This window comes from Macaca fascicularis, chromosome 6 (assembly GCF_037993035.2).
Source record: "Macaca fascicularis isolate 582-1 chromosome 6, T2T-MFA8v1.1".
NCBI classification, from domain to species: Eukaryota; Metazoa; Chordata; class Mammalia; order Primates; family Cercopithecidae; genus Macaca; species Macaca fascicularis.
Window position 1 is genome coordinate 105,853,777 of NC_088380.1, and position 144,179 is coordinate 105,997,955.

Consider the following 144,179-nt stretch of genomic DNA (forward strand, 5'->3'; position numbering starts at 1 on the left):
AATCTGACCCTGACAATTTTATGAATTCTGAACATTCCTCAGCTCCGTTTCCAATATAAAACAGTAGGGCAGGTCCCTGAGGTCCAGGTAGAAGATAGATTTTCAGTGGCCTAAACATACTAGAGAGGAATAAAGTATAAAAGCCCAGGTGGATTCACATGAATGGTAGTAATTACCAACAAAAAGTCATCACACCAGCCAGGCATGGTGGCTCACACCTTTAATCCTAGCATTTTGGGAAGCTGAGGCAGGTGGATTGCTTGAGCTCAGTTCGAGATCAGCCTGGGAAACATGGTGAAACTCTATCTCTACTAAAATACAAAAAGTTAGCCAGGCGTGGTGGCACATGCCTATAATCACCGCTACATGGGAACCTGAGGCAGGAGAACTGCTTGAACCCAGGAGGTGGAAGTTGCAGTGAGCCGAGATCATGCCACTGTGCTCCAGCCTAGGCGACAGAGCGAGACTCTGTCTCAAGAAAAACAAAACAAAACAAAACAAAAGACAAAAACAAAAAACAAACACCAAAAACCAAAAAACAAATAAAGTCACCAGACTGATGTCTTCTATGACTTTTATGAGCTTTAAGTACTTGTCTTCAAGCTCTTAGCATGAGTTGATGATGCTTACATATTATAAGGTGCATCACTTTTTTTTTGTGGTCTGTGTTTGATTTTTAAAAATGCATAAGGCAAAGAAGTAGTGAGAATGGGGACCATAGTTTCTCTAAAAAGTGAGTGAAGACATGCAATGCTGATTCTGTCATGACATTGAAGCTAAAATAGTCATACTGTCAATCAAACACAGATATAGCCCATCTAAAAAGAATAATTGGCCAGGCACAGTGTCTCATGCCTGTAATCCCAGCACTTTGGGAGGCCGAGGCGGGTGGATCACCTGAGGCAAGGCCAGCCTGGTGAACATAGCAAAACTCCATCTCTACTAAAAATACAAAAAATTAGGCATGATGGTAGGTGCCAGTAATCCCAGCAACTTGGGAGGCTGAGGCAGGAGAATTGCTTGAACCCGGGATGCGAAGGTTGCAGTGAGCCGAGATTGCGCCATTACACTCCATCCTGGGCAACAAGGGCAAAACTTTGTCTCCAAAAAAAAAAAAAAAAAAAAAAAAAGAATTATTTGAGCAAGTAATATTTTGCAAAGTGTGCTATTAATCTCATTTTTATTTTTCTCTCTTTGGGAAAGAGAAACTTGACTATAATATTTAGTATAGGATACAAGATTTACCAATTTTAGGCATTTTTATGGAAGTACTTGCGTAAATTCTTTAACTGCATGCTTTATAGCAACTAAAATACCTTTTAGACCAAAAGAATCTTGATTACAAAATGACAATTTAAATATGGATATTGACATTCATATATCTTAATAAATGTAGTTATAAATATATTTAGTTATCAACTCCAAAGATTATACCACGGATTTATGATATATACTTTCATTTTTATAATTTAAAATTTTTAATTATTATGGGCAAATAATTGTGTATAACTATGGGCTACATGTGATGTTTTGATACAGGTATACAATGTGTAATGATCAAATTAGGGTAATTGGAGTATTCATCATATTGAGCATTTATACTTTGGGTTAGAAATTTTCCATTTCTATTCTTTTCTATAGCTTTTATATAAATCTATATAGTAAGTTATCTGGGAAGCTTTAGCCCTTATGACTAAGGTTTTGAATCATTTTTTCCTCAGGTTTTAATGACTTTCTGTGTGTCTCATGGTTGCATTCCACTGGATTTGGTAGGAAAGGATCACTTTCAATAGATGGCACACATTGGTTTTGTGTCTAGTAGGTGTCAGCGTTGTGATAAACATTGGGAGCATAAGTGAAGAAAAATGAGTCAGGTCCTGCACCCCCGGAGATTAAAATTTAATTTGAAAAGAACACGTTATTCGGATAGTCTTTTAAACATCTCTGAAATTGACACTGTAAATAATGCTGTGGAAGGGAGTAATGAGATACTGTCAAGGGGTGACTTGACCTAGGTAAGGAGATTAGGGGCAGGCCTCCCTGAGAGATGAGGGGTCATTAAGGGAAGTGAATATTTCAGGCAGTAAGAAGAGAGCAGGCAAAGCCTCATGGTTAAATTGTTTTAAAGGTGTTCCTGCTTCAGTCCTCTCTGCAAAGCGTAATTCTAACTATTCATTAGAGAGCAATGCTCTGTTTTGTGTGATGCTGTGGCTTTCCAATGTTAGCATTCCTGACTATATCTTTGTTGTCTATTGTAGTCAGCATTTTGTCCTCTCTACATAAATTATGTCAAATATTAAAGTCAAAACAAAATACAACAGAAATATCTCCTGCTTCTCCTTGAGGGGTTATAAAATAAACCATAAAATAAGTGTTGTTAAAGAAAGCGTCCTAGAACCAGTCCCCTGACACTTGGACAAATCTCTGACCCAGTTGTTTAAACCAGATACTGGCAATTCTGCTTTATAACCATGTTGTGTTTTGAAAGATAATTTGTAAAACTGTTCCGTAAAACCTGGAACTGATTTTTCCATAGAAATAAGCTTTTCAAACTTTAATGCAGTTTTCATACCAATTTGTCCACAACATTTAAGGCAAAGAGAGAAAAGGAGGAACAAAGTGTTTGCGAATGTTGTATCATTGTTACCATGTATTTGACAGAAAGCTATTTTATCATTTAACCCTCATAATCAAGTGAGGAGTTATTAGAATCCTTATGCTATAGGTTTTTATAGACTAATAATTTTCCAATTTACAACTTAAAATGTAGGAGTGCATCTTCCTTTCTTTAGCTGTATCAGTGACGTTAGGCAGGAAAATTTTTTCTTTTGAAGAGAGGGACTGGGGTGTTTGCTTACTCCTAGTTAAAATTGGTGGCATAACTAGGAAGAAGTGGTGAGAGAGGTGTAAACTGACAGGGGGAGTTTTTCAGGGCATCAGATCAATCACCATTATGCTCACAACCACCATCTCCCAAGAACACCTCCCAAGCCAACCCTATAAATACCTTCACCATTGCAATTACAACCACTTACTATTGCTAACCACACCACAGCTATCAGGAAAATACCAATACTGCTTCCTCTACCTTACTATTATCTCAACCATCCTCCCGATATTACTACGGCTTCCTCTACTGTTTACAGTCACCATCATCTTCCTGATGACCCCTATATAGCTAGGCAGCTCCTCACTCCTCTTTGTAAATATGCCTGGATTTAAACACAAAGAATTCTGATCATAGTTTTAAAGTTCTCTGCAGTCCACCCATAGCCCCTTGAATTAGAGAAGAAAACCATGAATGAGGAGGTGAAAAACTATACATGTGTTCCCTAGAGAAAAACACTTGACCATGGGAATAAAGAGGTAGATGAAGGTAATATTAACTGAATGAGAAAAAGCTACCACAGAAGAGATTAAAGATCAAATCAGTCAACAGTGTCAAAGGAGGCTGGTTATAACTAGAGAAATTGAAGGAGAAATAAATGAGAGAGCTTGGAGATACTTTAAAAGGGAGAAGAGATGAAAAATATCACTCTAATAAAAGCTCTTTCTTACCACTAGTGGTAAATTATTATTAATCAAAATTGAGGGGGGGAGGAAATTAGCAAAATTTGCCATTTTGTTTTAATGTGACTAGTAGAAATACATGGGATAATGTAGATAATAATCATTCAGAACAAAATATAAAATTAAAACTAAACAGGGATAGAAATAAGAAAACTACAGTGGTTCTGGGTAATCCCCTATCATGTTCTCCTCCTTCACTGTTAATGTATAGCAATATTGGTCAAACCCCATAATTTCTGCCTATTTATTGTTTCTCCTCTGGCTGGTAGGGAGAAGGGAAAAGCTCCTGGGTAGTCCTCTGATATTACTTGTCCCTGCCCATATCTCATGCTGAATTGTAATCCCCAGTGTTGGAGGTAGGGACTAGTCGGGGGTGATGGGATCGTGGGGGTGGATTTCTCATGAATGGCTTAGCGCCACCCTCTTGATGCTGTCCTCACCATAGTGAGTGACTTTTCATGAGATCTGGCTGTTTAAAACTGTGTGGCCGGCCTCTCTCTCTCTATCTCCTGCTTTTGCCCATGTGATGTGCAAGGTCCTGCTTTGCTTTTCACCATGACTGTGTTTCCAGAGGAGTCCCCAGAAGCAGATGCCGGCACTATGTTTCCTGTACAGCCTGCACACCTGTGATCCATCTAAATGCCGCCCCGCCCCCCTTTTTAAAAATAATTACCCAGTCTCAGGTATTTCTTTATATAAATGCAAGAACGGCCAAATGCACTCTCAAATAAGTTTCTTGGATCGATCATTTCTATTTGAAATGAAGCCTCAGAAACTCGCCCTTTTGAGAAACAAGGTAAAAAACATTTACTAGAAGAACAAATTGAACTACTGTTAGGCAGAGTGCATTCTGGCCCAGTTTCTTTAACAAATTCTAGGGAAAACACAAACAAACTTCAGGTCAAATGTATAATTGTGACTGCTTAAACGTAAGCCTCTGTTGACTAAGGAAAACAAACAAATACAGAGTCTCACTCTATTGCACCAGCAGGAGTGCAGTGGTGTAATCATGGCTCATTGTAACCTTCTCTCCCTCCTTTGCTCAAGTGATCCTCCCACCTCAGCCTCCTGAATAGCTGGAACTATAGGTAAGAGCCACCATGCTTAGTTCATTTTTATTTTTGTTTTTTGTGAGAGAAAGTTTCACTATATTGCCCCAGCTTGTCTCAAACTCCTGGGATCAAATGATCCTCCAGCCTCGGCCTCCCAAACTTCTAGGATTACAGGCATGAGCCTCTGCTACCAGCCAAAATCAACCTTTTTAAAGAATTAAAGTTGATTTTATTCAGAAATCTTACCAAGGACTATGGCCTGAGGCCTATTGCCCAGAAGCAGCCCTCTGGAAAGAGCCTACCAGACTGCTCTGGCACAGTATTTCAGTGTGTTGTTAGTGTATTGATTCTTCGAGCACTGGAAATACTTCTTAATATTAATATGTGTATATTGAATGTATATGCATGAATATTTATAGAAACATAGTTACAGTGCTCATAAAATTCAGCCTAATTAAGGGTAAAGGGAGCTTGGATACTTTTACAGATTGTAACCAATTTAATTCCCTTACATTTCTTATCCCTTTGCCATTCCTGTCTTTTGAAAATGTGTGTGCCCAATACGAACCAGTGAGCCAAATAAGCAGTGTAAGTATGTGCAAAACCTGCTTTCCGTTAAAGAAAGTCTACTTGAATTTTGATTGAAAAAGGTATTTTCTTCCCGTGGAGATGGTTGATCAAATATGTATGTAAGGGACACAGAAAAAACAATGTTTAAAATGAACCATCACAAGGAAAGAAAAATACAGTTAAAAAAAAGGAGTTAAAATAGAAAGAGCAAGAAAGAAGTAAGAAAACTTAATATTCAGAAAAATTGTCTTGCCATTTCAGATAATATTCTTTTTTTTTTTGAAGTCATATTGAATTATTTATTAGTACAAGTAATTTAAAAAGAGTAAATTTAATATTATAACATAATGACACTTAAAAAGGGAAATTCTGACAAACTGGAAAATACTTTTCTTCACATTAATACCAGATCTGACACTATCACTTCTATAGGTAAACAATTCCTACCACACTACCTACTCCAAATTAAAATCCTAGCTAGGCAGTCTAGCCCTGGTATAATTACTGACCTTTATCTCATTTTTCCTATATAATCTCTATATTCAGAGCTTCCATTAGTCCCCCCCATGCTTTTTTTTTTAAGTTTTTGTTTTTATTATTATTATTATTATTATTATTATTATTATTATACTTTAAGTTCTAGGGTACATGTGCATAACGTGCAGGTTTGTTACATATGTATACTTGTGCCATGTTGATGTGCTGCACCCATCAACTCGTCAGCACCCATCAACTCGTCATTTACCTCAGGTATAACTCCCAGTGCAATCCCTCCCCAATTCCCCCTCCCCATGATAGGCCCCAGTGTGTGATGTTCCCCTTCCCGAGTCCAAGTGATCTCATTGTTCAGTTCCCACCTATGACTGAGAACGTGCGGTGTTTGGTTTTCTGTTCTTGCGATAGTTTGCTGAGAATGATGGTTTCCAGCTGCATCCATGTCCCTACAAAGGACACAAACTCATCCTTTTTTATGGCTGCATAGTATTCCATGGTGTATATGTGCCACATTTTCTTAATCCAGTCTGTCACTGATGGACATTTGGGTTGATTCAAATTTGCTGATGAATATGTTAAGGTAGGAAGGATTTTTTTAGTCTTACCAGAATATTATGAATGTGTATACTATTTTAAATAAACAGTACTTTGTTCTACATATTCTTTTATAACCTGTCTACTTTCGCCGCTTCCATTCATACTTCTCTTTCCCTTTGACTCTCTGATCTAGCCACAGTGAATTTCTAATAGTACCTTATTTGTACATATTATCTTACAAAGATCTTTCTACCTGGGATGTTTTCCCTCCATTCTTTCCCAGCTTAATATATATGACAACTTCATATGTCAGGTACATTGCCATTTTCTCAAAGAAACCTTTCTATCCCTTCGTTATAGACAAATTCCTCATAGTATATAGTCTTACAGCACTATCTCTCCTTCTTAGTAGCGAAATATGTAATGTTTCATTTTTCTTAGATTAAATAATGTTTTTCTCCAGGAAAAACAAGGTTTCCATGTGGGAAAGGTCACAACCTTTGCTTGCCATTTCCCAAATATTTATTAGTACTCATCTCTATTCTAATTCTGTGTTGTCTGCACAACAAAGATGCTGAAGCCTGAAAATTACATTTTCTAAACTCCCTTGCAGCTGGGTGTTGCAAGGATTGAATAGGTTCTGCCAATAGCATAAGCCTTGGTGGTAACCACAGGTGATTATGTGCCTGAGGCAGTAGCATCAGTAGTTTCAGCAATGAAAGCAGGAAAACTCCTGCCTGATCTCATCTTTGCCCTAATTCCATCACATGTGTAACAGATTTCCTGCATTGAATCCCTCACTGCCTTGCTTAGCTTGGTTTCTGATTTCCTAACTGGATCCTGACGAGTAAACCTAGTTCATAGTGTGTATTATGGATGAATAAATATACCTATTTTCCCACTCAATATGCCATACATATGTTTTATGCAATTAAATACAGGTCTAAATCAATATTGATTTTCCAGATCCATTTAAATTACTCCCTTCTAGCTAAGCTATAAAATAGAAATAGGATTCTTTTAAACCCTTTCTATCTTAGTGGAAGGTACACTTAATGTTTAATTTTCTGTTTATTTTATCAGGCCTTAGCCACAAATGATAAGGAGTTGTAATTAGGACTTTTGAATTAAATGGATTTACTGAGAATGCATATGGTTGTTTTTAAGTTTAATTTTTATTAATAATTTAGATTTATGAATACTAGTTAATTTGATCACAATGATAAAGTATCTTTCAAAATGTATTTTAATACATTCTATGTAAATAAAAAGATTGTTAAAAATAAACTGGTCATAAATAATAGCTGTATTTGTATTTGGTATCCTATTTGACTGATATTTTCCTTCTTTGTGATATTAGAAAAAAATTATCCCAGAGTTCTATATAGTCCTAATGACACTTCTAAAGCTTCAAGAGAGTAACAGAAATGTTTCAAACTTGAAGATTAGTGTATAATTGAACAGATTCTGGTTCACCCTAACTTTGAGTGGTTTTGGAGGCAGAATAATATATCCATTGGGAGAAGAATGGAACACATTAAAAATGCCACTCTCTTTAAATGATAAAATGAAAGCCATGAAACATTATCTTTGTATTAAAAATCATTTGTTATATTTTAAAAGGTGTCTCAGCATGTACAGAAATGAAAACAAAAATGACAGGCATTTGAACTAAACAAAGAACTGATTAATTTCCAATTGATTAATCAAAATGAAGTTAAAGTTTCTTGGAAGATATATTTTGACTTTCATTTTTTCTCTAGTGAAAAATGACAGATTTTTTTATTATGTATTCTTGCCAAACAATATAAGCAGTTAAGGCCTTTAGTTAAATATTTTAATGAAAGAACCTGTTTCTGTACATCCAAAGTTTTATATTTGAGTAGAAGTCCATGTAGTCTGTTTGAAATAATCGTGAAAAGTTGAAAAATGACTTTGGAAGGATATAAACTTATTTTTAAAGTAATTATTATATGAACTTTCTGAATTTTTAAACATTATTTTTTCACTCTAGATCTTTACTTTCCAAGAATTATTTAAAAAACTGGATAAGCTTATAGTTTGTGGGATAGATATTAAAATTGTTGTCTCTAATCCAAATAAATTTACAACAAACTTGCATTAACAAGTTATCAGACAATATCTAAACCTAAACGCATCAAGGATCTTATTTTATGCATCATTTTAATATCTGGTCCATGACTTACGAGAAGAAGCAGGTCTTTCCTTTGTAGTTGTGAAATCTTAAGTTTTTTAAGCTGTTGAAATTAAAAAAGAAATAACATGAGGACTCATACTTATTTCTCTTCTCCCAGATTATGTGCCAGATAAAAGGAAAGGGGAAAAAATTAAAATATGTTGTCTACAAAGATCCTTTGTAGATCCTTTTGGTGGGCAACTAAAAGAAAAACAAAGGGAGAATAGGGAGAAGAAAATATACAACAAAATTATATTTAAAAATTTCTAATGTTTTCCTAAAATTTTACTAATCACTGAGCAGGAACAAGATAGACAGCCACACATACAGACACACATACACAATCACACCTTGGTAATTTTTAACTTTTTTATTTTGAAATGCTTATAGATTCATAGAAGGTTGGAAAGATAGGGATGGAGAGGTTCTGTGTATCAATTTCTTATTTATCTCCCAATGGATACATATTAAATAATTATAATGTCTAAACAAGGAAACCGACATTGATATCAATGTTATTTTACTGATGTATCATTGTTCTATGTCATTTAATCACAAGTGTAGATTTTTGTAATTATCCCTGCAATCAGGATACAGACCTACTTCATAAATACAAAAATCTGCCTCCTGTTAACTTTTAGTAATACACTCACCAGTCCCTCACACATCCCTGAACACTGGCAATTATTACTTTGAACTTTAAAGTGTAAATGCAAACTTCAAATCCTTCTAAAAATCAATAAAAAACAAACAAAACAGGCCACTTACAATGAGGTCACAGTCAGGCTGATAAAAAGCTTCTTATTAGTAACCTGGACCTCATCTCTGAAAAAAAGAGAAATTTTTCTTGAACAAAATACAGTTGAAATATTTATTTGAAGTAAAATAAGTGAGAAGACTATGTGTTTAGTGCTTCTTCTCTGAAGAGAAGCGCTGAACACTTTTGGTTAACTTATATCTTCTGAAAAATTTAGTTTTCAACCAAACAATAAATAGAAGAGGTAGGGTTTTTTACAAGAATATAAATAAAGTTTATGAAAGAGGTCCATCTAACATGTGACTTTTCTCTTTCCATTAAACTATTATGGAATTTTCACTGATAAAAATTTTCTTCAGACCAGGCATAGTGGCTCACACCTGGAATCCTAGCACTTTGCGAGGCCGAGGCGGGCAGATCACCTGAGGTCAGGAGTTTGAGACCAGCCTGACCAACATGGAGAAATCCCATCTGTACTAAAAAATACAAAATTTGCTGAGCATGGTGGCACATGCCTGCAATCCCAGTTACTCGGGAGGCTAAGGCAGAACCGCTTGAACCCCGGAGGTGGAGGTTGCGGTGAGCCGAGATTGAGCCATTGCGCTCCAGCCTGGGCCACAAGAGTGAAACTCCATCTCAAAATAAATAAATAAAATAAAATAAAATAAAGTTTCTTCAAAGTCTTTTAGAGTTTAGATTAATATGTAAATAAGTAGCTATATAATTATTTATTTGTATTTCCATAGGTTTATGGGGAACAGGTGGTGGTTGGTTACATGAGTAAATTCTTTAGTGGTGATTTGTGAGACTTTGGTGCACCTATCACCCGAGCAGCATACACTGTACTCAATTTGTAGTCTTTTAGCCCTCACCATCCTCCCATCCATTCTCGCAAGCCCCCAAAGTCCATTGTATAATTAAATATCTATACAATTCATTGAATCAGAGTAAGAATCATTTATATATATATAAAATATATATAGTGTATACATATACATGTAATGTGTTATATATATATAAAATAATGTATTCTCTTATTGAGAATTGAATACATACTATACTTAAGTATACATACACAGTTGATATATATACATATGGCCAGGCATGGTGGCTCATGCCTGTAATCCCAGCACTTTGGGAGGCTGAGATGGGTGGATCACACGAGGGTAGGAGTTCAAGACCAGTCTGACAAACTGAAACTCCATCTCTGCTAAGAATACAAAAATTAGCTGGATGTGATGGCACATGCTTGTAATCCCAGCTACTCAGGAGGCTGAGGCAGGAGAATTGCTGGTACCTGGGAGGCAGAGGTTGCAGTGAGCTGAGATCATGTCAGTGCACTCTAGTCTGGGTGACAGAGTGAGAGTCCATCTCAAAAAAAAAAAAAAAAAAAAAAGTGTGTGTGTGTGTGTGTGTGTGTGTGTGTGTATGTTAATTGTATAGTATGTCTGCATTGTCTTAATTGAATACACATCTTACGATATTTTTCTCTCTCTTATTGAGGTAAAATTCATCTAACACAAAATTAACTACTTTAAGGTATACAATTGCTGGTATTTAGTACATTCATTCAGCTCCAAAACTTTTAGGACGTTTGCTTGAGCTGCAGAAAGCCCCACTGCAGAGCTTTCTGCTGGCCCCATATGATACCCACACGTTGGTATAATCTCCTTCCACATCAACTCTGGGCTTGTCGTTGTGACGTGCTTTGGCCGAAAGGACAGCAAAAACAATTCAAACAAAAGCTTGGCAAATGCTGGCACGTTGAGTCTTGCCCTCTTGAAATTCAGCCTCCATGTTAAGAAGTCTTGGTTATTCTCCTGGAAAAGTTATGCAGAAAACAGAAGCACCCTGGTCAAGAGTCCTCATGGAGGTCATAAGAAGGGAAGCCATCTGTGACGTGCCAACCACAAAATAACTTGCCAATTGACTGTGAATGCATGAGTAGCACTCACTTATTCCCACGTGGAACTGTGATTAGTTCCCCAGCTAAACCCTGGCTAAATACCAACACACAGTATTGTGGGCAAAGAAATAGTAGTTATTTTAAGCAAATAAATTTTGAATCACTTAGTTTTGCAACAAATAGAAAATTAAAACACTGCCTTTCAACTATTTTCTGCAGCTCTGCTGTCTACCCATCTAAATGCTACCTCTAATCACAGACTTCTAATATCGAAAAAATCCTGTGCTTGTTTTATGACAGAGTACAACACAAAAGGAGAGAGTAGAAAACGAAGGAGTGCTTGAACCATAATAGCTCTCAAAACATTAACTCAAAGAGCCCCTTGTATAAAACTACCTTTGAAATCCTATGGATCCAACTTTGTGGTAAGTTTCTTTTAAACAGGGACCAGAACAGTCTGGATTCTTTCTGGGTAAATTCTGACTTACTTTTTCCCTCCTAAGTCTCTCCTCCGTCATTTGGGGAAGATAGGAAGGGATTCTAATTATTAAGTTATGCATACGTATCTACCTGTGTTTCTTGTTTTCTCACATGCTATTAGTGGGGATAATAGCAAGTCATTAGGCATATATGTCATGGCACATACTGGCCCTCTCACCTGCTCCATCAATCTCTGCAAATACTAATGATGTTCTCTCTTCACAAATAGACTTAAAGAACAACAAAAAATTAACCTGGAGCTTCTTTCACAAGATAGTTTGTCATTTTTATAAAGTAACTGGTTTCTAAGGAATTCAATTTATCTTTTGTTGTCATTAGTTCATTTTCTGTGCCTCTCGCTTCAGTTTCACCCTACTATTGAGAAATTCAATTTTTATGATGGAGGAGTATTGGACTCATGTTTCAAGTACTTTTTTGGGGGACATAATGATATTAAAATAATGGGCTAGACACTGTGAGAGATTGAAGAATAACATTATCCGTAACTGATATAAAATTAGAGTCAAGTTAATAGAATGCTTTGTGTATTCCATTTCATCTGAGATGTGGGTGAGAAGACACGTTGTTGTTGGTATTTTAAGCTTCTTAACAAATAAGCAATCATATTTTCCTTAAACATAAAAAAAGCTTATATATTTTCATTATTTTAAAAGTAATGTGTGTTATTTCAAAAAATGTGGAAAACAATGAAAAACAAATAAAAATGTTTAAAAGTTACCTGTATTTTAGACTACCTACTTATATCTTTTATATGTATAAATAAATCAATAGGTAGAATGCACAGAAGAGAGAGACAGAGCCCAAGAGAGTCATCAGAATGATCAGAGTGAGAGTGAAAGCAAAGACAAGGAGATTATCCAGACTAGAGTATAAAGCTAGTTTTATTTCTTACTATGTACTTAAATTTATACTGTAGGCATTTACCTATGAATTTAATAGACTTTAAAAATTTAATTCTTGAAACTGCGTAGCATTTTATTTTGTGGATATAACATAAAATACTTACCATTCCTCTAGTGTTACATTTCCTTCTCTCATTTTATCATATAGGCAATATTTTAGTATATTAAAAATATTTCTGTTTCTTAAATGGAAAAAGTTCTTTAATAAATTTAGCCTATTATTTATGCTATTTTTAATGTCTTATATACTTCCCTGCCTCCTTGTGCTACCCATCTCTACTGAGTTTATCAATTTAATTCCTGCCCAGATATCTAATAACTGTGTAAGCAAAGCATTGTTACAATTGGAAGTCCACCTATGTCTAAATATTTAAAAGATGTATATCAAACTAACAGACTTTACATAAAATATGTTCTGTTGACTTACTCATACTAATATACTTTCATAAATACAAACTCAAAAAAGTATGATTTTTGTATTACTAAACACTGGCAAAAAAATTACGATAAAAAAAAGACTCGATATAATTAATATTGCCCATATCTGGCCGCCTTTGATGTGCTGAAGATATGTGGATTAAACACATCATTTACAAATTATTGATTTATAAAATTTATTTCCTTCATTTTGGCGAAATCACTAGTCATGTTGTTATAATAAATATTCTCACATAATTTGTATTCCAAACTAAGCAACTTCTCTTTAATCTTTATAGTCTTATATAGCATTTTGTGAATTTAAATTTGAGGGTATTTATCTTTGCCTACATAATAGCAGATGGAATTGTCAATAAATTTCTCAAAACAATATCTAAATTGGAAAAAGAAATACACATTTCAATATATAATTTCCAAATATCATGTGGTTGCATGTTATGAATTATCATTATAAAACTAGTGCAACATATTTAACATTATCATATAAATCATCATTTATAATCATAATATTCATAATGTAGTAAAATGTAGACCTATACATTTTTCCTCAAGTCCTTCTTTGAAATAGTTTAATGCTGGAATGTTAGGAAATACAGTACCATCTTTTAAAAAGCAGTATTATGTTTCTCAATATGTCATCTCTGTTTAATTAAGACTGTCTTGGTCTATAGTGACTAAGAAATAGACCATATGAAGTAGTTCCTTACTTTTTGTAAGTGAATCTTTTCCTTTAGGCAAACATTTTTGCTTCTGAGTTGTATTTTACTGGATTGCCACCATTTTTTTTTTTTTTTTTTTGCTAATTTCACATGAAGTTTATTTTAATAGAAAAATATGAAACTTCTTCATCCTTTTTTTTTTTAAAAAAAGTCAAACAGATTTATCTAGTTTTTTAAAGGATGTGTTAACATTAGTATTAGCAGAATAATTTCTTGTAGTATGTAGCTATTGACATACTCAAATGTAATTTTTTTTTTGTTAGACCATGCTTTGCTCATTATGTGGGATTTTTTTTTTTTCATAACTCTTCTGATGATACATTGTATCTTGGCTAAATGAAACCTAATTTGTTTAGCAACATGTAGTTATATTTTCATTATGTGTTTGAGAGAGGTTGTTGAGTCAAAATTTGATATGTGTCTTATCAAGATATTTCTGGTGATCTACTGCACAGCATGTTGACTGTAGTTACAATAATATATATTTCAAAAAGCGTGGATTTTAAATGTTCTTACCACAAATAAATGATAAATATATGGGGTGATGGATGTATTCATTAGCCTGATTTGATCATTCTACAATAGATACACATATCAAGACATCACATTCTACCTTATAAATATATAAAATTATTATATATCAATTAAAAATAAAATAAAATTTTAAAAATTTCATCTTGGCAAGAGCTGGAAAATGTGAAATATTATGCCTAATTGTTCTGTATAATGTCATCAATCTCAGTATATTTGAGGCCATTTCTGCCGGTTACATGTATCATCACTGGCTAAGGAACGCTGATAGATTTTTCAGCCAGACTTTTGTCTTATATACTTCTACTTCACCATCAGTGTTAGCAGTGTAATCATAGACTTGTTCTCAGTATCATAAATCAGTTTACAATTGAAAGATTTTGTTTCTTCGTTTGTTACTTCTTAAGTAAAAACTTAAGTGTAACTTTTACAGTTGGTCTAAAACCAATAATTTTTTTTCTAATTGTCCAACAATACTCGTAACAAATATTAGTATTCAGCATGGTTTTTGTCTTTTATTATTATCACTACAAATTTTTAAACATATTATGGGTACTTAAACACATTATGGATGTTTTATTCTCTTTTTTTTTATTCCATTAATCTCATTTTGAAGTTACTAGTTTAGTTGTCATTTGTTGAATTATTTTTAAAATCTATTTTCATGTTTCATTATTCTACCGTTAGATTTTGAAATCATTTCTCTTACATCTAGAAAATGACCATTATCTTGTATAAAAATTATGAAGTTAGTGTCACAGAAAACATCTTATCTAAAATATACTTTTAACAATAAGAACCCTTTAAGAATATTATAAAATATTTAATTTCAGAGATCAGTTTTTTGTTAAAAACTATTGATTTGCTTTCTATTCACCTTTTTTTAAAAAATCAGTTCTAATAAATGCAAGCTTCCTTTTGGGTGCAAATTATTTTTTGAAGTGAACAATTAAATTTTCATTAATATGAAATTAATCTGTTCAAGTTGTGAAATTGTAATGTTCTATTCATAAATGTCATGTAGGTTATGCTTGACAGAATACTTTCATTATTTTTAGATTAAAAAATTTAAGCAGATTGAAAATTTTCAGTTTATTACATTTTTATTTTTCTGGTTTTAAGCTCTTATTTTTTGTTACAATCTCTACTTCCACTCACTTTTTAAAAAGACTAAAAAGTAAAATGTAGTTATATTCAAAGTGTACATATTCAAATATATTCTTACAAAAAGTGAAAGTTAATGTAAGTGGAAAATGTTAACATCTACAATTATTGTTAATGTTTTGAAAAATACATTTGAAGATTTCTTATAAAATTTTCCAAATCCATCTCCTAAAATTAAATAAGTTAAAATTATAAATAATAAATATATAAATTGAAATAAAACTTATTTTAAAATATTATTTTAAAAGTTATTTAATTTTCGGCCATTTAATTAATTCTTACAGAAAAATTTTGACATAATAAAACTATCTTGCAATTCTAGCTTTCCATTTGCATCTAGTTGCCAATGTAATAAATTGGTATCACCTTTCAGGCATGTGAAATCCAGGTCCATATATATATATATGTAAATGTAATAGTACTATGAATAGTTTTTATTTCAAAGTATTCTTCAGTTGTCAAGTACAACTCTTGCAAATACAGTGTTTATTGCTGAGTACCCCTGGGACCAGAAATTAGGACCCAAAAGAAGTAAGAAAGCAAGTGCTTGGGTGGCTAAGTAATGCTACTTTGTTATGCAAAAATCGATTGTGTAACATTCATGCTCTCTGATATAACTTTTTAAGTAAAGTGTTTCTCAAGTATATTAGTCTTTTCTCATACTTATGCACTGCTGTCACTCAAATTCTCTTTACACTGCAAAGGTGCCCACCTCCGACAATGACAAGCATACAACCCACATATATTCAAAGCATTTGGAAGCACATAAACTTGGCTTCAGAGACACAGAGCAACACACGTGTCCCCGAGGCTTGAATGCTGTTGTTTATGAGAGTGAGTGTTTAGGGTTGCAAGTCTCTTTGTGTCAAATCCCAAGTGACAGAGGAGTTCATGTGTTTTGTAACAGAAACATATGTTGATCTAAGGAACAGTGATCTAAGGAGCAGAGCCTAGTCAGGAACACCTTATGCCTGAGTCTGAGGCTAGTGGTATTTTATCAAACATCAAGTTTTGTTTTAAACATCATTTCCTCAGGAGCTTTCATTAGCCCTCAAATAGCTCAAATCCTTTATATGCTTTCATAGCACACTAATATTTCCTGTTTATTGCAACAGTTGTGCTCATAATTATTGGTTTAATGTTTATATTGGCTGCTAATGCAAAAACTTTATATCTATTCACTGCTGTACCACATTGCCTAACATGGTAGGTCCTCAAAAAGTATTTGTTGAGTTGTACTAAAATGGAATGATGTGTATTTCTTGTACACAACTATTAATGTGCATTTCTGATTACTGTTTTATTCTTTCTAGTTGAAATTACTGATTCAGAAAGCACAGTTAAAAGTTCTTGCTCAAGAAAACTTGTACCTATTTCCATTTAATCAGTATATATAATAGTGTCTATTTCATTGTACTTCTTACTCCTCTACTTTTTTTTTTTTTTTTTTAGTTTTTGTCAATTTGATAGAAAAAGTGATTTTTTTTTTTGTTTTATTTATTTATTCTTTAGAGATGGGGTCTCCTTATGTTGCTTAGGCTGGTCTTCAAGTCCTAGACTCAAGGGATCCTCCCTCCTTAGCCTCCAGAAGTGCTGGGATTACAGGAGTGAACCACTGCACCTGGCTCCATGAAAAGTGTTTTTAAATTGCAGCTCTTGTTTGCATCTATTTGCCTAATGAGTCCATGAACTAAGAAGTTGGATATTTTTCATATAGCTTATTTTAATTATTTTTTATATCAATTATTTTTTAAATTGTATCCTTTCTGTATTTATCCTATTATGATTTTTTTTTCTGTAAAAAGTTAAATAATACAGGTTTATAAGAATTCTTTTTTTTTTTTTTTTTTTTGAGATGGAGTCTCCCTCTGTGGCCCAGGCTGGAGTGCAGTGGCGCGATCTCAGCTCACTGCAAGCTCCACCTGCCAGGTTCACACCATTCTCCGGCCTCAGCCTCCTGAGTAGCTGGGACTACAGGCGCCCGCCATAGCACCCGGCTAATTTTTTGTATTTTTTTTTAGTAGAGACGGGGTTTCACCGTGGTCTCGATCTCCTGACCTCGTGATCCACCCGCCTCAGCCTCCCAAAGTGAGCCACCGCGCCCGGCCAAGAATTCTTTATACTATAAATAAGTAATATTTTCCTGTTAAATACTGTGAAAATATCTTTCCTACTTTATTTTTTGCTTTTCAACTTCTGATTTTGAGTTTTCGATGAGAATAAATTTTAAAATATGAATACTTCCTTTTCTTCATAGTTTTAAAGAGTTGTAAACATAGAATACTCAACTAAATCAGAAAAATCACCTTATTTTTTGTGCCTTTACTATATTTAACATTTTTCTCACTTTGAATTATTTTTACGTATACTGCGAGGATTATCAATATTTCCTTTTTTTCTCCAAAAAATGGTGCTTTTTTTTTTTTTTTTTTTTTTTTTGAGACAGAGTTTCGCTCTTGTCACCCAGGCTGGTGTGCAATGGCATGATCTCAGCTCACTGCAACCTCCACCTCCTGGGTTCAAGCGATTCTCCTGCCTCAGCCTCCTGAGTAGCTGGTATTACAGATGCCCACCACCGTGCCCTGCTAATTTTTGTAAAATGGTGCAATTTTCTTATCTCCAATTTGTAACTAATTCTTCCTTGACACCCTGTGTTTTGGAAGAAGGTCATAGTCTTTTTAATCATGACTTACAGGAAAATTAGAATCAATTCAATATGACAAATTATATATTGCTTAGATTGTTAGAACCTTTTAATAAAAATATTTTTTATCTCATCCTATAATTATCTTAAAATTGAAATATAGTTTCCAGATAATAACATCTTAATTATACAGTGAGTATTTGTGAATGCATATGACAGTTTAACCAACACCCAGATCAATGAATCTTTCCAGCCTTCTAGTCCCGTTGACCCTCTCAGTCATTACTGCTATCTCAAAAGAAATTTCTTTTCTCACCACAATCATCAGAGTTCAGCTTTTCCTGGTTTTGAACATTATGGAACCATGCAGTGTACTATTTTGTATCAAAGGTCTTTACTCAATTTTATGTCTAAAAATACATAGTTATCCTTTTTCTGTTGCTGGATAGCATTTTGTGGTATGATTCTACCAAAATCTATTATCCATTTTAATCTTTTCGTTGATGCATAATGGATGTACATAGTTTCAGGGCACATGTGGTAATTTAACACATTCATGTAGTTTGTGAAGATAAAATCAGTGTACTTGGGATATCCATCACTGTAAATATTTGTCTTTTCTTTATTGTAGAGCATTTGAATTCTTCTCTTATAGTTATTTTGAAGTATATAAAGGATTATTGTAAACTATAGGTATCCTGCTAATCTATCTAACACTAGGTCTTATTTCTATCAACCATATATTTATACCCATTAATCAACTATCCTTTTTTATCCCAATCAATTTTATACTTTATGAACTTTTGGTCTGCTTTGAGCTTTAGGCTATTGTAAATAAAGCTGGTATTAATGTGCATATGTATGCTTTTTAGTGGGCATGTAGACATTTCTCTTGTGTATATATGCAGCACAAGAATTGGTGGTAACAGAGTACAAACATGTTTAGCTTTAGCAAAACTACCAAACTGCTTCCCAAACTGTTTGTACCAATTTACACCCACAAGCAGTTAATGAAAACAACTGCTTTTTCTTTACTTAGGCATTGTATTAGTCAGGGTTTTCCAGAGAAACACAGTCATTAGGATATACGGTAGATCCTCAAATAACATTGTTTCAGTCAACATTGATTTTTATCATGTTGATGAGAAAAAAATTAATTTCTGGCAGGGGCCTCTGTCTTCTATATGGAATTTGCATGTCTTTCCATGTCTGTGTAGGTTTTCTCTGGGTACTTTCATTTCCTTGCACATCCCAAAGATGTGCCCGTTAGGTGAATTGGTGTGTCTAGATGGTCCCAGTGTGAAGCTGGTTATGTAGGTGAGGATGCGCTGCAATGGGATGGTGTCCTGTCCAGGACTGGTTTCTGCCCGGAGATTTAAGTTGCCAGGAAAGGCATGGGCCACCTACGACACTGAACTGGAATAAGCATGTTAGAAAATGAATGAATGAATACAAATTATTGTAAAATAAAAATTTTTGAAGTACATGATCATCATACAAATGAACACAGTGCTTAGCATCCCCACTCTATTTGTGATTCTTGGTTTTTGAACAGTGTGGTGGTAAGAAGTGCTCCTGATAATTTTCACTTTGCAAATATTTATCCCTTGATTTAACCCACCAATACTATAACAAAAATCAATCACAGATTCACCAAACATTGGGTAAATAATTATCTTATTTTTAAGAATTAATCTCTCTTAAATGTCTGTATAGCTCACATTTATTTCATTATTTCCTATTAGAAGTGTTTTAGGTCTTTATTTAGAAATTTGGTGCTGTTTTTGTGACTAGAAATATGCCATAGGAACTTTACTCTTCTTTATCAATTAGCTTATGTTAAAATTGGTTTCATTATACATTGTTTTGCTTAAAGTTGTGAATGAAAACACATCTAAGTCTCAACTAATTTAGTTATTTTTCCAAGGTTAAGGATGCACCTGTCACACAGCCTCAGCAAGTCCTGATGACATGTGCCCAGGGTAATTGGGGCACAACTTGGTTTTGTACATTTTAAGGTACAAATGTACCTTAAAGACATCAATCAATACCAGTAAGATGTACACTGGTTCAGTTTGGAAAGGCAGTACAACTTGAAGTAGTGGGTCAGGGGCTTCCAGGTAGTAGGTAGATTGAAAGATTTTCTGATTGGCGATTGGTTGAAAGAGTAATTATCTAAAGATCTGGAATCAGTAGAAAGGAATGTCTAGGTTACAATAAGAGGTTGTGGAGACCAAGGTTTTATCATGCAGATGAAGCCTCCAGGTAGCAGGCTTCAGAGAGAATATAGTATAAATGTTTCTTATCAGACTTAGAGAGTCTGAGTCTGTTCTATCAGTCTTAAGTTCTGTGTTGATGTTAATGTTAATGAGGCATGTCCGACCCCCACTTTCCACCATGGTCTGGACTAGTTTTTCAGGTTAACTTTGGAATGTCCTTAGCCAAGAGGAGGGTCCATTTAGATGTTTTGGGGGCTTAGAATTCTATTTTTTGTTTATGAAGTCACAGTTTCTAAGAACTCATGGATGATGATAAGCAAGGACATACTGTATATACAGTTGAATAATTGGCTCATGTGATTTTGGTGGTTGAGAAGTCCCACAAACTGATCTGCTGTCTGCAAGCTGGAGACCCAGAAAAGCAGGTGGTGTAATTCTGTCCAAGTCTGATGGCCTGAGAATCAGGAGAGCCAAGGATAAAAATCCCAGTCTGAGGAGGAAAGGAGATGAGATACTTCAGCTCAAGCAGTGAGGCAGGACCAAAAAAGGTCAAATTTCTCTTTACTTTGTCTTTTTATTCAGGTGTTTTATTCCACGCCACCTTGGGGTGGAAAATCTATATTGGAGTTGGCCAATAAAAATGTTAGTCTTATCCAGAAACTGTCATGAATACACCCAGAAATCCTCATAAACATATGCAGAAACAATGTTTAACCTGAGTACTCATTGATCCACTAAAGCAGTCACATAAAATTAAGCATCTCAGGTATACTCCTTTTAAAGGTAAAATGAAGACTATTTATTTAAAGTTCTTACTAGAAGTCATCCACAAAATTTATTTTCTTTTTAATAGTTTTAGGAGAGTGAAGTTCGTGCTTCTTAGGACAAACAGCATAATTGCTAAATGTATCAGCCTTGAAGTCATCAAATAATCAATTTCTAATTTGAGCTCTTTCACTTACTTCATATGTGACCTGGAGTAAGCTACTTAAATTATGTTTAGTTTCCTCATTTGTAAATCAATTTGCAAATACTCTGGAAAGTTTCATTGAAAAAATAATTTTAAAGCCCCAATGAGAAGTGAGATATCATATTAAATTAATGCAGTACTCAAAAGATAAGTAGCACTCAAAACATTGACTAGGAAGAATTTGTCCTGTTTTGCATAGCAACCCACAAGATCTTGAAAACATAGATGTTATATTAATCTGTTCTCATGCTGTTAATAAAGACATATTTAAGACTGGGTAATTTATAAAAGAAAGAGGCTTAATTGACTCACAGTTCTACATGACTAGGGAGGCCTCGCAATCATGCTGGAAGACATACTAGGAGCAAAGTCATGTCTTACATGGTGGCAGGCAAGAAAACTCGTGCAGGGGAACTCCCGTGTATAAAACCATCATATCTCATAAGACTTACTCACTGCCATAAGAACAGTATGTGGAAAAATGCCAGCATTATTCAATTATCTTCATATGGCCCTGCTCTTGACATGTGGAGATTATTACAATTCAAGATGAGATTTGGGTGGGGACGCAGAGCCAAAACATATAATTCCACTCATGGCCCCTCCCAAATCTCATGTCTTCACATTTCAAAACCAGTCATGCCTTCCCAACAGCCCCTGAAAGTCTTAACTCACTTGAGCATTAACTCAAAAGTTCATAGTCTAAAGTCTCATCTGAGACAAGGCAAGTCCCTTCCATCTGTGAGCCTGTAAAATCAAAAGCAAGTTAGTTACTTCCTGGGTACAATGGGGTGCAGGCATTGAGTAAATACACCCATCCTGAATAGGAGAAATTTGACAAAACAAAGATGCTGCAGGCCCCAAGCAAGTCTGAAATCTAGAGAGGCAGTTAAATCTTAAAGCTACAGAATGATCACTTTTGACTCCATGTCTCACATCCAGGTTGTGCTGATGCAAGATGTTGGCTCCCATGGCCTTGGGCAACTCTGCCTCTGTGGCTTTGCAGGGTACACCCCTCTTCCAAGCTGCTTTCATGGACTGGCATTGAGTGTCTGCAGCTTTTCCAGGAGCAATGTGCAAGCTGTTAGTGGATCTACCATTTTGGGGTCTGGAGGATGATGGCCCTCTTCTCACAGCTCCACTAGGCAGCACCACAGTGGGGACTCTCTGTGGGGGCTCTGACCACACATTTTCTTTCTGCACTGCCTTAGCAGAGGTTCTCTGGCTTTGCAGCAAACTTCTGCCTAAATATCCAGACATTTCCATACATCCTCTGAAATCTAGGCAGAAGTTCCCCAACCTCAATTCTTGACTTCTGTGCATCCACAAGCCCAACATCATGTGGAAGCCACCAAGGCTTGGGGCTTGCACCCTCTGAAGCAATGGCCTGAGCTTTAGTTTGGCCCCTTTTAGCCATGGTTGGGATGCAAAACACCAAGTCCTGAGACCGCACAAAGCAGCAAGACTTTGGGCTCAGCTCATGAAACCATTTTTTCTTCCTAGGCCTCCAGGCCCGTGATGGGAGAGGCTGCCTTGAAGACCTTTGACATGCCTTGGAGACATTTTCCTCATTGTCTTGGATATTAACATTTGGGTCTTTGTTATTTATGGAAATTTCTGTAGCTGTCTTGAATTTCTCCCCAGAAAATGGGTTTTTCATTTCTATTGCATCATTAGGCTGAAAATTTTCCAAACACCTATGCTCTACTTCCTCTTGAGTGCTTCGTCACCTAGAAATTTCTCACCTCAGATACCAAAACCATCTCTCTAAAGTTCAAAGTTTCACAAATCTCTAGGGTAGGGGCAAAATGCCACCAGTCCAGTTCCCAACAAGTTCTTCATCTCCATCTGAGATCACCTCAGCCTTGACCTTATTGTCCACATAGCTATCAGAATTTTGGTCAAAGCCATTCAACAAGTCTTTAGGAAGTTCCAAACTTTCACACATTTTCTTATCTTCTAAGCCCTCCAAACTGTTCCAACGTTTGTCTGTTACCCAGTTCCAAGATACTTCCACATTTACGGGTATCTTTACAGCAGCACCCCACTCCTGGTATCAGTTTACTGTAAAGATATACCCAAGACTGGGTAATTTATAAAGAAAAGAGGTTTAATTGACTAACAGTTCCACATGACTGGGGAGGCATCACAATCATGGTGGAAGACAAATTAGGAGCAAAGTCATGTCTTACATGGCGGCAGGCAGGATAATTTGTGGAAGTGAACTCACATTTGTAAAACCATTAGATCTTGTGAAACTTATTCACTACCACGAGTACAGTATGAGGGAAACTGCCCCCATGATTCAGTTATCGCCACCTGGCCCCACTCTAGACATACGGATAATATTACAATTCAAGGTGAGATTTGGGTGGGGACACAGCCAAACCATATCATCTGTCACCCAGGCGGAGTGCACTGGCACAATTTCAGCTCACTGTAACCTCTGTCTTGTGAGTTCAAGAAATTCTCCTGCTTCAACCTCCCAAGTAGCTGGGATTACAGGCACATGTCACCACACCTGGTTAATTTTTTGTATTTTAGTACAGATAGGGTTTCACCATGTTGCCCAGGCTGGTCTTGAACTCCTGAGCTCAGGCAATCTGCCCACCTCAGCCTCCCAAAGTACTGGGATTACAGGGGTCAGCCACTGTGCCCGGCCTCTCTTTCTTTTTTTACCCTACAATTAACACTAAACAATAGTATGGTCTCCAAAACTTTTGACATTTAAGATAAGTTTGATTGGCTCCAAATTACTCAAACTGTTCACATGAGCATTGAAATATTATTTGATTTGGATTAACTATGAATAATTCATTACATTTAAAATAGCAGTCCACAAGATCTTGAAAATGTACATGTTGAGTATTTTATCTAAAAAAGAACTGTGACCAAACGTTTAAATTTTGTTTGATTATTATGTTAAATTCTTATGTCAAGAGAACTTCTGCGTACACAGGCCCTGTGAGTAGAGATAGATCTCAGAGGCAGAAGAAGAATACAAAACCAGGATAAATAAAGCCAACTAAAATATTGAGTTGGAGCCAGATACAGTGGTGTGCACCTGTAGTCCCACCTCCTCAAGAGGCTTAGACAGAAGGATTCTTTAAGCCCAGGAGCTCAAGGTTATAATATGCTATTATTGCATCTGTGAATAGCCAGTGCACTCCGGCTTGGGCAACATAATAAGACCCTATCTCTCTATATATATACACACATACATATGTAAATACACATGTATATACACACACATGTATATATCTACACACATATGTATGTTTTAGGAATCGGTATTTTAGTAAACCATGCAAATCTAAGAAGGACACAGAATTCAGAGAGCACTACAAATCAAAGTGCAATAGTCAGGAACTAGATAATATATAGAATTCAACGAACTTGGCATCATTTCAAAAGCCAAGCAAAAAGTTAATAGTCTGGGAATAGCTAAACCTTTTCTTAGGCTATGGATAGACTGAGACAGAGCTGCTTCTCTTTGTTATTGCAAGTATAAGAACCAGAGGTTCTTGCCTAGGGTCAGAGATAAAATTATAAGAGAGAAGTTTATAGTAGAAAGGTGCCTGGAAATAACAGTACACATACTTCATGAGAAAAATTATAAATGAGTTCTATTTTTTCCTTCATTCATTTTTGATGTCATAGCTCAGCCAAACCAAGTTTTTCTTTTTGAAAATGGCCTCTATGAAATTTGCTGTTTTGATAAATATTGTTAACAATTTTATTAAGCCAATTAAAGTGAAGCCCCTTTACTTTGTCAAACATTTCAAGTTCAATAAGTGTAGCAGAAGCTGAAGAAATTTCTTACTCAGTGCTAAAAGACAGTTTTATAAATCAATGATTTGGGAATACTTTTCCTTTCATTTCATCTGTCTATAATCTACCTCTTCACAGGTCTATTTGACTTATAGAAAAATAAAATGAATCCATCCTCACAAGGTGCAAGAAGATAATTTTGGAACTTCTAGAACTCACTACCCCTGTTTCTATCCCCCCACTGCCCCATGAGTTGTATTGTTTAATTTCTCTTAATGGATAGATTTAGTAAATGAATACGAAACTGTGTCCATTTACAGGACAATTAGGTTATACCAATATGTTTACTGACTTTTGTAATAGACAACTAGCCAAGACCTGCCAAACCCATATCCCCGCATATTTACTGACACTCTTGGATATAAAATGTAGCAAAATTGATTCATTTACTTTTAACACCAAGGTTATCCATTTGAAGGAGTACATAAAGATTAAATGAAAGCAGAGTTAAGATTCTTTACATTTACATCTTGGTCTATTGATTTGCTGGCTTTATTTTTGAAGAATCACATTATTTCATAACTTTAATTGATTCTTTTAAAGTTGATGACTTATAAACAAGGATCTTGGATGAATTTTATTTCAAATATTATTGCAGTTTGGACAGCCATATGCTGCCACTTATTTATTATATGGGAAAAGAATAACATGGCAAAGTCAAATTATGGGCAGTGTGTATTGGGAAGAGCTGGAAACCAGAAAACCAGAAATCAATCAACTGCTATAACTAGTTAGAGAACCTTGAATAAATCATTTAACCTCCCTGAGTCTCAGTTTTCTTATTTATAAGAGGAGGGAATTTGTACTAGATAACCTTTGGACCCTTTCGGCTAGAAATTATTTTTTCTATTTACCATTATTCATTTCCAAGTCTCTTTAATCAATAGTTTCCTTGAGAATGGAGACCAAAACAAGACATTTATTTCAGGTAGGATTTTTGGTTTGTTTGCTTATTTTCCTCTCTTATTCTTATATAATGGCATATATAAACAATTTAATTCTCAACAGGTGAACAGCAAGGGGAAAAGAGAGGTAAAAACATGAATAATTATTAAATTGTACAATACAAATTTATTAGAAGATAATTGTTCTTTCTAGACTCAACCGTTTATTCAAAAAAAAGTGTAAAATTCACTTTTAATACCTGTATTGAATAAAAATGTTTTATTTTCATAGTTGGAAGATCATCTCTAAAATTTTGAAGAAAATTCACATAGAAATACATTTATTTTGTCTCAGTACTATGCAATACATTCCTTGTCTCCTTCTTCCAAATTACATCACATGCTTAATATTAGAATGTTATTTATTCAAACTGCAGTTGATTGCATATGCTAGATTTTATTTTTAACCTTTTGACATTGTTTCAGAAGAATATATTGTTTTTGCATTTATTTGCAAGTAACTTACTATGCTGTAAAATTAGGAATATAATAGAAAGGCTATTGATGTTCATTTATTGTATTCAAGTTCATTGTATCTCACTTTCAAAGTAGTTCAAAACTCTTTACATGAGATTTGAAAAACACACATACACCACCACCTGTGATTTGGATGATTAATAAACATGACGGAAACAAAAAAGGAATCAAGAAATTATAACTGCACATATTTTATTCAAATATTATTATAGCAAAAACTTTGGAAGAGCTATACTTGTTGAACTTTAGATGGAAGGATATGATTGTGCTGCTATTCCTGCTCTAGTCTCTGCCTAATCCCGAGGTCATTAAACAGGACTGTCCCTTTGTCCCCCATTTATGCAACCCAGGAACATGAACCATTTTAAGTCTCATAAATGCACATGATCCTTCATATTTCAGGATCTCTCTCCACGTTTTATCCTCTTCTTGTAAGCATCTTCTGCCTACTTTTCCCTGACCAATTCCTTCTTAGGCTTATAAGTTCCTCTCAGTGATCATTTCTACAAAAGACTCTTGCAACCTTCTTTCTTCGGTCTCAAGATATTTCCCTTGATAACAATCTCAATATTATCTTGGATAAATTTGTTCATGATGAAGTGAAAAGTTAAGTAATTAAATGTTTAATAGCTGTTTTTTTTTTTTCTTCTGCAGAACATAAGCTTTAAAGGGGCAGGGACTCTTTTCTTTCAATTTTCAATAACTAATACAGTATCAATATCTTATACTGAATAGGAATGAAACAAATATTTACTAAATGAATAAATGCAATGCAATTTTAACTTCCTACCATATTCAAAAATCATGATCCCATGTATTTAAACCTACAGATTTAAGTAGGTGACTCTCATTTTAGAGGGAAAAGCGCACTATTATTTTAAAGTTTCTATGTATATGTTTTATTTAAATATGAGTTTTCTTTTTTGGCAGGGCCTTATCAGTTCATTTCTAATGTATAGGTATCTTTAAACATTTTCTTTTTTAATCTCAAATCAGATATATTGTAATTCTTTTAACTGAATTTTTCATTTTCTGAATATCATACTAATATAGGTATAGGCAATAAATAATTCCAGTTATCTAATTCATACTTTTCATTGAATTAAATAATGTATATGTCATTTTAATTATTAAACTTAGTGGCCTGTTAGCTAAGTTAGGGGCTCTATTAAAGTTAGGGGCCCAGCCAGGCATGGTGGTGGTGGCGCACGTCTGTAATCACAGCACTCTGGGAGGCACAGACAGGAGGGCTGAGTCCAGGAGTTCAAGACAAGTTAGGGCATCATATCTACAAAAAATAAAAATAAGAAGGTTAGCCAGTCATGGAAGTTCTTGCCTCTAATCCTAGCTATTCAGGAGGCTAAGGTGGAGGATCACTCGCGCCCAGGAGTTTGAGGTTACAGTGAGCTAGAGCTGCATTGTCTCCATACAGCAAGACCCTATCTATAAAACAATAATAATAATGATGATGATAATAAAAAATACAGTTAGAGGCCATTTGCCCCCATTTTTAGTATTCTTGTTTCATTATAACTTTACTTCTAAGAACTTATTAACACCAACACATGCTTTAAATTCTAAATAAAAACATCACTAAGAGAGAATTTTTCTAGAAAGAATGCTCAACTTCAAACATGATGAATTAGCACCTACTCTGAGCCACTTATGTTTTCTAAAGATATATACAGAATTTTTCAAATTTATTATTTAAAGAGCTATAGCCATAAGAGTTAAAATAAAAGCTATAGAAGAGGAACATAACAGCTTATTAGCCTATTAGCGGTAGAATTAAACATGATTTTGTAATATCCAGGCCTTGTTTAGAAGGGAAGATAGTATCTCAAAGCCAGAGGTCTGCTTAGAGACCATCTAATCCCAACCAGATGAAGGGTGCTTTCTCCACAATTATCTCTCATCTCATAAGTAGTGGAACAATTATAAGGATAAGTTTTTCACTATCTTATCAGCATCTCTTTACATTTTTGAACATCCAATATGATTAGAAAGTTTTCTTTTACATTGACATAGAATATGTGATGTTATAACTTCCACATATCCTTACCTGTTTGTTTTGGATTCAAACAAAAAACAACACATTCAGTCAACATTTATATTAAACATCTTGAAAGCACATTTTAATTATTGCACCAATATTGATGTTGGTAGTTCTGAGATCTCTGAAGTTTGACTTACTACTCCAGAGTGTAGTTAATTTAGACTAAGAGATCTAATCTCATTGGTAAAACTTAGGTTTACACTTTAGTTTCTCTTTACCATCTTGTCCTTTAATTTGTTCTTAACCAAGTTTAGCATATTCTTTCATATCTGAAAAGTATTCTCTGTCTCTCTCTCTCTCTCTCTCTCTCTCTCTCTCTCTCTTTTTGAGACAGGCTGGAGTGCAGTGGTGCAATATTGGCTCACTGTAACCTCCGCCTTCCGAGTTCAAGCGATTCTCCTGCCTCAGCTTCCTAAGCAGCTAGGATTACTGGCACCCGCCACAGTGCCTGGCTTATTTTTGTATTTTTATTAGAGATGGGATTTCATCATGTTGGCCAGGCTGGTCTCAAATTGCTGACCTCATGTGATCCACCCGCCTTGGCCTCCCAAAGGACTGGGATTACAGAAGTGAGCCGCCAGCCCCAGCTCATCTGAAGAGTATTCTCTTCGATAAAGACAGAAGCAAAATAGGAGAGGAGAGATATTACAATGTCATTCATTCTTATTGTGATAGCCATTGCTGGTCAATGCTCTGGAATGAAGAAATATATGGACAAGTCCAGTCTTCTTCCATGCTCAAAGTAAACTAAAAAAAAATCCTTCATGTGACCTTATTATTAAATATAAATCTAAGTTTATTCAGAAATCATCTTTGATACTAGTGATATATTTGCAAACCCAGGCTGAATTTTATATTTCTTCTTGATTGTATGTTATACTAAAAACTGACAAACAATTTGGACATGCACAACTGTTAGACTCTTCTTGGGTAAATATGACGAGTTTCCAATAATACAGTTGGGGAAGGTGACTGTTGTCACCTTGATGAAACTCTGACACATGTTCTGCTACTAACTGGCAAGTAAACATGAACGATTATATAACTTTTGTGATCTGGATGACTTCTGATACTCTGTCCTTTTGGTGCTTCAATAGCATATGTCACCCAGATCTAAAGGAAATGTAACATTGTTTTAGCAATAGGATTTCACTGTGCATACTCAGATAGCAAACAATCCTCTGTATCAGTGTTCAGATATTAGTGCACTTAAAAATCAAGGATAAAATAAATGTAAATAAGGGAAACTATGTTTCTCACTGTCGGAGTAGGAAATTTCAAATTAGCAATAGGGAAGGGCAGAATGATCCATGCGGTATTGAGTTAGCATTAGTGGTATCAGTATGAGCTAATGTTTTAAGTTAATATAGATAATGGTGATAGATACATAGATAATTATAGACATGTCTGTTTACAGAAATTATGTACATTTATTTCCTGGTTCTGTCTGCTCATAAGAGCTGGAAGCAATGACACTTTAATAGCAATGAAAACAGTTAATAATCACATCTTGGCTTTTAATGTATTCTCCAATTAAAGGAACCAGTGTTCTTTGGAGAAATGACTAATTCTAGCACTGGGGCAGGAAATACACAAGGTGAGCCTGGAGCATTTTTTAGAGTCATAAAAAAAGGAAGTGCTCATAAAACAAAACAATGGGTTATGTCAAGGAGACGCAGGTGACAAATGAAAGAGCTTCCAATGGTCAAAGTCCGAACAATTTGGGCAACAAAATAATGTTATAGTAATGTATTATAACCCAGATTATAAAATAACTATATATGAGTCCATGACAATATGTAACTGATTAAATTAAACAGCTAAATAGGAAAGCAAATACACATATATATGTGTATACACTTACTAGATTTTATACATTATTTATTCAAGAGAAGAAACATACCAGCCACTTCCTTTTTTAGAACCATTTATCTTTTTTTCTAGTCAATCAACAAATTTTGAAAGACAAATTTTATTGGTAATTGGAAAGACAAATTGTATTGGTAAATACAATTTTTATTAATTATAATGCTAGTTACATAACTTGTTAAAGCTATCTCTAGAGGCATACATACCCTTGGAGCATGTATTTCCAATTATGTTTACTAAATGTCCCTTAAGTATGAATTAGGGCTGTGGACACACACACACACACACACACACACACACACACACACAGATTGAGAGAGAGAGTCTATGTTGAAGTATTTTAGAGCAAATTATTGATATCATAATACTCTTTTTCCCACTTTTTTTTTTAACTTGTCTTTTTCATATATGACTTTTCCATAGGGCTTTCTATTCAGCCCTATCTATTTCTTTAGGCACAGTCCTCTTGTTATATTAGATGCAGTTACTCATGATTTTCAGTCAGGGCTTCATTGTGGGGACTTTCCTAACTGGTTTTCCATCTTTCTACTTCTGAATGCTGACTTTTGCCCACATTAGTCAGTTTGCTGTCATTAACTATAAGAAAACAAGGTGTTGCAGACTGAAGTTTCCTGTAATTACTTCTTTTCCAACTGGAACTTGCTGTCACATTCATGTTATGCCCAGAGAAGCAGCTGTGTCTGTTACTTTTCAATTTTTTTTCAGATATAATTTTCAGCCTGTCAAGTTTTTCAGATGTTTAATATTTATCCAAATACAATATTCTTCTAGGAATTATTTCATCAGAATTTTTGAGATACCTATATATGGCAAGCACAAACAAGATACATTCTCTGCTACCTAAATTTTGCGGTTTAGTTAATGTGTGGGATGCAACAGATAAACAGATAGTAATTATACTGTGTAAAAGCCTTTAGGATAAAGGTGTGCACAGGTGTTTATTAAAACCCATTGAAGGAGTTTCTAAACCAGCCTTTTTGGGAGTATTTGGTTAGAGAAGGCTTCCTAGAGGAAGTGTCTTCTGAAATGAATCCTAAAACACAAAGGATGATGTATAGGGATGCAGAAATGAAGAAGACAGGGTGAGCTGAAGCTCAGTGTGGAGAAAGAGAAGTTCATATTTTTGGGATGCAAGTAGCTCAGGAGATGAAGGTGGAGATAATTGAGGAGTAGCAAAAGATGAGACTGCAGCAGTAAGCGGAGAATATATCACGATGGGTCTTCTGTGTCATGCTACAGAGTTTGAATATGTTAGGGACTTGACATAATCAGGTTTGCGTATTACAAAGATCACTCTAGGAATCATAAAGAGACAAGATTGAAAAGGCTATAATTAGAATCAGGCAGAACACAGCTGCTACTGCTAAGATTTAGCTGAAAAATTATGAGGTAATGAATTAAAACAGTGGAAATATGAATGATGAGGACATAAATCTCCAGCACCACTCACAGTACCTATCAAAATCAACATTTCATAAATATATTTGAATAAATGAATCAACAGATAAAATTAAGAAATTTAGGGTAGGATTTGAAGGGGTGTTCAGCTTGAGCAGCAAAATTGAAAACTCTAATAATGAGAGTTAGCATGAGGAAAACTTTGACTCAAAGACAGACAGAAATTGGAAATCCAGATGACAAGGGACTTAAAAGAGGCAAATTTCAAGTGAATAAGTATCTTTTTAATACATAAATCTTATATTTTTGACATCTGATTGGACCATTCACAATATACTGCCAAAACAACATGAATTTTATGTTTTCTGTGTTATCTGCACCAAAATGGGTATATCTTCTGATTTATACATTTTAATATAAACATTGTATTACTGCTTAACTACAGTGCCCCTCTGCTCTCTATCTAGTCTTTCTCTAGCTCTTTTCCTTTCTTACTTAAACCCATTCACATTTACCATGTGTTCTATGGTCTGTCTTGAACAAAACTTGCAGTATTTTAATCTGTGCCTATATCTTCTAACGTGTCGGGATTGTTGGGAAAGAAGAACCAGATCATTTTTTCAACTCTGTTCCCATTTTCTGAGCTGCCAAGCCAGTTATAGCATTTTACAATATTTGATGGTGTGGGTCAACACAGCCTGGAAACACCTGTACTCAGTAAGTACTACCCACGCCTGTGTTCGTAAGCATGCCTCACAAAAAGCAAATTCACCCAGAAAAATCCTCAAAGAACCTTGGTCTCACCCCTGGTTGGAAAGAGGATCCAATTGTGGATTTGTAAGCAATTCATCATGTTAAACCGCTGCAAGCTCAGCAGACATATTCAAAAGGAACATTAGGAAGATGAGTTCTTAGACTTCCCATAGTGTTCGTGTACTTCCTATTTTTACAAAATGTGCTTCTGGCTCTCTGGATTTATATCTGCTTTTTTTGTTTTTGTTTTTGTTTTTGTTTTTGTTTTTTACCTTACTGATTTGGCTCACTCCAAAATTTTGTTTTCTGGTTTAAGGCTGATCTTCTCCATCATTTTTAGTTATGACCTGAACAGTCAGTTCCATTTCAAGTAACCCTGGCTTGATGTCATATCCTCCACAGATTAACTTCATCTCTCTTAGGCCAGCTTATATTTCTGCAGCTGCCCACTGGAGGGCAATGTAGGACAGAGGCACCATGGAGTGATGAAGGGAGAGGTCCTTCACTTACAGGGACTGTTAACATATTCCATGCAGATGCCAATGATTGTCTGAAGAAGAATGAAAGCTGATGAAATAAAAATACCTATTCTTATAGGCATCAGACCACCCATATTTCATTTGAATTATCCAAATTTGAATCATATATTTGATGTTAATATAAGGCTCTAGAACTAGAAATACCATTTGATGCAGCAACCCCATCACTAGGTATATACCCAAAGGATTATAAATCATTCTATCATAAAGGCACATGCACATGTATGTTTATTGCGGCATTGTTCACAATAGCAAAGACTTGGAACCAACCCAAATGCCCATTCATGATAGACTGGATAAAGAAAATGTGGCACATATACACCATGGAATACTATGCACCCACAAAAAAGGATGAGTTCATGTCCTTTGCAGGGACATGGAAGAAGTTGGAAACCATCATTCTCAGCAAACTAACACAAGAACAGAAAACCAAACACCGCATGTTCTCATTCATCATAAGTGGGAGTTGAACAATGAGAACATATGGACACAAGGAGGGGAACATCACACACCAGGGCCTGTTGGGGAGCTGGGGGCCTAGGGGAGGGTTAGCATCAGGAGAAATACCTAATGTAGATGACGGGTCGATGGGTGCAGCAAACCACCATGGCACGTGTATACCTAGGTAACAAACCTGCACGTTCTGCACATGTACACCAAAATTTAAAGTATAATAAAAAACATATTAGCCGATTCATGGATTAATTTGAAAAAATATTTTCAATCATATAATTATTGTCGCATTGACATAGTCTGATCTGTATAGATTATATTTTTTAACATTCCCATTTATAAATTGGAAAATGATTCTTATGGTGATACCTATTTGATTAAATTTGTTCAATATATATGTGGTTTAGACTTCCCTAAATTGGGAATATATTGATATGAATCCAAGTTTCCAAATCACATACAATATTTTATCATGCTACTTAGGACTGCTTGGAAATACAATGTTAACTCTCAAATAGATTTTAATATTTAATAAATAATTTCTTAATTTGAAACTGATATATTTTAAACAAGTGAGTTATCTTATGGAAATATGTTTGATTAAATTTATTTCAAAACTCTAAAATCGTAAGTGGATTATAAATTTACTCTTAGCATTGCAAAGCCCAAAGCATAATGATTAAAAACAGCCGGGGAGAAGGCTGTTTTTAATAGGTGGGAACTGAACAATGAGATCACTTGGACACAGGAAGGGGAACATCACACACCAGGTGCTATTGTGGGGAGGGAGGAGGGGGGAGGTATAACATTAGGAGATATACCTAATGTAAATGATGAGTTAATGGGTGCAGCACACCAACATGGCACATGTAAACATATGTAACAAACCTGCACATTGTGCACATGTACCCTAGAACTTAAAGTATAATTAAAAAAAAAAAAAAAAAAAGGCTGGAACCGAATTGCTTGGATCAGTTCTCAAGATTGCTACCTGCTAGCTGTTTGTCTGTGGGAAAGTTATGTAAACTCTGTGTGTCTAATTTTCTTCATCTATAAATTGGGAGTAATTGTAGTATCTTTCTTACAGGGTTGTGGTAAATATAAAATGAGTTACAACTATCAAAAATCAAAGAACTGGTACAGATAATTATAACTACAATGTGTTTGTTAAATAACATTTTAAATGTTCTGTCAGTATAGTGTTGTATAAAATTAAGAAGTTCTAAATGTTATATCATAGAATTTACTTAAACTTGGAATAATACCTTAGGTTTCTAGGATTCTCAGAGGCACAAAAACAAGGCATTTCAATAGAATAAGAATTTTAATGTTATTTTCTTTCTAAAGATATCAAATTTATATCTCGATTAAAATGAGTCTTTCTAATATTTTATTGTCTGTCTAAAAATGTATTGTGAATTTTTCAAAAACAAATAAAATGTTGATTATATGGTCAGCAAAATCAATAAGTTTGGCATTTCATATTCATAAAGTTTGATTTATAGTGATTATTACTGGTATTGTTCAATTTCCTATGTGCTGTCTTATCAACAAATAGTATGACTTCTGAAGGTCAAAAATGAAATAAAAAATATTTTGTGCATCTGCTACTTCAGTCTATTTTGAATGGCAAACTGGTTGGCAATTGCCTCATTGAAAATTTAATTTTCCTTTCATATCTTTCATCCTCTGTGGTTATATAAATGACTATATTTGCAATCATGCTTTCCACAGATAAAAGCCCTGTGGGTTCAGTCATTGGTTGAACTTTAAAAATAAATACAGATAAAAGAATTCTTTATATCGTATTTTCCTCATCTATTTATTCTACTTAAGACCAAATTCTTCATGCTATTTTAAACTTTATTTTCTCTATTAAGTTCTCTTATATTGCTGCTATTCAAAATTGTTTTCCCAACTTCATTGCTACACTAATTTTCTTTTCTTTTCTTTTTTTTTAACCATGGCATAAGAACTATAGACAAAATAAACATAAATGAGCTGTTTTTAATGGTGAAACAATGCTTATAACTTTAAAGTCTCTATTCCATGAACTTTCTTGATCAAAATATATTTTGTATGCTACATGGTAATTCAACCAGACATACTTCTACTTTTCTGGAATTATCACACAAAAGAGATAAAGTATTGAAAAGTAGTATGGAGATTTCTTAAAGAACTAAAAGTAGTTCTACCATTTGATCCAGTAATCCCAGTTCTGGGTATCTACACAAAGAAAAATAACTAATTATATCAAAAATACACCCACATATGGATATTTATGACTGCACAATTCACAATTGCAAAATATGGAATCAACATAAGTGCCCATCAATTGAAGTGAATAAAGAAATTTTGACACATATATGTATATGTGTATATGTATATAACATATATATGTGTGTGTGTATTATATATGTATATATGTGTGTGTATACATATATATACCATAAACACTACTTAACCATATAAAAGAGTGAAATAATGTTTTTTTGCTACAACTTGGGTGGAACTGGAGGCCACTATCTTGGGTGAAGTAACCAGGAGTGAAAAAACAGATACCACATGCTCTCACTTATAAGTAGGAGCTAAGCTGTGGGTACGCAGAGGCATACAGAGTGGTAAAATGGGCATTGAAAACTCCGAAAGGAGGAGGATGCAATGGAGGTGAGGGATGAAATATTAGCTATTGGGTACAATGTACACTATTGGTTGATAGGTACAATAGAAGCCCAGACTTCACCGTTGTACAATTCATCCACGTAATCAGAAACCACTTTTTTTTTTTTTTTCTTGAGACAGGGTCTTATTCTGTCGCACAGGCTGACATGCCATGGTGTGACCATGGCTCCACTGCAGCCTCAACCTCCCAGGCTCAAGCAATCCTCCCACTATAGCCTCCCAAGTAACTGGGGACACAGGCACACGTCACCAGGCCCACCTAATTTTTAAATTTTTTGTACAGATGGGGTCTCGCTATGTTGCCAGGGATGGTCTCAAACTCCTGGGCTAAATTGATCCTCCCATCTATGCCTCCCAAAGTGTTGGGATACAGTGCCCAGTCTCAAAGAACACTTGGTCCCCTAAAACTATTGAAATAAAAAAAATTAAATGAAAAAATAAATATATTCAAATACAAACCTATTAAGCATTTGTTTTGTGTTAAAATAACATAAAATGAAATTTTCAGGTTTCACCATTTTTTTGTTGTTAGCAATAATATTTATATATGTTTAAAAACATGTTCTCTATTGTTAAAAAGTGAAATTTTTTACCTGACATCCTGTTTTTTTTTCACTATGATTACTCAAAATTCACTTGGATGATTTTTATTTTCATTTAAATCATACTGTGCCATGTAATTCACTCAAACAGAAAAGGATTCGTCCAGGAATCCTTTCATAGTTGGTGCTGTTACCTGGTTTGTACACTCCTAGACAAAAAATGTCATGGTCATTTTAATATTAGTTGATATGCCCATTTGTGGCCAAGTCACTTAGGCAAAAACCAGAGGGTGTAACTCAATATTTTAAAAAAGATGACTGAACACATACTATAGAAACATCCACTTCCTGTTTATTAAATTGAAAAATACATATACAAACACACAGATCAATCTGCGTTTCATATGTAGATCTTTGTACAGTAAGTTTCTAGCCTTATTTTAATTTCTTTTTCTTAAAGGCCTTTGGAAGAGAAGTGGCTTGGTCCTCATTCTGTATGGGTAGTGTGGAGACTCTCCTTTTATTATCTCATTCTGAAGCATTCTCTTTTAAATATTCATTTATCCCAATATGGTTCATTTTGAAATACAAAATTTATTTTACTTTAAGGTTCACATTGTAATTATATAGACTTCTGAATCATTGCAGTTCCCCAAACTTTCATCTTCAAAGTACAGAGAAACATTTCCCAAACTTTGTTCAATAAAACATCAGAATCCTTCTGTTAAATTTGGAAACAATGAGATAGCTTGTCTTACTTTAGGAGACCAATAATGAATTAAACCGTCTTAAGGACTATAAAAATATCCTACCGTAAATAAACCAGCATAATTTTATGTAAAACAGTGCTTACACATTTTAAAGACTATAATCTCTTTATTTTTTTTTCTTAAAATTATTAGGTATGGTTATAAGTAGGTGCTGTAAAAAGTATAATTGGAAAATGTTGTGATTTCTTTGGTTCTACTAATGCTGTTATTAATACTCCCAATATACTTGCAACACCACAACCAAATGAGTTAAAGTTCTCTCCATGCCCACTTTTCAAAAAATGCCTGTTGCAGCTGCCTGAAAATGACTATCATTCCTTTCTTTTCAGCAATGGTGGGTAGTTATGTAAACCACCTTGACTTCAGAACAGAACGAATTTTAGAGTAAGTAATACTTCACAGACTCTTCTTTGGAGAAGTTGAATCCCTGAATAGACCGATAATAGGCTCACAAATTGAGGCAATAATTAATAGCCTACCAACCAAGAAAAGTCCAGGACCAAATGGATTCATAGCTGAATTCTACCAGAGGTACAAGGAGGAGCTGATACCATTCCTTCTGAAACTATTCCAATCAACACAAAAAGAGCGAATCCTCCTTAACTCATCTTATGAGGCCAGCATCAGCCTGATAGCAAAGCCTTGCAGGGACACAACAAAAGAGGATTTTAGATCAGTATCTCTGATGAACATCGATGCAAATATCCTCAATAAAATACTGGCAAACCGAACCCAGAAGCACATCAAAAAGCTTATGCAACATGATCAAGTGGGATTCATCCCTAGGATCCATGACTGGTTGAACATACGCAAATCAGTAAATGTAATCCAGCATATAAACAGAACCAAAGACAAAAACCACATGATTATCTCAATAGAGGCAGAAAAGGCCTTTGACAAAATTCAACAGCCCTTCATGCTAAAAACTCTCAATAAATTTGGTATTGATGGCACGTGTCTCAAAATAGTAAGAGCTATTCACCACAAACTCACAGCCAATATCATACTGAATGGGAAAAAATAACCTGGAAGAATTCCCTTTGAAAACTGGCACAAGACAGGGATGTCCTCTCTCACCACTCCTATTCAACATAGTGTTGAAAGTTCTGGCTAGGGCAATCAGGCAGGAGAAAGAAATAAAGGGTATTCAGTCAGGAAAAGAAGAAGTCAAATCGTCCCGGTTTGCAGATGACGTGATTGTGTATTTAGAAAACCCCATTGTCTTAGCCCAAAATCTCCTTAAGCTGATAAGCAACTTCAGCAAAGTCTCAGGATACAAAATCAATGTGCAAAAAATCACAAGCATTCTTATACACCAATAACAGACAAACAGAGAGCCAAATCATGAGGGAACTCCCATTCACAATTGCTTCAAAGAGAATAAAATACCTAGGAATCCAATTTACAAGGGATGTGAAGGAACTCTTCAAGGAGAACTACAAACCACTGCTCAATGAAATAAAAGAGGACACAAACAAATGGAAGAACATTCCATTCTCATGGATAGGAAGAATCAAGATTGTGAAAACGGCCATACTGCTCAAGGTAATTTATAGATTCAATGCCATCCCCATCAAGCTACAAATGACTTTCTTCACCGAATTGGAAAAAACTACTTTAAAGTTCATATGGAACCAAAAAAGAGCCCGCATTGCCAAGACAATCCTAAGCCAAAAGAACAAAGCTGGAGGCATCATGCTACCTGACTTCAAACTATTCTACGAGGCTACAGTAACCAAAAACCACATGGTACTGTACCAAAACAGAGATATAGACCAATGGAACAGAACAGAGTCCTCAGAAATAATACCACGCATCTACAACCATCTGATCTTTGACAAACCTGACAAACACAAGAAATGGGGAAAGATTCCCTGTTTAATAAATGGTGCTGCAAAAACTGGCTAGCCATATGTAGAAAGCTGAAACTGGATCCCTTCTTTACACCTTATACCAAAATTAATTCAAGATGGATTAAAGACTTAAATGTTAGACCTAAAACCATAAAAACCCCAGACGAAAACCTAGGCAACACCATTCAGGACATAGGCGTGGGCAAGGACTTCATGTCCAAAACACCAAAAGCAATGGCAACAAAAGCCAAAATTGACAAATGGGATCTAATTAAACTAAAGAGCTTCTGCACAGCAAAAGAAACTACCATCAGAGTGAACAGGCAACCTACAGAATGGGAGAAAATTTTTGCAATCTACTCATCTGACAAAAGGCTAATATCCAGAATCTGCAAGGAACTCAAACAAATTTACAAGAAAAAAACAAGCAACCCCATCAAAAAGTGGGTGAAGGATACGAACAGACACTTCTCAAAAGAAGACATTTACACAGCCAACAGACACATGAAAAAATGCTCATCATCACTGACCATCGGAGAAATGCAAATAAAAACCACGATGAGATACCATCTCACACCAGTTAGAATGGCAATGATTAAAAAGTCAGGAAACAACAGGTGCTGGAGAGGATGTGGAGAAATAGGAACCCTTCTACACTGTTGGTGGGACTGTAAACTAGTTCAACCATTGTGGAAGACAGTGTGACGATTCCTCAAGGATCTGGAACTAGAAATACCATTTGACCCAGCCATCCCATTACTGGATATATACCCAAAGGATTATAAATCATGCTGCTATAAAGACACATGCACACGTATGTTTACTGCGGCACTATTCATAATAGCAAAGACTTGGAACCAACCCAAGTGTCCATCAATGATAGACTGGATTAAGAAAATGTGGCACATATACACCATGGAATACTGTGCAGACATAAAAAAGGATGAGTTCATGTCCTTTGTAGGGACATGGATGAAGCTGGAATCCATCATTCTCAGCAAACTATCACAAAGACCAAAAAACCAAACTCCCCATGTTTTCACTCATAGATGGGAATTGAACAATGAGAACACTTGGACACAGGAAGGGGAACATCACACACCAGGGCCTGTCATGGGTTGAGACGAGTGGGGAGGGATAGGCTTGGGAGATATACCTAATGTAAATGACGTGTTAATGGGTGCAGCACACCAACATGGCACATATATACGTACGTAACAAATCTGCATGTTGTGCACATGTACCCTAGAACTTAAAGTATAATTAAAAAAAGAATTATTTTGGTTACTTTAGTCCATACTTAATTTGTGTTACTTTATGGATACTACAAGCAGGGTATTGTCATTTAATTATGACATGCTAAGCTTTTCTATTTGAAATTACTGAATTGTGTGGTTGAATAAAATTATATGTCAATATTTACATCTGTACATTTATGTCTACATACATGCAAACATGTAATAATAGTGATTACAAAATATCTACTAAGTGCCAGGCAAGACAGGCAAACCAGGTCATTGTCTTCAAGGGTTTTAGAATCTAGTATGTAATCAGTATGTGCCTACTTGTCTCCAGATGTGTTTCCACACAAACTTCCATATATATTTTTTAACTAGGATAGGAGTGGATTCTCACCTAGATATTGAAGGAAAGTCCTAGGACTAACATTTTAGCATAAAGACTAGCCCAGTAGAAACCCACTCATAAAAGCAATTGGTCAAAAAGGACTCAAACTTCTTTTTTGCTGCCAGCAGCTAAGGTGAGACAGGTGATACTCTTGTGGCTGTGCCATCCTCTCATTATACCTAACTAAGGAGTTGAAGGACCTCTACAAGGAAAACTACAAAACTGCTGAAAGAAATCATAGGTGACACAAAAAAATGGAAACACATCCCATGCTCGTGGATGAGTAGAATCAATATTGTGAAAATGATCATAACAACAAAAGCAATCTACAAATTTAATGCAGTTTCCCTCAAAATACCACCATCATTCTTCACAGAACTAGAAAAAACAACCCTAAAATTCATATGGAACCAAAGAAAGGGCCCAGGTAGCCAAAGCGAGACTAAGCAAAAAGAACAAATCTAGAGACATCACATTACCCAACTTCAAACTATACAACAGTCGCCAAAAAAACATAGTACTGGTGTAAAAATAGGCATATAGACCAATGGAACAGAATAGAGAACCCAGAAATAAAGCCAAATACTTATATCCAACTGATCTTCAACAAAGCAAACCAAAACATAAAGTGGGGAAAGGACACGCTATTCAACAAATGGTGCTGGGGTACTTGACAAGCCACATGTAGAGGAATGAAACTGGATCCTCATCTCTCACCATATACAAAATCAACTCAAGATGGATCAAAGACTTAAATCTAAGACCTGAAACCATAAACATTCAAAAGATAACTTCTGAAAATCCCTTCTAGACATTGGCTTAGGCAAAGAGTTCAGGACCAAGAACCTCAAAGCAAATGCAACAAAAAAGTAAATAGATGGGACTGAATTAAGCTAAAAAGCATCTGCAAAAGAATTAATGAGTAGAGTTAACAGACAACCCACAAAGTTGTAGAAAATCTTCAAAATCTATACATCGAGAAAGGACTAATATCCAGAATTTACAAGGACCTCAAACAAATTAACAAAACCCCCCAAAGATCTCATCAAGAAGTGAGCTAAGGACGTGAATAGGCAATTCTCAAAAGAAGATATACAAATGGCTAACAAGCATATGGAAAAATGTTCAATGTCACTAATTATCAGGGAAATGCAAATCAAAACCACAATGGGGTACCATCTCACTCCTGCAAGAATGGCCATAATAGAAAAATAAAAAAAAATTAGATGTTGGCATGGATGTGGTGAAAAGGGAACACTTTTACACTTGGTGGGAAAGTAAACTGGTACAACCACTGTGGGAAACAGTGTGGAGATTCCTTAATGAACTAAAACTAGATCTATCATTTGATCCAGCAATCCCACTCCTTGGTATCTACCCAGAAGTAAAGAAGTCATTATATGAAAAATATAGTTGCACACACATGTTTATGGCAGCACAATTTGCAATTGCAAAAATATAGGACCAGCCCAAATGCCCATCAATGAGTGGATAAAGAAAATGTGGTATGTATATACCATGAAATACTATTCAACTATAAAAAGGAATGAAATAATAGCATTTGCAGCAACCCGGACGGTATTGAAGACTATTATTCTAAGTAACTCAAGAATGAAAAACCAAACATCATATGTTCTCAATCATAATTGGGAGCTAAGTTATGAGGACAGAAAGGTACAAGAATGATACAGTGGACTTTGGGCCTCAAAGGAAAGGGTTGGGGTGGGGAGGGATAAAAGACTACTTCGTGGATACCTTATACACTTCTTGGGTGATGATGCACCAAAATCTCAGAAATCGCCACTACAGAACTTATTCATGTAATCAAATACCACCTGTTCCCCAAAAAACTATTGAAACAAATTTAAAAAAAGAACTTAGGATCATGGTGCAGTATGCAGAGCAGTAGAGTTCAGTGGTGATGCCCAATGCAGGATCCTAGACTGACTCTTTTTTTAGTAAGAATTAGGGATGTACTTTCTGCTGCCTAGTTACCACCCTCCCATCACCACCTTTGTTCCCACCCAGTTCCTGAACCTGTTCACTGACTATTCAATTCTGCCACATACATTGTATCCTTAACATGATTCTTAAACTAGAATTGCTTGTGTATCTTCCAATAAAGAAGCCTGGTTGATATACCTATTGTGAAAAGCCTAGAGTAGAGGGAAAAATGACTAAAATAAATGTGCCCAGAAGGGAACATCTCACTAGCTGCAAGAATTAAAACCTCAAGAGTATACCCCCAGCTACCAAGAGGGATTTGAATTACAGTATTGAAATGAAGTAAAATATTTAGTTTCTGTATTTTCTCCTCTAAGAGGGATTGAAACCATATGTACATACAAAATACACATACTCATTATACTAATTCTCTTGGAATTCTCTGACATTGATAAGAACAAGGAAGGTGGTAAAATTTCATATTTATAATACCTAGGTAGGTTAATTTTATTCTCATAGCTATATATAATCAAATTCAATTAAGTAAAACTACAATAAAATTATTCTATTACTATATCTGATACTTCTTAAAAGGGAACATTTTAATTTTATATTTTATTTTCTCTATACTTAACAATGTTTTTTACTATCTCTGTGTGTAGAGACAATTCTGTTAGACTATATCAGCCTCTCTTTTCTTGAATGTTTTGGTTGAGTAAAGAGGCCAAAGGTGTATTGTAGAAGGTGAACTGTAAATTTGGAATGCATTCTGCCCCTTCTGTCTTCTCTTACCAATCCCAGCATCCCCTCCCCATTATGTTTGTGTTATTACATAAAATGTCTTCATTCTCATAGTAATGCTAGCTTTGAAACTTCAAGTCCCTTCTGAATCTTCCAACTCCTTGGCCCCTATTTTTAGTTAGTTGCAAAATGATAAAGATGCAAGCTTTCACTGTGGCTTGACTGGTCCTCTCTTGTTCTAACTGGCTTTTATAATTTTCTTAGTAGGCATCTACAGTGAGTACATGGCTTTTCCTCTTTATTTTATCCAATAGCTTACATTTGTAGTTTGTCACTTCAATTCCTTGAAAACAAGCTCCCTATTTTAGCATCTATGGTCTTTCACCATATGACTTAAACCATATTTCCAGGTTGACAACCCTTAGTAATTTCTCTATGATTTTCATGTCCAATATTGAAAGTAGCCCTTGAATTTAAGCACATTTTAAAGTTACTACTTCTGTGATTTTTTTCTCATGCTGCTCCTCCTGCCAGAGTTCAGAATGACCAATATGTATAAATTGCTTACTACGTTTCAGGCTCGCCATGACCTTTGGCATGTTTTATCTCAATCTTCATAAAAATCCTATGAAATAGAAATGGAAATGATGCTTATTTTACAACTAAAGGAACTGAGACACAAATCACAAAAGTCACACGCTCAGAGCTGCATAGCTAATAAGTGAAAAAAATCCAGAATCTGACCATAGAGAGTCTAAACCAGCAACAATACTTAATTAATGAAAATATGTTAAGTAGATAAACGTATTTAAGAGATCATGTTCTTTGATTTGTCATGGTTGCCATTCAAAATGAATAGTAAGATATCATGTTATTATTGACAATAATAAAGAAAATAAGAAAAAAGGCCTTATCTTTCATTTACACAAGTTTTACTTGTTCCCTAAAGTCTATGCCTGCCAAGTGATTCTCCTTCACAATTTCCTGTCCTTTTTCTCTCTGGATGAAATCCACCCCCTTTTGGAACTCTTATAATTCTTACTGCATGTTTCTCTGATCCACTGTGGTTTATTCTTGCCTGGATTAGAGCTCTTCTAGAGGCTCATATCCTTGTGTTGTGTTTCTGCTAGGCTGTCAGCTTCTCAAGCATGACTTTTCATTTTGTCGTTCTCTTGAATAGAGTAGGTGCCCCCAAAATACTTATTGTTCGCATCAACACAGAATTACAAACAAAAATGGCTAAACTTAAATTATCTGTGATATCTTTGATGTCTAAAATTGAAGCATTGTTGTTTTTAAAGAAATTCTCACACTACAAATGTATATTTTATTTTTTATTTACATGTTGAAAAAAATATTCTGCATGTTCTTTACTTATGTTCATGGTTAAAATATGGAGTTGCTATTTCAGTTTTCAAAAAGGTTATTGCTTTTATGTATCCAGCTGTAATTTTTATCTCAGGTTGCAGTTATAATCTGCAGGAAGACATTCAGGCCAGTTTTCATATGATCAAATAATTAGGAAGAGTGCAAAATTATCCATGTGCAGGGGGCTGAAAAAACCCATGAAAATTTGGGGGTCCTGACTTGATGGTTTCAGATAGTGGCTGTTTTTCAAGGCGCTTTCTGAAACTGCCTTGAAATTTCAATAAAAAACAGCAACATTTAAATAAAAAATAGCAACACAGTCAAATAGGCATTAATCAATGGGGGACTAGAAGCAGGAAAGCAGCTATAACTCTATTTAGACAATAAGTATGCTAAAATGAGGATCAGGTAGCTGGGTGAATGGCTTTTATTTATTTATTTATTTTCTGTTTATGATCAATTGGTGCAGAGCAAGGGTACCATGGAGTGTAACTTTGAAGCTAATTTCCACTCTTTCTGATAATGTGTGGTTTCTCAAACTGATCTGACAAATCTGAATGAATAAAAGAGTGTATTTATTTTACAGTGTTATAGTAGGAAAAGTGTTATCCACAGGATAATGGATAAATACACATTATTTCTACTATCTAGTTTCATTGTGTTCCTGGCATCTGCTGAAGGGTAAGAATACACTGGGCCATTTCTTTCTTTGATGTTATACTATATTGAAAAAAACAAAGAAAAATAAATGCTAACACAAGTTACCACAATAGAGTTATACTTCAAGTTGTATGACATTTGTTTTTGTGAAGCCCTTATGGTGTCCTGTTTCTTTCCCAAGCCTTCTCCTTAGTACCCCCAGGATTAGAAACTTCCCAATGGCAGGAATATTTTGCTTTTTAAAATAAGATATTGAACAACATATTTTATTTCCTTCTTACATGTCATATGTCTTTGCAAAGTTATTTAAACATCAAGGTTTTGTAGAAAGAAAAGGAGAGAATTAAGACAAGTGAAAAGAAGGAAAGAGGAAGATCAAAAAGAGTTCCCTGATAAAAACCAAACACTGCATGTTCTCACTCATAGGTGGGAACCGAACAATGAGATCACTTGGACTCGGGAAGGGGAACATCACACACCGGGGCCTATCATGGGAAGGGGGGAGGGGGGAGGGGGGAGGGATTGCATTGGGACTTATACCTGATGTAAATGACGAGTTGATGGGTGCTGACGAGTTGACGGGTGCAGCACAGCAACATGGCACAAGTATACATATGTAACAAACCTGCACGTTATGCACATGTACCCTAGAACTTAAAGTATAATCATAATAAATAATAATAATAATAATAAAAAAATCACCTTGACATTTCCAAAGTGTTGAGAACAGGGCTCAACAAATAGGACACATTCTGGAAATGGGTCTAACCAGCCACATCTTAGAGAGAACAATGGAGCCCCCTCATTATTGGGCAATTTATGGTAACCTTGAAGAGCTATACTCCCTTGGAAAGTTCCTCCTGTTGTCAGACCTTGAGGAGCAGAGGTGCAGTGGGAAATCACAGCAGCAATATTGTGGGATACTGGGCTGTTTGGCACCAGGGACAGGTTTGGTGGAAGACAATTTTTCCATGGACTACAGCAGGGAGGGATGTTTTGGGGATTCAAGCACATTGCATTTATTGTGCACTTTATATTTATTAATATTACATTGTAAAATACAATACAATGAAATAATTATACAACTCACCATAATGTAGAATCAGTGGGAACCCTGAGTTTGTTTTCCTGCAACTAGATGGTCCCATCTTGGGAAGATAAGAGAGACAGTGACAGATCACCAGGCATTAGATTCTCATAAGGAGTGTACTACTCAGATCCCTCACAAGCACAATTTACATAGGGTTTGTGCTTCCATGAGAGTCTAATGCCACCACTGATCTGACAGGAGGCAGAGTTTAGGCGGTAATGTGAGTGATGGGGAGTGGCTGTAAATACAGATGAAACTTTGCTTACAGCCTGTAGCTCACTTCCTGCTGTGTGGCCCAGTTGCTAATAGGACACAGACCAATACTGGTCCATGGCCCAGGGATTGGGGATCCATGCTGTAGATTGATGTCAGCATCTTATGCTAGGCAGACCAGAGATGCACTGAGAGGTTGAGTTATCAGTGATCATCAGATGGCAGAATTTGAACTGAAATGTTATTTCAGTTTACTTGTTCACCTGATATCTCCAAAGTGTTGGTCTTGGAAAGCAAGAATTAAACTCATTCTTATACTTTTAATGGTTTGTCCTATACATTTTCCTAAAACATGCCATTACTTTGATGCATTAAGTAATTCAAAGCTTGAGTTCGAATATTAAAAAGTGAGGTTGCCAGTGCAATATTAAAAAATAGAAAGTATTTAAGAGACAGCTCCTACAAATAGGTGACCAACTGTCCTGCTTTCCTAGGAACTGTCCGAGTTTTTGCACAGCAAATCCCACATTCCAAGAAACAGCACAGTCTCTGGCAAACTAGGACTAAAGAGATGCTTGAAGATTAAAATGCCTGTAGCTTCAGAGGTAGTTTTTCCCCCCCCTCAAGAAGCCTTTTATCTTAAGCATCCTCTAACATAGGTAGTGTTTTCTCAATTTCAAGGCACTACTGCAGGTCCATCTGTTTAGACAGCTTTTCCTCCATTGATAGGTGAGATAAACTACTGTTATTCCTCCTTTGCATTTATGAGGCTCTTTTCTCTGTATGCATAAAATGCTTTCTAGATATCTCATTAATCCTCACAACATTCCCGTTGGTAGGGGAGCAAGCATTATAACTTCAGGTAGTGAAGATTCTTGTCACTCTAATAATGGCATTTTATTACTTAGCTTAATGTGATTTTATTGCAGATGCCTGGAAGTTTGAAACAGAGTAGTTTTTGCAAATGGAAATAGTAAATAAAAAACATCATCCTGGACATAATGCTTTAGGTTAAATGTTAAAGTTTGACATTGAAGTTTGAGATATGAGAACACATAGTGCCTTCTTTTCCATTTTTGATTTACATTCAACTTTTCTATTTTGTTAGTTTAGTTAAATAGCTTAACATTGCTTGTTTTCTATGGAAATGCTTATGACTTCTCACATCTTTAGTATGCTTTAATGTGGAAACATGCAATTTTAGAGCTGGAAGGGATTCCAGAGATCATCCAACTGTCTATATTAATAATTCAAATTGTCAATTCCTTTTTCAAGTTAGGAGGGGTAATATGCTACAGTGGGAAGACTTCTGGAGTGAGTTTCCACATTGTTTATGCCCCTGCCAGGCTGTGGGACTGTCAGAAAGTCCCTTACTCACTCTCAGACTAGGATTTTACATCTTGAAGATGAAGGAGTACAACAAAGCAATTCCTGGGTTTGTCTCTAGTTCTGAAATGATAAAGACCAGATGCTTTGGTAGTTTGTAACTCACCTGAGGTCACAGAGTCAAGACCCTCATCCACGTCTCTGAATCCCTGGTCTAATCCACCTCCCACAAACAATCTATTCTTGTGATTTTTAAAATTATTTACATAATAATCCTTCTATTTCACCTCCCCTGGAATAAAATCATATTGAATATTTTCCCTATGTTTTTTTTTTTGCTGGTATCTCCTGAGATCAGAAACACAACGAAACTTGCTTAGTAGGCCATCTGTGTTCATAGACCACCTGCCTAAACAAATTTGCCAAGCACCAATTATATTTCCTAGAGGTGCACTGCATCTGGTGGCCACCTGCTTTATGGGTCTGTGAGCAGCTCATCAAGTGCATTAGGTGGGAAAGTCAGAATTTTTGGGAGGAGAGTAATAAAAACCACAATCCCCCAAATTTGTAGAAAATTAAACCTTTAAAATGACAAATATTTGTTGATTGCAAAAAATTCACTTAGCATAACTTGTAGCATCAGAAATTCACAAATCAAATTGTAAATAGTAATTTTGACCTATTTATACTGAATTTTCCCCTTTTATTTGTATTGCAATAAACTTTTCCTTCCAAGTAGCAAAAATTGCTATACATTTTGATTGTTTTATTTACATGTTATTTCATAGAGATTGAAAACATAATTATGTCCATTTTACAGCTGAAGGAGTGTTGGTTGTGTGAAGAAATAATGAAGATACATTAAACAGAAATGGTTTCTGGAGTCCCCCCTTAATGTTTTATCCATTAATGTGGTTCTCACTTCAGTATTTCATCTCCTTCTCTGGCAGGTTTTACAGCAAGCATTCCATCTTGGGCAGTGGTACCATTTCATTCTGCTATATAATTAAGATAGAATGGTCACACAAGTGATTTGCAGTGGTTCTTGAAATAGTAATTAAGGTTTCTACCTTCACACTGTCAGGCATTTATTTTTTTCCCCTCAAACATTAAATGAAACAAACTGTTTAATTACTTGAGCAGCTATACCTGTCTCTTGGGAATTAAAGTGTGCATCCAAGTAGAGGTGAAAAGAACCATTTTAAACATTACTGGGCAAGTGCATAGCTCACTGGGGAATGATTGCACCACTGATCATATGGCTGACAATCCTGTATAATAACTTAATGATTCTCATCAGAATTTATTCATTTTTTGGTACTCTGTATTAAAATTCTTCTTTGGGTCACACATTCCAAGATACGTTGGGGATTTATTGCTAGATATTATCAGTCTTACTGTATTTCCTCAAATCTATGACAGACTGTATTTGGTGAACAACTAACAAGGCAAAAACACTTCCATTCATGAATTCAGAGATTTCAAAGTGTGAAAAAGTGCATGCTACAATGGATGCAATATGATTGTTTTTAAAATTTTATTATCTATTGACCCAGGTCTGTGCCAGGACTGTGGGGGCTTATAAATAGTGAATAAAGCTACGACCTTTTAGTTTTGACAAGATCCACTATGAAGTACCCTTTAAAAGGCCTGTTTCAGAGAGAAAAGTGGGAGATACAATATTAGAGATAGTAATTTTTATTTTCGAATACTATAAGACTAGAAAGTCATTTTCCACAAACAGTTCAAACAGCTTCTAAGGGATTTACTTTCTTTTGAATAACTCATTTTAGACCTGAAAATACTTTATAATATTCCAAGGGAGACAACATCACTATTATAAACAGGCCTTAAACAGTGACTGAAACTAATGCAAAAAAAAATCTTTCATTCCTATTTTTTTCCTGGTTCACAGAAGTTGTGGGTAGAGAATATACAAAGCATTGCTGTATTATTTGGTGCTGACATTTGTATGTGAATAACAGGAACATTTGTTATTTTCTTCAAACATCAACCAAATGCTTTCTGACATTGTACTCTAATTTTGCAGGATACGGAATCAAGTGTCATAAATGACAGAGGAGGTGAGCTGCAAGACTCAGTTTAATGTCTCATTTTTCTCATTTTTCAGAGGTTGAGATAGAAATATTGTGAAAAAGTCACTTCTATGCATATGAATCTTCATAAATGCAAATTCTATTGACTTTAACATTCAATTTGGTAGCAAGCTCAAAGGGTTTGAAATTGTACTTAAAATGTTTTCTTTTTGGTAGTCAACAACAAATATTTTCTGAGCAGTTGATGACATTAAGATTAAGTCACAGTAAAACCACAATTCAATGCATAAACATTAAAATGTAGATTTCTATTTGCAGTTGGCAATGTCATCATCTTTCTTATGTGGCAGATAAGGAAATTTTGACATCATTTTTACTGCCTGTCTCTAGCACAAAGGTCAATTCCTAACACATTGCGTGCAGTATACATTCATTGAACTAAACTTATTGTCATGCAGTAAATTACTAATTCGTTCAATCAATAAATATCTTTTGATCAACTTATTTTTGCCAGTTCCCTGAGAAAACATTACAGCTGCTTTCTACTTTTTAGTCCCTGTTCTTTCACTTTCCTCTGTGCTTTTTTCTTACTAGAAAATAGACTCAATTATCTTTAGCTCGGCTGCTAGTACTTCATTTTCACTTGATTTTCCATTTTCAGGATAGAGTACATTTCATCTGTCTAGCTATTATTGTCAAAGCTGCATTCTTCATCTGTCACACTGACCCATCTTTCCCTACCTGAAGTCCTTTATCAATTTTCCATTGCATTGAACAACAAGTCTGCAATATTCTCATTATTCCCTAAAGCCTATCACCAGGAAGATCAAAATACTTCTTCTTTTTCCAGTCACCATCTCTCCTAATTTCTTTTGTTTACCTGGAATTTGTCTCCTTGGGTGTGGTTCATTTAAACTGTCAGCATTTTTTAAATTGTTGCATATTAATTGTACACATTTATGGAGTATAATGTGATATTTTAATGCCTACATTTTATAGTGCTCAAATCAGTGTAATTAGCATATCCATCCCCTCAAACCTTTATCATTTCTTGTATTAGGAGTATTCAAAATTCTCTCTTCTAGCTGTTTGAAAATAGATAATAAATTATTGTTAACTATAGTTAGGCTAAAGTGTTATAGAACACCAGAACTCATACCTCCTATCTAGCTGTAATTTTGTGTTTTTTAGACAAAGTTATATCTGTCCTATTCCTACCACTCACACTTTTCCCAGCCTTTAGTAACCACTACTCTACTCTCTTCTTCTGTGAGATCGACATTTTTATTATCCTTCTTTCACCCTCCAACCTCAAGCAGACCACTGCGCCCATTGTTTTCTTCTTTGTGTCCTTGTGTACTCAATGTTTAGCTCCCACTTATAAGTGAGAACATGTCATATTTGGTTTTCTTTTCCTGGTTAGTTTACTTGGGATAATGACCTTCAGCTCCATCCATGCTGCTGCAAGGTACATGATCTCATTCTCCTTTAGGGTTGTGTAGTTCCATGGTGTATATGTACTACATTTTCAATATCCAGTCCACCATTGATGGGCATTTAGGTTGATTCCTTGTCTTTACTATTGTGAATAGTGCTGTGATAAACATACATGTACATGTGTCTTTATAATGGTACAATGATTTGTATACTTTGGGTATTATATACAGTAATGGGGATGTTGGTTAGAATGGTAGTACTATTTTAAGTTCTTTGAGATATCTTCAGACTGTTTTCACAGTTGCTTAATTAATTTACATTCCCACCAACAACATATAAGCCTTCTCTTTTCTCCCTAACCTTTCTAGTGTCTCTTTTTTTAAATTTTTTAGTAATAACAGTTCTGACTCTATGAGATGGTATCTCGTTGTGGTTTTGATTTGCATTTCTCTGATGATTACAAATATTGAGCATTTTTATATGCTTGTCAACTGTGTGCATGTCTTCTTTTGAGAAGTGTCTGTTCTTGTTCTTTTCCCATTTTTTAATGAGGTTGTATGTTTATCTGTTGGCTGTTTAAGTTCCTTATAGATTCTGGATATTAGAACTTTGTTGTTTGAAAATATTTTCTCACATTCTGTAGGTTGTCTGTTTACTCTATTAATAGTTTCTTTTGCCGTGTACAAGCTCTTTAATTTAGTTAGGTCCCAATGATCAATTTTTGTTTTTGTTGCAATTGCTTTTGGAGTCTTTGTCATGAAATCTTTGCCAGGACTTATGGTCAGAATGATACTTCCTAGGTTATCTTCCTGGGTTTTTATAGTTTTAGGTTTTACATTTACGTCTTTAATCCATCTTGAGTTGATTTTTGCATATGGTAATACAAATGGATTCAGTTTTAATCTTCTGTATATAGCTAGCCAGTTATCCCAGGACCATTTATTGAATAGAAAGTCCTTTTCCCATTGCTTTTTTTGGTCTGCTTTGTCAAAGACGAGGTGATTGTAGGTGTGTGGCTTTATTTCTGGAGTCTCTAACCAATTCCATTGGTCTATGTGTCTATTTTTGTATGAGTACCATGCTGTATTGGTTACTGTAGCCTTGTAGTACAGTCTGAAATCAAGTAATGTAATGATTTCAACTTTGTTCTTTTTGTTTTGAATTGCCTTGGCTATCTGGGCTCTTTTTTGGCTTCATATGAATTCTAAGATACTTTTTTGCTAATTCTGTGAAAAATGTCATTGATAGTTTGATAGGAATGGCATACAATCTGTAAATTGCTTTGGGCAATGTGGACATTTTAACAATATTGATTTTTCCTATTCATGAGCATGAAATGTTCTTTTATTTCTTTGCATCATTTCTGTTTCCTTTCAGCAGTGTAATTCTCATTTTAGATATCGTTCATCTCTTTAATTAGTCATATTCCTAAGTATTTCATTCACTTTGTGATGATTGTGAATGAGATTGTGTTCTTGATTTGGCTGTCAGCTTGGATGTTATTGGTGTATAGAAATGCTACTGACTGGTTTTAGATTGATTTTGTATGCTGAAACTTTACTGAAGTTATCAGATCCAGGAGTCTTTCTGCAGAGACTATGGGGTTTTCTAGGTATAGAATCACATCATCTGCAAGAGAGGAAGTAGTTTGACTTCCTCTTTTTCTATGTGGATGACTTTTATTTGTTTCTCTTTCTTTATTGCTCTGGCTAGGACTTTTCTATTTTCAGTTTTTTGAGTAACTTTCATACTTTTCTCCATAATGGCTGTGCTGGTTTACATTATCACCAACAATCTGTAAGAGTTTCTTTTTTTTGCATCCTCACCAGCACTGTTTTTTTTTTTTTTTTTTTTTTTTTGGCCTTTAGGTAATAGTCATTGTAACTGGGGTGAGATGATAGCTTATTTGGTTTTGATTTTCAAGTTATTGACAATTAGTCATAGTGAGCATTTTTTCATATACTGTTGGCCATTTGTATGTCATCTTTCAAGAAATATCTGTACAGGTCATTTGCCCACTTTAAAATGGGGTCATTTTGTTTTTGCTGTTGAGTTGTTTGGGTACCTTGTATATTCTGGATATTAATACCCTGTTGGATGAATGGTTTGCAAATATTTTCTTCAGTTCTCCCATTTTGCCTTCGTTGCCTGGGCTTTTAAGGTCTTATTCATGAAATCTTTTTCCAAACCAATGTCTTGAAGCATTTCCTCTGTTTTCTTCTAGTAGTTTTATAGTTCCAGGTCTTACAGTTAACTTATTTTGAATTTATTTTTGTATATGGCAAGAGATATGGGCCTAGTTTCATTCTTCTGGATATGAATATCAATTTAATTTAAATTTTAATGATGTTGTACCCCATAAAAATTGTCAACATTTTCATTCTTTTGCAAACCACAGTTTATCTTGGTATACCCTCGTATTCTAACATGCAAAACATTATTTAAGTAATTAAAACAGCTTCTGAAATGTCATTGTGTCCACTAAATCTTCCTAGACTATTCAAATTAGTATAAGCTTATAGTCATCCTAACTAATAAAGATAATGAGATTTCCTTGTATTATGCCCATATCTCTCCTGTAGTAATGGAGGGTAATGTTTATCTTTGAAACACTTCTTAAATTTATTCACCCGAAATTATGTACATAGAGTATCTTACATTTTATTCAGTTCTTGATGTATGAGTTTGTTTCACTGTTGGTATATCTTATAAATGTTTTCACATGTCTGTGCTACCTCTTTGATGTCAGGAACTGTTTAAATAATTTTCTCTGAAAATATAAAAAAAGTACTCTATGTCCAATTAAGTGCTTAATTTTTGGCTGCTTCTATTATTTGTTAGTTATTCTTAGAACAAAGAATATGATATGCAGATACCCAAAATGTACTGAAAAGAAATATAAACTAGTGTGATGAGAATTTATTAAAAAAAGAAATGGCCTTTGAGGGGGAGGGGAGGAAATCCTATATTTTATACATAAACAGTAAATTTAATTTTATTACACTTGAGAGTTTTTATTTTTACCCTGGGAAGTCATGGTTCTCATACTTCAATATGCATGATAAAAATCTAGATAAAGTTATTAAAATTATAAACTATGAGATCCTAGCAGTAGCAATTTAAATTTATCCTAGAATGAGTTCCAGGAGTCCACAATTTCAGATTTTAAAATGTAGCTTCTTACTATGCTTCTTGAGAATTTTGTATTTTCATTGTATTAGGCCATGTCAGCAGGTTGATTTATCCCATTATATGCCTGGAAAAAAGATTCCTTGAAATTAGAATTATTATGCCTATTTCTTATTACCTTACATTACTATTGCCATTTGAATAGCAAATTCATATAATATCGTTTTACATTTTTATTGGAATTTTTGTCAAAAATATAAGGCATTCAAATTTTCTGCTTCATATACTCTGTGGGAGACATTGGTCACCTGTAATAGGTGGCTCTGACCTATTTGCTCTGACCTTTTGCAATTTTGCAATGCAATTGACTGTTAATACTACTGTATCATTTTATAGATTCCAAATAGTCTTTGAAAAGGAGTTATCAGGGCCACTTGTGACAAGAATGTGATGTGCAACACATAAAAACTTCAGAAGTAACTAGTTTTCTTGATATTGGACAGCAGACAGGGGTGTAAAGCTATGTAGAAAATAAACATTGTTTCAGTAGGAAGATAACACCAGAGGAAGGAGGAAGGAGAGTTCTTTAAAAAAATTGAACATAGTTTATGGAAACATTCTCTCCTCCTCCTCTGACTCTTTTTTCCCTTTTATACCTAACACATGAGCCAACTGACTTGTTCAGTTTCCTGTAAGGTAATATCCCTTTCTTAACAATAGCACTGTACCATTTGCCCACTGTACCATTTACAATAACGTGTACACTACTCCTTTCTATTTCAATTCCCATAATTTTATCCATTTCCTAGTACCAGAGGATTGTAGTATAAACACATGGTTATCAGAATTAAGTCTTGCTTTCTACTTAGAACTTTTTTCCTTCTTTTTAAGTTTCTAATACTTTTATATATTCGATACTTTTTTTTATTACACTTTAAGTTATGGGATACATGTGCACAATGTGCAGGTTCATTACATAGATATACATGTGCCATAGTGGTTTGCTGCACCCATCAAGCCGTCATCTACTTTAGGTATTTCTCCTAATGCTATCCCTCCCCTAGTCCCCCCACCCCCGACAGACACTGGTGTGTGATGTTCCCCTCTCTGTGTTCATGTGATCTCATTGTCCAACCCTCACTTATGAGTGAGAACATGCGGTATTTGGTTTTCCATTCTTTAACACAGGAACTAACATGTTTGCTGAGAATGATGGTTTCCATCTTCATCCATGTCCCTGCAAAGGACATGAACTCATCCTTTTTATGGCTGCATACTATTCCGTGGTGTATATGTGCCACATTTTCTTTATCCAGAATGTCACTGATGGGCATTTGGGTTGGTTCCAAGTCTTCGCTATTGTGAACAGTGCTGCTGCAATAAACATAAATGTTCATGTATCTTTATAGTAGAATGATTTATAATCGTTTGGGTATATACCCAATAATGGGGTTGCTGGGTCAAATGGTGTTTCTGATTCTAGATCCTTGAGGAATTGTCTTCCACAATGGTTGAACTAATTTACACTCCCACCAACAGTGTAAAATTATTCCTATTTCTCCACATCCTCTCCACATCTGTTAAAACCTGACTTTTTTTTTTTTTTTTGAGATGGACCCTCGCTCTATCACCATGCTGGAGTGCAGTGGCACCATCTTGGCTCACTGCAACCTCTGCTTACCGGGTTCAAGCACTTCTACTGCCTCAGTTTCCAGAGTAGCTGGTACTACAGGCACACATTGCCATGCCCAGCTATTTTAAAAATTTATTTATTTTTGTATTTTCGTAGAGACGGAGTTTCACCATGTTCCCATGCTGGTCTCCAACTCCTGAGCTCAGACAATCCACCTGCCTTGGCCTCCCAAAGTACTAGGATTACAGGCATGAGCCACCACGCCCAGCCGTTTCTCACTTTTTAATTATCGTCGTTCTAATTGACATGAGATGGTATCTCTTTGTGGTTTTGATTTGCATTTCTCTAATGACCAGTGACAATGAGCTTTTTTTCATATGTTTGTTGGCCGCATAAATGTCTTCTTTTGAGAAGTGTCTGTTCACATCCTTTGCCCACTTTTTGCTGGGATTGTTTTTTTTTTTTTTTCTTGTAAACTTGTTTGAGTTTTCTGTAGGTTCTGGATATTAGCCCTTTGTCAGATGGATGGATTGCAAAAACCTTCTCCCATTCTGTAGGTTGCCTGTTCACTCTGATGATACTTTCTTTTTCTGTGCAGAAGCTCTTTAATTTAATTGGATCCAATTTATCAATTTTGGCTTTTATTGCCATTACTTTTGGTGTTTTAGTCATGAAGTCTTTGCCCATGTCTATGTCTTGAATGGTATTATCTATGTTTTCTTCTAGGGTTTTTATGGTTTTAGGTCTTACATTTAAGTCTTTAATCCATCTTGAGTTAATTTTTGTATAAAGTGTAAGGAAGGGGTCCAGTTTTAGCTTTCTACATATGGCTAGTCAGTTTGCCCAACATCATTTATTAAATAGGAAATCCTTTCCTCGTTGCTTGTTTTTGTCAGGTTTGTCAAAGATCAGGTGGTTGTAGATGTGTGTGGCATTATTTCTGAGGCTTCTGTTCTTTTCCATTGGTCTATATATCTCTTTTGGTACCAGTACCATGTTGTTTGGTTACTCTAGCCTTGTAGCATATTTTGAAGTCAGGTAGTGTGATGCCTCCAGCTTTGTTCTTTTTGGTTAAGATTGTCTTGGCTATAAGGCTCTTTTTTGGTTCCATATGAAACTTAAAGTAGTTTTTTCCTAACTCTGAAGAAAGTCGGTGGTAGCTCTCTGGGGATAGCATTGAATCTATAAATTACTTTGGGCAGTATGGCCATTTTCATGTTATTGCTTCTTCCTATCTATGAGCATGGAATATTTTTCCATTTGTGTGTGTCCTGTCTTATTTCTTTGAGCAGCGGTTTGTAGTTCTCCTTGAAGACAGAACTTTTTTCTTTATACTGGATTTATACATGTGTTCATATAAACTTATATTTATATGGGTATATTTTTACAAGGAAAATGTAATAAATTTGTATTTGGCTCTATACAGCATTTATTTATAAAAATATTTAGTGAGAACAAAAATGACTATTTTCTTTTGTTTATAATGTTATCTTTGCTTAAATACCACCTTACCTGTTTTGGTTTTATATAGCACACTTAAGAAGGGAGAAGCCTTATTAAGTCACAGATCTTGCTTAATAAGGAACTAAGAGAGAGCTAGTTTGTGTAGGTAGAACTGAGGTTTCAGAAATTTTGTCACCAGTAGTCATCTGGAGACACTGGCCATATATCTATTGTAACTTGAAAGTACTGAAAGGGTTTTATACATGACTTGAGAAAGAAAACATAAATGGAGAAAACAAGTGAATGGACATTGCTATGGTTTTACTCTGTGTCCCCACCCAAATCTCATCTTGAATTGTACTCCCATAATTCCCACGTGTTATGGGAAAGTCCTGCTGGGAGATAATTTGAATCATCGTGGGGGAGGGGGGCTCCCCCATACTGTTCTCATGGTAGTGAATAAGTCTCATGAGATCTGATGGTTTTATCAGGAGTTTCTCCCTCTGTATTTTCCCCATTTTCTCTTGCTGTAGATATATAAGAAGTGCCTTTTGCCTCCTGCCATAATTCTGAGGCCTCCCCGGCCATGTGGAAATGTAAGTCCAATCGAACCTCTTTTTCTTCCCTGTCTTGGGTATGTCTTTATCAGCAGCATGAAAACAGACATAATACAGCATGAATACAGACATAAAATTACATGTAGTTTTCCTAAAAATTACATGTAGTTTTCATAAAGTTAACTATACTTACTTACATGCAACAAACTAAACAGTTCAGTGGAATTCTGATGTTGTCAATTCCAGCTTCTTGTACACTTGTAAAAACTCGTAGCCAACTAGGTCTTGGAAAGTATGTTAGTGTGATTTGGTTCCAGTATAACTTTATCTGCATTTCTATAGAAAGATTCTGCAGAACTTTTATAGGTAGGTATTACACTAAATGAACAGACTAGCAAGTTTGGCAGCAGGGAAACCTGGCCTTCACTGTATTCTGCGTTATACTATTCATCCCCTTCTGACTCACCATTTCTTTGAATATTTAATGCTACTAAGGCTAATTTATAGAGGGATGAGATTTACATAAAATGGTATAACATATAAAGTAATTTTTGAAATGCCTGATGCATAGCTGGTTCTTAGCAAATGATAGCTGGTACTATAATGAAATTAGTGATGATGACCTATAATTACAAAAATGTTTGTTTCTTTAAATCAAGTCTTAACCTCAGAAAAATTATTGTATCTTAAATTGAAGGGTTTATTTTTAATCTTTATCAACTGTTTTAAAGAGATTTTTACCCTCTAATGTTCTCTGCTAAATAACCATTACACAGTCTTATTACTAACGGTATCATTTCTTTGTTCCTAATACCTTTGTGACTCAACTTTTGGCTCAATAATTGGGGAAGGTGAATTACCCTGTGTGGGGAAAAGAAAGAGAGATCAGCCTGTTACTGTGTCTATATAGAAAGAAGTAGACATAAGAGACTCCATTTTGTTCTGTATTTGAGATGCTGTTAATCTGTGACCCTACCCCCAACCTTGTCCTTGCAAGAGACATGTGCTGCGGTGACTCAAGGTTTTTTTTTTTTTTTTTTTTTTTTTTTTCTTTTGAATATTTTATGTTTTATTTTTATTTTATTTTTTTTTATTTTTTTGAGACAGTTGATGATTTTTTTAATTACGGTTATACTGACATATAATTCACATACCATAAGATTCCCCTTTTAAGCACACAATTCAATAGTTTTTTAGCACATTCACTGAGTTGTACAACCATTACCACTATCAAATTTCACATCACTTTTTAAATAAACTTTTAGGTTCAAGGGTACATGTGCAGGTTTGTTACATAGGTAAACTTATGCCACAGAGGTTTGTTGCATAGATTATTTCCTCACTTAGTACTAATCTTAGTACTCAATAGTAATTTTTTCTGCTTCTGTCCCTCCTTCCATCCTTCACCCTCAGGTAGGCCCCAGCATCTGTTCCCCTCGTGTCCATTTGTTCTCATCCTTTAGCTCCCATTCATGAGTGAGAACATATGGTATTTGGTTTTCTGTTCATATGTTAAAGAAAATGTGGTACATATACATAGAATCCTATGCAGCCATTAAAAAGAATGAGATAATGTCCTTTACAGGGGTATGGATGGAGCTTGAGGTGACTCAAGGTTTAATGGATTTTGGGCTGTGCAGGATGTGTCTTTGTTAAACAAGTGCCTGAAGGCAGCTTGCTGGTTAAAAGTCATCACCATTCTCTTAATTTCAACTACCCAGGGACACGTACACGGCCAAAGGTCACAGGGACCTCTGCCTAGGAAAGCTAGGTATTGTCCAAGGTTTCTCCCCATGTGATAGGCTGAGTAATGCTAAAAGGTTTATGGAGATGTTTGCATATGCATCTCAAGACACAGCATTTTCCTTTAAACTTATTCATGTCACAGAGGTTTTTGTTCATATGTCTTACTTCCGATTTCCTCTCTACAATGATCCTATTGTCCTGCCACTCCCTTATCTTTAAGATGGTAAAGATAATTATCAATAAATACTAAGGGAACTCAGAGACCGGTCCCGGCGTGGGTCCTCTGTAAGCTGAGCGCCGGTCCCCTGGGCCCCCGCTTTTCTTTCTCTATACTTTGTCTCTGTGTCTCATTTCTTTTCTCAAGTCTCTCGTTTCACCTAACGAGAAACACCCACAGGTGTGGAGGGGCAGGCCACCCCTTCAACCCTGCTCTGATTTTTATGAAAAACATCTTCCTCTGGTTGGGACTGAGATGAAAAATGTGCTGTATATATACAAACGTGGCTCCCATGACATTTCCTAGGTTGTGTTATGCCCAGACTGTTTGTTCCCCAAAGAAGACCACCAGAGTCCAGAGTCAAAGCCAAGCGGCAAGGATCTTTACTACAAGTTCGAACTTGGTCCCTCCTTTACACAGTATACAAGAGGGCCCCGAACAATGCGAGCGTTTGCTTTTTATAGCCCGAAAGTTGTAGGGGAACAAAGAAATTCTTTTGGCTCCTGCGCTTTCAGTAACCTTGAACGGCTGTCTCCTTATCGGAGACTTTCCAGGTGGTGTTTGTACTGAGCTCAGGGAGTTTGAGAGATATATGGTGGTGGGATGGGAGGATGGGATGTGTTTGTGCTAGGCTCAGGGAGTTTTGAGCCCGGGGCTGAGGAATGTGCCCAGCTCCTTTCATTCCCCCCTTCTTTTCAGGTATCTTTAGAGCCAATCTTGGGTCTTATAGATCTGATTCTGTTTCAGCGTTTACAGGTTGGTATTGGGCTCTGAGGACCATGAGTTGTACGGTGTCAAATCTCTCCCTAACAAATTGTAAAATTCTGTTAACAACACAAGGTCCTACAGTAAGCAGAAATAGTAGACTTAGCAGGGGTCCAAGGAAGGGGGCTAACAGAGAAAACATAGAGGAATTCCACCATTGGTCTGCAGCTGAAGCAAACTGCCGTGTTTTTACTTCAGTGCTTAACTTGCGTAACTGTTGGACCCGGTCCTCTACAAGTCCTGATTCATTTATGTAGAAACAACAGTCTTCTTTTAGAAATATACATGTACCACCTTTTTCTGCAGTGAGTAGGTCTAGGGCCCTCCGGTTTTGCAAGGTTACCTGAGCTAGGGACGTGAGCTGCCGCTGAAGGGAGGCAAGGGACTCAGCCGACTCCTCCATAGCAACGGCAAATTGTTGGTATAACTTGTTACTTTCTATGAGGGTGTGACCTAGGGCTCCCCCCGCCAGTCCGGCCGCAATGAAGGATGCGGTGAGGGAGATTCCTGCAATGAGGGGGAGAAATATGGCTCGTGCAGGTCTTGGTCTAGGGTCTGGGTGAATAACAGCACTAGTCCAGTTACCGGTATACCCTAGGAACTCGCCAGCAGTTAGTAGAGTCAACCGGGGAACTAATGTGACAGGGAGACATAGTAGGTTATTAACAGAAGGATTAGGTAGGTTCTTAGATAAGGTTCCATTACACCAGAAGAATATGCCTGATGGAGCCCTTAAGGTGATATTAGGGGGCGTTGCAGTGATGCTGCAGAGGCTGGAATTGGTTCCTGAGAAACAGTAGGGAAACTTCTCCTGACTGGGGTTTAGGTATAGGGGCACGTTCAGGATAGGAGCATACGAGTGGTTTCGGAGGTTGTTAGCTTGGGCAAAGGTAGAGGGTCCCCATGGCAGAGGGACAGCTGTTAGCGGTGGACGCCCTAGAGTGGCGCACAGGAAGCAGCCAGACAGGCTATGAAGTCCTGTAAGGTTAGCAAGTTCTAGTCCTTCTTGTAATAACTTTAACCAGGAGAAAGGACGTAAGTCTTGTGTTAGTCTGTTTTCCTGTTGTTGGATATTCCCGTGGACCAGGGGCAGTACTTGCACTAGGCCTCGCCACAGATAGAGGTGACTGCTAGGCCATGTGGAGGAGGGGGAGTAGTATACAGCCCCATGTTGAGGTGTGGTCCAGCGGGAGTTCCAGGGGTCTCTAACTATCCATGTATATGGAAAGTCTCTATCCCGTCTACGATAGAAGGGCCATTTAGGGTCTAACTGTTTTCTCTCTCCCCAATAACGGGGTCTGTGGATGTTACAATAGTTATAAGGACAGCCAGCATTTTGGTGCCACCAATAGTGTTTACAATTGTATTTAGTCTGATCAAACTCAAAGCATATTATTGGTGTCATAGGTTTGGCTATTTGAAAACCAGTAAAATTTAGTAGAATTGGGCTGTTGCACCCTGAGGAAGGGCAATCAGCACTGGCCAATAATTTTCCGGGCTTATGAGGTTGCCCAGGGTGGGTTCGGTTTTCATAAAGCCAGAATCTCCAGACAAAGGGATTATGAGCTGGTTTTGTGATTTCTCCAGCGGCCACTAGGGCGACTAACATTAGGGTTAGACTATCTAACTGCATGTTTGCAGTGAGCTATGCTGCCGGCGCAGGGTGAGTTTTAAGGGGTTGTTCCTAGCTCTGTCCACAGTCCACGTGTCCGGTGCTTCAGCCGCCGCCGTGATTGGTCCCAGAAGATCAGAGGTTGGGTCCACTGGCTTGACGTGGGTGTAGTGGATCCACGATGCGATGCCTTCTACCTTCAGGGCGGTGGGTGTGGTTAGGAGTACCTGGAGTGGTCCTTTCTACCTGGGTTCTAGGGTCTCTTGTCGGTGTCGCTTGACCAGGACCTAGTCTCCCGGCTGGTACGGATGGGGTGTCGGCGGGGGACCGGTCTCATATAGTTCCTTCAGCTTGGGCCAGATTTCTTGATGAATTTTCTGCAAGGCTTGTAGGGAAAACAAGAGTTCAGAGACATTTTCTGTTTCAGACTTGAGCAGATCATCTTTTAGGCCGGGAACTAAGGGTGGGGGTCTGCCATACATAATTTCATAAGGAGTAAGGCCCAGTCTGTAAGGGGTATTACGGGCCCGGAACAGAGCGTAGGGGAGAAGGACCACCCAATTAGCGCCAGTCTCCATAGTCAATTTAGTTAAGGTCTCTTTTAAGGTCCGATTCATTCTCTCTACCTGTCCTGAACTCTGGGGCCTGTAAGCGCAATGTAGTTTCCAATTTGCCCCAAGGATGGAAGCCAAATCCTGACTTACCTTAGCGACGAAGGCCGGCCTATTATCTGACCTTATCTGGACAGGGAAGCCATACCTGGGGAGGATATCTTCCAGGATTTTCTTTGCTACAACCTGAGCAGTTTCTTTCTTGGTGGGGAATGCTTCAGTCCACCCTGAAAAAGTATCTACAAAGACAAGTAAGTACCGATACCCGTATTTTCCTGGCTTTATCTCAGTAAAATCTACTTCCCAGTAGATACCGGGCCTGGTTCCCCTAAGCCTTGTTCCCGTTGTAGCCTGGGATTGGGGGTAGGCGTTGTTAAGCTGGCAGACTTTGCAACTTGTCACGATGTTGCTGGCCATCTCGGCTGTATGTCTGAATTTGAGCTTAGAGCGTCTGATCAGGTCTATTATCCGCCGAGCGCCCAGGTGGGTGGTTCGGTGGATGTGTTCTAACATTTGTTGTCCTAATTTTTCTAGTAGGATGGTTTGGTCATTAGTATCAGTCCACCACCCATTCTGGATCTGTTTCAGGGGAAGCTTGTCAATCCACTGGAGATCTTGTTCTGAATAATCAGGGAAATATGGCAAGTCCCGGGGGCCCGGGTCAGGGAGCTGGAGTGCAAGGAGTTGGCTGGGAGCCTTCGCCACCTTTCTTGCAGTTTGGTCCGCTAGAAAGTTGCCTTGAGCAGTTGGAGTAGTTAGTTTCTGATGCCCTGGGCAATGCACAATGGCTAACTTTTCTGGCCTCCATAGGGCTGTTAGCAGGGCTAGGATTTCTTGCTTGTTTTTTATTTCTTTTCCTTCAGCCGTTAGTAACCCCCGCTCCCTGTAAATGGCCCCATGTATATGCGCTGTTGCAAAAGCATATCGGCTGTCTGTATATACCGTCAGCTTTTTCTCCGCCCCTAAGGTAAGAGCTTGGGTGAGCACTATTAGTTTGGCCTTCTGGGCCGATGTCCCCGGGGGCAGGGGTTCCGCCCAGATTACCTCAGTCTCTGAAGTTACTGCCGCTCCAGCGTATCTCTGGCCCTGATGCATGAAGCTGCTCTTATCAGTGAACCAGACGAGGTCGGCGTCAGGAAGTGGGCGATCCTGCAGGTCTTCTCGAACTCCGTGCACCTGAGCTAGTACCTCGGTGCAGTCGTGGAGTGGGGCGTCCAGGTCCAGGTTGGGCAGTAGCGAGGCAGTCTCTTACCCAGTGGCCAGCCTCCTTGCAGTAGGCATATTGGTCTTTTTTCAGATTATTATGCCTGGGGGGGCCGCCTAGGTTGGGTGTACTCTGGCTGTAGATGTTCTTTCTGTACTACTGCTGCCAGGACCTTGGTCATTTTTTTTTAGTGGCCTTAAATTGCCTTTTTTTCTGGAGTATCTCTGTTATTATAAACTTGCTGGGCTATCTGAAGGAGGTTTTGAATCCGCTTTCCTTCCAAGTCTTCTAATTTCTGGAGTTTTCTTTTAATATCTGGGGCTGCCTGATTTACGAATGACATTACAATAGCTGCCTGACTTCCTGGAGCCTCTGGATCTATGGGGGTGTACTGTCTAAAAGCTTCCATTAATCTTTCTAAGTAGGTGGCTGGGCTCTCTGTCTTTCCCTGCAGAATAGAATATACTTTAGCCAAATTAGTGGGCTTGCGAGCAGCTGCCCGGAGACCTGCCATTAGAGTCTGGCGATAAAGGTGTAGCCGTCCCTTACCTTCTGCCGTGTTGTAGTCCTATGCCGGCCTGGTCAGAGGAAAGGTCGCGTTTATGAGGTCAGGGTTAGCAGTCGGTTGACCGTCGTCCCCCGGGACCAGCTTTCCAGCTTTTACCTGTATTCCCTCTCGCTCCTCCGTGGTAAACAAGATTCGGAGGAGCTGCTGACAATCATCTTGAATGGGCTGGTGGGTGAACATGACACTATCCAGTAAAGCCAGTAAATCTTTGGGGTTGTCTGAAAACCGAGCACTCTGAGCCTTTTAGTTATACAGATCACTGGTGGAGAATGGCCAGTACTGGAGCTTGGGGATTCCTGTGTCATCTGGGGGTTTTATTTCCCGAAGGGGTAAAGCCACCGTGGAGTCAGGCAGCTGGGGGGGGGGTCTAGTCCGCGAAGTGCGCCCTCGCGTCCGCCCCCCCAGCCTTTTAAAGTTACTTTCCCTTTCAGCGAGCCCGCCTCCCCTCCGCCTGCTCTGTCCCTCTATCTCTCTCTCTAATCTTTCTGTTTCTGTCTAAATCTTTGATTGACATACTTACAGGGTCTTTTCTTTAAGTTTCTATCTTATTCGCGCGCGCTTTCTCTCTCTGTCTCTCTGTCATCCCGTGTCCTTTCTCCTTTATACTCAGTCTCTTTCTCTGACTCTCCACGTCTGCCGTTTTCTCCCCTTTCTCTTTCCGATTTCCCTTCTCACTTTCTCCTTTTCCCATCTCTATGGTCTCTCTCTCACTTATTTTCTTTTCTTTTCAGTCTCACTTTCTGTGTCTCTTTTTGTAAAGGAATGTGGGTTGGAATCCCTGTAAAGGAAATCCGCGCAGGAAGCCGGGAGCCCGGGGACCGGGGCCGCCAGCGCGGGCCGGAAGCCGGGAGCCCGGGGACCGGGGCCGCGGGCGCGCGCGGAAGCCGGGAGCCCGGGGACCGGGGCCGCGGGCGCGCGCCGGAAGCCGGGAGCCCGGGGACCGGGGCCGCGGGCGCGCGCCGGAAGCCGGGAGCCCGGGGACCGGGCCCGCGGGCGCGCGCCGGAAGCCCGGAGCCCGGGGACCGGGGCAATTCAGACGGCGAGCGCGCACCCGGGGACCGGGGCAATTCAGACGGCGAGCGCGCACCCGGGGACCGGGGCAATTCAGACGGCGAGCGCGCACCCGGGGACCGGGGCAATTCAGACGGCGAGCGCGCACCCGGGGACCGGGGCAATTCAGACGGCGAGCGCGCACCCGGGGACCGGGGCAATTCAGACGGCGAGCGCGCACCCGGGGACCGGGGCAATTCAGACGGCGAGCGCGCACCCGGGGACCGGGGCAATTCAGACGGCGAGCGCGCACCCGGGGACCGGGGTCAGATTCAGACTGCAAGCGCGCACCCGAGGACCGGGGTCAGATTCGGCTGTTGCCCGGATTGCGAACCCGCTCCGGCAACTCAGATCGCAATTTAAATCAGAAGAGAGCCAGGGGACGTCTCCCACCGGTCTCCACTGGCTGTCCTATAGCGCGTCCGCCAGGACTGTGCCAGCCTCAGTTTCAGACCTCGCGAGTCAGAGATTCAGATTCAGAACAGACACACAGACACAGACAGACAAACGGAGACGAGCCAGCTCACCTATCAGTAGATCGATCCTAGCAGATCCGTTGACCAGGGGTCTGGTGGGCTTGGGGAATCCCGGACGGGCCCCCAGATGTTATGCCCAGACTGTTTGTTCCCCAAAGAAGACCACCAGAGTCCAGAGTCAAAGCCAAGCGGCAAGGATCTTTACTACAAGTTCGAACTTGGTCCCTCCTTTACACAGTATACAAGAGGGCCCCGAACAATGCGAGCGTTTGCTTTTTATAGCCCGAAAGTTGTAGGGGAACAAAGAAATTCTTTTGGCTCCTGCGCTTTCAGTAACCTTGAACGGCTGTCTCCTTATCGGAGACTTTCCAGGTGGTGTTTGTACTGAGCTCAGGGAGTTTGAGAGATATATGGTGGTGGGATGGGAGGATGGGATGTGTTTGTGCTAGGCTCAGGGAGTTTTGAGCCCGGGGCTGAGGAATGTGCCCAGCTCCTTTCAGTTGCTTGATTTAATACACTGTGAGTGCAGCCACCACTATTAATGACAGACTGTAGAAGAGGCAGCGAAGGAAAGATCGACTTGCTCTGGAGGGATATCATTAAGTTTCAACTCTTTAGTAATGTTTGTTGCTGTTGTTGTCATCTTTTAATCAGGCATTGAGAGGGTCTGAGCTGATTTTGGTGAGTCAATTTCAGAGACAGAACTCTGGCCTGTGAATAACTTACTTTTAAATGGGTCATGTGTATTCCTTCTTTACAAAGACTGGAAAAACCACAAAATATTATTCAGGTGAAATGAGCGAATCTTCCTTTAGTTAGGATATTGTTTTTTAAATAATATTCTCCAATTCGAAGTTTCATTCCTCTTTAGAAATACCTACTACTTGTTTCCAAAAGTCTAAGTGCCTGTTAAAACTCCCATTGCAATTTATAAACCAAGTTTCTAAGCAATGCAAGTCATTTTACATATTTATCTCTCTTTGGCAGTTCTAACAGCTGAAGACTTAGTATTAGCTATGAATTTCATTACTGTAATTTTACTCCCATTCCAAATCATTAATATTGATGCTAAATAAATGACAGTGTTAGCCAAACTCAATAATATTATTCTAAACTGCTTAGAAAAGGAAGTACACTCTCAGAATTTTTCTCATTGCCTTTGCAAATTGAGGATGAACTGAAATATGACAGCAGAGCTTTATCCAGAAGTTGTAATGTTGCCATTCTGGTTCCCTACATTCCTCATACGTGTCACATTTATAAAAACTGGAAAACTATGGTCTTATCATTGGAGGCTCATTTTATTCAAAAATAGTTAAGCCAGAATAGCATTGATCTTCATGCTTTTCTGGCCACTTAAAGTAAATTTTATATATTGGGAGAAATTTGATCTGATATGCTATTAGACAATGTAGTATATACATTTGATTTTAAAAAATGTATACATATTCAAACCAAAGACTCGAATTAAAACATCTTACCTGCATCTTTCCTTGACACTATTTACCCTACATCATACATAATTTTTATCTATGTTCTAAACATTTTCTTAGATGTTTTTAGTTTGAACCACAGCGAAAATATATGAAGAGATTCAGTTGGTAGGAGAATGACTTACTATGAAGTGTAACGTTATGATTCTCTCTCTCTCTCTATACACACACACACACACACACACACACACACACACACACAGACACACACACACACTGCTTCTTGGTTTTTTATGATGTACATATTTTACTTCTTTGCTTCTTTGCCCTCAGAATCTTTACTGACTGACTTCTTGTTTTAACATTGTGATTAATTTCTTTTGAGCAAGGTAATTTGGAAAGAATTTGGACTTTGTGACAGTTATTCTTACATTCTCATTCTAGTTCTGTGACATACTAGGTAAGAGAGTTTGAACAATTTGAAGATTATTTGCTTTCTTTGGATTTTATTCATTTTATACAATAGAAATATATAATAATTACTGTACCATGGAAAATTTTTGGCAAATGATAGGTTTGCTACAATATTAGTTCATCACCTTACTTTCATATTTTCTTTTTGCTGAAATGTGAGTCATTTGTCTTATTTATTTGTATGTATTTATGGCCTAGTCCAATATATGAGACATTATTGCTGCCCACTAAATGTCTGTTAAATATAAGTGGTACCCTACTCCACTGTGAGTCACTTTTATACCCCAAATTCCAAGAGTTTCCTCAGATTAGTTCCTATTAACTGCTGTTGGGTCCTTGTTAAACAATCACAGGCCTATGCAGGCATGTTTCCTGGGAATGTTAGATATGACTCACACTTACTTCATTAGGCTTGTAGAGACAACTGTTAAAGTGATGAAGATTCTAAGATAAATCTAGAATGAAATTATGGCAAGTTATAGATGTAGTTTTGTAGGCAAAAAGAGAACGTTTTAAGATGAAAATAACAATTATTATAGTGTCTTAATGCAAAGGACTGAGAAAATATCATGAAGAAAAGAGAGTGGTCAATAATATCTAATGTTGGAAGGATGGCATGTGAACTAAAAGAATGCCCTTAAATTTATTAATTTGGAGTTGATTAATTATAACAAGGGAATACTAAATATCATACCTATAAAAATAATTATGGTATAAATAAAAACATACTGCTTTGTGTAGATGGTAAGAAATGTATGGAACTTTTTAGGAAGTGATACAGAATATCAATATGGATCTAAGTATTTAAAGTATTGCATGTTATAGCCATATCAAATATTTTAACATGTGACCCTACTACGAAAACATTTTTAAAATAATTTAGTTTTTATAAATAATTTTTAATATTGAGAAAAGAAAAATCCTCTCAGCCTTCCTTAATGCCCAAAAGGAAAATCCCTTTTATAAAATTCAAATTTAAAACACAAATTATTTGGGCTGTCTGAATCTTCAAATTTTTTTAATCTTCAAATTTTTAATATTTTTTTGAAGATTAATCTTCAAATTTTTTATTAAAATCTTCAAATTTTTATTAAAATTACTTTATTTTAAAGGACTACTTAAGAGTGAGAGACTATGTGTTTAAACTTTCCCATTAACAGATTTCTCTGTAACTAAGCATTATAGTTACATAATTTATTTCTTAATTAACCTATTTCTTTGTTTTCTCCAGATTGAACTTTACACTCTATTTAAAGCAAATTTATTTGCTGTTTCCTGACACATCATTTTTTTCTGCCCCCACTCCCTTGCTGTATATTCTTTTCATTCTCTGAACATTAGTTTTGTTCTAGACTCATCTTCTTCAAGATTCATTCTACAGTAATACAGGATAATTAGATTACGTCTAACTCTGTCTACAAACTATGCAGACACAAAGAGATGCATGGGATAGAAACCCATGGTTGTCAATTATACCTTACATTTAAGTAGAGACAGATAGAATTTGCAATTTGTGACTCAAATCTGTAACTGCTCATCTTCATTCACATTATTGCAATTGATAACTTTTCAGTCTTTCAAAAATATCGAACTCTTCTATTGTCCAATTTCTGTTGAACCCATATGTTGTCAAAGAAAAAATGCACTAGACAGAATTAAACAGGCAGGAAATAATTCATTCAAGATTATTTTGATAGGGGAGATTCAACTCAACTCCAATGAAATAAAACATGGAAGAGTTTCCACTTGATGGGGTAGCTAGTAAAAAAGTGCTGAAAAAGTTAGTGGGGAGGTTAGACAATGGGATTAGGCCATCTGTATTTACTAGTTGGTGCTTACAGAAGTTAGGAGTTAGGCTCCTACCCTCTCACACAGCCTGAAAGATAGGGCACAATCTCCTTAACTGATCACATTTCGAAGAGATGGCTCCCAAGTCCTTGAGAAAGGGTTGTGAAACTAACTAGAGGCTGGGAGAAGATTTCTGTACATTTCAGAGGGGCAGAGAAAGAATTTGCAGTTATAGATTCTCTAAAGTAAATAAAATGGAAGTCAAGAGCTTATAGTCAGGAATAAGCCAGTCTAGAATTTGGTCAAACAGAAGGGAATAGTAAGGTCGTTAGGCCATCTTTGTTAAGGCCATGATGGTCCTCCATTGTAAAACTCCTTTATTATAGTGACAATAACATAATTCTGATAGTATGTAGCGCTATGTCTCACAAAAGGAGAGGAGAAGTAAATATTTATCAAGTACAATTGTTCATTATTTCTTTTTCTGTTATATGCACAGATTGATTATAAGTAGCTCTTCCCCACCTCCCCAAAGAATCATAAATTCTGGGACAGGTTTTTGAAAGTTGTTATTATGCATTATATACTATGATTTGGGATATTATGATTTTTCTGAAAGATTTAAAGCTGATAGGCATTAAGCTTATTTTCCCTTATGACTAGACAGAAGCACAATGTCTACAGGTCAAAAGTTCAGACCATGCAGGACCCAGTGCTTAATTATGCTCTACTCTTACCTTGGGTGTTTTTGCTTTGGTTTACTCTCACCTGGGAAAATCTGCTTAACAGCTTAGAATCTCACTTTTCATACCTCTTGGCAGATTAATAGCTTCTTCTGTTTTCCCGAAAGTGGCTTGTTGGGACTTAGTCATGGTTATAGAATGCTTCAGGCTTTTAGGAGAAAGATGCCACATTAATGCTACATTACCAAAGGAAATCTGTAGAAACCTTTGTTTTTAGGCTGTATTGATCCATCTATATATGAATCATTTTTACACACTTCTGAAATTTAATATAATTTGTTACTACTCCTTTTATATTTCTGCTTTTAATATTATTTGTGAAGGTTGACATTCCCATGACTCCTGCTCAGGAATACTATTTGATATCCCCCCTGAACTATATGGAGTATGGGAATGGAGGGATGAGAGAAAAACCAACAGAAAACAATTAAACTTTGTGTTATTGTTGCTGGGTAAAATCTATGTATTTGAGAAAAATATATTTCAAAGCCTTTTCATCTTTAAATGTTATTCAGTAGTTGAAGGCTAGCCATGAAACTCTGCAATTTCAGTAGCAACTGAAAAATCCATCTCAGACCTTTGCTTTTTTTTCATGCAAAAAAACAGCTGCAGGCACAAAAAGCAATCCCAAGGATGCAATTACACTGAATTGCTTTCTAATGTATTCTTCACTCTTTACAACTATTACATTTCCACAGTAATATATTACTTAAAGTAACAATTATCCTGTGATTTGGATTGTTTTACACAGAATTTTACAATAGCAAGAATACTATTTACATACAAACTATAAGATATGACTGTTCAGATGAAAAGTTTAGAAAAAAATAAATTTAAGTTTGGCTTTGCTTTAGCTACAATTTTAGGAAGAAACTTAACTTTCACTTTTTAGAATGGGAAAAATATGCCAGTTCTTTCCAAGGACATCGTATTAAGTGAAACAGAAGATACAGGAAAGCATTCTGCTACTTGGACAGGTTATGGACAGCTCTGTGTTGTGTGTGCTGGAGAATGTTCTGGAGCTTTTATCTTTGCAGCTCTATAGCAAGTAACTGCAGACATTTTTCCTTGTTGATAAATGAGTGAAGGGCCAGGGGAAGGAAGTTAGAACAAAAATTACTTTTAGAATTCTTCTACTTTAAGAACAATAATACCTAACACGTAGATCTTGCTATGTCCTTGGTTTTACAAACATTTAATTCTCAGCACGACCTTGTTATTTAGGGATATCCATACCCTATTTACAGTTGTGGAAATCTAGGCTCTAAGAGGTGAGCATTCATCCCAAGATTATGTAGTCAATAATTTATAGCTGGAGATCAAATGCAGACCTTTCTGGTTCCAAAACCTATGTTCAAATTTGTTGGCCTCTACTCTGTTTTAAAATCCAGAGTCCAGTTTCACGTAGATGCATTCTGTAAGATTTTTGTGTGTGTCTGTTTTCGTTGCTATTGGTATCATAGGTCAACATATTTTTGTTTGTTTAAAAATTCACTCAATATAAAATTTAAAAACCACACATGAATGTAATTGTATTAGTAACAAAATTAATATGCAGGACACCACAATAGTACATGTTTTGAAAAACATATATCAAAAAATCCCATGGCTTTGAAGTTCCTGGATTGATTTTATAAGTTTAAAAAGAAAAACAATAAGAAAACTAATTATTAATAGATTTTATGTATTAGAATATCACCCTAAAAACCCAGAAAACTCTTCTAATGCCATACTTTACTCAAACACAATTTTGTTCAAATGAAACCTAACCTGCAGTAGGGTTTGTTTAGAGGTGGCAAATTTAACTTCTAGTGAGAATTATCATGAGGAGGTGAATCTCATCAGTGGAACCTTGCCATTTGTGATGCAAGGAAAGACATATTAAAATCAAGGGAGCTCAGAAGGGTTGAGTCCAGCTCCAGAAATACAGCATCTCAGGTCCCATTTCAAACCTGTTGAAATATAATCCACATTTTAGGAAGATCTCAGCCATTCTTATTCGTATTAAAAGTTGAGAACCACGGTTGTAAAACAAGAGGTGCAGGGGAACTTTTAATTTATTCTTATAAAATAACGTTTTGGTCCTCAATATATGTTGTTTATTAAAATCAACTATGGAAAAAAAAATGAAGTAGCTGTTGGGCTTATTGCAGACCTATTGAATCACAAAATCCATTGTGTGGGACACTGGCACATGGCATAGATAATTTGAGAAAAATTAATACAGTACCCCCAAGACATATGCATAAACACATAGACACTTAAAGTGCTCTCTCCGCTCCCCAACATAAATACATTAAAACATATGTGGGTGATTCTAACATGACCACAATTTGGAAAAACTTAGCTAAGTCTCTTTGATGCAGAGCAAGCCATCTTCAAATCATCTTTGTGGAAAAAGGAGCATTTTGTACTAACATTTACCCTATTCCTGTTGATTCTAAATGCATTGGATCTTTACAATTTGGTACAATGCTACATTATCCTTAAAGTATATTTTCAATGCCCATTCTTTTGTAAATCCAAATTCCTCTTTATCTGTATCTCTCAAAAGAAAAACCTCAGATCCTATTTTGTATTATTTACTTGTGTGTATTGTTGTTAATAGTATACATTTTTATTATCATTATATTTCCCACATTACCTAAAAAGTTACTTCGAATATCACACTATTGGCATTCATTTTGTTGAGGAAACAAATGAATGAATAAATGAATGATCACTCAAAGGATAATAATGATGTAAAACTAGTGTAATGTATTAGAATACTCACTGAACCAGGAGTTAAGAGATTTAGCTCAAGCCTCTTCCCTGCTGTTAAATCAAGCATGACCTTGAATTAATTTCTCCTTTATACCAACTATTTTTGTATAATTATTAGGTGAGATATTTTAAGACTGTTTCTATACACATAAAGTTTGAAACAAAATAATTAGCTATTTTTTGACTAAATTATCTAATAGCTTAGAACAGTATTTTCTGTGTCTCAGGATCCATTTCTACCTAATTAATCAAGTCTTGATGTTATAGATAGTTCTTATCAATAATTGTTGGTATCTTAATACGAAGATATCACGGGGCATTTAATATGCACATTCTCTATATGTGGCTGAATTTTATTACATGACTATACCTGCTATCTATGCTGCATCAAAATTTTCAAAAAATTTACCGATTTAAAATACTGACAGATTTATTATCTCACAGTTACTATAGGATAGAAATCTGGGCACAGTTTAGCTAGATTCTCTTCTTTAGGGTGCAAGCCTCAATTCAGATGTTGGCTTGTGCTTCAGTCACAGCAGGGTTTTGAATGGGAAAAGGTCTGCTTCCAAGTATCCTCAGATTTTTGGGGCAGAGTGTTGGCAGAGTCCATCTTTTGTCGTTGTAGAATAGAGGTTCATGTTACCTAGTGAACTGTTGGCTGGAGATGGCTCTCAGCACCCAGAAACTACCCAGAATCCGGAATTTCTTACTATGTGGCCATTTTTCATAAGTCCTTATCAAACACGGCAGCTTACTCCTTCAAAGTCAGAAATGGAGGGTTTCCTAATATGCTAAGAGAGTCTTATATAACAACGTAATCGTGGAAATGACATCCCATCACCTTTGCTATCATCTACTGGTGAGAGACAAGTCATGGTTATCAGTCACATTTAAGAAGAGGGAATTATGCAAGGGTATGGATTGTTGGGGCTCACTTCCATAGTTCACCTTCTGGTTTCCATGAATTCATGTCCTTCTCTCCAGAAAAATATATCTTCTCCCACTTCAAGGTCCCTCAAATGTTTGTGAGTCTTCCAAGGGTTTTATGAAGATTTACTTACTAGATAAAATACAAATCCATAGAGATTTTGGAGAATATCTCTTCTCAACTTTTGGTTCCTCCCAAAATAGCTGAGGACCTACACCCTTCAGTTTCTAAAGGTCTATCAGTATGGTTAAGAAGATCCGTGAGGCACTCCTTTAATCTTTTGAAAAAGGCCATGGCATGACTTTTAATTTTTCTGAAGTTTTCACAAAAGATTACACAATTTACAACCTCAGCTTTTTCTCTAGAATATAGATTACTGTCTGTGAATCTCATAAATTTAAGCTTGTTTTTCATTTAGAGTCTGAGAATTTTCAAAACAAATTCTGGTTCCTTTTGTTTAACTGTTCTTTCCTCAACTTATCTCTTTCCTCCTGCATTGTACTATAAGCAGCAAGATTGCACTTCCAAAACATTGCCTGGGAATATACTGGGCATACAGTTGGCCCTTGAACAACATAGGTTTGAACTGTGTGGTTCCACTTTCATGAGGATTTATTTTTTAACTAAATGAGATTCTATAGGGCCAACTATAGAAATTGAGTATGCGTGGATTTTAATATACTGGGGTCCTGGAACCAATCTCCAAGGACACCGTACACTCAATTTCATCACTTACTGGTTGTACTTTCCACATAACTGGAGACAATTTCACTTGGCTTTCTCTTACTACATTACTGGAATCTCATTTCCTCAATTTCCCAATATCACATTCCTCACTTCCTCTGAGCTCTAACTGTCAGCTTTCTCATCTATATTTCTGTAACAGCATGTTCAAGGTGACTTAGGCTCTATTGTGCTCATTAAAATTCTTCCAGCTTCTTCTAACTTCCTGATTCAAAAAGCACTCTCACATTTTAGCCATTTATTAAATGATCACCCACTTATGATCTGAAATTTGTATTAATTTTCTATTGCACAAACTTAGAAGTTTAAAAAACACACTTTTTATCTTATAATTTCTGTGGGTCAGGATCCCAGGCATGTCCTAACTGGATCCTCTACTCAGGATTTCACAAGCCCGCAATCAATTCATCAGTTGGACTGCATTCTTACATCCACTTCCAAGCTCATTCTCTTGCAACTGTATGGCTGAAAGCATTATTATTATTTTTTTTCTGGCTATGAAGAGGGCTAGGTGGCAGAGGACTGTGGTCAGCTTCTAGAGGCTTACAAGCCCCAAATGACAGCCAGGAATAAAATGGAGGCCTCAGTCCTATGGTCACAAGGAGATGAGTTCTGCCAATAGTCTGAGGAAGCCTAAAAAGAAACAATGCCTCATTTGAGCTTTTGATGAGAGCTTAGATGTGGCTAATACCTGGACCAGCCTGATTTGTCTAAAAGAATGGTGTAATTTCCTTTCACTATTACATCACCTCTAATTTCCTACATGAGCATAAATCAGTCATTAATTCTTCATTTTTTTAATCTTCTAATACATACAATGATGTAACATGTGAGTTAACCGCACAGATCTTATAACCAGGATCCCTGGGTTCACATCCCAGCTTTGTTCTGTATTAGTTATCAACATCTCTAAGCCTCAGTTCCTTTACTATTATATATAATGCTGCTGTATCATGGGATTGTTGTGAGGGTTAAATGAGATACATGTGTAAAGCCTTTAACTAGGCATCTGGTACATGTAAAATGTTTAAATGTCTGTATATTTTTAAAATGGAGACAATTTTATGATACTTCTTACCTAGGTAAAAGTAACTAGGTGTAAAGTACTTTCCAGGAACCAACATTATAAATGACAATATTTGACATATTACTAAATTTCACAAATATCTGTCCAACCTGAGGATACAATTATTTGTCTTAATGTCAAGGAAGCAGGTGATTTTTCAATATATTGGTGAATGGGTTACATCAATTTCAGAAGCTAAATTAAATTACAAACTCTATGAATTCCATAGATCTTAAGATTGATACCCTGTCAGAATGACAGTTTCTTAAATGAGTTTTAATTCACAATCTATTTATTATTTTCACAATATAAATCCTAAAAATTGAAGTCCTTAGGAAATGAGAAAAAAGGACAGTCAGCAGGGTTTGCCATACTTATGCATCAGCTAAAAGTATAATCCTTAGTAGCATCTTGCTGGCACTATCTTTTTATCAACTTCTTTGTTAATGTGATTTTTTATTTTTTATTTTTTTGAGACAGAGTCTTACTCTGTCGCCCAGGCTGGAATGCAGTGATGCGATCTCGGCTCACTGCAACCTCTGCCTCCTAGGCTCAAGCAATTCTCCTGTCTCAGCCTCCCAAGTAGCTGGAACTACAAGCACATGCCACCACACCCAGCTAGCTAATCTTTGTATTTTTGGTAGAGACAGGGTTTCACCATGTTGGTCAGGCTGGTCTCGAACTCCTGACCTCAGGTGATCCACCCACCTCAGCCTTTCAAAGTGCTGGGATTACAGACATGAGCATCCGCACCTGGCTATTAATGTGATTTTTATTCCAATCACTATAGTGGCTATAATTTCAGTAACGCTCTCTTTTTCATATATCTTTCTTAATCCTTCTCTGTGTCACTTTTTAAATAAGTATCTCAACATTTGTCTTCCATCCATTTGGACTTCCAAAAAAATTGCAAACAAGTCAGTAAAATCCCTTATATGGGAAGGCTTTTAAGAACCACATTTCTCATTTTGAGGTAATAATATGAACCTTAAACTAGGAATCAGAAGATAAGGGGTCCCGACTAATATCTTTCTATGTTAAGAAATATTTAAGACCTTTGGTTCCTTCATCTTGTGTGGAAATTGAGTTGGAGACTAATTTCCTTTAAACCACCAAAATTACATTTCTGTATATTTTAGTGTATATTTAGTAGTTGAAAATAATTGTTGGAGCCAGAAATAAAGATGGGATGAGAATACTTTTTTGGATGACATTAAGTGACTTTATTATCTGGTGGCCTTTGGAACTTCATGAGGCAGCTTAGAATAAATTTCTTCAGAATGGCAGAGACTCTCTCACCCTCCAGCTCTCTTCTGGAGTTAATACCCTGTTCTTCAATTAGGATATGAAGATTGGAAATGATGGCTATTCTCCATTCAGCAATTTGGGAAAGAAGTTTTTCAAGTCAGACTCTGGATAACCGAATTTTTGAGACATCTGTTAAAAGCAGGTAATCTTCAAATTCTTGTTATTTTAAATATATAAATCCCTTATTTCATGCCTAGATTCTCATCAATATTAAAGAAAAAGATTTTTTTTTCCTTAGTCTTTATTTAAGGCATAGACAATGTATGTTTAAGGCTGCATTATTTCATGATTATGCAAAGTTAATTCCTCCCTATTATCTGTAGACTTAAAAAAATGAAGCACACTTGGGTCTTATTTTTAACCACTGACTTTTAAAATTTTATAAACACATAAAATGTCATTATGCAAGGCTTCACAGTGTAAGTTAATAACTTCCAATATGAAACAATTAGATGGTCCAAATTTGAATCACACCATCTTTCATTATCCTTGATGAAAAAGGCAGTAGAAATCAAGAGTAACAGTGATGAGAAATAAAAGAAACATTCATTTTGAAGTTTTCCCACCTAGTGAATTACAGTGCTCAAGGTAGAATCCATTTCCAGAATGCCAATATTCAAAGAGGATTGACAATACTTTAGAACCAAAAAGAGAGCTTCCAATGAAAGAACAACTTCAGTTGGGAGAGAAATATAAAATCAAGACTTTGCTCCCTCAATGTTATTTATTTTCTAAAGAGTTGAGAAAGAAGATTTAGAGTTAAGAAAAGGAAATTGTATTGGAAAATAGGCACATTGTCATTTGATAATTATGATGACTGATTTAAGTTGAAATACATGGTTGATTACTTATAACATTTCTGAGATCTCAGTATATTTTTATGCTGGAATTTAAAAAAATTTGAAATGCCTTCAAAATATATATTAGATAAAGAGGAAAAAAAACTTGAATTTCCTCTTGTCATTTTTAATGAGTAAACAATTATTTATTCTCATATTTATCAGGTTGCTGGAAATCATGTACTTTATATAGATATTATGACAGAAAAGCTATTTTCATCTATAATTTAAAAAATATTTTAATATTCTCATATGTTCTCATATTCCTTACATTTTCTGCTGTTTCTCTTCACTTTTCTACAGAGAGAGTCTCTATCCATGCTCTGCTTGCTCTGTCAGTAGTAGACTACTTTTGCATGTTATTTCTTTCTAGGCTTATGGTAAAGTCTTTTGCACAAGACTTCTATTGTTCTTGTCCACCTAAATCTGACACAAAACTCGTGCTCCAGGATATTAGGGTAAGGCTATCTCAGAAAAAGTGTTCTTCTTTGCTATCTTAGGTAGTAGAGAGTTTACTAACTCTTCTCCTGTGGTTATAAACCTCAGCTCGAAATCAGCTTAGAATCCTATGCCTAGGATGCTTTCCTGACCCTCTATCCAGGCAGTTTCTGCATCTGCTCTGATGCCAGCATGAATGTATTATTGCTTGTGTCTAGGACATGAGTAGTTTCTCTACATTTTCCCCAGAAGCAGATATCTTCTTCTACTCTCTTTACATAAGAAATCATTGTTGCCTGTGCCCTTGTGGCGAGAGTATTTGTTGCTCTTTCCTCAAGAGCTAAATGTTTTTGCTTCATAGGAAACAAAGGTCTTGGGAAAAGGGGAGGTATTTGTGCCTGTCCTCAAGAAACTAATTATGTAGTGAACATTTTGACTACCAAGGTGTGTTCTTTCCAGTGTCCTGCCTTCTCCTAATCTTCCTCATGATTATACCATAAAATCTTGCAGAAAAGACTAAATGAGTGCTAATTACCTTTGTGTAGGATCCCTAGTTCTTACCAACTGATATGGTAGCCCATATTTAGCCTTCAAGAATGTATAAACACTTTAGCTCATTTTGTCTTATGTGCTTGTATGGTAGCCATCTCTATTCTGTGTTCTGGCAAAAGAGAAATAGTTCATGTGTCCCTTCTTTTGGTGGGCAGGGTAGCTACTCTTTGGAATTCACTTGCAGTGATGCCCTTGAGACCTCAGCTCTCTAATGAGTTCAAGAAAAGTTATGATTATAGATTACCTTGTATTATTCTAATTATTATAGTAGAGGAAACATTTTCCTGTTAGTTCTGGAATTAGAAGACCATAACACTTCCTTCAGATAATTTGTACAAACAATTAAGAACAATAAAAACATATGTTGCTATTCAACGTAATAAGAAGGAAAAGATCAGTGAATATGATCTTTTAGAATATGAACATTCTAAGGAATGTTAATTCCTTAACATGTAATCTACATATATAAAATCACTTTATAAATTAATGTTTTATCTTGTAAAAATGCCTTTAACTGCTCTGTTTTCATAATGGACATAGTAGACATGTGCTACTGAGTGTCTTGCAGTAGGTTTCGGCTCGATAATGCAGCGCGTCCTTAGAATAGCACACTCTGCCACTCATTAATATCAATGATATGTCGGTGGTTTTCTTTCAGGAATTTTGCCATTTCATCAAAGTTGCTGTATTTATTGGCATAAAGTATTCTACTATAAGCTCTTATCCCTGAACAGACATTGTTTTTAGGCCTGTGGTAAAGACCTTTACCTCAATGTCCGTTTGTGTCCATTTGCTCTAACCTGCTATGTTCTCTTTATATTCCTGATACTGGTATTTTGTGTTTTCTCTCTCTCTCTCTTTTTTTTTTTTTTTTGGCATAAGCTTTGCTAGGGGATTACAAGTTTTAAAAGAATAAGAAGTAGAAAGTCTAAATAGCATATATATCCATCTGTTTTTATATCAAACTGTCAATTACAGATAGATGAATAACTATAGATCCTGAGATATATCTCTTTGTCTCTCTCTCTCCATACACACACACACACACACACATATATACACATACACACCCCCCCACACACATATACACACACACACACACACACACACACACGCACACACAGATTTTCGTCAACTTGTGATGGGGTTATATAATAAGTTGGGAGTATCAAAAGTCAAAAATTCATTTAATAACCTAACCTACTGAACATCAAATTAACCTAGCTTACCTCAAATGTTCTCCAAACACATATATTAGCTTTGAGTTGTGAAAAATCATCTAACACAAAATCTATTTTATAATAAAGTGTTGAATAGCTCATGTAATTTACTACTCAGAAAATACAGGAAGAAAGAATACTTTCAAACTCATTATTGAGGCCAGCATAGCCCTGATAACAAAATTGACAAAGATTTAGAAGAATGAAAGTTTACAGAGAAAAAATCTCTCTTGAGCATAGCCACCAAAATCATTAATATATTAAATTCTAAAATATATATAAAAGGGTATAATACACCCTTATAAAGTAGGGTTTATCCCAGAAATGCATGGTTTCTTTAACTTGTTTTTTAAAAAGCAATGAAGGTAGTATATCAGATGAGACTGGGTGCATTCAGGGTGGTATGGCCACAGACAAACTAGTATATCAACCTAACAGAATAAAGCCTAAAAATCCTATAATTATCTCAATAGATTCAGAAAACCAATTTGATAAATACTTATTGATCATAGAAAAATCTGAACAAACTGAGAATTAAAGGAGCATCTTTAATCTGATAAAGGGTACCTACTAAGAAATTATAAATAGCATCTTTATGTATGGAAAGCCTAAACTTTTTCCCCTAACAATTATAAAATGCCAGTATCTGATCTTACCACCTCTTTTGAAAAATCTACTAGAAGTGATATTAATTGCAGAAAGAAAAGAAAAAAAGCCAAAATGATTATAAAGGAAACAGTAAAACCCTCTTTATTTGTCAATGACATTTTGTGTATCTAGAAACTGCTGGTGTAATTAATAAGTAATCTGAACAAGATTGCAGAATAGAAAATTGGTATGCAGAGATAAGTTATATTTTTCTAAACTGATAATGGAATGTTGGACACTAAAAGAAAAATACCAATTATCATAGTATCAGAGCATCAAAAAGAAATATATATTATAAAAATGTTCATCGTGTCTATACTGCAAATGACAAAGCTATGCAGAGAAAAATTAAGGATTTAAATACATGGAGAAATATACAATGTTTATTGACTGAATAATTCAATTTTTTAAATGTTAGTTATTCCTAAATTAGTCTATAGATCAGACAAAAATCCTAATTAAAATGGAGCAGATTTTTAAAGAAACTGAGAAACTAGTTCTTCAGGCTTGAAAAGACATAAAGAAGGTGAAGCATTATTGAATAATGCTACGAACTAAATGTTTGTGTCCCTTCAAAATTGTGTTGAAATCCAAATTCCCAATATGATGGTATTTGGAGGTGGAGCTTTGGGGAGGTAATTAGGATGAGGCCCTTCTGGTGGGATTCATCGCCTTATGAAAGGAGGAAAAAAATAAAATATCTGTCTGTCTCTGCCATCTGAGGATACAGCTAAAAGGCAGCCTTCTGTAAATGAGGATAATGACAATAACACAGACTGTACTCATTGACACTACCAAATGCTGGCAATATTTTGAAATACTGAAAATATTCACATGTGGCTGATGTAAAGGTAAAATGGTACAATCCATATGAAGAATTGCTCAGATGTTTCTTATAAAACTAGTTGTGTATTTATCCTATGGTCTAGAAGTTTTACTCCTAGGTAATTATCTAAGAGATATAAGTCTACAAACTAACTTCTACAAGAATATTTATACAAGTCTTTTTTCATAAAACCTCAATAATGAGGATAACAGAAATATTCATTAAAAATGGATGCATAAATTTTGCTATATTCACTCAGAAAGAGAGAGGAATGAGCTACTGATACATTCAAGGAACATGCATGAATCTTAAAAAGTATTTATGTTGTGGAAAATAACACGTAAAATACATGGTATGATCTCATTTATTGGAAGTCCAAGTAGAAGCAAAACTAACTCATGGTGTTAGAAATCAGGAAGTGGTTGTCTCTGGTAAAGTTGGGACTGATTGGAGAAAGGGACAGGGGGAATTTTTTAGAAAGTGGATATATTCTATATCTTACTTTGGATGGTCATTTTATGAACATATGTAATTCTCAAACCTTATCAAATTAATCACATACTTTGTTTCTTATAATGTCTTATACATTTTATCTCAACTGAAAACTAAGATTAAAGAGATTTTGTAAAAGTGCATCTTCATGATTTATTATTACATAAAATCAGATTAAAAATTAGTTATTGAATAGTGGCAGTGCAGCAGGATGGCAGATAAGCTCCACTTATCATACACTCACCTCCCCTTCCCTGACAAGGTCACCAAGTTAACAACTATCCACACAGAAAAAAACACCTTTAAAAGCACCAAAAAACCAGGTGAGCACTTACAGCACCTGGTTTTACCTTTATATCACTGAAAGAGACACTGAAGAGATAGAAAACACAGTCTTCAATCATGGAAGTCCCCCACAACACCACCCTCAGCATGCTGCCAAGAGCATCTCTGGGTGCTGGGAACAGGAGAACACAGTGGTTGTGAGGCATTAAACTCATTGTTGTCCTGTTAGCGCAGAAAGGAAAACCAGATAGAACTCATCTGACTCCCACAGAGGGAGCATTTAAAGCAGTCCTAGCCAGAGGGGAATCTCTGATCCCAGCTGTCTGAACTTGAGTGGCTGTTACAGTACTCTGTTTCTTCAAATAAACTTGAAAGGCAGTCAAGGCCATAAGGACTGCAGCTCTTAGGCAAGTCCTGGTGCTGAACTAGGTCAAGAGACAGTAAACTTGGGGTTGGTTGGGGGCAGGGGACATTATGAGACACCAGCTGGAGCAGACAAGAGCATGCCGTCATCATCCCTTCCCTAACCTCAAATTGTATAACTCACAGTTACAAAAGACATCCCTTCTTTCCTTTTAAAAAGAGGAGAGGGAAGAGTGGGAAAGACTTTGTCTTGAATCTAGATACCATCTTCCTCAGCAGGATAAGACGTCTGTCTGAGTCATGAGGCCCCCATTCCAGGCCGTAGCTCCCAGATGACATTTCTAGACACACCATGGGCCAGAAGGAAACCCGCTGCCTTGAAGGAAAGAACCCATTCCTAGCATTATTCATCACCTGCTAACTGAAGAACTCCTGGGCCCTGAATAATCCGCAGCTATACCCAGGTACTATATCAAAAACCTTGGGTTAGCCTCTGAGGCATGCTGGCTTCAGGTACCAGCCTGGTCACAGGGGAGCAGAGCACCCAGAGGGTTCTTGGAGTCTCTGATTCCAGGACTTGACTCTTGGATGGCATTTCTGGACCTACCCTGGGCCAGAAGGGAGCCCACTTCCGTGAAGGGTGAGTCCCAGGCCAAGTAGTATTCATGACAAGCTTACTTAACAGACCTTGGAGCTTAAGGTAACATCGGTGATAATCTGGCAGTATTTCTCATGGCTTGGGATGGCAGTGAATATGGGGTGAGACTCCTCCACCTTTGGAAAGAGGAGGGAAGAATAGGAAATACTATGCACTGTGACTTGAGTGCCAGTTCAGCCACAGTACAGTAGAAACCAGGTAAACTCCTAGTTTTTGACTCTATTACCTGACTTCCAGATGGCACTTCTGGACCCAAGTCTGGGAGACCTTGCTGCTCTGAAGGGAAAAACACAGGCTTGGCTGTGTAGAGCCCCTGGACTTTGAGTGTACGTAGGCTGCAGCCAGGGAGTGGTTACAGCAGGCTTTGTGTGAGACCCAGCACCGTGTGCTGGCTTCAGGTTCAACCTGGCACAATCATAATGATGGTGGTGACAGGGGTGCTCTTGACACTTTATCTTCAGCTTTAGGTGGATCAGAACAGAGAGAGAGAGACTCTGTATGCTTGGGAAAAAGTAAGGAGAAAGAACAAAAGTCTCCTCCTGGTAATCCAGAGAATTCTCCCGAATCTTGTCCAAGATTATCAAAGCAGAGCCTCTATGAGTAATCTGCAAGAACCACAGCATAGCTGTGCTTGGGGTGCCCCTTAAAGCAGATATAGCTTAGATTACAACACCTAAGTTCTTTCAAATGTCTGGAAAGCCTTCCCAAGAAGAATGGCTATAATCCCAGTCAGTGAAGACTATAATAAATACATAATTTTTCAATGCCCAAATACCAAAGAAGATCTACTAGCATCAACACCATCTAGGAAAACATGACCTCACCAAATGAACTAAATTAGGCACCAGGGACCAGTCCTGGAGAAACAGAGACATGTCTTCTCCAACATAGAATTCAAAATAGCTGTGTTGAGGAAATGCAAAGAAATTTAAGATAACACAGAGAAGGAATTCAGAATTATATTAGATAAATGTAATAATGAGATTGAAATAATTAAAAAGAATCAAGCAGAAAATCTGGAACTAAAAAATGCATTTATCATACTGAAAATGCATCAGAGTACTTTCACAGCATAATGAATCACACAGAAGAAAGAATTAGTAAACAGGAAGACAGGATATTTGAAAATACACAATTGGAGGAGACAAAAGACAAAAGAATAAAAAACAATAAAGCATGCCAATGGGATCTAGAAAAATAGCTTCTAATGGGAAAATCTAAGAGTTATTGGCCTTAGAGAGGAGATAGATAAATAAGTAGGAGTAGAAAATTTATTCAAGGGGATAATAGCAGAGAACTTCCCAAACCTAGAGAAAGGTATCAATCTTTCTTATCTTCAAGTACAAGAAGGTTATAGAACACCAAGCAGATTGAGCCCAAGGAAGACAACCTCAAGGCATTTAATAATCAGACTCTCAAAGGTCAAGGATAAATAAAAGATTCTAAAAGCAGTGACAGAAAGGAAACAAATAACATACAATGGAGCTCCAAAACATTTGGCAGAAGATTTATCAGTCAAAACCTTACAGGCCAGGCCAGGAGAGTGTGGCATGATATATTTAATATGCTAAGAAGAAAACAAAACAAAACAAAATAGTACCCTAGAATAGTATATCCATCAAAAATATTCTTCAAACATGAAAGTGAAATGAAAACTTCCAGATTTCATCAACATGACCTGTCCTATAAGAAATGGTAAAGGGAGTACTTCAATCAGAAGGAAAACGACATTAATGAGCAACAAATAATTACCTCAAGGTACAAAACTCACTGGTAATTATTAGTATACAGAAAAACACAGAATATTAGGCCAGGTACAGTGGCTGATGCCTGTAATCCCAGCACTCTGGGAGGCCAAGTTGGCTGGATCACTTGAGTCCAGGAGTTTGAGACCAGCCTAGGCAACATGGCAAAACTCCATCTCTACAAAAAGTACAAGAATTAGCCAGGCATGGTGGTGTGTGCTTGGGGTCCTAGCTACTTTGGGGGGCTGAGGTGGGAGGATTGTTTGAGCCTAGGAGGTCGAGGCTCCAGTGAGTTGTGATTATGCCACTGCATTCCAGCTTATGTGACAGAGTGAGGCCATGTGTCAAAAAAAAAAAAAAAAAAAAAAAAAAAAAAAAAAAAGAAAGAAAAGAAAAGAAAAATGAACTAATCAAAAATGTTAATTATAATGACTTTCCAAGACATAATTCATACAATAAGATATAAATAGAAAAACAACAAAAAGTTAAAAAGCAGGGTGATGGAGTAGAGTTTTTATTAGTTTTATTTTTGCTTGTTTATTTACTCAAATAGCACTGAGTTTTTATTAGATTAAAATAATGGGTTATTAAATTGTTAGGCTAAAATAATGGATTATAAGATAGGACAGCATTTGCAAACCTCATGGTAATCTCAAACTAAACAACATAAAATGAATACACAAAAATAGAAAGTAAGCAACAAAATCATACTACCAGCGAAAGTCATCTTCACTAGAGGAACAGAAATAAAAGAAAGAAGAACACAAAACAACCAGAAAACAAATAACAACATGGAAGGAGTAAGTCCTTTCTTATCAGTAATAACATTGGATGTAAATGGACTAAACTCTCAAATCAAAAGACACAGATTGGTAAAATGGATGAAAAACCAAGACCCAATAATCTGTTGCCTACAAGAAACACACTTCACCTATAAAGACACTCACAGACTGAAAATAAAGGGATGGAAAAAGATATTCCAGCCAATGGAAAAAAGATCAGAAGTTGCTACACTTATATCAGACAAAACAGTTTTAAGACCAAAGCTATAAGAAGATGCAAAGAAAGTCACTACATAATGATAAAGGGGTCAATTCAGGAAGAGGATATAATAATTTTAATATATAGGCACCCAACACTGGAGCACCCAGATATATAGAGGCAATATAATTAGAGCTCAAGAGGCCCCAGTACAATATTAACACCCCACTTTCAGCATTGAACAGATCTTCCAGACAGAAAACCAACAAAGAAATATCAGATAGTCTGCATCAAAGACCAAATGGTTCTAATAGATATTTACAGAACATTTTATCAAAGAGCTGCAGAATACACATTCTTTTCTTAGGACATAAATTATTCTTAAAGATGGACCATATTTTAGGTCACAAAACAAGTCTTAAAACATTTAAAAAATAAAATAAGCATCTTCTCTGACCACAATGAAATAAAACTAGAAATTAATAACAAGAGCAATTTTGGAAACTATACAAATACATGGAAATTAAACAATATGCTTCTGAATGACCAGTGAGTTAGTGAATAAATTAAGAAAGAAACTGAAAAAAAAAAAATTCTTGAAACAAATCATAATGGAAACATAACACCAAAACTGTGGGATACAGCCAAGGCAGTACTATGAGGCAAGTTTATAGCAGTAAGTGTGTACATCAAAAAAGAGGAAACACTTCAAATGAACAATCTAATGGTACATCTTAAAGAACTAGAAAAGCAAGAGGAAACCTAATGCAAAATTAGTAGAAGAAAAGATATAAATATTAGAGCAGAAATAAATGGAATTGAAATGAAGAAAACAGTACAAATGATCAATGAAACAAAAAGTGCTTTTTTGAAAAGTTAAAGTTGACAAACCTTTAACCAGACTAGGAAAAAAAGAGAGAAGATCCAAATAAACAAAATCAGAAATGAAAAAGGAGACATTACAACTGATACTTCAGAAATTTGAAGGATCATTAATGACTACTATGAGCAACTATATGCCAATAAATTGGAATCTCTGGAAGAAATGGACAAATTTCTAGAGACATACAACCTATCAAGATTGAACCAGGAAGAAATCCAATACCTGAGCAGTCCTATAAAAAATAATGACATCAATGCCATAATAAAAAATCTCCCAGTAAGGAAAAGCTCCAAGGACCTCAACAGATTAAAGGATAAAACTATATTATTTCAGTTGAAGATGAAAAGCTTTTGATCAAATTCAGCATCCTTTCATGATAAAAACCCTCAAAAAATTGGGAATAGAAGGAACATACCTCAACATTATTAAAGGAATATACGACAGACCCACAGCTAGTATCGTACTGAATAATGAAAAACTAGAAGCCCTTTCTCTAAGATCGGGAACATAACAAGAATGCCCACTGTCACCACTGTTATTCAACATAGTACTGGAAGTTCTATCAAGAACAATCAGACAAAGGAAAGACATGAAAGACATCCAAATTAGAAAGAAAGAAGTCAAATTATTCTTGTTTGCAGAAGATATTATCTTATATTTGAAAAAACTGAAAGACTCAACAAAAAAACTATTAAACAATAAATAAATTCAGTAAAATTGCAGAATACAAAATCAACATACCAAAATCAGTAGCATTTCTTCTATATGCCAACAGTGAACAATGTGAAAAAGAAATTTAAAAAGTAATCTCAGTTACAATAGCTATACATAAAATGTCTAGGAATAAGCTTAACCAAAGAAGAGAAATATAATGAAAACTATGAAATATTGATGAAAGAAATCGAAAAGAACACACACACACACACACAATATTCCATGTTCATGTATTGAAAAAATCAATATTGTTAAACTGTCTACACCCAAATCAATCTACAGATTCAGTGCAACTCTGATCAAAATATTGATGACATTCTTCACAGAAATAGTAAAAACAACCCTAAAATTTATATGGAACCACAAAAGACCAAGAATAGTAAAAGATATCCTAAGTAAAAATAATAATACCGGAGAAATCATATTACTTGACTTCAAATTATACTACAGAGCTATTGTAACCAAAACAGCATGGTGCTGGAGTTAAAACAGATACATAGGCTGGGTGCAGTGGCTCATGTCTGTTATCCCAGCACTTTGGGAGGCCGAGGTGGGCAGATCACCTGAGGTCAGGAGTTTGAGACCAGCCTGGCCAATGGGGTGAAACCTCATCTCTACTGAAAATACAAAAATCAGGCAGTCATGGGGGAACACACTTGTGATCCCAGCTACTCAGGAGGTTGAGGCAGGAGAATCGCTTGAACCCAGAAGGTAAAAGTTGCAGTGAGCCGAGATCACGCCATTGCACTCCAGCGTGGGTGACAAGAGCAAAACTCCGTCTCAAAAACAAACAAACAAACAAAATGCAGACACATAGATTAATGGAATAGAATAGAGAAACCGGAAATAAATTCATACACCTATAGTGAACTCATTTTTGGCAAAGGTATCAAGAACTTACACTGGGGAAAAGACAGTTTCTTCAATAAATGTTGCTGGGAAAACTGGATGTTCCTATGCAGAAGAATGAAACTAGATGGCTATCACTCACCATACACAAAAATCAAATAAAAATTGATTAAATACTTAAATCTAAGACCTTAAACTATGAAACTACTACAAGAAAACCTCCAAGAATATTTCCAGGACATTAGTCTGGGCAAAGATTTCTTGAGCAATACTCTATAAGCACAGACAACCAAAACAAACATAGATAAATAGAATCACATCAAGTTAAAAATCTTCACAGAAAATAATACAATCAACAAAATAAAGAGACAACTTACAGTATTTATTTCTCCCTACAGTATGAGAGAAAATATTTGCAAACTAGTTTGACGGGATTAATGAGAATACATAAGGAGCTCAAACACCTCTATAGGAAAAAATCTAAAAATCTAATCAAAAAATGGGCAAAAGATATGAATAGGCATTTCTCAAAAGAAGACATAGAAATGGCAAACAGGCATATGAAAAGGTATTCAATATCACTCATCATCAGAAAAATGCCAATCAAAACTACCATGAGATATCATCTCACCGCAGTTTAATTGGCTTATATCCAATCAACAGGCAATAACAAACGCTGGTGAGGATGTGGAGAAAAGGAAACCCTTCTATGCTCTTGGTAGGAACATAAATCAGTACAACCATTATGAAAAACAGTTTGATGTTTTCTCAAAAAAGTGAAAATTTAGCTATGATATGATCCAGTAATCCCAATACTGGGTATATACCCCTAAAAAAGGAAATTGGCATATCAAAGAGCTATCTGCATTCCTATGTTTGCTGCAGCACTATTTACAATAGCTAACATTTGGAAACAATCTATATGTCTATCAACAGATACATGCACGAAGAAAATGTGGTATATATACACAATGGAGTACTATTCAACCATTAAAAAAGAATGAGATCCAGTCATTTGCAACAACATGGATGGAAGTGGAATTATGTTAAGTGGAATAAGCCAGGCACAGAAAGACAAAAACATTACATGTTCTGAGTTATTCGTGGAACCTAAAAATGAAAACAATGAAACTCATGGACATAGAGAGTAGCGGGATGGTTACCAGAGACTGGAAAGTGTCGTAGGGGGTGGATGCAGAGATTGTTATTGGATAAAAAATATATAAAAAATAAATCAGACTTATTATTTGACAGTATAATAGCATGACTATAGTCAACAGTGACTTAATTGTACATTTTATACTTAACTTAAAAACTGTAATTGGATTATTTGTAACTCAAAGGATAAATGCTTGAGGGGATAGATACCCCATTCTCCAGGATGCACTCATTTCACACTGCATGCCTGTACCAAAACATTTCATGTACCCCATAAATAAATATATTTATTGTGTACCCACAAAAATTTAAATAATAAAAAAATTAAAAAAGAATTCCTATATATTTAAGTAACAGTTACAGGTTATGAATGACCCTCTAAACATACATCGTCAATCCCAATAGGATTGTTATTTCAGTCATATGCCCCTTATCTCTGCAGATGTGGCTTTGTGTGGAAAAAATAGAATCATTTCATATTCTTCCTGCTAAAATTTTTTTAACAAAAAGAAAATTAGTACATTTATTAATACCCCCATATTTGTAAATAAAATATATCCATGTACATAATCATAGAAAAATTATAAAGGGATAAACTATAAATAAAGGTGTGAATAATCTTGGAATAGTGAGATTAAGACAATTTCATATTATCTTCTTGCTTACTTAAAATTTTAATCTTTTCTATACTATAAAAACCTTGATTTTGCTTTTGACTTAGTCTGATTTTCTCCTTAATTTGTGAGAATTTTGGGTACACAAATGGAGAATGCTTCCCTTTGGAAAGAATTTGCATTTGTTTCTTCTTACATGAAAATGCAGCTACTAAACTAGTAGCTCTTTAGCCTCTCTGTAAGTCCTGGCTTTGAAAAGAAGTTTTAAATTGAGTATCCTCATCTACTGCTGGCTAAAATCTTTGCTTCATTTACTGACTTGCTTGTTAATGAAGTAGAAACACAGGGATTTTTCCCATGGACCATAATACCTGTGAGAACAATTTAATGACTCAACAAATGATGGAAGTCTCCTAACACTCTATTATAAACTTTCCCTGGATCAAGTATGGTGGCTGACCATAGTCTCCACTCACTGTGGTCTGAATCCATTAAACCCTCACTGTAGCAGAGTTCCACTAGATAAGAAATAATCTATAAGTATCCTTCTAAATAGATTAGGGAGGCAGAGCAATTGAAAAAATTTCAGAAAAATTTTCAAAAAAGTGGAACTTTAATCATGACCTTTGCTTATCCTTTATGTATATTTTTCCAATTGTAGTATGTGGCCAACCTTAAAAGAAAATGGTGGCATTGACTTTGCCTTCTCTGATTAAAAGCAAGAATCATAATCTATAAATCTCACATATTCTGACAAAAAAGAAAAATAAATAGATGTTACAGTGTCAGGGGACTTTCAGGCCCCATTTATACATTTTTCAAATTTCCTTACCAGATTGTAGACGCGAACATACACATCTCTCTCAATATTTCATTTGAAAAATTACACATGTAATACAGGAAGAAAGTTTTCATGCAAAACATTAAAAATATGGTCAGGCATGGTGGCTCACTCCTGTAATCCTAGCTCTTTGGGAGGCTGAGAAGGGCAGATCACCTGAGGTCAGGAGTTTGAGACCAGTCTGACCAACATGGTGAAACCTTATCTCTACTAAAAATACAAAATTAGCCAGGCATGGTGGCACATACCTGTGATTCCAGCTACTTGGGAGGCTGAGGAAGGAGAATCACTTGAGCCTGGGAGGCGGATGTTGCAGTGAGTTGAGATCGTGCCATTGCACTTCAATCTGGGTGACAGAGAAACTTCGTTTCAAAGAAAAAAAAAATAAAAAAAAAAAAAAACAAAAAAAACATAGATACCTCTGACTTTACCATTATCTAATCTCATGCGTCTCATGAGGAGGGCTACTGTTTTGAAATTAGAAGGTAAACCTCAGCCATCGCTTTTTTCTTTCCCTTTACATTTGCTATAATTTCCTTGAGTTATACTTACCTTGTCATTCACCATAGTTTCCCTGTAGATGCTTAATTTTCAATAGAAATAACATTATATTGAAAAATCATATTTTTACTAAAGTTCCCTTTGGCTCTCTCTTCTGAGTCACCAATTTATTCTTTAATAGCAACTATTTTGCTTTATCATCTAGCTCTTCGTTGGATTCCTTATTTAAAATATTTTTCTAAACTTTCTATTCTTCATAGATAAATATCCTTTTGCTTTTGTATAAAAATTTTGAATACATACAGGCTTGCCTTGACTAGCAACACATTCTTAGTCATTATAAATTCTCTGATGGATATGGGCCAATCTGGGGGCAGTCTCCTTTTGACATATATGTTGTTCCATATTGTATATTGGTGTACAAATGAGATATGTTTAAAAATCTACTATTAATGAAGGGGAAATAGCTTCTGAAATCCTTGCAAATACATAAATAGACTCAGTACAATTAAATATTTTCATTCAAAATTTATTCATTAAGTACCTACTAAGGTTAGTAACTGTGTTAAGTATGAGTGTACTAAAAAATTATAGTAAATGCCACTAATTCTCCAATTCATTAATTTATTCATTTAACAAATATTTACTGAAAGCTACTACATGCCAAACCTGATCTATGTGTCAAGGTTAGATCTTGATGTTGATCACAAGATCACCAGGGCACTATGGATAATTGTCCCCTGAATGATTTTGTAACTTATCAGGCATTGTGGAGCAATGAAAGTAATGTGTGTAAGGTGATTGAGCAATACTGAATCTTTGAGTTAGATGGTGAAATCTGATAACTTTCTGGAAAGGTAACAATTGAGGTAAACCTTAATAACGTAAAGGAGACAACCAGTCAAAGACCTGGGAAAATAGCATTTCATTCAGAGGAAACCTTAGGGAAAGTCTTCATGGGAAAAACGAGTTTAGGGTGCTTAGCGAGTAGGAATAGGACATTGTGATTAAAATACAATGAGCAAGTGGGAGATACATGTAATGAACTCCTAGATCAGGTGCATGTGGTAGACTATAGTGAGGAGTTTGTCTTCTTTTTCTTTTCTTTTTTTAAAGTTCAATAAGAAGCTATTAGAGGGTGATGCAGAGCAAAATGTATGGCCTGAAATCATATTTTAAAGCTTACTCTTTGCTTATATGGAGAATGAACTATAGAACTACCAAGAGGGGAAATAGAAAGTCTCTTGAAGTAGTGCTGGTGATACATGATAGTGGCTTGGAGTAAGGAGATGGAAAAATGGATGAATACATTTAAAAATTAGGATCAAAAGCACTATAGATATTTTAGATACAAAAGAAGAAATAGATGACTCAAAGATGAATTCACCATAGCAGTGATAGCTAATACATTTCAAGATTCTCACAGGAAGAGCTATTTAGCTGGAGTACTAAAGGATGAGTTAGAGCTAGCCCAATGTTACCAGAAGGTAGGAGAATATCGACAGCCATGTAAAATGCTTTATCTTTATCCTGAGAATAAAGGGGAATAAATGAAAATTTTTACTGAGGTAGCAATCATATTTTTCAGATCAGAATGATGTATTATAAAAATCACCTGGATCCCATCTCTGTAATTTCAGACATTTTGTGGGACAGATGCAACTTAAGATATTTCGCTTATTCCAAATTTGGATGAAATTATATAAATTTTCAATTTCTTGAAATTCCGGTGGTGTATAAGACACTGAGGAAGGGTTTTATGCCCAGAATGGAGACTCTCTAAAATCTCAGAAATTTGGCATGAAGAAAAATTGATGTCTATATTCTCCATCCTGAACCATCTTGAATATTTTGCAAGGAATTTTGCAGAGGCTGTTAGAAAAGCTGTAAAAGGAATAGATACTTGTGAGAATGCAAAGTGAGAAATAAATCTTCCAATCTGTACATAGATGATTTAAATACCCTGTGAATCACTGTAACTCATTTTATAAAGTAACGAAATCCTCTTCTTTCTAATTGGATGTTTGATACGTGAGGAAATCTGAAGCAATACTAAAAGTGCTACATTATTTCAAAACAATATTTTTTACATTGCTTGCTTTTCAATATTTTTATTGTTAAGATTTCCAAAAGCTGGAAGTGGAGATTTAAAAAAAAAAATCCATTAAGAAACTGCTTTTCTCAGAATGAAGCCATAATCTTTGTGTGTAGTGAACAGTTCTAATTTTTTACACTATTTGGCAGCACAGATGGTTCAAAAAATACTACAACCACTGACATTCTTCAGCTTTTTCTTCCTAGTCATGTTATGGCAAATACAGAATTAGCAAGTGCCTTGCAACCTAATTATGGTGATGAGGATATGTTCTTTGTTGTACATCAGGAAAGGAGAGTTTTACAAAGTTGGATATTGATTTCAGGGAATTATCAAACATTGTATTTTTTAGATTGTAAAATAATTTCAGGATTTGTATCTTTGATTACATTTTCTTTTTTTTTTAAATTTATTTATTATTATTATACTTTAAGTTGTAGGGTACATGTGCATAACGTGCAGGTTTGTTACATATGTATACTTGTGCCATGTTGGTGTGCTGCACCCATCAACTCGTCATTTACATCAGGTATAACTCCCAATGCAATCCCTCCCCCCTCCCCCCTCCCCACGATAGGCCCCGGTGTGTGATGTTCCCCTTTGATTACATTTTCTTTTCCTCCTTCTATTGCCAACCAGTTTCCTAGAAATGCAAGAAAAATAAATTTGGCAAAGCAGGTGATAAGATCAAGTTTTGATTGGTAACACTGTTACTCTGTTGTATCAGACATCATGCTTAATTACTACAAAGAGATAAACTATACTTTTGGGGTATATGCTAATGTATGCAATTCTCAACTGCTGATCTACACTCACAGTTTACATTTTTAGTAAGATCCCTGTAATATCAAACTTCAAACCTACATAATTAAATTATGACACTGAATCATGAAAGCCAAACATATTCTATCATGGGGATCAAGGACTTGAGGAAATTTTTACCAGTAAGCCTTGGGTTGCTTTTCTCCTTATTTCCTAGTGTTTCTGTTATCTTTGAACTGATGCTTCTTATATTGGAATTTTATTTTCTAACATGGATTAGGAGTACTTATAAATGTTATCTTAGTAACTCACATCTTTACTGGTAGTAATCTTACATTATTTATATTTTTTCAAGCTCATTGGCGCTTCCCTGTCTGTTCAGACTCTCCTTCCTGGAATTTCTTACCTGTCTCTTTCTATCACTATGCAAAAGCAAAATTAGAGAAACAACAAAAATGTAAATAAAAACAACAAAAGCTTGATTTGGAAATCATAAGAGAAGATAATAGACTGTTGTAGGTTGTTCTTGGACACAAAGATTTCCTTTCTACGTAAATATTGTCCTATGTAAGTCTCAACCAAAGACAACAAATGAGTGTATCTCAAGTAAGTTTTTTTCTAAGCAATTATTATTTTGAAAATACTTCCAAATTTTTTTAAAGTCACCAGAATGTTATCTTAGAAATATAAAATCATTGGCTATGCTTAACAATTATCAGTGGTATTTTGGTTTGAGTTCTCCCAAAGTTAGAGTCTGATACAATGATTTTGGTCTGAGTAATTTATTTGGGATGTGCTCTCAGGAAGTGCTGTAGGAGAGTGGCAGCAAAATGAATGAAGAGAATGAAGAGTGGGCAGCTGACAGTCAATCTTTCATACATAAAATGTATGAAAAGTACCTCCAAACTGTCTCAATTGGGGATGACCAACTGACATACAAGACTTACATCCCTTACTGTGTGAGGCTTGTTTTGGGGCATAGCTTTTTAGTATGTCTGACCTGTTTCACTAACAAGACTGCTTTTGAATCCAGAGAACAGGCTATTGTCTCTGTTTGACATTTGAGAGTATGCAAGGAGATATGAGCAGGGTACCAGCACCATCTGTTTCACAGGGCACAGGCCTGTGTTTCAGACCATGGCAATAAAGCGAATATTGAGATAAAACAAGTCACAATTGTTGTGGCTTTCTAGTGTGGATAAAAGTTATGTTTACACTATACTATAGCCTATTAAGTGTGCGGTAGCATTATGTCTAAAAAATCATACATCACTTAACTAAGAGCTTATAGCTAAAAAATGCTAATGATTATCTGACCCTGCTGTGAGTCATAATATTTTTTGCTGGTGGAGGCTCCTGGTTGATGGCTGCTGCCTAATCATGATGGTAGTTGCTGAAGTTTGGGATGCCTCTGGCAATTTCTTAAAATTAGACAGCAATGTATTATGTCACCTTTATTGACTCTTTCCTTCACAAAAGGTTTCTCTGTAGCAAAAAAATACTGTTGGATACCATTTTATTTTTATTTTATTTTTTTTTTTTTTGAGACGGAGTCTCGCTCTGTCGCCCAGGCTGGAGTGCAGTGGCGCGATCTCGGCTCACTGCAAGCTCCGCCTCCCGGGTTCACGCCATTCTCCTGCCTCAGCCTCCCGAGTAGCTGGGACTACAGGCGCCCACAACCGCGCCCGGCTAATTTTTTGTATTTTTAGTAGAGACGGGGTTTCACCGTGGTCTCGATCTCCTGACCTTGTGATCCGCCCGCCTCGGCCTCCCAAAGTGCTGGGATTACAGGCGTGAGCCACCGCGCCCGGCTGTTGGATACCATTTTACCCACAATAGTACTTTCAAAATACAAGTAAGTCCTCTCAACCCCTGAAGTTGCTTTATCAGCTAAGTTTATGTGTTATTTTAAATACTTCGTTGTTATGTCAACAATGTTCACTGTATCTTCACCACGAGTGGATTCCACCTTGACAAACCACTTTCTTTGCTCATCCATAAAAACCAGCTCTTTAATTATTGAAGTTTTATCATGAGATTGCATCAATTCAGTCACATCTTACGGTTCCACTTCTAATTCCAGTTCTCTTGCTATTTCCAACCCATATACAGTTCCTTTCTCCACTGAAGTCTTGAGCCCCTGAAGGGCATTTGTGAGAGCTGGAATCAACTTCTTCTAAACTCTTATTCATGTTATTTTGACCTCCTACCATGAATCATGAATGTTCTTAATGACATCTAGAATGATGCATCCTTTTTGGAAGGTTTTCAATTTACTTTGCCCAAATCCATCAGAGGAATAGTGATCTGTGGCAGCCATGGACATGCAAAATATATTTTTTAAATAATAAGACTTAAAAGTTGACATTGCTCCTTGACACATGGACTGCAGAATGGATATGGGGCTAGCAGGCATGAAAACAACATTAATGACGTCTCCATCAGACCTCTTGTCTTGCATTACTAGGTGTATTGCCAATAAGCAGTAATATTTTGAAAGAAATCTTTTTTCCTAAGCAGCAGGTTTCAACAATGAGCTCAAAATATTCAGCAAACCATGCTTTAAACAAATATACTGTTATCCAGACTTTGTTTTTTCACTTATCAAGCACAAGCAGAGTAGATTTATTATAATTGTTAAGGCTCCTAGGATTTTGAGAATGATAAATGAGCATTGGCTTCAATCTATACTGATTAGCTGCATTAGCCCCTAGGAAGACAGCCGGTCTGACCTTTGAAACTTTTAAGCCAAACACTGACTTCTCCCTACTTATGAAATTCCTAGGTGACATCATTTTATCATAGAAGACTTCCCCCATTGAAAATCTGTTGTTTAGTGAAACCAGCTTTATCAATGTTCTTAGCTACATCTTCTTGATAACTTGCTGTAGCTTCTACATCAGCACTTGCTGCTTTACCTTGCACTTTCACGTTATGGAGACAGCTTCTTCCTTTAAACCTTATAAACTAACCTCTGCTAGCTTCTAACTTTTCTTCCACATATTCTTTACTCTCTCAGCCTTCATAAAATTGAAGAAGTTAGGGTCTTGCTTCAGATGAGACTTCGGTTTCAGAGAACGTTGTAGTTGATTTGACCCATCCAGTCTAAACTTTTCCATATCAGCAATAAGGTTGTTTCATTTGTCATTTGTGTGTTCACTGGAGTAATACTTTGAATTTCCTTCAAAAACTTGTCCTTTGCATTCACAACTTGGTTATTTTGCACAAGAGGTCTAACTTTCAAGCAATTTTTGCTTTTGACAGGCCTTCCTGATTAGGCTTAATCATTTCTAGCTTTCTATTTAAAGTTGGAGATGTGCAACTCTTTCTTTCACGTGAACACCTAGAGTCCATTGAATTGCTATTAAGTGACATAATTTTACTGTTGTTGTGTCTCTGGAATTAGAAAGGCCTGAGATGGAGAGAGATGAGGGAATAGCTGGTTGGTGAAGCTGTCAGAACACATACAACATTTATCAATTAAGTTCACTGTCTTGTATGGACACAGATCGTGGAATCTCAAACCATTGCAATAGTAACATCAAAGATCACTGATCACAGATCACCATAAGAGATATAATAATGAAAAAGTCTAACATATTGTGAGAATTACCAAAATGTGACCTAGAGACACAAAGTGAACACATGTTGATGAAAAAAATGGTGCAGATAGATTTGCTCTGGGCAGCTTTGCCACAAAACTTCTATTTGTAAAAAAAAATGCAGTATCTACAAAGTGCAATAAAACAAAGTGCAATAAAATGAGGTATGCTTGTGTAAGCAAGAAACATTTTGCATCTAAATGCTCCCTTTCCTCCCATGGAAAACAAAAACTTGTAATCTTTTAAAATTAGTAGACAAAGCTAAACTGATTTTTTTCAAAAATGCCCATTCTGATATTAATTTAGCTGCCGTATTGAGGTATTATCTGTCTGTAATATTATTGCACAGCCTTGTTTCAATATCTTTTTTTCCACGAGAAAAAAATCACTAGAATGGTGGCTCTTTTAGTATGATACCCCTTAAGGAAAGTGCTTTGAGACATCTCTATAGAAATATGCAAGCAATGATAAGTCCTAAGTGATCAGACATAAAAGGCTTTATTGAAATATTGTCAAGAAAGAAAAGAGCGTCTATACAGCTCACTGTTACTGTTTCTAACTCTAGATGAATGCTTATGCAGCTTTGGAATACCTAGAAGCAAATTGACTCTCTTTTTCCAAGTTTTGTATAATTCTGTGGCTATAGCAAAAAAATGGAAAGACTTGGACTTAGCTGGGGGAATATCATCTTTGAAAATACAGTACACCTGCTAAATTGGTTGATTCTTGCTACATCAAAATATTTCTGAAACTCGCCTTACTTTTTTCAACCTGTTTTAGACAGAGAAAGGAAACAGCCTTTCTAACTATTTCCTCTGGGTTATGGACAGTGGCCAGATTTGGTCAAAAAAAGAGAAAAAAGAAAAATCCCTCAGCAAGCATTTATGAATCATTGGTAAAACTTTAAATAGCACTGGATTTTCTGACTTGGCTCTGTACTTCATTATTTACAAAAAAAAAAAAAAATGAAATGATTGTGCTTAAGTAGAACAAAAACCACAGTTGCCTCTTTTGCCTTTGCTCTCAGACTCATTTCTGGGAAAAAATCCAAATTTCTACCATCTGTGGTTTCTTAGCAATATGTAAAAGAAAAGAGTTTGATTATTAATTGAGCTGAGTTAGCTATCCCCCAGAGATTTACACTTTGATAAGTCCCTACTTGACCAGTTGGCTTGCTTCTTTCATCTCTGATGAAGCAGGAGCCTGAAGTATTCAACCATTTCAAAATATCCACATGTTTCTCCTCCAGCAATAACAGTAGCTATAAACTCAGAGTGTAGCATAGGATCTTACTACTATCGGATTACAAAGTTATGAGCATTCTCCCCCACAACATACAGTCAGCTTACAGTTGAACATCTAACAGACAAGAAAATAAGAACATAAATTTTTACTCAGACAGCTGCATTAATAATGTGTTACATTCATCTGCTTGCTAGCCATTAAGAAAGAAAAATGTGTAGATAAAAATAAAATGATCCATTCTCAGGAAACATCTGACCTAAATTGACTATCATTCCCATAGTCTTCAGTGAATATAAAGACATTTTCAAATCTTTCTTTTGAATAGTTTATTTGAAATTTTGAGGAACCTTAAATAATTATTTCTTTATTTTTCAAATTATTCGTAAGACTTTTATCTAATACATTTTCTATTAATGTAAAGGTTAGAATAAGAAAGATAAGCCTAGGCATGAAGGATAACTTCATTATTATTGCAGTTGTGAAAATAGAAGATATTGCCAAAACTTTCTAAATATTTATGTATTATCTATCATTTATAACATGTAATGTCTATTAATTTTATTTCTTACCATCTAAACCTGCAAATGTTTTTTATGTTTTCTGATGTGATATAGTCTCATAAGTAAATTACTTTTTGGAAGAAATTCTCTTCCTTTTTAAATACTGCAAAGCTACTCTCTCATCTTTTGGTGTCTTCCATTTATTCAAAGACCTTCATGATCCTGTTTTGGCATTATCTACCGACTTGCCCTTCCCTTCTTACCTTGCTGCTGGGACTTCTTGCAAGCTTTGAATACAACGTGTTCCTTTTTGCTGCTGAGTTCTGTATTCTGTCTGAAATGTTCTTTCTCTAGTTAAATATTAATTTATCTAGTTAAATATTATGAATTCTGTAAGTGTCTTCTTCAACATATTCTTCCTTGAGGCCTACATGACTCTCTAAAGTAAGGTCAATGCACTTACTATACATTCCCATAGAATGGACCACTTTCCTTTGCTAGTTTTTAATGCTTGTCTTGCTGCTAATGCCTTTTTGTTGTTTGTGTTTCACCGCTAGATGCTGAGTTTCACAGGGCAAAAATCATGTTTTTCTTATTTACTGATACATTACTAGTGTCTAGCAAATATTCTCTGGCACATAGTAGGTGCTGAATAAAAATTTATTGAATATTTATTTTATGTTTTTTACGGACAGTAGGAAGCATTTTATCCTGGGAGAAAAATATTTATGGACAGTTCAAAAAATGAGAAAAAGATAACTCTCTTACATTGGTAGTAAAATGTAGTAAAGCATGCACACATTATTAATAGTTTGTAGATATATACATATAAACAAATAGACTAACACATATCAATGTCTAGCTGTTAAGTTATATTTAACCAGTCTTTGGATCACCCAGTAAATGTGGAAGTGGGCTGAACAAGTGTGTTTTTTGTTAGTAGAAAAGAGGCTAAAAAGAATCTACTTTCAAATAATTATAATTAAACTACATGCAAGGTGTAGTTCAAATTCAAGTCATTTTAATATGAAATGCAATTGGAATGCTTTGTATATGTATACATTTCCATGTTTAGAGATGCCTGTGCTTTGCATTCTTTATAATGACCTCTAAAATTTCAGGGTCTCATCTCTTATCGAACATTTCATTCAGATATTACAGAATTCTCTGAATGTTTGAAAGCTTAATGAAGTAAATGGGCTTTTCACTTTCTTCCAAATATGGTCACTAACATTCAATGTATCATTTGCTGCTCAAAAATCTATGTTTGTGATACCACCGAAGGAGAGCATGTCAAAGAAAGTAAGGGTTGGATACAAATAAAGGAAGGTAGGTGACTTTTATGCATTTTTAGAATATTAAATCATACCAAATCCATTTACTTATTATTTAAAAAGGTGTAACTTTGGGAAATTTGATGTAATGTTCTCAAAAATATGTTGGCAAATTATTTAAACAAGTCTAATTGCTCTAGTATATAGATTGCCCCCAGAGAGCAAATGAGATGTTTCTACAACTATGCTAATTCTTTAAAATTAGACAGAATGCACTAGAGCAGTTATTCATCAATGTTCTTCTAATGTTAAAAAATGACTTTTAAGGATTCCCTCAAAAATGTTTCAGAAGTAGAGCACAGTAACAACATATTTGATTATCTGTAAGTTTTTCTTAGACACTCAGTAATAGGTGAAACCTCTTAAAGATTTTTAAGTGATAACATACTAAAAATTATTGCTATTTACTGATTTCTCTGGACAAATTGTTCTTATTGCATAGCCATATTACATCAATTTATTTTATCCTTTTGTCGTTTCAATATTTAATATGAGTGATAGGGTTCATCAGTGCCTTAGCTCAGAGGTCTATTTCTCACCATTTGGAAAAAAAGCCTGCCATTTATTGAAACAATCCCATGCACAAACTGTTTAATCAATCTCTGTTTTGGGGTCTTATGAGTGCTCAGATTCATAAGCAAAATCTAAATTTAATCATTTAGTTTGAATACTTTAAGTAAAAAGTAAGCCTGGACTAAATTTGGGGAGTTATGTAGCACTGAAGGGTTTGTCAAAGAGTATGGAATGGAACCCATTCTCTTAGATTCAGTCTATTTTACTTCCACTGCAGTATGCTGGATTTGGAATATGCATTCATTCTCTTTACAAATATTTCTTCCATATCTATAGCATAAAGGCCCTTGGGAATACCTTGGTAAATGGTCAGAAAATAGTGTGCACCCTCACAGATAATAAATCCTAGTTGGAAATTATGATGTTCAATGGATTTTACATTTTCTACCTTCTGTCTCTATATATTACATCGTATTTATTTTATATTATTTGATTGTGTAAAAATGATACATTCTTTGTAAATAATTCAATCTTTATACAACAGTTGATACTAGTATCTCTTGCATAATTACTGTGATGAACATCCTCCCAGATATCTTCTGTATCTGTGGGCGCCATCTTTCCATAAATACAATCATACCATTTGTCGTCATTTTTCTTCTCATGAAATTACTTTTTAAAGACATTGCTTATGATATGTAAGCACTCTGCACCATTGTTTCCTAATAATTCTATATCCTAATCCCCCAATATTTCATTAGAATTTGATGAATGGCAGGTTAAAATGGAAATATTAAAAACTTATAAACATAAAATATATTCTATATAAACTTACAAAATATTAAAAAACACATAGAACTTATGGTGCCTTCTTTATGGAAGGGTGGAGATAAATCATATAGTGATCTCAGATAAGTGGACCAGGCAGGTAACAGCAAGGAAATTAATGAAGACAGCTGGATACAAATGTATTTGTGTGCTTGTCTGCCACAACAAAATAGTGGGTGGCTTAAACAAGAGACATTTTAAACAACACGCATAGTTGGATCGCTTAAACAATAGGCATATTCGGGTAGCTTAAACAATAGACATTTATTTTCTCACAGTTCTGGAGTTTAGAAGCTCATGATCAAAGTGCTGGCAGAGTTGGTTTCTGGTGAGGCCTCTCTTCTTGGCTAGCAGACATCCAGCCACCTTCTTGCGAAGTCCGTACAAGGCCTTTCCTCTATGTTTTGCAAACAAAGAGAGATCTCTGGTATCTCTCACTCTTCTTATAAGGACACCAGCGCAATAAGATTAGGGCCCCACTCTCATGACCTCATTTTATCTTTACCTTCTTAAAGACTCCATCTATAAACATAATTATATTGGGGGTTAGGTATTCAACATATGAATTTGAAGACACAATTCAGTCCATAACAATAAGTAAGAACAGACTCTCAAGCGTATCTCTTCCAACGTCAGTGAAAGGGTGGTAGAAGGAATTGGGGAAACTGTTTTGAAGCCATGCCCTAAGTAAGGGGCATAACCACTGCTAAGCTCCATTTGGTTGTTGACAAAGAGAAATGCCAACTTTTTTCATTTGTATGTAAAATCACTGGCTTTTTACAAGTTTGGCAAATAATTCTAAATTGTAGTTATGTAGGCCAAAGAAAGCTGTCTGTGGATCATACTTGGCCCTCAGGCTGTCAAATTATGATTGCTGGTGGTGTCAAAAGAGCGTATTTTTAGTACCATATAGAGCTGGATTCAAATATTGGTCCAGCCACTTATTCACCATATAATGTAGCAGATATTCACTCCCAAACCCCACCCCTTATACTTTAGATTCTCAATCTCCAAAATGAGAATAATAAAAAATCTAATGACCAATATAATATTTAAATTACATTAAATTATTAAAGTACTTGGGACATGGTTGTACACACCCCCAAACACTGAGGTGCCTTGAATTCACTGACGGGAATTTTCTAATAGACTGAACAATTTAGAGGTTAATAGGAAGAGAGTTGCTTCTCTTTCCTTTTCTGAAACATATAGCTATGTAGAGAGAGGAGTAAAAGGATGGCTGTGATTAACACTGACCAGATGAAAGAAGTCATCCTCTCTTACTGTCTGTTGTTATCTTGTGTAGTTTTACACCTGTACCCTTGGAAGTTAAGCAGGAAATAGCATTTCTTTTCCCTAATTCTGCATTACCTTTGCTGTCTTGTACTCAAAAGACATAACAAACCATTACCTAGAAATCAAGCTGCTTCCAGTCTTCAGAGCTAAAGGATGAGATTCAAGCTCTGCAGGAATCCAAGGACCTCGACATTTGCTTTCCCATCATCTTTCAGGGACATTTGAGTTTTGGTGAAGACTATGAATTTATTCTGTACATGAACAACTAAGAAGCTGCTCCTTGAGCATAGATCTTCAATTTGGTGAAAGTTCAATGACATTTGGATGAAAGCTTCTATAACATTTTAAGTCTCATGTGAAATTTAACATGCATATACTTGTAATAATTCACTAAGCTCTACTGCTCAAACTTGCTGTAAATTTGAATTTCTATTTCAAAGTTATTGGGTACTGAGGAATTAGCATAGTTGATGTCATGGGTCTAGTGACTTTCTGTTTACATTAAAATTAAGCCAGTTAGTTGTGAGAAAATAATTCAGAAACAATGTTTCAAAAGCAGAAAAATTCTGTGCACATTTTTTTTCTTTATCAGTAATACATTTCATTTGCTTAATGTAGTGTTAGTATAATTGTTGCCATTATATTCAAAGTAGAGATAATTTACATGAAAAAATCTGTTTATATTTTTGAAATATTGAAGAGTAAGAACTCATTAGATTAACAGAGGACTGCACAGCCTTTTGAAATGGTAAATATTCTGATTTCAAAGTGTGGTTTTAAAGACAGCAGTATAGTATTGGAAAATATTCAATATAATTCAAAATAGGCTTGAATATTTATAAAATAAAACACACCAGGTACATATTTAAAAAATAAATACATTCACTTACAAGTGGTATTATGCAGTTGATAATATGTTGTGTTTCTACATTATAGATAAATAAAACGTTTCTGTAATAGGAAAATAGTTCTTGATAACCTTACTTAACCTTTCCTCTTCTCGAAGTTAACTCATGAAATGGAAATATACATTTTAAATAATTATAGTATACATTGATAAGATTTTCTATGACTAGAGAAAGGGGGCAGAAGACTTAATTTTGTGTTTATTTTCTTTAAAGCTTCTTAGAGCTCAATCATTAGCTTGTAGTAGACTCTCTGGTGTGGCATTCAGACTTTGCCATTATTCCAGAGCTAAGTCACCCATTCCTTTATCTTTTAGCAATGTTAATGGCTTAAGGCTTACAGCCGAGTTTGTCTTCAGGAATTGTCCTCAGCAGGAGGGAGCTGTCTCACACAAGATTATGCTTCCTTTAGAGCAGGAATTTCCAATCTTTTGGCTTTCCTGGGTCACACTGAAAGAAGAATTGTCTTGGGCCATACATAAAATACACTAACACTAAGGATAGCTGATGAGCAAAAAAAAAAAGAAACTGCAAAAGAATCTAATGTTTTAAGAAACTTTACAAATTTGTGTTGGGCTGCATTCAAAGTCATCCTGGTCCACATGCAGCCTGCAAGCTGTGGATTGGACAGACAAGCTTGCTTTAGAGGATCAGCCTGTATCTAGTGATTGGTCAATCTTACTAAAGTAAGTAATCAGGGACATCTCTGAAAACCACCTCAGCTTCTGAGTTTGCTGTGTAATGAGCTGAGGCCTCTATGGCAATCAATCCATTTCAGTTCAAATTCTTCCTCTACACAATTCTACTTTTCTCACGCTCTCACAAGTGTTATTTTAACAGTACTTTCCAACAAACTCTCTGAACGCAAATCTTCATCTCAGACTTTCCAGACTTCCTAGACTTCCATCCTAAAACAACAACTTGGAGAATTTCAAAGGCATTATTATGTCGAGTTAAAAATACCAATCTCAAACGGTTATCTGTGGTGATATTCCATTTATATACCATACTGAAAATGACAGTTACAGAGATGGAGAACAGTTGGGTGGTTGATGAGGGTCAGGGATAGTGGGTGAAAGGAGGTTGGTGTGACAATCCAGAAACAACTCAAGGGAGATCTTTGTGCTGAAAGAATAGTTTTGTATCGTGTTTCCAGTATTGATTAGTCTATACATATGAAAAAAAATGGCATAGAACTATTCACAAATATTGTACTAATGTCACTTTCCTGATTTTGAAATTGTTACTATAATTATGTAGGGTGTTGTTAGTGGAGGAAATTGAGTGAAACTTATGGACTTCGAACCTCTCTAAACTATATTTTTGTTTATATTTATTTTAGAATAAAAGTTTTAAAAACCTCCAAACAATTGAATTTAGTGAGTGGATTAAAAAGTAGGAGAGTAAGAGAACAACTACAGGACTAAGTTGAGAAAAAATGTAGTCTAAGGGAATAGTAGAACACATGAAGCTTGCTTTATTTATTGTTTGCTGTTTTTATAGGTTGAAGGATACCAGTAGTCATCTTTCTCTTTATTAAGAATATAACTATGAAAAGGGAGTTTAAACTACAATTAAGAAGGTTTGGACAAACAATTGGGAGACTTTCAGGGATAAAAGTTAATAATAGACTAAAAGTTTCAGTCAATATTAAAAGATTGTAATTTTTGTACCTAGTGAACTTATAAAATTAGAATTTCCAGGAGAGTTTGGAGACAGAAGACAGCATAATTAGATAATAGATAATACTCTAACAGATCATGTGTAATTATATTTTATGGTCCTCTAAGATTATCCAATCCAAGGGCATGTTATTTTCTGAAATGTAGCTGGTAAATCAACTGATAACTTTTATTCTATTTTTTTCTTTCTCTTTTTTCTCTTTATACCCTATGGGTATACCCCCAGATTACCATTTTTTTTCTTTTCTTTATTCATGTCACAACATTTTTAAATTAAAAAAACAAATGCAGACTCTTTTCTATTGCAATAAATATTAAAATAATAACAATGGCAAAGAAAAATATTTCATTCATTGGTCAATCAGTTAATGTGATTTTCAATATGCTGTTAGAAACTTGTGCTAATTCATTAAGAACTAGTAGTCTACCAGAGATGTGACACATGAGGATTATTTTTAATATTTGAGAAGTTCACAATGGTGACCCTAGAATCCAATAGGAAAAAAAAATGGCAAAGAACATTAGCAACTCACAGCAGAGGAGCTACAAGTAAATTCTAAACATGCAAAAATGCAAACTTTCATTAGTAACAAAATAAATGCAAGCTAAAACACTGATGTGATAACATTTCTCTCTTGTCATATTAGCAAAGAGTCAAAGACCTTTTGTCTGTTTTAGCAGAGCCACTACCTCATAATTATGCTGAGTTCTGGAAAGGTCCAGACATCCAGAGCTCTTCTGTGAGTACAGGATTGATGGTTCACCCAACTGCTCAATCTCCAACAACTTCTTGGGGAGATTCATATTTAAGAATCATGACAAGTTAGTGTCTTTGTCTACTTTGTATTGCTATTAAATAATACCTAAGGTTGGGTTATTTGGATCACGTTTTCCAGGCTATGCAAGAAGGATGGTACTGGTATTTGCTTGGCTTCTGGTGAAGGTTTTTGTGCTGCATCAAAACGTAGTTTATAAAGTCAAAGGGAAGTGGGCACATGTAAAGAGGGACCAAATCTGTGTGGTGTCCTGGCTTTATAACAACCTACTTTGGGGGAAGCCAACCCATTGCCCTGAGAACCAATCTATTCTTGGAAGAGCAAGAACACATTACTATGAGAATAGCATCAAGCCATTAATGAAAGCTCCATCCCCATGAGCCACACATTTCCCACTAGGATCCACCTCCCAACACCATCACACTAGGGTTTAAATTTCAACATAAGAAATTTAATATTGGTGGGGACAAACAAGAAAAATCCAAATCATAGCAGTAAAGAAAGCTGTAATCAAGGTCAGTGCCAGGGAAAGATAGAAAGGTAGAAATAAAGAGAAGAAAGAAATAAAGAGAGAGGAAAAGAAAGAAGAAAGTAAGAAGGGAAGAAAAGAAAGAAAGAAAGAAAGAAAGAAAGAAAGAAAGAAAGAAAGAAAGAAAGAAAGAAAGAAAGAAAGAAAGAAAGAAAGAAAGAAGAAAGAAAGAAAGAAAGAAAGAAAGAAAGAAAAGAAAGAAAGAAAGAAAGAAAGAAAGAAAGAAAGAAAGAAAGAAAGAGAAAGAAAGAAAGAAAGAAAAGAAAGAAGAAGAGGAAGAAGAAGAAGGAAGAGGTGGAGGAGGAGAGAAAGAGGAGGAGGAACAAGGAGGGAGGGAGAGAGGGAGGGAGGGAAAGAAGGAAGGAAGGGAAGGAAGGAAGGAAAGGAAGGAAGGAAGGAAGGAAGGAAGGAAGGAAGGAAGGAAGGAAGGAAGGAAGGAAGGAAGGAAGGAAAGAAGACAGGAGCAGTGGGTTTGCCTTTATCCTTGAGACAGGAGGGAGGGAAAGAGAGAAAAAAGTATGTGGAGATCTATGTGGCAGCTGATTGTGAAAATGGTCCTGATGTAGCCCTCTATTCCTGGCGTCTTTGTTTCTCTACAACTGTCATTCAAACATAATCTTGTCGTACAAGAAGAGTTTTATTTAAGCATGAAGGAAGGGTGGCTTATCTATTGCAGTTTATATTTCTTTCTCATCACTTGCCTTGTGAGTCCTTTGATCTTATCTTGAGAGTGTCACTTTTAAGGAAGTTGACAATGATGTAGAAATGACTAGAAGATAGAAATCAAAGAATTTTGACCCAAAGGCTCTTTAACAATTTGACGAGGACTTTCTTTTCTAAGCAAACACTTGGAACTGGAATATCTTAGCTTAAAACATTGCTACAAAATAGATAGTAGCTACTTAAGCATGTGATTTATGCCAAACACTGTGTTTTAGACATTACGTATAGTGACCAGTTCTCTATTATAGTTGTGCAAACTCAGCCATAAACTCTTCATAAAATAGACTCAAACATAATTGGACACCTTTTCTCCTTGGACCCAAGTAACCACAAGAGAATCTGTAGACCAACAGGGATAAGCCTTGAGGCCTTGACTGAAAAGAGCATCAGTGATATGGCCAATAATTTTCCATTTGTGCCCTAATCTATTTACAGAAAGAGACATCCCAGTTACATTTTCTACACTGTTTTACAACGATCAGTGAATTATACTGGGTTTCAGCCTCACACTAACAAGCTTTCAGTGTCAGTACTTCACATTTCTTTCTGTGATTAAAAAGGTATCCACATTACCTGAAAGCAGGAGATTAAACCCAAAAAATATTATTGTCTATTATATAGGCCATGCAAATGAAGTATTACAATTCAGTATATTGGAGGAAAACCCAATAGAGTGGGTGATCTATAATCAGTCTTTGAGCAGTAACTGTGAGAAACAAATTATTTCTGTGAGCGAAGAAATAAAAATTCTTCCACAAAAAATTATAGAACTAATAAATGAATTCAGAAATGTTACAGGATATAAAATCAACACAAAAATAAATTGCTTTGTTATATACAATGAACAATCTGAAACGGAAATTCAGAAAGAATCTTATTTACAATAATATCAAAAACAATGAAATAGTTTAGAATAAACTTAATCAAGGAGGTCAAAGACTTGAACATTGAAAACTATAAAATATCTACCCTCCCCCACCCCTCCCCATGCCAAAAAAAGAGAAATAAAACTATAAAATATTGCCAAATGAAATTAAAGACACAAATAAGTGACAAGGCATCCCACATTTACAGATTCAGAGGCAATATTATTTAAAAGTCCATATTACTCAAAGCAAATCTGGTGTAATACCTATCAAAATACCAGTAGCATTGCTTGCAGAAATAGAAAAATAGCACTATAATTAATATGGAATATCAAAGGAAACATAATATTCAAAACAATCATGAAAAAGAAGAATAAATTTGTGGGCCATACACATATTCCAGATTTCAAAACATATTACAAAGCTATAGTAAACAAGTATAGTATACACTGTTATAGTATACTGGTATAGTATGGTACTGGCATAAAGACAGGCATATAGACCACTAAAACATAACAGATTCCAGTAATAAACCATTGCATAAATGGTCAAAAAATCTTCAATAAGAATGCCAAGATCACACAATGGAAAAAGAACAACTTCTTAAACAAAATTTTTTGAGAAAATTGGATATCCATATGCAAAAGAAAAAGACTGGGTTCTTTACATTTACCTCAATTAGAGATAAATTATCTCAAAATAGATTAAGATCATATTTAAGACCTAAAACTGTAAAACATTCAGAATACAATAGGGGAAAAGATTTATGACATTGAATTTGGCAATTATTTCTTTGATATTACATTCAAAGCACAGGCAATAAAAATAGACAAACAGGATTAAATCAAAGTTAGAAAACATACTAATAGCAAAGGAAACAATCAACAGTGAAAACCTACAGAATGGGAGAGAATATTTGCAAATCATGTATCTGATAAGGGATCACTATGCAGAATACATAAAGAACTCCTACAACTCAACAACAAAGAAATATAATCATACAAAATATACAAAGAACTCTTAAAACTCAATAATAAGAAAACAATCGAATTTAAAAATGAGCCAGAGACCTCCACAGACCCCTCACAAAAAAAGATATACAGATGGCAGATAAGCGTGTGATAAGTAGTTACACATTGCATGCCATCAGGGAAATGAAAATTAAAACAAGATACAACTACATATGTATTAGATGACGAAAATCCAGAATACTGACCAAAGCAGGCAGGAGAAGATGGAACAGCAGACTTGCTGAGTCCTCTAGCCATCATCTTTCTCCTGTTCTGCATGCTTCCTGCCCTCCAACATCAGACTCCAAGTTTTTCATATGGGAATTTCTGTACCTTCTGCTCAACTTTTTTGTGGACCTAAATGTGCTCTAAATTATTTGTACACATATTCAACAGAATATTTATTCAGCTTTACAAAAGAAAATCCTGACACATAATACAACGTGAATGAACCTTGAGGACATTATGCAAAATGAAATAACCCAGTCATAGGATGTTAAATACTGTAGGCTTCTACTTTTATAAGATATTTAAAGTAACACAACTAATAGATAGAAAAAGTAGAAGGATGGTTGCCACAGGCCAGAGAGAAAGAAAAATGTGGGTTTATTGTTCAATGAATAGAGTTTTAGTTTGATAAGATGAAAAAGTTCTAGATATTGGTTGCACAAAATTGTGAATATAGTTAATGCCACTGAACTATATACTTATAAATGTCGAAGAGAGTTTTATGTTATTTTTCTTTAACCATAATTAAATGATAATGATTGGAGTAAGAGCAAGAGACAAGTGGACACAAATTTAATTAGCTGATATTTTACTTTTTTTTAATTTCAAGGTTAATGTTTGAATATTAGTTTTACTGAGAATGTTTCAAAGTTACTCTGGAAGAAAGAAAAGGAAGTAAAGAAGAACGGAGAGAAGAATGGAGGGAAAGGAAAAGTTTAAATAGAGTCTTCTTTTAAAGTATGTTCCAATTCATTTCTTTTTCTTTCTTTTTTTTTTTTAAATACTTTAAGTTCTAGGGTACATGTGCACAACGTGCAGGTTTGTTACATATGTATACCTGTGCCATGTTGGTGTGCTGCACCCATCAACTTGTCAGCACCCATCAACTCGTCATTTATATCAGGTATAACTCCCAATGCAATCCCTCCTCTCTCCCCACTCCCCATAATAGGCTCCGGTGTGTGATGTTCCCCTTCCAGAGTCCAAGTGATCTCATTATTCAATTCCCACCTATGAGTGAGAACACGCGGTGTTTGGTTTTCTGTTCTTGTGATAGTTTGCTGAGAATGATGGTTTCCAGCTGCATCCATGTCCCTACAAAGGACACAAACTCATCCTTTTTTATGGCTGCATAGTATTCCATGGGGTATATGTGCCACGTTTTCTTAATCCAGTCTGTCAGTGATGGACATTTGGGTTGATTCCAAGTCTTTGCTATTGTGAATAGTGCCTCAATAAACATACGTGTGCATGTGTCTTTATAGCAGCATGATTTATAATCCTTTGGGTATATACCCAGTAATGGGATGGCTGGGTCATATGGTATTTCTAGTTCTAGATCCTTGAGGAATCACCATACTGTTTTCCACAATGGTTGAACCAGTTTACAATCCCACCAACAGTGTAAAAGTGTTCCTATTTCTCCACATCCTCTCCAGCACCTGTTGTTTCCTGACTTTTTAATGATTGCCATTCTAACGGGTGTGAGATGATATCTCATTGTGGTTTTGATTTGCATTTCTCTGATGGCCAGTGACGATGAGCATTTTTTCATGTGCCTGTTGGCTGTATGAATGTCTTCTTTTGAGAAATGTCTATTCATATCCTTTGCCCACTTTGTGAGGGGGTTGTTTATTTTTTTCTTGTGAATTTGTTTGAGTTCTTTGTAGGTTCTAGATATTAGCCCTTTGTCAGATGAGTAGATTGCAAAAATTTTCTCCCATTCTGTAGGTTGCCTGTTCACTCTGATGGTAGTTTCTTTTGCTGTGCAGAAGCTCTTTAGTTTAATGAGATCCCATTTGTCAGTTTTGGCTTTTGTTGCCATTGCTTTTGGTGTTTTAGACATGAAGTCTTTGCCCATGCCTATGTCCTGAATGTTATTACCTAGGTTTTCTTCTAGGGTTTTTATGGTTTTAGGTCTAACATTTAAGTCTCTATTCCATCTTGAATTAATTTTCGTATAAGGAGTAAGGAAAGGATCCAGTTTCAGCTTTCTACTTATGGCTAGCCAATTTTCCCAGCACATTTATTAAATAGGGAATCCTTTCCCCCATTTCTTACTTTTGTCAGGTTTGTCAAAGATCAGATGGTTGTAGATGTGTGGTATTATTTCTGAGGACTCTGTTCTGTTCCATTGGTCTATATCTTTGTTTTGGTACCAGTACCATGCTGTTTTGGTTACTGTAGCGTTGTAATACAGTTTGAAGTCAGGTAGCGTGATGCCTCCAGCTTTATTCTTTTGACTTAGGATTGTCTTGGCAACGCAGGGTCTTTTTTGGTTCCATATGAACTTTAAAGCAGTTTTTTCCAATTCTGTGAAGAAACTCATTGGTAACTTGATGGGGATGGCATTGAATCTATAAATTACCTTGGGCAGTATGGCGATTTTCACGATATTGATTCTTCCTATCCATGAGAATGGAATGTTCTTCCATTTGTTTGTGTCTTCTTTTATTTCACTAAGCAGTGGTTTGTAGTTCTCCTTGAAGAGGTCCTTTACATCCCTTGTAAGTTGGATTCCTAGGTATTTCATTCTCTTTGAAGCAATTGTGAATGGAAGTTCATTCCTGATTTGGCTCTCTGTTTGTCTGTTACTGGTGTATAAGAATGCTTGTGATTTTTGCACATTAATTTTGTATCCTGAGAGTTTGCTGAAGTTTCTTATCAGCTTAAGGAGATTTTGGGCTGAGACAATGGGGTTTTCTAAATATACAATCATGTCATCTACAAACAGGGACAATTTGACTTCTTCTTTTCCTAACTGAATACCCTTGATTTCTTTCTCTTGCCTGATTGCCCTAGCCAGAACTTCCAACACAATGTTGGATAGGAGTGGTGAGAGAGGGCATCCCTGTCTTGTGCCAGTTTTCAAAGGGAATACTTCCAGTTTTTGCCCATTCAGTATGATATTGGCTGTAGGTTTGTCATGAATAGCTCTTATTATTTTGAGATACGTTCCATCAATACCAAAATTATTGAGAGTTTTTAGCATGAAGGGCTGTTGAAATTTGTCAAAGGCCTTTTCTGCATCTATTGAGATAATCATGTGGTTTTTGTATTTGGTTCTGTTTATATGCTGGATTATGTTTATTGATTTGCATATGTTGAACTAGCCTTGCATCCCAGGGATGAAGCCCACTTGATCATGGTGGATAAGATTTTTGATGTGCTGCTGGATTCGGTTTGCCAGTATTTTATTGAGGATTTTTGCATCGAGTGGGGGCCAATATTCAACATTCTTAAGGAAAAGAATTTTCAACCCAGAATTTCATATCCAGCTAAACTAAGTTTCGTCAGTGAAGGAGAAATAAAATCCTTTACAGTCAAGCAAATGTTTAGAGATTCTGTCACCACCAAGACTGCCCTACAAGAGATCCTGAAGGAAGCACTAAACATGGAAAGGAACAACTGGTGCCAGCCATTGCAAAAACATGCCAAAATGTAAAGACCATCAATGCTAGGAAGAAACTGCATCAACTAACAAGCAAAATAACCAACTAATATCACAATGACAGGATCAAGTTCACACATAACAATATTAACCTTAAGTGTAAATGGACTAAATGGTCCAATTAAAAGACACAGACTGACAAATTGGATAAAGAGTCAAGACCCATCAGTTTGCTGTATTCAGAGACCCATCTCACATGCAGAGAAACACACAGTCTCAAAATAAAGGGATGGAGGAAGATCTACCAAGCAAATGGAGAACAAAAAAAAGCAGGGATTGCAATACTAGTCTCTGATAAAACAGACTTTAAACCATCAAAGATCAAAAGAGACAAAGAAGGCCATTACATAATAGTAAAGGGATCAATTCAACAGGAAGAGCTAATTATCCTAAATATATATGCACCCAATACAGGAGCACCCAGATTCATAAAGCAAGTCCTCAGAGACTTACAAAGAGACTTAGACTCCCATACAATAATAATGGGAGACTTCAACACCCCACTGTCAACATTAGACAGATCGACGAGACAGAAAGTTAACGAGGATATCTAGGAATTGACCTCAACTCTGCACCAAGCAGACCTAATAGACATCTATAGAACTCTCCACCCCAAATCAACAGAATATACATTCTTCTCAGCACCACATTGCACTTATTCAATATTCCAAAATTGACCACATAGTTGGAAGTAAAGCACTCCTCAGCAAATGTACAAGAACAGAAATTATAACAAACTGTCTCTCAGACCACAGTGCAATCAAACTAGAACTCAGGACTAAGAAAATCAATCAAAACCGCTCAACTACATGGAAACTGAACAACCTGCTCCTGAATGACTACTGGGTACATAACGAAATGAAGGCAGAAATAAAGATGTTCTTTGAAACCAATGAGAACAAAGATACAACATATCAGAATCCCTGGGACACATTTAAAGCAGTGTGTAGAGGGAAATTTATAGCACTAAATGCACACAAGAGAAAGCAGGAAAGATCTAAAATTGATACCCTGATATCACAATTAAAAGAACTAGAGAAGCAAAAGCAAACACATTCAAAAGCTAGCAGAAGGCCAGAAATAACTAAGATCAGAGCAGAACTGAAGGAGACAGAGACACAAAAAACCCTCCAAAAATTCAGTGAATCCAGGAGCTGGTTTTTTGAAAGATCAACAAAATTAGTAGACCGCTAGCAAGACTAATAAAGAAGAAAAGAGAGAAGAATCAAATAGAAGCAATAAAAAATGATAAAGGGGATATCACCACCGACCCCACAGAAATACAAACTACCATCAGAGAATACTATAAACACCTCTACGCAAATAAACTGGAAAATCTAGAAGAAATGGATAATTTCCTGGACACTTACACTCTTCCAAGACTAAACCAGGAAGAAGTTGAATCCCTGAATAGACCAATAGTAGGCTCTGAAATTGAGGCAATAATTAATAGCCTACCAACCAAAAAAATTCCAGGACCAGACGGATTCACAGCTGAATTCTACCAGAGGTACAAGGAGGAGCTGGTACCATTCCTTCTGAAACTATTCCAATCTATAGAAAAAGAGGGAATCCTCCCTAACTCATTTTATGAGGCCAACATCATCCTGATACCAAAGCCTGGCAGAGACACAACAAAAAAAGTGAATCTTAGTTCCACTTCATTTCATGAGCCAAGAAAAAATTTTGGATTAAAAAATTGGAAGTTATTCACTTTGATATATTTTATAATAAGCTGTTTATTGAAACAAAGAAAATAACCATAATTAATCAGATTTGAGAAGAAATGTACATATAGACCTTGTAGAATAAGTATAAATTTAATACTTATGTTCAGATGTTCTTTTCCATTTTAAGTCAGAAAGGAATTTTCATGGCTAGTTCAAAGCTATCTGTAACAGAAGGTTTTAATCAACCAACTGTAAAAATAAATAGCCAGCATAAAAATAGTTACAATTGCTTTGAGTTGTGCTATTTACAGTACAGACCTTAAAATGTTCAGTTAATTAAAGTGATTGCACACCCATTTATGTAAAGTACTTTGTATACATTATGTGCCTGTGAGTTTTTCCTTGGCATCCACTAAGAAATGGCTACTATTTGGTAGGCATAGCTAGAAAGGGAGAATTGTAATGTGAGGGCAGATTCACTGACAGCCTCGTGCACTTTTCCAAAGATGAACACCTTTCCTGCTTGGTCAAGGGATCAGAAACAAAACTGCTGATCTAATAATATATTAAATTTATATTTATAGCTTATCTGTTTTCAATTTTGTTATGGTTTTGTAAGTAAAGAGCATGACATAAATTTGGTTCAAACCTCTAGAAAAAGTTAGGTTGCCTTCACTGAATTTCAACATCAGAAAATAATTTAATAAATTACTCATGTAACACTCATCATACTAATTATTTATCATAACACTAATTATTTCACCTTAGGATTTTACCATGTTTGCTAGTTGAAACAACTGTTCCTTGTGTTACTTTTTTCAAGAAAATTGTCTATTCATCTAAATTAACAAAGGTATTGGAAAACTGTTGCTAATAGTATCTTTAAAGTCTTTGCCATTTATGTACCTCTGTTCTCCTTCTCTCTGCCTTATTTGTTTATTTTCTCTGTTTTCTTTTATTGGTTTTTCTAGAAGTTTATCTTTTTAAGTTTTCCAAAATAATTAGTTTGCTTGTAATTCTTAAAAATAATTTAGTTTTCTAATAAATTTTAAACATTTTCATTTGTCTTCATTATTGTCTTTTTATGTTTTTCTTATTATACAATTATTAGTTGCTTTTTGCCTTCTTGAAATTCATTTGTGGATGTCCTATCCCAGTACTTCAAAATATGACTATACTTGGAGACAGGGTCCTTAAAGAGGTCACAAAGATAAAGAGTAGAAGGGTGGTTACCAACCAAAGACTGGGAAGGTGGGGAGGGTAGTGGCAGGGGGATTGAGGGGAAGTGGGGATGGTTAATGGGTACAAAAAAATAAAAAGAATGAACAACACCTAGTATTCGCTAGCACAGCAGAGTGATTATAGTAAAAAAAAATTATCATACATTTTAAAATAAGTAAAAGAGGATAACTGGATTATCTATAACACAAATCATAAATGCTCGAGGTGATGGATACCCCATTTATCCTGATGTCACTACTACTCATTGCATGCCCGTATCAAGATATCTCATGTAATCCATAAATATATACATCTACTATGCGTCTATACAATTTAAAAATTAAAATAAAGTAATGGAATTAACAAAAGTTAAATGAGCTCATTAGGTTGGACCCTAATTGAATAAGACTGTGTCCTTGTAAGAAGGGATTAGAACACAGACATAAACTGAGGAAAGACCATGTGAAGAAACAGGGAGAAGACTGCTATTCACAATCCCAGAATGTGGCCTCAGAAGAAATCAACCCTTTGGACATCTTGATCTCACAATTCTAGTCTCCATAACTATGAAAAAATAAATTTATGTTGTTTAAGCTACCTATATTTGATGCCTTTGTTAAGAAAGCTGTAGTAAACAAATACATTAATGCAATGTTTAACTGGGGAGGGGGATGGTTGGGTGGTTGATGGGGCAAACATTCTGAACAATGTGTTGTCAGGTAATTTTGTCATTGTGTGTTTACTTACACACACTTAGATAGTATAGCCTACTATAAACCTAGGCTATACCGTATAGCCTATTGCTCCCAGGCTATAACCTTGTATAGAATGTGACTGTGCTAAATACTGTAGGAAATTGCAACACAACAGTAAGTTGTGTATGTAAACATATCTAAACATTTATGTATCTAAACATATCTAAACATAGAAAAGGAAATATATTACATTATCATATTACCACCACTATAAAATATCTTGGCAAGAGAAATGTTTCAACTCAATTGTAATCTTAATCACCATTGTAATCACCAACTGTAATCACAGATCACCATTCTGTATGTGTTCGATCGTTGACCAAAATGTCATTGTGCAGTGCATGACTACATATTTTAACTTGTTGATTAAAGTTTATTGTACACATCATGGCTTATAATATATGATGAATTTTCATAAACAGAACACAATCATGTAACTAAATATGCTCAGCAACTAATTGATCAGTACCAGCATCCCAGACACCTGTTTTATGTCCTATTCTAGGCTTAATGCTCTCTCCTCACCAGTCCTGACCAAGGATAAAGTTCAACCTAATTTTAACAACATAACCTAATTTTGTCTGTTTTTGGCCTATTACAAATAAAAAAAAATACATTATACGTTCTTTTGTGTGTTTTCATTTGAGATTATGTCTGTTAGACTCATTTTATGTTGTTCCATGCAGTCATAGATTGCTCATTCTCATTTCTGCATAGTATACCATTGGGCAAATATATCATAAACTCTCTTCTATTGTTGTATTTAAGTTTTGTCTATTGTGGATATATTTGTAATATATACTCTAGATATCTTTTGATAAACATGTGCATACATTTCTCTTGAATGTAACTTAGAGTTGAATATTTGGGCTACAATGTATACATATATTTAGTTTTAGTAGATTTTGCTAGACCATTTTTCAAATGGGTTCACCAATTTACAATCTACCAGCAGTGCATGACTTGGTCAACATTCTCACCAACTCAGTATTTTTCATCCTTTCATTGACTCTTTCTGGTGCATATATATAGTAGTCTTTTATGGAGCATTGTGTTTGCATTTCCCTGATAATTAGTGAAATTGAGCACATTATTGTGTGCTATTGGGCACTTGAATATTCTCTTCCTTGAATTGCCTGTTGATGTCTTTTGCACATTTTTCAACTGAGTTTTCAGTCTTTTTCTTGGCCCACTTCTATTCTTTCTCTGGTCCTTAAAGGTCAGTTATGGTTGTTTATTTATTTTTAGTCTATCTTTATGCACTGTATTTCTCTTTCAAAATGTTATATATTATATATTGTGTCTGGTAGTTTTGCTATAACATGTTCCAACTGTATCTGGAAGTATTTTTTTAAATTTCTATTGCCTCAAAGATAGGCAATCATACCTCTGTACTTAGAAAATATAGGATCTAAATTCATAAGAATGGAATAATTATTTCCAAAAAGTTTTATAATATGTATTTATTTATCTTAAGCCAATTTCATTTTATCAGAAATTTAAGTGGAGAGTATGATGATAATATTTTTAGTATTTACCTGAAAAGATTAAATTATGGATATATTTTCTGTGTACTAAAAATGATTTTATAGATTTTTATACACTTTTTATGTTAAAAAACACACAGTAAAATAACCAATCATTACAAAATGGATGATTATGTATTTGTCTATTATTCAAAACTAATATCTAACATACTGCCAATGAAAAATCTGTGTTAATGTAAACTAAATAGCATTGGTTTATATTGTTAACCCACTCATTCCCATGCAATGAATGTTACTAAGGCAATGTGAATAAATAAGTTAATTCAATCATCTAGAAAATGTAGGAGATAAGGAAAATGGAGTTGAATGTACCAATTTTATAAGATAATGAGTATATTTAGGAAATTCAGTAAATAGTAAAGTCAAAACATATTGTTAGATCTCCTGAGGAAGAGATTTGGAAACGGATTTAGCCTACGCTTTGTAGATTGCCTATTCCAGTAATCCCTAACCTTCCTGCACATTTTAATAAATTATATATTTTCAATAATGCATCCTTACAAACAAAAATTACCTTGATTATTCAATGTCAAAATAAAAAGTAAAAGCATAAATGATACTTGTCTGGTTTTCTACTTAACAGTTCTTCATTCTGTGCCTTAGAATGAAAAATTATTATAGTCCAGGATAAAATTCTCTTATAAAGACTGTTCCCCATATGCACACATTTCTCTTGAGTATAACTTAGAGTTGCATATTTGGGTTATTGGCTTGGTTGTATGCATCCCAGTCTTTCCCAGCATGGAAAAATGCAGAGTTATGCAATAATAAATAATCAAAATAGTTATCTCCTAATAAGATGTTATAGGGGATCCTCAACTCTTTTTTTGGAAAGATAAATTAATATTTTAAAATAAATTTCTGGCTAGGTAATGCTGATTGCTAGAAAATTAACTTTGGTAGTCAAGTCAAAACAAATCACTATGTAAACTCTAAATATTAATATTCCTTATTTTCCAAATGAAATAAAAATATAGAATGTATGCCAGAGACTTATCTCAGAGACTTAACTCCAGGATACTTCAAACCTTTACTTTCATAGTTTTTTGGGGGGCCACAATGTATACACATATTCAGTTTTAGTAGTTTTTGCTAGACCATTTTTCAAATGGGTTCACCAATTTACAACCTACCCGCAGTGCATGACTTGGTCAACATTCTCACCAACTCAGTATTTTTCATCCTTTTGCTTCTATTTGCTAAATCACACCTGTTTTTTCCTTTTCTTACATTTTCAATTAATGCTATAGTTGGACAGTTAGCTTGATTTATTATTTCACTTTCTTTCCAGATCTTTCCTCACTCACCCTCTGTACTAAATCCTGTTCATAAGACATCCAGGGTTCTGCCAAATCTTCCAGACTACTATTCCAGTCTAGGCCCAGCATGCCAGTCTTCCTTTTTCCTATATGGGGAAATTTATCAGCAAATTCGAAAAACATGACATGGATGAGATTAGCCCCTGAGGTGTGAAGAAATTATTATGAGGTTAAAAAATGTGGAAAATTCTCTATATAATTAAGAAGATTAGACCATAAACTTTGGGAAACCAACTCTTACGAGTAACTTGTTTTTGAGCAATGAGTGAAAGGTCACAACTGTGTTGTAGCTTAGCAGAGAGAGGATTTATTAAGAGAAGGGAGATAGCCTGTGGAATCCAATGAAAAAGAGGGGGACTTAAAATTAGAAATTTGACAAACTTTGAGGAAAGAGATCTTAGCTCTCAAGGGCATATTTATATTAATAGTTAGAGATTTGTATAATACTTCCCTTTAAGCAGAAAATGTTATAAATCTTTTACATAGTTTGAACAATTCTGATTCTTTAACTTACAGTCTGTCTCCTTTTAGCTGCTCCTAGACAAGAAAGGCAGGTTAGTGCTTGCTGGCAGGAGGAAGTTTCTAAAATGTCAGGGACAAGTGTGGGGAGAGGGGTGCTGGGGATTGATTTCAGGCCAACTGCTGTGTGTGGCACCATCAGGACTTCTGAAGGACGCTGAATGACTACCTCAGAGAAGCAGCACGATCATAGAGCCAGGCTGAGAGAGATGATTTCAGGACAGAGGAAAACAAAAGACAAAGTATGAGGTAGAGAGTGGGAGACAGAAGCACAACTTAATTTTCATAGCTAGGAGAATGTGGCATCAGAGTTTGTTATTTGTTTACTTTCGGTTGGTATCTTCTATCTGCTATAGAGGTCAGAAAGGAACCTATCAAGGAAACTTGAGACTTCTAACTGAACATTCCAGGTACATGGCTCAGGAAGGCAATGCCCTGAGAACAAGGAAAGCGAACTCAAAATACTAGAAAATGTATTCATCAACAAATTTAAATTTTTATCCTTTTTATTTTTTTATTTTATTTTATTTTATTTATTATTATTATTATACTTTAAGTTCTAGGGTACATGTGCATAACGTGCAGGTTTGTTACATATGTATACTTGTGCCATGTTGGTGTGCTGCACCCATCAACTCGTCAGCACCCATCAACTCGTCATTTACATCAGGTATAACTCCCAGTGCAATCCCTCCCCTCTCCCGCCTCCCCATTATAGGCCCCAGTGTGTCATGTTCCCCTTCCCGAGTCCAAGTGATCTCATTGTTCAGTTCCCACCTATGAGTGAGAACATGCGGTGTTTGGTTTTCTGCTCTTGTGATAGTTTGCTGAGAATGATGGTTTCCAGCTGCATCCATGTCCCTACAAAGGACACAAACTCATCCTTTTCTATGGCTGCATAGTATTCTTGGTTATTTTGATTGCCCTGATTCAACACATGAGAATTTGGTAGAAATGGATATAATTATGAAGTTGAAATGCTGGACTATAAAAGCTGAGGGTAAGGTTATAGAACATGGCAATTATTTTAATCACAGACCATTCTATAAGTCTTCACTTGAGTGTGTAAGGGAGTAGGGGGCATCTTTTGTTTTCCTTTTATAATACATTTTAGGCCATTGCTCTTTAACTGCACAAGCATATGAATTGAGAAATTGTAAGAGACAGCAATTATTTGCAGCAGAACTGCTTTAATCTAACCACATCCTATATCTAGAAAAGAAAATCAATGTAGATATTGGTATTCAAATTGTGTGTAAAGGTGTTTATGTGCATGCATATGCTTAATTTAATGTTACGTTGTGGGTTAATAATAGTCAGTTTCCTTAGTATGGATGTTTTCAACTTTTTTTTCCAATGTGAATTAATATAATCACGTTGTAACTATTTACGAACAGCTGCCTCATTACAAAAGTGCTGACATACTGTTTACTGTATTGCTGTTGATTAGTGGATAGAAACCAGCTCACTACATTCCAGATTATAGAAGGTTTATGCTTCTTAGAAGTATTTTTATAACCCATGGAAACTTGATTTTTTTAAATGAGGGATAAAACTACTAACATATTATCTTTATCAGACTTTGTAATTTTTATTCTCAAGGCTTCAAATTTTAAAAGAATATACTTTGAATTTGTTCATAAGAATGAATCTCACATTAAAAAACTGCTGTTAATTTCAACCCCATTTATGGAAATACATTAATCAGTTTCTGTATTCTATATATAAACCAATTGTTATGCATGATTCTGGTTCAGGCACTCTGTTGTGGGTGGAAGACATAATGAAATATATAGTATTTTCCCTCAATACTTGTAGCAAGCACACTTGTAAACAGATTGTTAAAAATAAGTATTAGGATATTCAATGATAGATATACACGAGATGTAGAATTAGTAATGAGAAGAGGGTAATCATTATGTTGTGTATTTAGAAAGAAATGAAAGACTTTCTAGAAGAGGTGTCATGTGAACAAAGTTTCAAAGAATGAATAAACATATGCCAAATAGGGAAGGAAGAACATTCCCACCAGTACATAGTGCCCCTGTGTTCCGTTCCTACAGCAGCACTACAGGCATGGGTAACTAAAAATAATTCAAAATTGTTGGATTAAGAATCTAAAAGGAAAACATTGTGGGAAGTAAGACTGAAGTTACAAGAACTTACCAGCTTATAAAGGGTGTTTTCTGCCTTGCTGAGGAAGTTCGACTTTCATCCTATAATTAATGGGAAACCACTAATTGTTGTGAAGCAGAGTAATGATGTCTTTATGTTTATGTAGTGCCAAAATCACTCTAATGGCAAATCTAGGGGTGGGCAAGGGACAGAAAGCTTGGAATCAGGAAGCAATACGCCATGCATATGAAGACATGGAGGTATATTTATACAGAAGCAGTGGGAAAGAAGATAATTTAAAATTGAAAGTTATTTCAGAGCAAAATTATGCAGGCAACCACAGGCATGAATACAACTGCCAAGGTCAAATGTACAGTGTATTGTGAAAGAAAAAAGTGCTACAAACAGAATTTCACAGAACATCCACATATACGCTGTGGAGAAAAAGAAATAACCAGCATAAGAGATTGAGACAAGAGTGAAGCAGGAAAAGAACCTTGGGAAGTATAAGGTGATTGTATTAGTCCATTCTTGCACAGCTATAAAGAACTGCCTGAGACTGGGTAATTCATAAGAAAAGAAGTTTAATCAGCTCACAGTTCTGTAGGTTGTACAGGATGCATGGCTGGGAAGGTCTTAGGAAACTTACAATCATGGTGGAAGGCAAAAGAGAAGTAAGCATGGCAAGAGCAGGAGGAAGAGAAAGCAATGGGAAGTGCTACACACTTTTAAACAAGCAAGTCTCAGGAGAACTCTATCACAAGACAACACCAGGTGGATGGTGCTAAACCATTAGAAACCACCCTCATTATCCAATCACCTCCTACCAGGCCGCTTCTCTAACAATGGGGATTACAATTTGACATGAGATTTGGGTGGGGACACAGAGCTAAAGCATATTATTCTACTCCTGGCCCCTCTCAAATCTCTTGTCTTTCTCACTTTGCAAAATACAATCATCCCTTCCAAATAGTTCTTGAAAGTCTTAACTCATTTCAGCATTAACTCAAAAGTCCAGAGTCAAAAGTCTCATCTGAGACAAGGCAAGTCTCTTCCACATTTTAGCCTGTAAAATAAAAGGCGAGTTAGTTACTTCCAGATACAATGCAGGGACATGCATTGGGTAAATGCTCCCATTTCAAAGGAGGAACTTGTCCAAAACAAAGGAGCTACAGGCCCCATGCATATCCCAAATCCAGCAGAGCAGTCATTAAATCTCAAAGTTCCACAATAATCTCACTTGACTCCATGTCTTACATCCAGGCCACACTCATGCAAAGGATGAGCTCCCATGGACTTGGGCAGCTCCAACCCTGTGGCTCTGCAGAGTACAGCTCTCATGGCTGCTTTCACAGACTGGCATTGAATGCCTGTGGCTCTTCCAGTGCATGGTACAAGTTGTTGGTGGATCTACCTTTCTGGGATCTTCTCCCATCTCTACGAGGCCATTCCCCAGTGGGCACTCTGTGTGAGGGTTCCAACCCCACATTTCTCCTCCGCGCTGCCCTAGTAGAGCTTCTCCATGAGGGCTCTGACCCTGCAGCAGACTTCTGCCTGGAAATCCCAGGTGTTTCCATACATCCTCTGAAATCTAGGTGCAGCCTCCCAAGCTTCAACTGTTTCCCTCTGTGCATACACAGACAACAGTATGTGGAAGCTGCCAAGCCTTGACTTGGGGTTTGCACCCTCTGAAGCAACAGCTCAAGCTGTACACTGGCTCATTTTAGCCATGGCTAGAGCTGCAGTGGCCACAATGCAGGCATCAAGTCCTGAGGCTGCACAGAGCAGCGGGGCCCTGGAAATGGCTCATAAAACCATTTTCCCCTCCTAGGCCACCAGGTGTGTAATGAGAGAGACTGCTGTAAAGGTTTCTGAAATGTCTTGGAGGCATTTTTTTCCCATTGTCTTGGCTACTAACGCTGGGCTCCTTTTTACTTATGCAAATTTCTGCAGCCAGGTTGAATTGTTCCACAGAAAATAGGTTTTTCTTTTGTACCACATGGTCAGGCTGCAAAGTTTCCTAACTGATGCTCTGCTTCCCTTCTAAATGTAAGATTCAGTTTCAGATAATGTCTTTGTGCATGCATAGGAGTGTATGTTGTTAGAAGCTGCCAGACAACATCTTGAATACCTTGCTGCTTAGCATTCAATTTGAAATTTAAACCATTTGTAGAAATTTATTCCACGAGATATACTAAATCATCTCCCTCAAGTTCAAAAGTTCCACAGATCCCTAGAGAAGGGGCACAATGCTGCCAGTCTCTTTGTTAAAGCATAGCAAGAGTGACCTTACTCCAGTTTCCAGGAAGTTAATCATCTTCATGTGAGACCACCTCAGCCTGGAGTTGATTGTTTATATCAGTATCAGCATTTTGGTCACAACAATTTAACAAATATCTAGAAAGTTTTAAACTTTCCCCCATCTTCCTGTCTTCTTCTGAGCCTTCCAAACTGCCCCAACCTCTCCCTGTTACCCAATTCCAAAGTTGCTTCCACATTTTCAAGTAACTTTATAGCAATGCCCCACTACTCTGGTACCATTTTTTTTGTATTAATTTGTTCTTTCACTGCTATAAAGAACTACCTGAGACTGGGTAATTTATAAGAAAAGAGTTTTAATCAGCTCATGGTTCTGTGGGCTGTACAGGAAGCATGGTTGGGGAGTTCTTATGAAACTTACAATCATGGTGGAAGACAAAGGGGAAGCAAGCATGTCTACATGGCAGGAGCACAAGGAAGAGAGAGGAATGGGTGGTGCTACACACTTTTAAACAAGCAGGCATCAGGAGAATTCTATCATAAGATAGCACCAGGGGGATGTTGTCAAACCATTTTTGTTTGTTTGTTTGTTTTGTATTTTAAGAGGGATTTAATGAAAAGTCAACCAGCAGTTAAGGACAGGGTTTTTTTTTTTTTTAATTATACTTTAAGTTATGGGATACACGTGCAGAACGTGCAGGTTTGCTACACAGGTATACATGTGCCGTGGTGGTTTGCTACACCCATCAACTCATCATCAATATTAAACCATGATCTGATCACCTCCCTCCAGACCCCTTCTCCAGCACTGAATATTACAATTCAACATGAGTGTGGAAAAAATTCAGTTCTATTCTGCTGAGAGGGTTGTCAAAGGGGATTAATTTTCCTTAATGTATTAAAAATATTCTCACTATAGGATTCCTTAACTTCATTTTTTGCTCCTTTGTCAGTGTCCTTATAGTGTGGAAGTCCTGGTGAATTATCACACACTCCTAATGTGCTGAGAAATATCACTTTTAGGACACTGAGATATTAAACCACTTAAAACTAAGCACTCATTTTTTCAAATAAACAAGGAACTTTTTAAACCAATAATAGAACTAGTATTCTTAAGAGTAGTCCCTTATAGCATTGACATGTTTTATTTGCAGACAATTTTAGAAGAAGTGCTTCATAAATGTTGGAGACTGCTGTTATCTCAAATGTATATCAAACATGGTTGGAAGGCATGTTTTTGCCATAAGCATATATAGTCTCAGTCATTTTTTTTTTAAGGATATAATCTGAACTTACAGCATTTTGGCACTCACACTTTGAACTGACCCTGTAAACCCTGCCTCATGGTGTTGAGGTTTTTGTGGGATCTGTTACTTGATTATGACCAATGAAACATCAAATGAAAGGGATAGATTTGTTGTGATTACAAGTACTTGAATAAATAAGAGTGTAGAGCTGATCTTGGTACAATCTTCTTCTCAGTTCCAGGCTTTGAAGGAGGAAGGATTCATGAATTCTGTAACCATAAGATAATGAGTTCTGCCAAAAATCTAAGGGAGCTTGAAAGCATATCTTTTCTTAGTTCAGCCTCTGCATGAGAACCCAGCTTTACCTAATATCTTGATCGTAGCCTTGATAAGACCACGAGAAAACCCAAGCAGATGTGCCTAGACTCCTTACCCACAACTGTGATATAACAAATGTGTCTTGCTTTAAGCTACTAAATTTGTGATTTTTTTTTTACATAGCAATAGAAAATCACTACAGTACCATTCACTCATGTGGACAGTGAAGTTGTTTTACTTTGTTCAAAATTAAGAAATAATAGTAAAATCTACATATCTTAAGTATTAATCTCAATGGATTTTTATATACACATTCCCTTGATAAAGATACAAATAATTTTGTTAAACAGTTTTTAATATTGCTATTGTTTTCTTCCTAACATTTTTATAATAATTTATCATGAAAGCCCTATGAACCTAGAGTGTTCTTTGTGGGGAAGTTTTGAATTACGTGTTAATTTTAATAAACAAATATAAGGCTATTTAGATTTTCTACTTCTTGTTTTGTCCATTACAGTACATTGTGTTTTTCAACCATTTTAAAATCTAGATTTAAAAATGTAATGGTATAAAGTAATTCATAATATTCTGTCATTAAAAGAATGTCTTGTGATCTATAGTTATCTCCCTTGTTCTTTTTAGGAATTTATAATTTGTGTTTCTTCCATTTTGTTTCTTGCTCTGTATTGCTAAATATTTATTGATTCTAATAGTCTATGAAAAACCTATTTTTGGCTTTATGGAGTTTTTCTATTATATATGTTTTAAATTTCATTAATTTTTTGCCCTATATTATTTCTTTCTTGATGGTATTTTCTATAGCTTTTAGCAATGGAAGCTTAGAAAATTGACCTCCAAACTTTTATTTGGCATACGTGCTTAGAGTTAAATTTCCTTCTAATTACTCTGTGGTGTCTATGTTAGGGTGAGTCTTCAGATTTGCTGTTGCTTCTTGAATGTAGCCTTAATTTCTTACCTTTGGGTATGGTTTTTGGGGGTATCACTTAACCCTGAAATACTTATCTATGTCTAACTTCTCTGACTACCAATGAAATCAAATGTTTATTTAGAACTGAGAAGGCCTCTGAAATCTCTACTCAGTAGGTATCTAAGTAATTATCCTCTCCTAGTCCTTCCGGAGGACCTGCAGACCGGCAGCTTAAGCATTGAACTAAGAGAAATCTAACACAATTTCTTCTTAGTGGCTTCTCCATAGCATTAGTCCCCTGGTTCCACACTCGAGCAACTTTGACAACCCTAAACTTTGATCTCTGTTTCTTTCACTCAGTATGATTTCCAAACTCTGTGTGGCCTCTATATCCTCACACTGTATTTTCACTATAGTTTACTGTGATACCCACTTTTAGTATGAGAATGATATCAGCTACCCATTTATGTCAAGTTATCACATGCTTGTTTTGGTTGCTGTCCAATGCCCAAAGAGAGTTGTTTTATATTTGTTGTCAGATTTTTACAGTTATTTATGGTAAGAGAGCAGTCTGATTCAAGTTACTTTGCTATAACTGTAAATGGAAGTCTTCATATTGTTTTGAATTCTAATAAGATATGTTTTATTGATTCTTCATTTTTTTAAGATCTAACTTTTACTGCATAGCAAGCCACCCCAAATTTAGTGGATTAAAATAATAATATCTTGTTATTTTTCATGTTTCTATGAGTTAAGTGGACTCAGGCCGATGGTTCTTGCCAGGAATCTCTCAGGCAGTTGGAATAACATGTTGGGTTGGACTGCTGGGTTCTGAAGGTTCAAATAGATAGGACATCAAAGATGGCTCACTTACATGGCTGGCAGGTGATGTTAGCTGTTAGCTGGGAGTCCAGCTGGGGCCATAGACCTAAATGCCTTCTCCATGTGGCTTGATATTTTCACCACATGACATCTAGGTTTGTAAAGGAAGCATTGTAACTGTGAACAATTTAAGAGGTAGAGGCAGAAGCTACACGACCTTTTTTTTTTTTTTTTTTTTTTTTTTAATGTCTTTGCCTTGGAAGTCCAGAATATCACTTGTGCCATATTCTATTCATGAAGCAGGTCAAAAAGGCCAGCAGAGAATGAAAGGGAGGTGAATTCAGCCTATTACATAATAGGAGAACAGTCAAAGATTATGTAGCCATCTTTGATTATCTTCCCTCTGGCCATTTATTATTTACATAATTCTCACATGCAAAAGACACTCTTTCCTTTCAAGACCCTGGAAATATTTATCCCTTTAAAATGTTACACTCAGAAATGAGGCCCAGGATCTTGTTATTTAAAGTAGTTATAGATAGATATAAGGGAGGTTCCTTAGGTACCATTGCTTGAACAAGTGAAGCTGAAGACTTATGATCTAAAAATAAATATTCTCTAAAATTCAACATACATGGCAAAAAGAGATAGGATATTCACAATACTTACTCCTAATCATAAAGGGAGGAAAAGAAGGGAAAGTATGGAACTGTTCCTGGTCCGGAGCAATTTTAAATCCAGATAGGCATATCAGCTCCTTGATTAAATCGTAGTTCTGCTGTCTGGAAATTATTTCTTGTGATTTAATTTTTTTTCTTTTAAGTTGACAGGTAATAATTATAAACATTTAAGAGATACAGAGTGATATTTTAATAGATGTAGAAAATGTGTAATGATCAAATCAGAGAAAAAATAACATATTCATCACTTCAAACATGTATCATTTTTTTGTGTTGTGAACACTCAAAATCCTCTCTTCTAGCTGCTTCAAAATACACCATCACCTATAGTTAACCACTGTAGGGTGCTATAACCAGAACTCACCCCTCCTATCTAGCTGTAATTTCATGCCCGTTAACCAGCCTGTTCCCATACTCCCCTTCTCCCACCTTTTCCAGCCTCTAGTAACCACAATTATACTCTCTACTTCCAAGAGTTTGAAGTTTTTTCTTAGCTCTTATATATGAATAAGAACATGTGATATGTATCTTTATGTGCTTGACTTATTTTGCTTAACTTAACGTTGTCCACACTCATCCATGTTGCTGCAAATTACAGGATGTCATTCTTTTTGATGACTGATTAGTATTTTCTTTATTCATTTGCTGATGGATATTTAGGTGGATACCGTATTTTAGGTATTGTGAATAGTGCTGCAATAAACATGGGAAACAAGTACCCTATTGATACGCAAATTCCATATACTTTGAATTAATACCCAGTGGTGGGATTGCTGGATCATATGGTAGTTCTCTGTGTAGTTTTTGGGAAACCACCATACTGTTTAACAAAATAGCTACACTAGTTTACATTCCCAACAACAGTATACGAGTTCCCTTTTCTCTTTATCTTGGCCAGCATTTGAAATTTTTTGTCTTCTTCATAATAGCCATTCTAGATGGAGTGACATAATATCTCATTACGGTTTTGATTTGCATCTCCCTGATGATTAGTGATGTTGAGCATTTTTTCATATATTGTAGGCCATTTGTATGCCTTCTTTTGGGAAATATCTGTTCAGGACCTTTGCCCACTTTTTAATTGAATTATTTGTGGGTTTTTCATTGTTTTTCTATTAAAAAGGGAAGGTCAAGGTTTGCAACTGAGAAACTTCTTAGCCTATTGTCTGAGCATTGAAGGTTGGAGACTTCAGGCATTTTAAAATTTGTACCACTTTGTCTCTTTCCATCTGCACTGTTATTATTTCATTAAAAAGATAGTGAGCTTCAGTGTATCAATTATATTTGGCAAAAGCCATACCCACATTTCCTTGTTAAACAGTGTGCTAAGAAACAGTGTCACTCAGAATTCTGAAAATATTTTGTTTAAGGAAAGTTTATATGGGGCATACATTTGAGATTCTTAGAGACCCTTTTCTTTTCTGACTAAGCAGGTTTCACATCACTGACATTCTTTGAAACCTATTAATTATGCTGTTAAATCTTAATAAGGACATACAAAGGATCTTATAATTACACCATTGTGATGTATACCCTGGAGCTCTAATTTCCTGGTATCACCAGACCCCATATTTGCTCTGAGGTCATTTTTTTTTTTTTTTCCTTTAAGTCTTTTGCAGGAAAAGAGTGTGGAGAAGAAGCTGTTTTATTTTTAAACCTAGCAATTTCTGTCTCTTTTTTATTTCCTCCAAATGGTGCTCAAAAACTAAGTAATTATCTCTTTAGTTTCTTTCTACCTTTTCATAAGTCAATTGGCACTTTTAATATCTGCCTGGAGATCTCTATAACCAGATCATGGAGAACATTATGTACTCATTCTCTGTTCCTTATTACATAAATCAACAGTTTTACTAACTCTTCTCTCATTATATAACTTGGGTGACTTTCTAGTCACAGATAATCTTTTCCTTACTAGCAATTTCCTCAAGTAATAATCTTCAAGTCCTTACTAGCAATTTCCTCAAGGCTCTTCTAGCTTCTGCCTCTCATGTGGTCCCAAAACCAATATCATAAATTTTAAATTTTTGTCATGATAACATCACATTTCTAGGTCACCCATTTTGACCTGTTTACCTTTACCCATGTAACAAACCACGTCAAAGTCTCATGATTCTGTGAGTTGATTGGCTCTGTTGAGTAATTTTTATTTGGAATTTCTCATGCAGTTGAAGTCAGTTGTTGGTTGCACCTGGAGTTATTAGAAGGCTTGGCTGACTTAAATGAATGTTCAAGATGACTTGTTGCATGACCATTGGTTAATGCTGGCTGTTGTCTTGGAGTTCAGCTAGGGCTATCTAACAAAGTGCCTGTACTTGGTTGATTCTCATGGGTTGAGTTTCTTACAGTGTAGTTTCTAGTCTCTGATAGGAATCATTCACAAATATTCAGGTAGAATTTGCAAGGATTTTTATGACACAGACTCAGAAAAGTCTTCTGATATATTCTATTAGCAAAGCAATTCACAAAAGACAGTCTATGTCCAAAGAGAGAAAAATTAAACTCTTCTCTCCTTGACATGTACGTCAAAGAATCTGTGGCCATCTTTGCTATGCTAATTCAGTGAAAGACCAGACTTTCAGAAGTTCATGTGATTGTTTTAAAAACTCTTTTATACAAACTCTTATTTATTTTTAATATTCATATGTAATTTGTACCAAAATCATGTTTGTATCAACAAGTAGTCAGTTCACAATAAGCTTTAAAGAACAGTTCTAACCAGGAATGAAGAATGCCAAGTAATATATTTAGAATATTTCTATTATACACAATAAGTAAATAAGTAAAATTCTTCAAGTCAGAATTGAAATCACTGTTGAATCAAATTATTTGATAAAATTATCCAGGACTTATTAAAATAACATTTCCTCTTACTGTTGCCTAACTTAGCAATTTTCATTTTAATTTCAAATACTAAATACACATCACCTTCCTTGTTTCCATGTTCAGAAGGCTGTTCACACTCTATGAATCCTATATTAATAACACATCATTTAATGTTCCAATTATAAAACTGAATTTATTGCAAAAAAGGAGATTAAAAAATGCCTTAAAGTAAACTTTAGGCAATATACCAATTCAATGCCTTTAATTGAATTAACAAAAAATGTTAGTTAAAATGCAGAAAAAAAATACATAAGCATGTTGCTAACCCACATAACAGAAAAAAATTGGTGGAGCCCATAATGGAGTGAACAATGTATATCAGTTCATTCTCCTTCTGCTATAAAGAACTGCCCGAGACTAGACAATTTATAAAGAAAAGAATTTAATTGCCTCACAGTCAAGGACAGTACAGAAGAATGGCTGGGGAGACCTCAGGAAACTTACAATCATGGTGTAAGAAAAAGGGAAGCAGACACATCTTACATGGCCAGAGAAGGGGGAAGAGAGTGAAGGGGCAGGGAGGTGCTGCGCATTTTCAAACAACCAGGTCTCATGAGAAATCACTATCATGAGAAAAGCAAGGGGAAAAATCTGACCCCACCTCCCACCAGACCCCTCCGCCAACATTGAAGATAATAATTTTACATGAGATTTGGGTGGGGACACAGAGTCAAACTGTATCTTCTGCCCTAGTCCCTTCCAAAGATTGTGTCATTCTCACATTGCAAAAAGCAATCATCCCTTCTCAATAGTCCTCCAAGCTTTGCTACTTCGAAATTTCTCCCACCATATATGCTAAATAATCACTCTCAAGTTCAAAAAGTTCCACAGATCCCTAAAGCAGGGGCACAATGTTGCCAATCTCTTTGCTAAAGCATAGCAAGAGTGACCTTTGCTCCAGTTCTCAATAAATTCCATATCTCCATCAAAGACCTCCTCAGCCTAGACTTTATTGTCCATTATCACTATTAGCATTTTGGTCACAACAATTTAGAAAGTCTCTAGGAAGTTCCAAACTTTCCTATATCTTCCTGTCTTCTTCTGAGCCATCCAAACTGTTCCCACCTCTGCTCGTTACCCAGTTCCAAGATCGCTTCCACATTTTCAGATATCTTTATAGCAATGCCCCATTCCTGGTACCAATTTTGTGTATTAGTCCACTCTGACATTGCTATAAAGAACTACCTATAACTCAGTAATGTATAAAGAAAAGAGGTTTAATTGACACATACTTCCACAGGCTGTACAAAAAGTATGACTGGGGAGGTTTCAGGAAACTTATAATTATGGCAAAGAGCAAAGGAGAAGCAGGTGTGTCTTGCACAGCCATAGAAGGAGGAAGAGAGTGAAAGGAGACAAGCTACACATATTTAAACAATCGTATGACATGAGAACTCCCTCACTATCACAAGAACAGCAAGTGGGACTTCTGCCCCCATTATTCAATCACCTCTCACCAAGCCCCTCCTCCAACATTAGGGATTAAAATTCAATATGAGATTTGGGTGGGGACACAAATACAATTCATATCTCATATCAGTATGGGAGATGAGTATATAAGCTAGGTACTGACCCTGAGTTAAGAATGAAAAAGGAATAGGAAACTTGCCTGTTTTGATATTGGTATTAGGCAAAGAGGGCAGGGTGAAGAAAATATTTGAAAGGACAATCACTTAGAATTTTACCATATTTTTGATAAACAATAACTTTGATGTTCTAGAAGCCTAATGAAACCTAAATAGAATACATAAATTCAATCTTCACCTAGACATATCATAGTTGAAATGTAAACTGTGAAACAAAAAGAGAAACATTTTAAAAGAAGCCAGAAAAGAAACACATATTAGATAAAAGAATGTTAATTGATAATCAATTTATGTATAACAACAATTAATATTAAGAAACAGGCCAGGCGCGGTGGCTCATGCCTGTAATCCCAGCACTTTGGGAGGCCGAGGCAGGCGGATCATGAGGTGAGGAGATAGAGACCATTCTGGCCAACATGGTGAAACCCCATCTCCACCAAAATACAAAAAATTAGCCAGGCATGGGGGTGTGTGCCTATAGTCCCAGCTACTCGGGAGGCTGAGGCAGGGGATCACTTGAACCCAGGAAGTGGAGACTGCAGTGAACCGAGATCGCACCGCTGCACTCCAGCCTGACAACAGAGCAAGACTCCATCCAAAAAAAAAAAAAAAAAAAGAGAAAAAGGAATAATTTCTTTAATGTGTTGAGATAATGTGACTGTCAACTTAGAGATTAATACTTGAAACAAAAATTTTCCAGTTGTGAAGGAAAAATAAAAATATCTTCAGAAAAACAAAAAACTGGGGTTTACTGTCCACAGACAAAGACTAAAAGAAACTGTAAAAAGAACCGGCCTGGCCAATATGGTGAAAGCCCGTCTCTACTAAAAATACAAAAATTAGCTGGGCGTGGTGGCGTGCGCCTGTACTCCCAGCTACCTGGGAGGCTGAGGCAGAAGAATCGCTTGAGCCCGGGAGGCGGGGCTGCAATGAGCCGAGATCTACTGCACTCCAGCCTGGGCGACAAAGTGAGACTCCGTCTCGAAACAAAACAAAACAAAACAAAAACAAACAAGAAAAGAAACTGTAAAAAGAATACATTGAACAAGGATAATTAGGAGGAGATGGCCAAGATGGCTGACTGAAAGCAGCTACTAAAATGACAAGTAAATACAGCACCTTCACCTGAAACATCTAGATACTACACTTATCAAGGACACTTATCAAGGAAACAACTTGATTCACAGAGAATGAAGAAAAGCAAAACAGGATGATGGCCTTGTGAGATTTCCATGGAGCCAGGGAAATCTCACAAGGCCCACCTAGGGAAATGGTGAGTGAATGTGCTACCCCAGGAAACCAAGTTTCTTCCATAGATCTTTGTAAGCTTTGGGTCAGGAGATCTCCTTGTGAACCCATTCCGCCACGGCCTTCAGTCTGACACAGGGATACATGGAGTCTCAGCAGAGCAGCTGCTCAGGCATGCAGGGAAACCCACAAGCTTTAGGTCCTCAGGCTCTTCAGGTGTCCCAGCCAAAGAAGCTTCAACTTCCACAAAGCAGGAGGTTAGACCCTCATATATACCCCTAGGCAAGAGGCTGAATCCAGGGGGCTGAGCAGCAACAGGGCCCAATTTCATGGCAGCTCACACAATATGACCCACTGGCTTGGAATTCCAGCCAGCCACCAGTAGTAGTGTTGAATCTCCCTGTGACAGAGTTCTAAAAGGGAGGAGCAGGTACCATCTTTGCTGTTTCACAGCCTTCACTGGTAATATCTCCAGGTACTGGAAAATTTGAGTTGACAATGGAGGCAATGGAGTGGGCCTCCAGCATACTGCAGCAGCCCTATGGAGAAGTGGGCAGACTGCTACATGGATGCCAGTTTCCATATCTCCTCAATGGGCAGATCCTCCAGGCCTGGGCCTCCAGGAACCCCCTACCAGATCTATTTAGCAGTAGCAATTCAGCAACCCTCTAAAGAGAGCCTCCAGAAGCAACTAAAAGCCTCTCTGCCACTACTTCTGCAGTGAAACTGCCCTTGCCCCCCTCAGACTAATGAAGGAGCAAAGACCCTAAGTGCCTTATCCACACCTCCAACAAGTTGCAACCCAAAGAGAGGAGGCAGTCCATCTCCCACAGGTCCCACACACATCTCACTGCTCATCACCAGACAGGGAACCCCTGGCTTGGGCCCACAGCATAGACCCTCCATCCGGGGCTGACTGCACTGAGAGAATGCTGACCTGCATCTCTCTGGGGTGGAGCCAACAAGAGATAAGAAAATGAACCTTGGTCACAGCCACTATTAAGATTCTTTCCTCTGCTTCCTCCAAGGTGAGAAAAGAACATAAACCATGAGATCACTCCAGAGCTGCAGTGGACAACCCAGGAGTGACAAGTTATGATCTACAGCCAGCACTTAAAGAGGAGAGGAACCCACACTTTCAGGGCATTAAGAGTGAACACAACTGCCACTGTGAGGAAACACAGGGGAAACATAAAACCAAATACAAGTCTACCAACTGACAAGTAAGCCTAAGTGCCATCTGCTGGATCACATCCCAAAGCTTCAACATCAAAAATATCTCACTAACCCACTCCCTTCTGAAGCCAAAGACAAGCAGTCAGCTTAAAATAAAGTCCCTGCACAAAGCCTTGGCCTGGTGAAAATACCCAGGAAGGAAATCTATTGACTATACTCAATCTACATTGTAGTTAAAGGAACACCCATAAACAGAATGAGAAAGAACCAATATAAAAACACTGGCAACTAAAATGGCCAGAGTGTCAAATGTCCTCCAGACAACCACACCAGTTCTCCAACAAGAGTTCTTAACCAAGCTGAACTGGCTGGAATGACAAGAATAGAATTTAGAATACAAAGAGAAAAAAGATCATTGAGATTCAGGAGGAAAGCAAGACCCAATTCAAGTAAAATAAGAATCACAATAAAGTGATACAGAAGTTGAAGAATAAAATAGCTGGTATTAGAATATCTAATGGGTCTGACAGAGTGGAATAACATAATACAAGGATTTCACAATGCAATCACAAGTATTAACAGCAGAATAAACCAAACTGAGGAAAGAATCTCAGAACTCAAAGACTGGTTCTCTGAAATAAGACAGTCGGATAAAAATAAAGAAAGAAAATACAAATGAAAGAACAAAAGTTCTGAGAAATATGGGATTATGTAAACAGGTCAAATCTAAGACTCACTGGCATCCCTGAAAGGGAGGGGGAGAAAGAAAGCAAACAAATTGGAAAACATATTTCAGGATATTGTCCATGAAAACTTCCTCAACCTTGCTAGAGAGGCCAACACTCAAATTCAGGAAATACGGAGAACTCCTGCAAGATTCTGTACAAGAAGATTATCCCCAAGTCATATAATTATCAGATTTTCCAAGATCGAAATGAAATAAAGAATATTAAAAGCAGCTACAGAGAAAGGGCAGGTCACCCCATCAGGTTAATAACAGACCTATCAGTGGAAACCTTATAAGCCCAGAAGAGATCGGGGGCTTATCTTTAACATTTTTAAAGAAAAAAAATACTACTTAACCAAATATTTCATATTAAGTCAAACTAAGCTTCCTAAGGGAAGAAGAAATAAAATCATTTTCAGCAAATGTTGAGGAAATTCATCACCACCAGACCTGTTTTCCAAGAGATCTTAAAAGGAGCACTAAATATAGAAAGGGAAGACCACTACCAGCTAACATAAAAAGCATACTTAAACACACAAACCAGTGCCACTTTAAGGGAACCACACATGTAAGCCAACATAGTAACTAGCTAACAGCACAATGACAGGATCAAATTTATACATATCAATAATAAACTTCAATGTAAATGGGCAAAATACACTACTTGAAAGACACAGCGTGGTAAGATACATAAAAAAGCAAGACCCAATGGTATGCTGTCTTCAAAAGATGCATCTCACATGTAGTGACACCCACAGAGTCAAAATAAAGGAATGTAGGAAAATCTAACAAGCAAATGGAAAACAGAAAGAATCAGAAAAAATCCTAATTTCAGACAAAACAGATTTAAAACCAATGAAAATCAATAAAGATGAAGAACGGCATTACATAATGGTAAGAGGTTCAATTCAACAAGCTAACTACCGTATATATATGCATCCAACATAGGAGCACCAAGATTCATAAAGCAAGTTCTCAGAGGCTTTCAAAGAGACATAGACTCCCACACAAAAATAGTGGGAGACTTCAAAACTCCACTGACAGTATTAGACATATTGAGGTAGAAAATTAACAAAGCTATTAAAGACCTGAACTCAACATTGGACCAAATGGATCTGATAGACCTTTATGGAACTCCCCACCATAAGCAACAGAATATACGTTCTTCTCATGTCCACATGGCACACACTTTAAAATTAACCACGTAATTGAACATAAAACAATCCTTAATAAATACAAAAGAACCAAAATCACACCAAACACACTTTTGGACCATAGCAAAATAAAAATAAAAGTTAAGACTGCGCAAATCTCTCAAAATTATGCAATTACATGGAAATTAAAAATTAACCCTTCATGTTAAACATTCAATAAACTAGATTTTGGAGGAATGCATCTCAAAATAATGAGTCGTCTATGACAGACCCACAGCCAACATCATACTGAATGGACCAGAGCAATCGGACAAGAGAAAGAAAAAAAGGGCATCTAAATAGGATATATCTCTGTTTGCAGATGACATGATTCTATATCTAGAAAACCTCAGTCTTGGTCCAAAAGCTCCTTCAGCTAATAAACAACTTCAATAAAGTTTCAGGATACAAAATCAATGTATAAAAATCAATAACATTCCTACACACCAAGAATACTCAAACCAAGGTCCAAATAAGAAAAACAATTCTATTTACAATAGACACAAAAAGAACAAAATACCTAGATATACAGGTAAACAGGGAAGTGAAAGATCTCTACAACAAGAATTAAAAAACATTGTTCAAATAAATCATGACACAAACTAATGAAAACACATCTCATATGCATGGATAGGAAGAATCAGTATAATTAAAGTGACCATGCTGCCCAAAGCAATTTACAGATTAAATGCTATTCCTATCAAACTATCAACAATATTCTTCACATAACTAGAAAAAAAAAAACTATTTTAAAATTCATATGGAACCAAAAAGTAGCCCAAATAGCCAAGGCAATCCTAAGCATAGAGCAAAGCAGGAAGCATCATGCTACCTGACTTCAACCTATACTCCAGGACTACAGTAACCAAAACAGCATAGTTCTGGTACAAAAACAGGCACATAGGCCAATGAAACAGAATGGAGAGCCCAGAAATAAGGCTGCACAACTATGATCATCTGATCTTCTACAGAGCAGACAAAAGCAAGCAATGGGGAAAAGACTTCCTATTGAATAAACGATTCTGTGATAACTGGCTAGCCATATTCAGAAGATTGAAACTAGATCCCTTTCTTATACCATACGCAAACATCAACTCAAGATGTTTTAAAGACTTAAATATAAAACCCAAAACCATAAAACACCTGGAAGACAACCTAGGCTTTGTCATGCTGGACATAGGAAAGGGCAAAGATATAATGACAAAGACAACAAAAGCAATTGCAACACAAGCAACCATTGGCAAAAGGAATCTAATCAAACTTAGGAGCTAATGCAAAACAAAAGGAACTATCAACAGAGTAAACAGACAACCTACTGAATGGGAGGAAATTTTGCAAACTTTGAATCTGACAAAGGTCTAATATCCGGTATTTATAAGGAACTTCAACACCTTTACAAGAGTAAAATAATTCCATTAAAAATTGGGCAAAAGGCACGAAAGACACTTTTCAAAAGAAGACATACATGTGACCGGCCAGGTGCTGTGGCTCATGCCTGTAATCCCAGCACTTTGGGAGGCCAAGGTGGGTGAATTACAAGGTCAGGAGATTGAGACCATTATTGCTAACATGGTGAAACCTCGTCTCTATTAAAAATACAAAAAATTAGCCAGGCGTTGTGGCGGGCTCCTGTAGTCCCAGATACTCTGGAGGCTGAGGCAGGAGAATGGTGTGAACCTGGGAGGCGGAGCTTGCAGTGATCAAAGATCACACCACCACACTCCAGTCTGGGTGACACAGCGAGACTCCACACCCTGCCCCCCCCCAAAAAAAAGAAGACATACATGTGACCAAAAAGCGTATGGAAAAAAGCTCAATATCACTGATCATTAGAGAAATGTAAATCAAAACCACAATGTGATACCATCTCACGCCAGTCAGAATGGCTATTACTGAAAAGTCTAAAAATAACAGACGCTGGAGAAGTTGTTGGGAAAAGGGAACACTTATACACTGTTGGTGGAAGTGTAAATTAGTTCAAACACTGTAGAAAGCAGTATGGGAATTTCTCACAGAGCTGAAAGCAGAACTACCATTCTTCCCAGCAATCCCATTACTGGGTATAAACCCAGAGGAGTATATATCATAGCAAAATAATAAGTTAGCAAAAGAATAAAGTCAAATAAAAGAGAAAGAAATCATATAGTTAGAGGTAAAATAAAAGAAGTAAAAAGCTAATGTACAATAATGTAGAGGCTTGCTTGAATCCAGGAGTTGAAGACCAGCCTGGGCAACATGGAAAAACCCCTGCTCTACAAAAAATACACAAATAAGATGTGCCTGTAAAACCACCTGCAGAGAGCTGTAATTGTGCCACTGCACTTCAGCCTGGATGACAAATGAGACCCTGTTAAAAAAAAAAAAAAAAAAAAAAAATATATATATATATATATATATAAAAGAAGAATACAACTGTTATTAACTGCTACAAATTGTACTTAATTGTTTCTACTTCACATGTCATTTTAGTTTATAGTTGTTTTTCAGTTAACATTATTTCAAGAATGTTACGTTTGCAGAGTTAATATATTTTTTGTTTTTATGTGACAAAAATTATGCCATCATATTAGTATTCCATATCAGTCCTTTATTTGTGTTTCTGTAAGTCTGTTTTATATAATCAGATCACACAGAATTCTATTCCTATTCTTAAGTTTTGCTCACATAATCCAAACAAGTTTACTAAGGCAGTTATTCAACAAGCATCAGATGGGAACATATCCCAGACGAATTCAATTTTAGCTATCGTATATGAATATGATTGCCTTTCTCATTGTCAAGTCCTTGATTATGATTATAAATTTATAATTTGTTAGTTTCCTTGATCTTACATTTTTTTCTTCGCTTTTTAAAGCTTCACTGGATGCAATAAGACGCCTATGCCAACATCTAAGAGCTGTTTCATTATCTATATAATGATCATAAGGATGCCTTGGGTACTTCATAGGGTTGTTCAAAAATTCAAATAAAATTATGGATGCAAAGTTTTACTCAAATTGCAAGCAAAATCACAGTTTACAATTTGGTCTCAGATAACAAAGTAAAAATGCAAATATAAATGTTCAAAAAATTCACAAAACTTGAATGAGCAAAAACAAATTTAGAAGTAGAAATCTCAATACTGGCAGAGCCTGTGTTAGAGAGATTGAGCTGTCAAGAGCAGTAGATGTTGGCTGAAAGCTTTCACTACAAGGCTGTTATTGTAAGGCTAGCTGAACACATATGACATCAGTTCATTCCTGTCACTTGTATGATGTCCTTTGAAGCTTCACTATAGTGAAACTGTGAGCCCAGCTCATTCTAATGACTGTGGGTTGGGTTGAACTTTTCTATATCATTTTTCTCAGTGCATTAGCTAATGATAAAGAAAATAGGTAGAGATTCTCCAGCATATCATAAAAGACTGGTGCTCAACATAATGGTGATTTCTTATTTGATGCCGGTAGTTCTTAACCACATCCATGGCTTTGACTACCATTTTTATGCTGATATTATTGACATAATAAACAGCTAACATTCAGCTAATGTGCATCAGCAAGGATAAACACTTTGGTGAAATATTTAAATGATCACCTTCCCCCAGTGCTATGATCAGGATGTGCTGTGGTTAGCTGTGTGTGTGTGTGTGTGTGTGTGTGTGTGTGTGTTCATCTGAAATATCTGAAATTTGTCTCCTGAGCTTCAGATCCATTTACCCAACTGTCTACTGGACATATCTGTCTGATTATACAACATATTACACACATAGACATTTGTTTTCAACAAAACTTCCTTTTCATTTTGTATACACAATTCGTGCTGAATGCCTCTGATATTAACTTGGTTGTCTAAGCTACAACTTGAAGGCCATACTTGACCCTTTCTTTTTCTTCACCTCTGTCACCTAATCAATGATAACATTTCCCTGTCCCTTCACTTTAGTAACTCCCAAACTCACTCATTTCCTTATAATATCTCCATTGCAATTGTTTCAGTTACCATTACCTCTCACCTGGGTTAATGGAGCAGACTCTTGATAGGTACTCCTGCCTCCTATACTCTTCCCACCCCATCTATCACAGCGCATTTTATTCTTGAAAAAATTCTTGAAAACAAATAATTTAAAAAATGGCAAATAGTCTAAGCTTCACCTTCCAAATGCTCTCCATGCCTCCACCTTTGACCTCTCCTATTCAGCAGGAATAGTGGTCTTGATCGTTTTTAAAAATAAGTTAAATCATGAGCAAATTGTTCAATGGCTTTCCATTTTTATTAGGATAACATGCTAACTCTTGCTTTCTGATGAAATTTTGCAGTATTTTGATCTACTCTCCCCCTGCAGCCTCCTCTTACATTACACCATTTGCTATACTTCATACATTCTGGCATTATTTCTCTTCTTCATATAAGCCACGGTCTTTCCAGCCTCAATTCTTTTTTTTTTTCTTGCTGTTTCAATTCTGTTTCTTTACCCATCTTTACTTACAGCTTATGTGGGCACTGGAGGTTAATGCTGTGGCTCAGGTTAAGAAATTGTGTGATTTCAAAAGTAAATATCTGCACTTGGAGCATGCAGGGTTTTCAGCAGTCCTGAAAGATAATATACATATTATTACCCATTGCTCTAGTTTTCTTCTTTATGCTAAAGAAGACAGTATCATGATAATGAAATAAATATAGAAATGTGTGATGTTTGTTTGTATACTGTTATGGAAATATTAATGTTACAGCTCATGCAGAGTATTTAACTGTAACTGTGAATACATATGCCACATCCTCTTGCTTTCCAGTAAATAAAATAACAGGTGACAGTTTAATTTCCTAGTCAATCTTTATATTCTGTTTTATTGTGTCTTTACATATAAAAGAGAAAGGCGAACTTTTTGCTTTGTTGAAAGTATCAATCTTTAGATACTATTATCCTTCTTATTTGTCTTTTAGTGTCCTATGGT

The 144,179-nt window shown here is 36.0% G+C and overlaps 1 protein-coding gene and 1 long non-coding RNA gene across 13 annotated transcripts; both read right to left on the bottom strand.

The window, feature by feature from the left end:
* Positions 1-26,602: 26,602 nt before the first annotated feature.
* Positions 26,603-101,209, bottom strand: LOC135971131 (uncharacterized). The gene is made up of 3 exons (XR_010587210.2): positions 101,158-101,209; positions 92,438-92,535; positions 26,603-27,712 (listed from the first exon to the last, which is right to left on the bottom strand). It is a non-coding gene; the product is annotated as an uncharacterized lncRNA (long non-coding RNA).
* On the bottom strand, positions 60,908-66,997 carry LOC123571751 (endogenous retrovirus group FC1 Env polyprotein-like). 12 transcript variants are annotated; one of them, XM_073995150.1, is made up of 5 exons: positions 65,828-66,161; positions 65,404-65,472; positions 65,289-65,317; positions 64,580-64,802; positions 60,908-63,774 (listed from the first exon to the last, which is right to left on the bottom strand). In XM_073995150.1, exon 5 carries the CDS (start codon positions 62,943-62,945, stop codon positions 61,272-61,274), a length of 1,674 nt encoding a protein of 557 aa, XP_073851251.1. In that variant the 5' UTR covers positions 62,946-63,774; positions 64,580-64,802; positions 65,289-65,317; positions 65,404-65,472; positions 65,828-66,161; the 3' UTR covers positions 60,908-61,271. The 12 variants fall into 12 exon arrangements, with proteins under 12 accessions (XP_073851251.1, XP_073851249.1, XP_065402666.1 ...); XM_073995148.1 differs by having other exon boundaries at positions 65,404-65,525; XM_065546594.2 differs by lacking the exon at positions 65,404-65,472 and having other exon boundaries at positions 60,908-63,309.
* Positions 101,210-144,179: the final 42,970 nt, after the last annotated feature.

Excerpts from the sequence above, each read along its gene's own strand:
- LOC123571751 (XM_065546588.2), bottom strand. The coding sequence starts at position 62,945 with ATGCAGTTAGATAGTCTAACCCTAATGTTAGTCGCCCTAGTGGCCGCT.